At 34.7% G+C, this 121,896-nt stretch overlaps 4 protein-coding genes and 1 long non-coding RNA gene across 5 annotated transcripts in view; 4 read left to right on the forward strand and 1 right to left on the reverse strand.

Annotated features, from left to right (window-relative positions):
• Nucleotides 1–9,453, reverse strand: part of LOC111044326 (phosphoglycerate mutase 2) — a 12,715-nt gene extending 3,262 nt beyond the window's left edge. The window contains exons 1-3 of the mRNA XM_022329434.2: nucleotides 8,624–9,453; nucleotides 7,122–7,354; nucleotides 3,247–3,511 (exon numbers count right to left, since the gene is read on the reverse strand). Coding sequence (XP_022185126.2) covers nucleotides 3,247–3,511; nucleotides 7,122–7,354; nucleotides 8,624–8,864 — 739 coding nt within the window. The 5' untranslated portion in view covers nucleotides 8,865–9,453. The remainder of the gene's footprint in view (nucleotides 1–3,246; nucleotides 3,512–7,121; nucleotides 7,355–8,623) is intronic.
• Nucleotides 9,454–9,477: 24 nt separating this feature from the next.
• Nucleotides 9,478–13,077, forward strand: LOC120350958. The gene is made up of 2 exons (XR_005571127.1): nucleotides 9,478–9,630; nucleotides 12,570–13,077. It is a non-coding gene; the product is annotated as an uncharacterized LOC120350958 (long non-coding RNA).
• A 3,052-nt stretch (nucleotides 13,078–16,129) lies between these two features.
• Nucleotides 16,130–24,541, forward strand: LOC111044559 (2,3-bisphosphoglycerate-dependent phosphoglycerate mutase-like). Its single transcript, XM_039426437.1, has 4 exons — nucleotides 16,130–16,561; nucleotides 19,658–19,890; nucleotides 21,824–22,082; nucleotides 24,012–24,541. Exons 1-4 carry the CDS (start codon nucleotides 16,414–16,416, stop codon nucleotides 24,176–24,178), a joined length of 807 nt encoding a protein of 268 aa, XP_039282371.1. The 5' UTR covers nucleotides 16,130–16,413; the 3' UTR covers nucleotides 24,179–24,541.
• A 2,653-nt stretch (nucleotides 24,542–27,194) lies between these two features.
• On the forward strand, nucleotides 27,195–33,363 carry LOC120350959 (2,3-bisphosphoglycerate-dependent phosphoglycerate mutase-like). The gene is made up of 3 exons (XM_039426438.1): nucleotides 27,195–27,434; nucleotides 29,366–29,624; nucleotides 32,815–33,363. The coding sequence occupies exons 1-3, from the start codon at nucleotides 27,249–27,251 to the stop codon at nucleotides 32,919–32,921; spliced, it is 552 nt and encodes a 183-aa protein (XP_039282372.1). The 5' UTR covers nucleotides 27,195–27,248; the 3' UTR covers nucleotides 32,922–33,363.
• Nucleotides 33,364–34,853: 1,490 nt separating this feature from the next.
• Nucleotides 34,854–121,490, forward strand: LOC111044551 (regulator of G-protein signaling loco). Its single transcript, XM_039427102.1, has 13 exons — nucleotides 34,854–36,048; nucleotides 37,837–38,793; nucleotides 87,520–87,606; nucleotides 90,961–91,182; nucleotides 98,324–98,527; nucleotides 101,008–101,370; nucleotides 104,865–105,062; nucleotides 105,544–105,637; nucleotides 107,622–107,779; nucleotides 108,983–109,066; nucleotides 110,421–110,685; nucleotides 112,977–112,996; nucleotides 117,898–121,490. The coding sequence occupies exons 1-13, from the start codon at nucleotides 35,353–35,355 to the stop codon at nucleotides 118,381–118,383; spliced, it is 3,834 nt and encodes a 1,277-aa protein (XP_039283036.1). The 5' UTR covers nucleotides 34,854–35,352; the 3' UTR covers nucleotides 118,384–121,490.
• The last annotated feature ends 406 nt before the right edge of the window (nucleotides 121,491–121,896 follow it).

The raw sequence follows: 121,896 nt of genomic DNA on the forward strand, positions 1-121,896 counted from the left end.
ATGGATGAGAGTCACTAGTTAAAATCTCTTCAACAGAGTAAAATGCTCGCTCCTTCAACCATTTTGTTATAATATATTTGAATCTTTTACATTCATAATTTCTAACTTCAGGTGATAGAGCATTAAACATTTTTACACCAACATAGCTATACACTTTTTGTGTCTTAGTTAGCTCAACTCGACTTGGATCAATCTGAGTGAAAGCTCTTGTGTTATATTCGTGGATGTTTCCTCTTAAATTGAAAAGACTAAGGTCACATACATTAAACAGTCCAACATAAAAATACGAGGAAGAGTCAGAACACCATTGGCTGAAAAAAACGGCCTACAAGATTCTCTCATTCTCTCATGCCTAGATTTAATACTGTGCGTAGAGCTCTTTTCTGGCAAAGGAAAATATATTTTGCCCCGCTAGAGTTACCCCATAACAGAGTTACAGAATTCATAATCAATTAGCTGACAAGTGATTACACAGATTATGTCTGGAGAAGCCAGTCTATTTCTGTACATCTATAAGGTCTATAGTTTCAATCAAATACCTTAAAGAGGTATGCATCATTAAGGTCTTTGGTTTCAATATTTTGTTTTGCAGTCATGGTATTATTATGCGTGCCCATCAGAATCAAGATTTGAGACTCCATTCTCAGTGCAATTTAAACTTGGGTAATTGTGATTGTCCCACCATTAAAAAGTCAATAATACTAAGTATTTGGGAATTATAAGATGGAAACCTTAAATGGGATGTTCATATTAAATACATATGTAGAAAAATTAGATATTTATCTTTTAAATTTTATCAAGTTAACAGATTTCTTAATAAGAACCACCTAAAAATGATGTATCATGCTCTAGTCGAGTCAATTTTGCAGTATGGCATAGTTGTTTGGGGAGGCTGTTTCAACTGTCATATTGCTGAATTATTTGTAGCACAAAAACTGATAATTAAACTATATTAAGCAAACCCAGGCTCTATCCAACGGATATGGTTTTTAGTGATTTTGAGGTCATGACTATACGTCAATTATACATAAAAACCGTAATTGAGTACTTAATAAAATATAGATCCGATTTTCCTCTCACAATAAACTCTACTCTCAATTATTATAATCTAAGGGCCACTGCTAACAAATATGTAATCTATAACACTGATATTGAATGTATAAGGAGGCAATTAATTTACATAGGTACTAAAATAATAAACCTCATTCCAAATCACTTTCTCATGGACAATAAGATCAGTGGAAAAATTAACTGGATATAAAAACTGGACATACAGTAATTTCTTCTTCCATTTAGATATATGACTCGAGATTTCTGCTCCAGCATTGGGTTTTCATCAGTTTTTTTCTTTTTTCAGTGGACTCGCTTACCTTTATTTTGGGTACCTATTCCTCTGTTTTCTTCCTTCCCCCCATTTTTCTCTTCTCCAACACACCCAAACACTAAGCCATTGTTTTTTTATATTTGTAACATTTTAGTGTCTTATTTGTTTCGTAAATCTTTGTAATTTTGTTTTGTCTTGTTTTGTGTGTTTTTAATAAATAAATAAATATGGAATACTAATTCAAACGTGAACTGAGTTTGTTAACATTTAAAACAGGTGACATCAGGTACTTGTGGATGAGATACTGCGTGAGGTCTACTGTTCACAGAACTACTAGTAATATTATCACGGAACTGGATGCATTATATCATATGGAATACTAATTCAAACGTGAACTGAGTTGTTAACATTTAAAACAGGTGACATCAGGTACTTGTGGATGAGAATACTGCGTGAGGTCACTGTTCACAGAGCTACTAATAATAATGATGACGATTTTGATAATAATTACAATTCACAGAAGAATGAAACAAGCAATATCTGTTGGGATCGCTCAGTGCAAACGACAGAACAGTTGCAAGCAAAAATAAATTATTCGTTTTTCCATTACAAAAAATAAAAAATTCATTTTCATTAAAAAAAAATGTGTTTTATTATTTTATTTTTTATGTTTGTTTCAAGTGTTATAAAGGTGCTCGCACAGTAAGGAGGTGGGAGTAGAGGGAGAGGGAAAGTTCAAGATAGAGGTAGATATAGCATTGCATATTGAGGAGGGTTAAGGCGCTCCATGACAAACAAGTATTATTTGTGTTGATTAAGGCACCTCTATCTCGACGTTGACTTTACCTCTATTTCCTCACTATACGAACTTAGGCAGAAAATTGAAAGAATTTTACTCTAGTCTGAACATAGAATAAATTCAAAATGGATATCTCAAAGACTACAAAATTCGAAAAACCTTGCTGGATAAAACTACAAAAAATTCAATTAGCATCAATTTTCTGTAGTAATAGTAATGTCAGTAGGACTAAAAAGGGCCAGACCATATTAATAGTTATTTGTATATCTAGAGTGAAAAGTGCTGTTTTTTCTTTAGGGGAAAGTTTGAAGCCCGAGGCAAAGCCGATTATCAAAGCCTCAGGACCATTTCAAAAAGATGGATCTACCGGAATTAATCAGGATTGAAAATAGCCCAGCTTTTTTGCAACCGGCACCAAGTTCAACAGCTGAGTCATAATTTTGACACAGTCCCACACACATGAACTCGCTCACTCAATTCCATCACCAACAGACGACGAAATAATTATTATCAGCTGCTTTTCTAAGGTTGAATAATAATAATTATTATTATTATCCTTTTAATGTCCTTCAGCGAGTTTTCCCAGAGATGAGACCTAGTGCAATCCAATCTTTATATTGTAAACCTACTATGTTCTGAATTTCGTGAGAATCGTTAGAGCCGTTTTCGAGATCCGGTGAAATACAAACATATCAACATCTAAACAGAAGTTGCTCGTTGAATAGTATATGATTTATTTTATTTATCATATTTATGTTATCATATGTTATAATAATAGTGAAGTGTTGTGTTTCTTTTCTAGCTCAAAATTTTGCAAAATTACTCAAAAATTTCCAATCTGTAGAGATTTGAGTGAAATATGTTTGTTTTTAATCAGTTTTTAAATACCTATCAAAATTCAAAATTTTTAGTTTAGTCATTAGTTTTGAAGTGGAAATTGGACGTTTTGAAGTGAAAGTGAAATCTTAACCTTATTCTTTTTTGAAACTTTTATTTGTAAAAATTTGGGAGATGACAGTTTTGGGCTATGCCTGTTGTCTTCTCCCAATCATATTATATTTATTATAATTATGATCTGTAATTCCAATGGAATAAATAAATGAATAAATGATAAATAACTTACTGTCTAGATGTTTGACGATTCCACGAAGACTGTTTCCATGAGCAGCAATTATGATCTTCTTTCCTTCTTTCAGTTGAGGAATGATCGTCTCATTCCAGTAGGGCAGAGTTCTTTCGATTGTCAATTTCAAAGACTCAAACATTGGAAATTCAGCTTTGGATGGCCCATCCTTGTACCTTGGGTCCTCCACAATTGCCTTGTAATAAGCATGGCCTGGTTCCATTGGTGGAGGTGGAATATCGAAGCTGCGTCTCCAGATTTTCACCTATAGAAAAGAGCAGAAAATTCAAAATCAAGTCCAATTATTTTTCTTCAGCTCTACAGCCCAGTGTGGGCTTTGGCGTCATCCACAACATTCCTACAAGGTCCTCTGTCTTCAAACAATCCAATTGTACCACTTCATATCCAATTATAGTGTAGATAAAGTGGGTTGAGACTTGAGCTTCCATCTGACCAAATTAATTTGAATTACAGATGGAATTAAATAGAGAATGCATTTATTCAAATGCTAATTAATATATACGAGTAATTATTATTGAACGAAAATCCTAAATAAATTCTGCAAATCACCCCGAAGACCTCTGCTACTGCAGACATTGACAACAGGGCTAACAGCTTGATGGAAATTCGATGAGAACTACTATCCAAAAATAAAATGAGCGCTGGCTTCGTATAAAATGAGCGCTGCTATCCAGAGATTGTCAGTTTGGTAACTATTTTTGGATAGTAGTTCTCATCGAATTTCCATCTAGCTGTTAGCCCTGTTGTCAATGTCTGCAGTAGCAGAGGTCTTCGGGGTGATTTGCAGCATTTACTTAGGATTTTCGTTCAATAATAATTATAATTTGAATTATATTATATTGAATCGCTGCCAAATTGTGTGAAAATATTACTTCTTATGTAATCCCAATAGACTGAATAAATTAATACAATGTGACAATGGTAAATCAGTTCATCAATGCCATCACATTGAGTGCCTGTTGCACAAAAGCTGGTTAAAATCGTGATTACTTTTACGAGAACTTATCAGAGAGGTCTTCTTTTTAAAAAAAGCCTTCTCTGATTGGTTCTCGTGAAATTAATCACGATAAAAATTTAACCGGCTTTTGTGCAACTGAGCCTGAATATACAGTTTTCAACTCACAAGGGCTTGTATGAGAAAATCTTAATTTTACACAACAAATTTGATATGAGAAATTATAAATTTGGATAAGCACCACAGTTTCATTGCCGAAAATTAATCAATATGCCTAAAAGCTGCCAACAAGAATCATCAATAGCAAAATCAACAAGTACTTCATGAATAAATATTGTTGAATAAAAACACTCATATGTTGTCAAATTCTACAGTTTTATTTGGTACACGACTATGGTTCCATGATGTGACCGGTGTGGTCACGAAACCATGGTCGTGTACCAAATAAAACAGTGTAGAATTTGACAACATATGTGTGTTTTTATTCATTTAAGGAACGGTTCTACAATATTGACAATTACTCAGTTGAGTTTTTAATGAAAATTGTTTTTTTAAGATTAATAAATATGAAAAAAATTTTAATTTGATTGTTAATAAGTTATTCATTAAGTTGGTTTATTATGACAATATTTAAAATCAAATCGGGTTTTAGAGTTTTGAGAATAAATGTAACTAGAATACCCTAGTGCATTGCTGCTATAGCCAAGTTCATGGGTAGAATGCTCTTGTAAAGGTACTTACAGTACTCTTAGGCTCAACTCACACTTACGCGACTCAGGTCGAGAAGAGACTCGACTCTAGTCGAAAGCATGTGTTTCCAAATGGTGACACTCAGACCAGTCGACTCTAGTCTCTGTGACTGTCACCATTTGAAAACACATGTTCTCGACTAGAGTCAAGTCTCTTCTCGACCTGAGTTGAACCTAAGAAGTCTGATTTGAAAATAGATATCTGATTTGAAAAAGTAGATATTCCGTACTTATTATATACTTATGTATATAAGTGTGAGTTGAGCCTAAGGGTATGATCACATTGGATGCACGTATGTGCAAGTGCACGCGAAACTATGCATGACCACGCGTGCAGACGAGAGACGAAATCTGGAAAGAGCCATAAAAACACTCACACGAAACACGTGCACACGTGCACTGGTGGCGTTAAGTGTGAGAAGCGACAGATAAGCCACAACGTGTTTCAATTGCACTTTTAAAAAAATTCGGCTCATGCATGATCTGACTTGCACATGTACGCATTCAATGTGATCACACCCTAATATCTTCTTCTATCGAACGACCGTCCTTGGCTGTTCTTCAGCTTTTAGACGCCTTGCCGTCCAGTAGATCCTTGCTTTTTGCACCCTACATAGGTGAAGCTAAATATGTAGTTAGGTATAGGTTACAATCATCTCGAGGACACACTAAATCAAGCACACACACTATCTAGTTACTATTTATTTGATGAAACTCTATGTTTGTAAAAGCTCTTGAGTTAATAAAACATTATTTATTTAGCGTGGTATATGAGAATGTCTGCAAATGAAAGAAGAAGGGACGTAAACAACTTGATACTATCAGATGATTGCAGCATTGAAGGTGTCAGCGAGTTTAAGTATCTTGGAGTTACACTGACAGCCGACAATAAGACTAACCAAGAAATTTCTAGCAGAATTATGATGGGCAATCGAGCGTATTTTGCAAATCAAAGGATTTTTAAGAGTAGAATAGTATCAAGAGCAACTAAAGTAAAAATGTACAAGACGTTAGTCCGACCGGTTGTGACATATGGAGCAGAGACATGGACATTGCTGAGCAGGGATGAAAGAGCACTGAAGTCATTGGAGAGAAAGATGTATCGAAGGATCTGGGGACCACTATGTGATGGAGGGGTTTGGAGAACCAGACATAACAGCGAAATCGATGAGGCTATAGGGGAAGGAAATATTGTAAGATTTATTAAGGCAAGAAGGATGGAATGGCTTGGACATGTGGTGAGAATGAATATGGAAAGGACACAACTTAGACTGCTGGATGGACAAATGATGGGGACGAGAAAGAGAGGAAGACCGAGACCGAGATGGATAAATGATGTGATAGGTGATCTGCGTGTGCTGGGCGTATCCAACAACTGGCGGCAAAGATCCCAGAGAAGAGACGATTGGAGGCATTGTGTTGAGGAGGCCAAGGTCCACCCAGGACTGTAGAGCCAACTAAAGTAAAGTTATTTAGCGTATGGCAGATACACAAAAATATATATAAAACCTTATTATTATCTGTTACGGGTAGGCTTATGTCGAGCTGCGTTCTAAAGATGCATTGTTCACCGCCTATCATGAGATCCACGTTATAATGGCAGTATTTGGTAAGCATTGGTGTCTATCATTCAACAAAGCGCTATCATTTTCTAGCTCTGCAACGTTGCCAGATAGTTTTTTAAAAATGTTGAAATATAATTAACAAAATATAATTATAATCTCAATAATTATGAGAATTTATTCAACAATTTATTTTCTTGATGAATAAAATACAATTGCTTATTTAAAACAGGAATGAACAGTTATATTACATCAGGTATACCGGTATCAGTTATCCTCTATTATAAAAGGCAATGTTTTATATTTGTAAAGATTTGGGAGAATACAGTTTTGGGCTATGCCTGTTGTCTTCTTCCAATCATATTATAATTATGATGTGTGATTGTCAATGAAATAAATAAATGTCGAGGCAGAGAATCGGTAATGCTCTGTTCTATCTTACTCCACTTCCATTATAACGTGGACCTCACTATAGATTTTCACCTCTACTTCCACCTCTAGCTACATCTACATATCCACCACCTCCTCCTCCTCCTCCTCAACATAAGTGTACCCTTATAATGTAATAAATACCAATAATCCGTTTACCTGATCTTCTCCATATTTTTCCGCAGTTTCAGCTTTGTTGAGACCTGTGAGTCCTCCGTAATGTCTTTCATTCAGTCTCCACGTTTTTGAAATGGGAATGTCAGTTTGGCCGAGCGCGGTCAGAATGGTATTCAAGGTCTTTTGAGCTCTGCCCAGCATTGATGTGTGGGCAACGTCAAATTTGAACTTTCCGTCACTAAGTGCTTTTCCTGCTGCTTCAGCTTCTTCAATACCTAGAAAAGATCCCTCAAGTAATGAATAAAATTTTATTAACAATTTTATAGTCAGTGTTGGTGAGGAAACATTTATTGTGTTGTTGGATATCCATCTTGTTTTCACTATTATTATTACTATCGTATTTTATATAACTAAACTTTAAAGTGGAAAAAAATTAACATTCTTCGGTGTGGCGACGACCGTTTCGTGTTGGTGCTGCAAATTTTCAAGCCAAACATTTATTTTGTAATACTTATCAAGTGTATACCTATATTGCTTATTTGTACCATATTCAAAGGATGGTTTCTTTCAATATATGGCTGAGATTGTTATTGCTGTAGGTGTGGCCAATAATAATGCAAATCCTTTGAATTGGTTCACATAATTTTAAGACCATTGTTATATTCAAGATTGATTATTGGTGGCCACTCCATCTTTAGGTCTCATATTTAAATTTCAGAAAACTTTATAAGTTTTCCAAAATTTAAACTACCAGGAGTAGCGATAGTTGCGATCCCATCATCATGTCATCAATCCCAAGGTCTCTGATCTTATCATTGCACAGTTGTCTTCCATGTAAGGATGTAGCCTTATCACATTGAATATAATATGTGCGAGTGAAAGCTTGGTTATGCATGACCAAGCGCGCAGATAAAAGACAAACTGTAGAAAGAGCAATATATACACTCACACTGGACGCATGCACGTAGCCCTGCCTAGTGGTTGCGTTTAGTGTGAACAGCTACATACAAGTCACAACGTAGGCCTATTTCTAAATAGCACTTTCCAGATTTTGTTTTCGACGCTTGTATGATCAGACATGACATGCACAGTTACGCATTCAATGTGATCACACCCTAATGAAACTCAACTTAACGAGTGTACCCTCACCAACTAGGTACTCAAATGATAGTTTCAGATGCAGAGCAGTGAAGAATAATCCCTCTTTAGACATTAGGTAGAGCTCAAATTGAACTCAATTAATTAGTATAAGGCTGAAACGTGCTAAAGAGTATATTCACCTTTGTACAGTATTGAAAGAGACTATCAATCATAACGCTAAACCAATGAGCTGTAGGCTATACATTAGCTGCAATAATCAAGTCAATTGCTTCAGTGGGAATATTTCCAGACACACTCAAGTTGGTTAATGAACCACTACTTTTATCATGTATTCTGACACTGCCTGTCTAATATCCCCAGTCAAGTTATGCTTAATTTTAATTGACAATAAAAAATATAAAGTAGAATACAAACAAAAATAAACGTGTAGAATAGAAACTTACCTTTTGGGCTAAGGTCGGCATCATACCAGCCACAAAACAAGTTCTTCTGGTTCCATTCGCTTTCACCGTGTCGAACCATTACGATAGTGTATTTGGCCATTTTATTTCTTATATATCCTTTAGCAGAAGAGTAAAAAAACTTAGTTGAATGGTTCGAATGTAAGTCGAAAACTTTGTTTTTGGTTTGACCGGGTAAGCACAGTGACCTAGCAAGGTTAAGGACAGTGTGACCAATTGCCATCTCAGTTCTTCTTTGTACTGTTACCAACCAACTATCAAGTAGGCCTACAATAATTTTTCAAGCTTGGCTATTTTTGTATTTTTATCGGTGTATGTTTGTTAGAACAAATAATATGTTTTTGATAAAAATCATGTGTTGAAACAGGATTTTTGATTGATTTCTACCTGATATGACATTTTACTTGGTCATTATTAGTAAAATGAAAAAATTCAGGTTATGATAACATTATTGAACCCAACCCAATCAACAATCTGAACCTTATCACAAAGTAGAAGGAAATCTTCTCAGTGACCTAACCTTAAAATATCAACATCATCAATAATAGGCTAATTATTTTTTTTTATTATTTACCGGTACTCAATCTATTAAAATTGGTGAATAAATTAAAAAATCTTGATTACTGCTTTTTATGATTTAAAAATAAGTCCAGGCTACCGTACTAAATTATATTGGCGAAATAAATTTCACAACCATGAAATTACAGAGCACTTAACCCTTTCAGACCAGAGTTACGTTCTCCTTCTCCATGTTATTCAGGATTCAGGCCTTTGATTGAGAGTATTGAGACTAATAATAATTTTGTTAGTTTAATTATTCTGCATTATTTAGTCAGCACTGTAATGTAAGCTGCTGCCATCTATGAGCAGACAGTAGAAAGTTTCCATGAAGTATTGATCGAAGCATGGCCACAGAACAGATATGTATAGTGGCATGGCTGGCATAGCGTCGGCCTCCAATTGAGTCCATCAGTCCAATAAAAAGATTGGTAAGTCAACATTTTTCCTTCACAATTATACTACTAGTAGTTCTGTGAACAGTAGACCTCGCGCAGTTATAGTTATAAACCACAGTCTCCTCTAATACTGTCCATCAGAGTAAATCCTGTCATGTCAGCAAGAAATCGGTGTTTAAACGACTAATGGCTGTTCGGGTTGTTGTATCGACAATGCTAATAATTTTATGTAAACATCTATGCTGCTTACATCAAAAGCTTACCGAGTTGAAAGCAGAGAAAAGTCGGAGAAACCGACATCTAAATACCGTGGGAGAAACTACCATGCTACTTCAAGTTATCAATTGCATGCCTTACTGCATGATTTTTACTCTATAAGCCCTGAAAAAGCAAAACATTGGATAAAAACCTGTTATTTTAACAATTACACACATTCAAGAGCAAATATCTCGGGAACTGTTGGGTATATCACAAAATTCCACTGAACAAAAAATGTAGAGAATTTAGCAAGCTTTATTTTCGAATAGTTATGTCGATTGAACGCATTGTTCTCAAGATAATTATGAGCGTCGAAGCAAAACGCTGAATAATGCAACTTTTAAACCACCCTCATCCCCTTAGCACATGAGTTAGGAATGGGGACTTTAAATATGTTCTCCTCCTAACTAGTCTCAACAAAGCTGCAAAGTCCAAAGTTTTGTTTAAAATATTCCCTCCAAATTCCTTTGTCAATATTGGTCTATTGTTGCAAAAATGGAGATTTCACACTCAACACTAAAGCTGCTGTAAAAGGTGTAGGGAAATTCGTAAATGTGTGAAATCATACATCAAATTGAAGAGAATTCAATGCTCTACAAGCTCATAATCAGCATGGATTTTTCCCATCGATATTAAAGAGTTATAAGAGCAAAAATAGAAAAAAATTCGTGGCATTTGGTTTTTTTTTAAATGTCACATCTTCAAGAGCGTATATCTCAAGAACTGGAGGAGATATGGAAAAAGTTGTAGGATAAATATTGTAGGAAATTATGTAAGCTAAGCTTTAATTTGTTATATGATAGTAAAGTCCTTAGGATACATAGTTTTTGAGTTTTATGCGAGAAACCAAGAAATGGTACCTTCAAACCACCCCCACCCCCTTAGCACAGTGGGTTGGGGTGGGGACTTTTGATATGTTTACCTCCTTACTACCCTAAACAGAACTGCGGGGTCAAAAATTGTCTTCCAAACATTTCACTCTATACCCTTTTTTGAGCATTCATTGCCTGGACTATATTACCATAGGTAAGGAAAGTATTGCTTTCCGAAAAAAATTAAGTTACCCCAATTTCCAAATTCCTATATGTTTCAAGGACCCCTGAGTCCAAAAAAGTGGTCTTTGGGTATTGGTCTGTATGTGTGTGTGTGTGTATGTATGTGTATGAGTGTATGTGCGTCTGTGTACACGATATCTCATCTCCCAATTATACGGATTGACTTGAAATTTGGTTCTTAAGGCCTTACACTATAAGGATCCGACACGAAAAATTGTTATCAAATGCAATTCAAGATGGCGGCTTAAATGGAGAAAATGTTGTCCAAAACAGGGTTTTTCGCGATTTTCTCGAAAACGGCTCCAACGATTTTGATTAAATTTTTACCTAAATAGTCATTGATACGCTCTATCAACTGCCACAAGTCCCATATCTGTAAAAATTTCAGGAGCTCCGCCCCATCCATTCAAAGTTTGATTTTAGATTCCCAATTATCAGCCTTCAGATACAATTTAAACAAAAAAAAAAAAAAATAGAGTGGAAAAGATTGAACATGAAAATCTCCACAATTAATGTTTAGTAACATTTTACCCAAAAATTGAAAATAAGCTCGAAATTCGATAAAATGTGATTATCCAATTGCAAACTGTTGATTCTATTAAATGATTCACTATGAAGAGATAGCAGACCTCGTATGTCTCCAGCGTTATTGTCCTTTCACCAGCTGGCTCAGATCTTTGTTTATAAGTAGACTTGAGATGCGCATGAACACTAGCGTCAGGTATTCAATTCTCATAACGGCAAGGAAAGTTGTGTGAGTGCGCCACACCAGATTTTTCACTTTGTACAGAATAAGATGGAAGATTTAGAGACTAAAGATTTAGGGCCTAAAGATTTACATTTTATAATCATGTGGCTTGCAGTGTTGCTGATTTTTTCAATCGAAATGTCTGGACATTGACGAACATAATCATTAATTAAAAAATAACTATAGGTCGGATAAAAATGATCCAGAAACCAATAGAAAGGAGATATTCTCCCTGTTAATTTGATATAAATTTATCACGAATTACGACGTCCCATGATTCTGAGAGAAGTGATATTCAAGCACTACTAAGATATCGGGGATGATATTCTACATCCAATTCTGACGTTGAATTGAAAATTTCAGAAAGTTGTAATTTTACACGATTTGGCTACACTGTACTTTCTTCGGATGGAGGGTCAAGTTTCAACTTATTTTATACATACTATAACTTCGAACTTTTATATGTAATTATTGGTTTTTAAATTTTTCAAATGTTTCATTCTATAAATACAGGCAGCAAGCTTGTTAAACACATGCTGATAGACTTACCCAAGTCTCTACTTTTATTCATAATAATTTATATGAATAAGTCTCTACTTATAGGTATTCAAAATATTATTTCGCACGTTCTTAAGAATTATATTTACTCGTATTTTAAAAGGTATCCAGAGATAATCCTTACTACCGTATAAGTTTTTTTTTTGGCGGAGGGGGGCGCCGGAATGTTGTTCGTTTCCACTAGAAAAATGTCTAGAACCGGCCCTGCTCCAACTATTTGAGCATGTTTAAATTTCCATTCTTTTCCAAAATTTTGAATGACTCTGATACCGTACTCAATAATTTTAAATTGTGAAACAATCACAATTAATTATACTTTTTTATACTAATTATCCACTGTTATTTCTGTTTAGATCCTGGAAAACAGGAGATTTCTGCAGCAGAGATTCTGGATTGCATCGAAAATGGTAATCTATATATCTGAGCTGAAGGATTTCCTCAGTGTTGATGAGGAAGAGCAAGAGGATACCATCCTTCCTCAGACTGCCAATCGATTTCAAGGAGTGGGAGCTGAAACAACAGGCCAGGAAGAAGACAACCACATGAATGAGAACAAGGACATTGGGCTTGCAATTCATCTATGAATCCAGTTTTATATGCATTCTCCAGCCGGAAACAATGAATTTGATGATTCCATCTATTTATATGTATTTATGTATTATATATGAGATTCAGGGATAATAATCTTCTAATTTCATCTTATTGAGCTTCACTAGCCTGAATCCATATTTTAGAATAAATTCCTCTGAAGAAGAAATTGTACTTAGTAAATCAATCAGACTGGTAGAGCCCTGTAATATTGTATAGAGTGTGGCATCAAAACTTAATAAAAACTTGACTATAAAATCACTTTTATAATTATTTATTTGTCATTGGAATGTGTCCTATGAAACTACAAAGTGCGCCAGAGAAACTTACTTATTTGAAAGGTCAATAACAACAAAAGTACTTCAGTTAATGGTTTAATACTTTTTTATATGAAAATACAAAATCCCAACTTTTTTTCATGCATTCTTGAAAATGACATCAGATCAATGGCAACCCCCATTGCGCATACACTGATGAAGTCGACTTTTGAAATTTGTATCCACTTGTTGCAGTATATCAATCGGTATGTTGGCAATGGCGTCGCGAATGTTGTTCTTGAGGTGTACTATGGTCGGTGGTCGATCGACATAAACCAGGGAATTCAAATAACCCCACGAAAAAAATTGCATGAGCTTCGGTACTGAAAAAATGACCGCGTCTTCAGGCAGGCTGTCAATCAGCATAGCAAATGCATTTTGACAGGCAACAAAATCGCGTTCAGTCAATTCTTGAACAACAGCCAATTTATAGGGTTGAAATTGAAGGTCTTCATGGAAAATTCGTCGAACAGTGGAGTCGGAACTTGCCATAGCAGCTGCATGTTCGCGAGCCAAACGCTGGGGAGAACACACATCTGACTGCTACACTCTTTCGATATTTTCTGGAGTTCTGATGGTTCGTTGAAGTCCATTTCTGGGATTAGCGACACTTCCACACTCCCGAAATGAGCTAATCCACGACAGAATCGAGTTACGGCCAGGAACGAGTCTGTGAGGAGGAATTTCAAATCGAGCGCGGAAGACACGTTACTTTGCAACAACAAGGTTGGCCATTACAAAAGAAGCTCTCTACTGCGAAGGCCCGCTGTCTTCTAGACCAGAGCATGATGGCTACTTACTTGAGGGATGATAAATTTGAAAAATTCCTCCTCCAGATGCGACCCCTCCTGCGCCTCTACAGGACCAATTCCTGTGTAGTTAAGTTTCTCTGGCGCACTTTGTACAATCTAATGACTTCTATCAATACACTATACAGGCTTGTCCATCATGGCATATGACTCTGGTAGGCCCTACAGATTGTGCATAATAATGCACATTCTGAAATTTGTCTTACATATATAAAGTAAGTAAATTGAATGACATTAAGACATCAAATATTTTTTCCCAACTGTAGGTAATAAATCAGGTCTGCTGGAAGGGATAAGCAAAGTGATGTACATAATTCTGCACCTTGGGTCTTGAAGGGTTAATGCCCGGTTGCACAAGAGCAGATTAAATCAAATTTTATTATTGTGAATAATTTTACCAGAACCAATCAGAGAAAGATTTTTTGAAAATAAGGCTTCTCTGATTGGTTCTTGTAAAATGAATCATGATTAAAATATAACCGACTTTTATGCAACCGGGCCTGACCCTTGTTTCTTATTAATTTGTATATCAGCAAAACTATTTTATTTTTATGTTATGATTCGCAGTATTCAACTTAATACATGGAATACTGTACTTAGGTCTATAGTGAAATTCTTTTTCATGACAGTCGCAACATAAAATTTAAATGTATGGTCACAGTGGTACAGTAGCCTGGTCTGGTTTACAAGACAAAATTTCATGATTGCTAATTTTTAAAAATATTATGAACAATTAAATATGATGTCAAGTTACCCAAGCCGCATCTACACCAAAATGGTCCACAAATAGTTTTTAGTTTTCTACAAAAAATCTGTCAATTTTATTAAATAAAACAATAAGTTGCTGTTCTTAATCATTAATAATGTCGTACAACCAAGCGCGGATCCAGGACTCCGATCTTTGTGTGTGGGGGTGAATGTCGGGGGACCCGGATTTTGTTGAAAACAATTATTTCCTCAAACGTTGAAGCCAGTTATTGCTCTACATTTGAGAATAACGTCTTGTTCTATACAAAAAATTGGCAACTTATTATGTTGGAAAGTAAATCTGCTTCAATGTAAACTTGAGTTCTAAAAACTTCAACCTGTACTATGTTGACAGCATAAATGAGGCTCTGGCTGCAATAACAAACAGCTTAAATAGGTACTGTCTCCCACTACTTGAATAAAGTGAAAAAAGAGGTCCATCTTTCTCATTCCATCATGTAACCGTGGAAGAAGTGTTTCTCGCATTCAACTCTCTAAGTAATAGTAGCTGTTTGGATAGTTTTCATTTTAATTCCTTCATATGTAAAGCTAGCAGTCAGCATATTTGTGAAGTTCTTTGTCATATTTTTAATCATTGTATATAAGTTATATTGACTCCAGTAGGCTACCTTCCCTGATATGCTCAAGCTGTTTAAGGCAGTTCGGTACACTTTTTTTATTATATAAATTGGATAATCTTCTTCAATATAATTGTTAAGATCATTATAAGAGTGAGAAGAAGTGACAACTGAAATTTTTAAGTGGTCTAATAAGCGAGTTATGGGTTTTTGAAGTGCTAAACTCCGTTTTCTTTCCAGATAATAAACGGTTTCGACTATATTATTAGAACTTCTCTTGAAAATTCAAAAAATGTATCTTTCCAAACTAAAACATTTCATTCTCCATATCGTTCATAAATAAAAAAGTAACATTTTTTTGTAAATTCGATAACTTGTTTACTTTGGCATTAATCGCGAAAAACGCATATTAGAACAAAGCCAATGATATACTGAATTATGTACGGTATTGAAAAAAAAACTCCAATGGAAATTTCGAAACCGTTTATGATATGGAAAGAAAACTGAGTTTAGCACTTCAACAACCCATACATCGCTTATTAGACACCTTAAAAATTTCAGTTGCCACTTTTTCTCACTCTTATTAATGATCTTAACAATTATATTGAAAAAATTCTCCAATCTATAATTACAAATATATTTATATACATAACATATATTTACAATTTAGTAACAAGCAAGAAAAACAAATTATTCTAATATTGAATCGTATATTTTATATGACTCAAATTCTGAGGCCTTATTTTCTGATACTACAGTTTTCCATGTAAAATCTAATGTAATTATTAATGGCTTAGAATAATTAAGTAAGTTGAGCTCGATAGTTTCTTATTGCAGTAACTTATTCAATGATAAGACTAGCAAAATTGCTCTTTGTAGACAGTTTATAATTTACATTCGAGATAAAAATAATTATTAGACGTACCGGTACGTGTATGTTAGTGAATACATAGCAGCTTGAGAGTGACTATCAACATGTGTTTTAAACAAACAAGCGGTTTAGGTTCATTTAAATGTTAGACATATCATTATAAAAAACTTGCATGTTCTTTATTTATTTCAAGTAAAGTCTAGTTGAGTTTGTAGACAATAGTGCAATCTTAGTACCTATTATCTAGTGTTATTATCTAGATCTGTTTTGTTATCATACCTCTACATATGAGAAGTTTTTTAATTGTCTGTGCTAGACTCACAAATCTATCAAAAATGTCTTCATACAAATTGGTTATGATTCGTCATGGGGAGAGTGAATGGACCAACCAGAATTTATTTTGTGGCTGGTATGATTCTCAACTGAGTGAACAGGGTAAGCAGTTGAATAAATTATTCACAAATATTCAAGTAGAACAGGATTAATTTTGAATATAGAATAGATCTGCCTGTGACATTCATGCGCTGCTACAATGATCCAATTATAAAAATATCTTTAAGATAATATCTAAAGATAAACAATGCATAATATGTATGTTGAACTCGAATACAACTCTAAATAAATCATTTCATCAACACTTTAAGCCTTATATATCAAATAATCATATGTTCTAATAAAATATTCCAATATGGCTAATGAATTGAATTATTTTGGAAATTGATACCGGTACCATCTTTTTCACAAAAATAATTTTTTTTCATCTTATGTATATTTCTTATTTTCTTTTAGCAATTTGTATTTTTTTCTTTCATCTTATACTTTTAAAATCTTTAAAGTGTAATATTTATTTTTTCTAAGTTTATTTATCTTTGAAACACGTATTTTTTTTGTAACTGGGCACCCGCCGAAAAACCTTCGGGTTTGGCAGGACCCTCAATTGTTTGTATTGTGAATAAAAATTTTGATTTGATTTGATCAAGTAGTTCGGTATTTTTGTATAAATAAGTAAAAAGAGGGTTCCGGCTCTAGTAATTTGTATAATGATTAAAAAATTATATATATTATTGTTGTTCTTTGTGAATTGCCATGCCAGTACTTATGTACTGGCACAGAATACTGGCACATTATAGGAGTTTTCTCTGGTACTGGCTATTACCAACGTTAGTAGACAGAAGGTTGAACACTCACAGGTGTAAGATTCGAAGTGGTGGGGGGAACGCCAGCGTGACGTCACGTGTAGTTAAAATATGATAGAGTAACTACACTGAGCATACAGTTTATTCACTGTATCTTCAAAAACATCGTCATTTAATCCCCTCAAGATTGATCTAAAACTGTTAAATTCTCCATAATTATAGCGAATGAATCACCGATTCTAATGATGTTGTTCAATATGTCAAGTTCATTCAACTTGTATGAATAAAATGAAGTTAAAAGTCTTTCAAGAATCTAAAAACGTGACACGAAAAAGTTAATAAGCTGGAAAAGCGTTGGTGGACAACGTTATACTATTATAATTTCAGATTAAGCCATAAAAAATCCTACATAAATATTTAAACCGATCCCGAAAAATCCGATAAATTTCATTCATATAAATGCACTGAACACATGCTGGTATCGAGCCCATGTTCTACGAAAATCAAAATATCTCATCCCCGAAATTCACAAGCTGATGTATAGCCAAACTACAAAAAATAAACACGACCGAGAAGATGAAAAAACCTTAAGGGATTGAAAGGGAAGGTTAGGAGGTAGGGTTTTTGCTTTTATATGGCAAAATGCTTGTATTATTTAAATGTTTTGATAATTATTGTAAAGAAAGCTTGCATGTCAGAAAATGTTTGTGTTATATAATTTGACTATACGTCACCGTATGATATTTCAAGAATGCGATATTTTGCCTACTCACGACTACAGCCTACGTCACGACTACAGTTCCCCCACTTCAATTGCATTTTAACTAAAATACTATAGATGAGTGACCAACCTTCTGTCTAATAACTTTGGGCTATTACATGCTATAGTGAGGTCCACGTTATAATGACAGTATTTGATTAACTTTGATGTTGCTATCCTTGTCTATCATTCGACAAAGAAGGTATTACTATCCTTTTCTAGCTCCGCAACGATGCCAAATCTGTTTTTGGCAATATAGAAATATGTAATTAATTAATGCGGAGAATAGGCAACGCTGTTCTTCTATCTTTATCCACTGTCATCATGAAGTGGACCTCACTATAGAACCCAATGTGAAGTTTCTTGTCAATTTCAGAATTGAATCATGATGAGCAGTGATAAATAATTTTACATCAGCATCACTAAATTGTAATATAATAAACAGTATTTTTTATAGAAAAGTTTGTGTAGCATAAATAAAAAGTAATGATAAATTAAGTTAATATAGGCCCACTGTACGTATTAAATTATAATAATGTTCTATCTGCATTGTATCTATATTATTAGCATAGACTCTATCCCATACACAAGTTTCAGCAATAATTGTCACATGAACACTGCATGAATATAATCTAGTGCCGCTAGTATTCAGATTATTAAGGCTGTGCAAACGCTGAAAATAAACTTTATACTGATGATATTTTTCAAAGTTTTTCGATTTGTATACTATCAAGCTATCAAAATGAAAAACACTTTTTTTCCGATTATTACTTTTTGAGATATGAGCGCCTAAAGTTTAGATTTTTGGTACAGAACATTTTCAAATTCGGTAAGAGATAAATTCGTGAGATTTAGAGGATAGATTCTTCATGGTATTGTTGATCTAGTTAAACAAAAAATTTTTAAGAATATCAATATTTAAGAAAATTATTCAATTTACCAAAATTGTTTTTGAATAACTTTCTCAAAAATTAATATTTACAGAACATTTTTGTTTTACTAGATTAACAATACCATGAAGAATCTATATTCATTCACAGAACATTTTAAATTCGGTAAGAGATAAATTCGTGAGATTTAGAGGATAGATTCTTCATGGTATTGTTGATCTAGTAAAACAAAAACATTTCTGAGAATATCAATATTTAAGAAAATTATTCAATTTACCAAAATTGTTTTTGAATAACTTTCTCAAAAATTAATATTTACAGAACATTTTTGTTTTACTAGATCAACAATACCATGAAGAATCTATTTTCTAAATATCATGAATTTATCTCTTACTGAATTTGAAATGCTCTGTCCCAAAAATTTAAACTATAGGCGCTCATATCTCAAAAAGTACGGTAATGATTCGAAAAAAATATTTTCCTGAGAAAACTTTTTAATTTTGATAGCTTGATAAAGTATACAAATCGAAAAAGTTTGGGAAATATCACCAGTAGAAAGTTTATATTTAGCCTTTGCATTAATGATAACTGTAACAATTGTATAATTTTAGTGCATCGTTGTTTTTGTTGATCTTATAATATTTACCGAATTATTTTTCTTCAAGATGAATTTCTCCCTCTAAAGTAGTGTTTTCCAATAGAAACCCATTTAATGTTATTGCTTAAATTATTCTGATTTTCTCAGGACACAAGGATGCAATTGAAGCGGCAAGATTGCTAGTAGAGACAGGTATGAAATTTGATGTTGTATTCACCTCTCTGCTTAGCCGAGCTGTGTGCTCCGCCAAAGCAATACTTGACGAGCTTGATCAGAAGCAAATCCCGATTGAAAAGGCTTGGCAACTGAATGAGCGACATTACGGTCATCTGACGGGCATGAATAAGGAAAAAGCTGTGGAGCAATATGGATATAAACAGGTTATTCTATTTCCATACTGTATTTCAAATTTCTGTTGGAAAAAACAAGTTCCAATAGGTGATTATTCCAAGTATTTTTATTCACTGTTAAGTGGACTATATTTCTTATTCTATCCCTTTTCATATGCACAATTAATCTTCTAATATAAATAATTGTATCTATATATAAAAAAGCGAAATGGCACTCACTCACTGACTGACTCACTCACTCACTCACTCACTCACTCACTCACTCGCATAACTAAAAATCTACTGGACCAAAAACGTTCAAAATTGGTAGGTATGTTCAGTTGGCCCTTTAGAGGCGCACTAAGAAATCTTTTGGCAATATTTTAACTCTAAGGGTTGTTTTTAAGGGTTTAAAGTTCGTCTTTTAGCATGTATATTCTTCTTCTCCCAATCTCTTAATTATAATTGAAATTTCCATATCATATGTTACTATAGAACTATAATCTAGATAGAGTACCTCTTCGAAACAGTTGTTAACTGGCAACTAAATTAATAATTTTGTCAGGTTGGCATTAAGTTGAGTTGACTTTGTTAGGTTGGCACCAAGTTGAAGATTTAAATGCATTTATCGCGGAAAAATTGATTGGGCACTGCTACTTCAATCCTGGGAATATTATATTACTAGCCGTCAGGCTCGCTTCGCTCGCCATATCCGTTTAGCCAGACGTTTAGTCTGGACCCCCGACTGGATTGTTCTAACATATGATAAAAATTCTCAAATGAAAAATGCAGGCGAGCGAAGCGAGCCTGCTGATCTCATTCTTGGACGATCCAGTCGGGGGTCCAGGGGGCGGAGCCCCCTGGCTAGACGGATATGGCGAGCGAAGTGAGCCTGACGGCTTGTATTGTATAATCATGATTATGCATTGTCTACAGGAAAGCAAAGTCCTAATTACTCTATCCTTGAAGCATTCTTCTTTAAAAATAAATTTAGTAATTATAAATATCACCTACCGTTTCTGTCAAATAAATATATTTTATATTAATAAACAAAAAATAAAAATATTCAGTAGCTTCATCAAATTGACAATCCCCGCATTAAAACAATCAATATTAATTTCTATTTATAAAATAAAATTATACCTAGTACTGTACCCTTTTTTGATAAAATAATAGATTAAAAATACAAATTATAACAACTAGTTCAGTTTTCAACTCCATCTTATTTAAGAAAATATTAATCAAAATACATTTTAAGAAAATATTAATTTCATTGCGCTACTGTAATTTATGCTTCAATGTATGAATAAATAAACTTACTAGAAGTCAAGCCAACTTGTGATACATGATTTGACTCAGTGGTCGCTCTGATAAGCTATCGCTTAGATAAGTGTTAAAAAGCATTCTTCTGGTACTGCCGTTGGAAGGATGACCGTTTGAGCCAACTCCTCTGAATATGAGAGTTGTAAAATTGCTTCCCGGTGGTTCGGAACCCACCTAAAACTATATAGGTCCATTCATCTCTCATTATCATCCACCTCATTACCCACGCAAGCACAAGCCTAGAGCTCATGTGGACATCACCCTCAGCAAACAAGAACTATTTTATGACAGGAAATTCAATTTTTGTTCATAAGACAAAATAAGCTATAAGTTTCTTAGCTACAAATTTAAAAGCTAGCTCTCCTGACAATCAAATTAATAAGGTTCGATAAGAATCAATTCCATATATTAAGGTATTTCTAAAGCTGATCAATCTTGGAGTTTTATAATTGCATGGAGAGATTGAACTACCAGTCATATGAAGGAAATCTCATTCAATCGCTGCATAATCTATTAGAAAACTTGGAATTTATTAATTTATTGATGATTTCCATCAACTATTGAAATTCTTAATTAATAGAAGTTTTTTTTAGAAGTCATATTTTTCTTTCTACTAGGCCCAAGTAAAAATGACAATATTTACTTTCACTCTTGTAAACAGGTACAACTTTGGAGGAGAAGTTTTGACATTCTTCCACCTCCAATGTCCAAGGATCACTTCTGTTACGATGTGATTGCAGACTATTTCAAAAAGTTCGGAGATGAAATCCATGTTCCTGAAGTTGAATCGCTAAAAACCACTATGGAAAGAGTTGTTCCTTACTGGAGGGCAACAATTGCTCCTTGTATTTTGAGCGGCAAGAATGTCCTGATCGTCTCACACGGCACAGTATTGAGAAGTCTGATAAAACACATTGAAGGTATAATTTATATTTCATTCAGAACTTTTACATATTGTTTGTGCTGGTGAATTAATAAATTTATTTAAGCGAGTACAGTGTAGGATGTTTTAATGAGATGATTATTATTATTTTTGAAGGGGCGGATTCAAGGATCCAAAGGTTCAAAGAACCCCACACGTCAACCGAAGCTTATTGTGTTCCCAGTAGTACGTTAGTTAGGCAAACCAATACCTGTGTCCTTTACAAGAACCAGGAGTTTTTCCCTATACTAACATTCCATTCATCATCTGGTTGCTTGTCGCAATCCAGTGTGATATACTTAGCAGTCTCTTCAAACTGATTAGTCCTCGTGACCTATGTGAGTTCCACTCCTGGCCTTCTTTGAAGGTCATCCGCTGAGGAAGGGGTGGCCAAGTTGCCTCTAGGGCGCCTTGACTCAGCCTCTTGACGCACATATTTGTGCCTGGAGTTTCACCCATCTCTGGGCTCTTGGGTTTTTACTTTTCGCCCCTCCGAAACGTCGCAGGGCCAAAAGCATCATCTCTCCCAAGAAGTTTTGCCTAAATGGCTGCCCTTCTTTGAGCAGTGGTGAGGTTTGGTCTCTCCCCCCACAAACTCGTGACCTACGTGAGTTCCACTCTTGGTCTTTTTGTAGGTCCTTCCGCTAAGAGAGGGGACGCTAAACTGCCTCTAGGGCGTCTGGCGCCCGGCCACCCTCAACTCAGCCTCTTGATCCACATCTGTGCCTGGAGTTTCACCCATCTCTGGTTTCTTGGGTTTTTCTTTTTGCCCCTCCGAAACTCTGCAGGGTTAAAAGCCTCACCTCTCCCAAGAAGTTTTGCCTCAATGCCCTTCTCTGAGCAGTGGTGAGTTTAGGCATCTCCACCCACAAACCCGTGACCTACGGTGTTCCACTCCTGACTTTTTTGTAGGTCCTTCCGTTGAAGGAGGGGTCGCCAAATTTCGTCTAGGGCACCCGGTTACCCTCGGCTCAGCCTCTTCACCCACATTTGTGCCTGGAGTTTCACCCATCTCTGGTCTCTTGGGTTTTTCTTTTTGCCCCTCCGAAACTGCCCTAATGGGGCAGATTCCGTGGGTTTGAAGGCAAGGAAACCTCTGGAGTTGCCTTGGGGTCCCTTTTAGTCGCCTCCTACGACAAGCAGGGATACTGTGGGTGAATTCTGGTTTTCAACACATTCTTGAGTACGATGTTCGACTCAAAGCTCCCCCAACCCACAGGGGGCTAATGAAATGATACTATTCATCAATCAAGTTATAATCTAGATTGATGCATTTAGTTGTGAAAAAAGTAGCCTACTTGATTCACAATTGACACATACAGTTCAACTGTTGTGTCATCTCTTGAGTATACAAATTATTCTCCAATAAAGTACGGTAGGGACACTGAATAGGGACACTTGAATTGTTTTAATAATTACCAGTAGGCCTACACCATCCTTATACTTCTTTATATGAACACAACAATTTTCGAGCGCTCATTTTCATAATAAACAAGATAAACAAATTCAATATAAACACACTATAGTTGTGTTTGCATAAAATGGATACCAGTAATTTCTATAATAACTGATTATTGAATAAAAATGTTCTGGCTGGTGATTGTCTATTGAAGCATCAAATGTCTGTTTGTATAAAAATTTCGTTGTGTTAACTTCTTGAATTATAAAGATTTTTTTCTATTCTATTTTCTATTGTAGAAAATAATAGAATAGGTAAATATGTTTCATCATGAACTTTTTGTAATACCATTATGTGAATGATGTTGAACATTCTTAAGAAATCAATTTTCTTTGAAGAAGATTAATTCTAATGCAGGATATTAAGCTAACTTGTGGTTATTGCAATCGAATTTTGTTACCATCAACTATAAGTCAGATATTATTCATGTTTACAGACTTAAAAATGTTAATCTGTTTCATTTTTCAGGTATTTCCGATTCAGAAATAACTAACATAAATGTACCTACAGCGATTCCATTCATATACGAGTTCAATTCAGAGCTGAAACCTCAAAAACCAAAAACGTTCCTTGGTGATCAAGATAAACTCGAGTTATCCATCAAGAGAACAGCTTCTATAACCAGATCGAAATAGAAACAAATTAACCAAGACTAAGATATTACAATTTTTGAAATATATTTTTTCAAAACGTTCGCCAGTAGTATTAGTTTGAGGAAAGACTGATTCAATAGGCCTCAATGATATTTTTGACGGTATTGTTAGGTACCGTACATTTACAAAATTTTCATCATGTTATAGATAATAATTAATTAATATGTAAATTAGACCTAAATATGGTGAAATACTAACAGTATTATTTCAAAATATTCATGGTTTTTAGAATTCTCTATTATGGTAAACGGAGTTTGTTATTAAAATGTTAGGTATTAATATTCACTATAGGTACCGTGCAGTATCTAATTTTTTGACTTTAATAATAATAATGAGATAATAATAGGCAGATGGCCACATACAAAAAACAATTGTAAGAAGACTGAGTTGAAAAATCTTGGGAAAATTACAACATGTGATAAAACGTTAGAGAAAAACAAAATTTAAATGAGATTAGGTCAATGACATTAATGACCATTGAAGTCTGACAATAATCGAAAAGGTAATATTAATGATACCTGAATTGTGAATATAAATTGAGTGCTATAATGAAAGTTATTGCTGCAAAGTTCAATCTTAATGATTTACAAAAGGAATAATAATAAATGACAATGATTTACAAAAGGAATAAAAAATGACAATAAGCTGTAAATAGTGCTCAACAAGTAGAATACATAAAAATATATGCGGCATAGGCCTTCAGTGATTTGAATGTCAAGATAGACATCAATCGAACGATAAATAGGCATCAGTGGCCTTAGATTGACACTTAAGAGCTAAGGGTAGCTAATAAATACAATGTAAAGATTGTCCAGGTTAAATACAGGCAACATGGGCCTTCAATGAATTGAATGTCAAGATAGACATCAATTAGAACGATAAATAGGCGTCAGTGGCCTTAGATTGACACTTAAGAGATAAGGGTAGCTAATAAATACAATGTAAAGATTGTCCAGGTTAAATACAGGCGACATGGGCCTTCAATGAATTGATTGTCAAGATAGACATCAATTAGAACGATTAATAGGCGTCGGTGGCCTTAGATTGACACTTAAGAGCTAAGGGTAGCTAATAAATACAATGTAAAGATGTCCAGGTTAAATACAGGCTACATGGGCCTTCAATGATTGAATGTCAAGATAGACATCAATTAGAATGATTAATAGGCGTCAGTGGCCTTAGTAAATCACTTGTAAAGTCAAGGGTAGCTGTCAAATCCAATGAATTAATAGGCGTGGTGGCCTCAGTGAATTGAATGTCAAGATAGACATCAATAGAACGATAAATAGGCGTCAGTGGCCTTAGATTGACACTTAAGAGCTAAGGGTAGCTATTAAATACAATGTAAAGATTGTCCAGGTTAAATACAGGCGACATGGGCCTTCAATGAATTGAATGTCAAGATAGACATCAATTAGAACAATTAATAGGTGTCAGTGGCCTTAGTAAATCACTTGTAAAGCCAAGGGTAGCTGTCAAATCCAATGAATTAATAGGCGTCGGTGGCCTCAGTGAATTGAATGTCAAGATAGACATCAATAGAACGATAAATAGGCGTCAGTGGCCTTAGATTGACACTTAAGAGCTAAGGGTAGCTATTAAATACAATGTAAAGATTGTCCAGGTTAAATACAGGCGACATGGGCCTTCAATGAATTGAATGTCAAGATAGACATCAATTAGAACGATTAATAGGCGTCGGTGGCCTCAGTGAATTGAATGTCAAGATAGACATCAATAGAACGATAAATAGGCGTCAGTGGCCTCAGTAAATCACTTGTAAAGCCAAGGGTAGCTGTCAAATCCAATGAATAATAGGCGTCGGTGGCCTTAGTGAATTGAATGTCAAGATAGACATCAATAGAATGATAAATTAAGTTAATATAGGCCCACTGTACGTATTAAATTATAATGTTCTATCTGCATTGTATCTATATTATAGCATAGACTCTATCCCATACACAAGTTTCAGCAATAATTGTCACATGAACACTGCATGAATATAATCTAGTGCCGCTAGTATTCAGATTATTAAGGCTGTGCAAACGCTGAAAATAAACTTTTACTGATGATATTTTTCAAAGTTTTCGATTTGTATACTATCAAGCTATCAAAATGAAAAACACTTTTTTTTCGATTATTACTTTTTGAGATATGAGCGCCTAAAGTTTAGATTTTTGGTACAGAACATTTTCAAATTCGGTAAGAGATAAATTCGTGAGATTTAGAGGATAGATTCTTCATGGTATTGTTGATCTAGTTAAACAAAAAATTTTTAAGAATATCAATATTTAAGAAAATTATTCAATTTACCAAAATTGTTTTTGAATAACTTTCTCAAAAATTAATATTTACAGAACATTTTTGTTTTACTAGATTAACAATACCATGAAGAATCTATATTCATTCACAGAACATTTTAAATTCGGTAAGAGATAAATTCGTGAGATTTAGAGGATAGATTCTTCATGGTATTGTTGATCTAGTAAAACAAAAAATTTTCTGAGAATATCAATATTTAAGAAAATTATTCAATTTACCAAAATTGTTTTTGAATAACTTTCTCAAAAATTAATATTTACAGAACATTTTTGTTTTACTACATCAACAATACCATGAAGAATCTATTTTCTAAATATCATGAATTTATCTCTTACTGAATTTGAAATGCTCTGTCCCAAAAATTTAAACTATAGGCGCTCATATCTCAAAAAGTACGGTAATGATTCGAAAAAAATGTTTTCCTGAGAAAACTTTTTCATTTTGATAGCTTGATAAAGTATACAAATCGAAAAGTTTGGGAAATATCACCAGTAGAAAGTTTATATTTAGCCTTTGCATTAATGATAACTGTAACAATTGTATAATTTTAGTGCATCGTTGTTTTGTTGATCTTATAATATTTACCGAATTATTTTTCTTCAAGATGAATTCTCCCTCTAAAGTAATGTTTTTCAATAGAAACCCATTTAATGTTATTGCTTGAATTATTCTGATTTTCTCAGGACACAAGGATGCAATTGAAGCGGCAAGATTGCTAGTAGAGACAGGTATGAAATTTGATGTTGTATTCACCTCTCTGCTTAGCCGAGCTGTGTGCTCCGCCAAAGCAATACTTGACGAGCTTGATCAGAAGCAAATCCCGATTGAAAAGGCTTGGCAACTGAATGAGCGACATTACGGTCATCTGACGGGCATGAATAAGGAAAAAGCTGTGGAGCAATATGGATATAAACAGGTTATTCTATTTCCATACTGTATTTCAAATTTCTGTTGGAAAAAACAAGTTCCAATAGGTGATTATTCCAAGTATTTTTATTCACTGTTAAGTGGACTATATTTCTTATTCTATCCCTTTTCATATGCACAATTAATCTTCTAATATAAATAATTGTATCTATATATAAAAAAGCGAAATGGCACTCACTCACTGACTGACTCACTCACTCACTCACTCACTCACTCACTCACTCGCATAACTAAAAATCTACCGGACCAAAAACGTTCAAATTTGGTAGGTATGTTCAGTTGGCCTTTAGAGGCTAAGAAATCTTTTGGCAATATTTTAACTCTAAGGGTTGTTTTTAAGGGTTTAAAGTTCGTCTTTTAGCATGTATATTCTTCTTCTCCCAATCTCTTAATTATAATTGAAATTTCCATATCATATGTTACTATAGAACTATAATCTAGATAGAGTACCTCTTCGAAACAGTTGTTAACTGGCAACTAAATAATAATTTTGTCAGGTTGGCATTAAGTTGAGTTGACTTTGTTAGGTTGGCACCAAGTTGAAGATTTAAATGCATTTATCGCGGAAAAATTGATTGGGCACTGCTACTTCAATCCTGGGAATATTATATTACTAGCCGTCAGGCTCGCTTCGCTCGCCATATCCGTTTAGCCAGACGTTTAGTCTGGACCCCCGACTGGATTGTTCTAACATATGATAAAAATGCTCAAATGAAAAATGCTGGCGAGCGAAGCGAGCCTGCTGATCTCATTCTTGGACGATCCAGTCGGGGGTCCAGGGGCGGAGCCCCCTGGCTAGACGGATATGGCGAGCGAAGTGAGCCTGACGGCTTGTATTGTATAATCATGATTATGCATTGTCTACAGGAAAGCAAAGTCCTAATTACTCTATCCTTGAAGCATTCTTCTTTAAAAATAAATTTAGTAATTATAAATATCACCTACCGTTTCTGTCAAATAAATATATTTATATTAATAAACAAAAAATAAAAATATTCAGTAGCTTCATCAAATTGACAATCCCCGCATTAAAACAATCAATATTAATTTCTATTTATAAAATAAAATTATACCTAGTACTGTACCCTTTTTTTAATAAAATAATAGATTAAAAATACAAATTAAAACAACTAGTTCAGTTTTCAACTCCATCTTATTTAAGAAAATATTAATCAAAATACATTTTAAGAAAATATTTAATTCATTGCGCTACTGTAATTTATGCTTCAATGTATGAATAAATAAACTTACTAGAAGTCAAGCCAACTTGTGATACATGATTTGACTCAGTGGTCGCTCTGATAAGCTTCCTATATCGCTTAGATAAGTGTTAAAAAGCATTCTTCTGGTACTGCCGTTGGAAGGATGACCGTTTGAGCCAACTCCTCTGAATATGAGAGTTGTAAAATTGCTTCCCGGTGGTTCGGAACCCAACTAAAACTATAGGTTCATTCATCTCTCATTATCATCCACTTCATTACCCACGCAAGCACAAGCCTAGAGCTCATGTGGACATCACCCTCAGCAAACAAGAACTATTTTATGACAGGAAATTCAATTTTTGTTCATAAGACAAAATAAGCTATAAGTTTCTTAGCTACAAATTTAAAAGCTAGCTCTCCTGACAATCAAATTAATAAGGTTTCGATAAGAATCAATTCCATATATTAAGGTATTTCTAAAGCTGATCAATCTTGGAGTTTTATAATTGCATGGAGAGATTGAACTACCAGTCATATGAAGGAAATCTCATTCAATCGCTGCATAATCTATTAGAAAACTTGGAATTTATTAATTTATTGATGATTTCCATCAACTATTGAAATTCTTAATTAATAGAAGTTTTTTTTAGAAGTCATATTTTTCTTTCTACTAGGCCCAAGTAAAAATGACAATATTTACTTTCACTCTTGTAAACAGGTACAACTTTGGAGGAGAAGTTTTGACATTCTTCCACCTCCAATGTCCAAGGATCACTTCTGTTACGATGTGATTGCAGACTATTTCAAAAAGTTCGGAGATGACATCCATGTTCCTGAAGTTGAATCGCTAAAAACCACTATGGAAAGAGTTGTTCCTTACTGGAGGGCAACAATTGCTCCTTGTATTTTGAGCGGCAAGAATGTCCTGATTGTATCACACGGCACAGTATTGAGAAGTCTGATAAAACACATTGAAGGTATAATTTATATTTCATTCAGAACTTTTACATATTGTTTGTGCTGGTGAATTAATAAATTTATTTAAGCGAGTAGAGTGTAGGATGTTTTAATGAGATGATTATTATCATTTTTGAAGGGGCGGATTCAAGGATCCAAAGGTTCAAAGAACCCCACACGTCAACCGAAGCTTATTGTGTTCCCAAGTAGTACGTTAGTTAGGCAAACCAATACCTGTGTCCTTTACAAGAACCAGGAGTTTTTCCCTATACTAACATTCCATTCATCATCTGGTTGCTTGTCGCAATCCAGTGTGATATACTTGGCAGTCTCTTCAGACTGATTAGTCCTCGTGACCTACGTGAGTTCCACTCCTGGCCTTCTTTGAAGGTCCTTCCGCTGAGGAAGGGGAGGCCAAGTTGCCTCTAGGGCGCCTTGACTCAGCCTCTTGACGCACATATTTGTGCCTGGAGTTTCACCCATCTCTGGTCTCTTGGGTTTTTTCTTTTCGCCCCTCCGAAACGTCGCAGGGCCAAAAGCATCATCTCTCCCAAGAAGTTTTGCCTAAATGGCTGCCCTTCTTTGAGCAGTGGTGAGGTTTGGTCTCTCCACCCACAAACTCGTGACCTACGTGAGTTCCACTCTTGGTCTTTTTGTAGGTCCTTCCGCTAAGAGAGGGGACGCTAAACTGCCTCTAGGGCGTCTGGCGCCCGGCCACCCTCAACTCAGCCTCTTGATCCACATCTGTGCCTGGAGTTTGAATGTCAAGATAGACATCAATAGAACGATAAATAGGTGTCAGTAGCCTTAGTAATCACTTAAGAGCTAAGGGTAGCTATTAAATACAATGTAAAGATTGTCCAGGTTAAATACAGGCGACATGGGCCTTCAATGAATTGAATGTCAAGATAGACATCAATTAGAACAATTAATAGGTGTCAGTGGCCTTAGTAAATCACTTGTAAAGCCAAGGGTAGCTGTCAAATCCAATGAATTAATAGGCGTCGGTGGCCTCAGTGAATTGAATGTCAAGATAGACATCAATAGAACGATAAATAGGCGTCAGTGGCCTTAGATTGACACTTAAGAGCTAAGGTAGCTATTAAATACAATGTAAAGATTGTCCAGGTTAAATACAGCGACATGGGCCTTCAATGAATGAATGTCAAGATAGACATCAATTAGAACGATTAATAGGCGTCGTTGCCTCAGTGAATTGATGTCAAGATAGACATCAATAGAACGATAAATAGGCGTCAGTGGCCTTAGTAATCACTTGTAAAGCCAGGGTAGCTGTTAAATCCAATGAATTAATAGGCGTCGGTGGCCTTAGTGAATTGAATGTCAAGATAGACATCAATAAAACGATAAATAGGCATCAGTAGCCTTAGTAAATCACTTAAGAGCTAAGGGTAGCTATTAAATACAATGTAAAGATTGTCCAGTTTAAATACAGGCGACATGGGCCTTCAATGAATTGAATGTCAAGATAGACATCAATTAGAACGATTAATAGGCGTCAGTGGCCTTAGTAAATCACTTGTAAAGCCAAGGGTAGCTGTCAAATCCAATTAATTAATAGGCGTCGGTGGCCTCAGTGAATTGAATGTCAAGATAGACATCAACAAAACAGTTAAGTAATACATAAGTAAATGAAAATTGAATAGAACGATTTATGTAACCTGAATAAAATTTTGAAGAGGAGATGCAGCCAGGCAGACAGGCAATGACTCCGCAATACCCACAGGAACAGGACATCAGCAAGCGATGATGTGATCTGGCCATGCGATGACAAACATGGAAGCGTCCACCACAGCAGGCAAATCCCCCAGTGGAAATGAGAACAGGAGCAAGTAGAATTCCAAACGAATAATCCGACCTTCAAGTTGTTGAATTTTTAGAATGATTTCCAAACGGTAAAGATGATGAACTTGAAAGTTTGAGTTTCAAGAGGTGAAGCCAATCGTTAAATTAATTAATTTGCAGAAGTAATTCACACTTTAAAACGTTCCGTAGATCAAATAAATAGCGATAGACGCCCACACGAGGTTGCAATCTTGACAAAGTTTATCAGAGCAGATATGCGAAGCAATTGATGAATAATTGAATCACAATTGAAGAATAGAACAAACGAATTAATTTGAAGAATAATTCACTTTTAAAAACGTTTCGTAGGTCCGATGAATATGGATAAAAGGTTTAGACCGAAAGTGTAAATGCACTCTCGACTAGGAACCATTGCAAAAGACAGAAGACAGCAAAATGCTTGTTGAAAAAAGGAACATGCCGGATGTGTTAGAAACGTAAGCAACACGTTTACAAACGTATGGTGAAAAAGCAACAAATATCTAGAAAGTAAGATGCCTAAAGACAAAATAAATTCCAAAAAATCGAATAGTACAAATATTAAAATTGAAACGACAAAATAACACGACTAAAAGTATAGAAAACCAACTTGATTAAAGCAGTGGCAAGAACCGTGAGTGTGATGTCACTGATCAGCGCAGACGGACAAAATGACGACATGATGTCTACGTAGTAGCAGAACGAGTAACAAGTGGAACCGTTCCAATAAATGCTTTGTCAGATTTTACAGTACTCACTGAGCGCGAGTTCTACTGTTCACAGAACTACTAACTAGTATTAACTAGTGAGCCTACCCTCCTTATACTTCTTTATATAAACACAAGTTTCGAGCGCTCATTTTCATAATAAACAAGATAAACAAATTCAATATAAATACACTGTAATTTGGTTTCTATAAAGAAGTATAGAAAGGATACTAGTAATTTCTATAATAATTGATTATTGAATAAACATGTTCCGGCTGGCGATTGTCTAATCAAGCCACAAATGTCTGTTTGTATATATTGCGTTGTGTTAACTTGAATTATAAAGCATTTTTTCTATTCTATTCTCTATTGTAGAAAATAGAATATCTATATTGAATATATAATATCTTCTCTATTGTAGAAAATAGAAAAGGTAACTTATATGTTTCATCATGAACTTTTTGTTTTTGTAATACGGTACCATTATGAAAATGATGTCATACATTCTTAAGAAATCAATTTTCTTTGAAGAAGATTAATTCGTATGCAGGATATTAAGTTAACGGTGGTTATTGCAATCAAATTTTGTTACCATCAACTAAGTCAGATATTATTCATGTTTACAGAATTAAAAATGTTAATCTGTTTCATTTTTCAGGTATTTCCGATTCAGAAATAACTAACATAAATGTACCTACAGCGATTCCATTCATATACGAGTTCAATTCAGAGCTGAAACCTCTAAACCAAAACGTTTCTTGGTGATCAAGATAAACTCGAGTTATCCATCAAGAGAACAGCTTCTATAACCAGATCGAAATAGAAACAAATTAACCAAGACTAAGATATTACAATTTTTGAAATATATTTTTTCAAAACGTTCGCCAGTAGTATTAGTTTGAGGAAAGACTGATTCAATAGGCCTCAATGATATTTTTGACGGTATTGTTAGGTACCGTACATTTACAAAATTTTCATCATGTTATAGATAATAATTAATTAATATGTAAATTAGACCTAAATATGGTGAAATACTAACAGTATTATTTCAAAATATTCATGGTTTTTAGAATTCTCTATTATGGTAAACGGAGTTTGTTATTAAAATGTTAGGTATTAATATTCACTATAGGTACCGTGCAGTATCTAATTTTTTTGACTTTAATATTATTTATGAATGAAATAAAATACAAAAAATAACTACAGTTTTTCGCCTGTTTTATTCGTAGTTCCCTTTCAACATAATATTGGTACTATAAAATTTGCAATATCTCTAAGTTAAATTCAACAAAAATGAGATTATTAATTTTCTGTTGAAAAATGTATTCTGGTGGATCCATAAAAACTCAAAAGCATATTTTGCGAATTATAATTTAATTACCGTAATTGAAGGTTTGTGTATTGTTAATCAATTAGAACTCTCTGCAACTAAGCATCATAAGAATCAAACAATTATTATTTTGTACCTGACAATATTATTTGAAACGAATACTGTACCTGGCAATATAGTACCTGGCCTACCTTGTACTATATAGTACAGTGTATTATAAATCAGAAGTAAAATTTAATGTATTGGCAAGTCCTGTGCAAATTTATATTTTATTCAACATGTCTCTTTGAGAACTATGATACCTATTATTATGAAAAGTACGGTACCTAATGGAAAATAATGATCTGAAAAACAAATATTTTTATAATGTCTGTTTTCTTTATTGCCATTTCTGTCTGCAGTAGGGTGAATTATGATAATATCTACCTTTACATAACAGACTTAATTCTACGGTACTGTACCCTTCTTCAGATTTTTTCCAATCACTACCGTATCAATAATTATTGTGAACCATTCTAAAATTAATATAGAATCCACATCTGTTAATTCTGTTACGACTGCATGCAGATTTCAAAAGACATAATAGGCAGACAGACATATTATCTTTTGTGTGGGTTGTAAAATTCAAACAACAGGACACAACCAGGAGACAGATTTTCCCTCGTCTGTTTATGAATATCACCGTACGTCCGTTTTGTCTTTGGTGCTGTGTGGGTTTGCCTTTATTGTCATGTAGGTCTATAATAAAGTTTCTAATCCATAAGAATTAAATTGGGTAACGAGGAAAAGGGAAAAAAGACATCCAAGTTCAATCGAAAAATAATATATAATTTTATTAACATTTAATTTTACCACATTCAAGGACTAAGGTCTGTAGGAAGTTTTTATAAACCTTGTCAATAACCATGAAAAGGTGCTGAGTTTGGACTGTTGTTATATTCAAATTAACACCAGTTTGCCGCGATCCACTTGAGAGCCAGTGTGACAACTGTATAAATTTCTTTATCAAGTGATACTTCTCAATTTTTTTTATGTATATATTTTTAGGGGAATAATTATTAGAGATTATATGTAATTTACCAAATATATATATATATTTTTTTTAATACTGTATGATTCCATTTTCTTCAGTAAGCCCTTCCAAGTTATATAAAGATAATACCTGAAATTACGAACTTGATTGAATTATATTTTCTAGTTTTTAACTTTTTACACAAATTTTTCTACCAATTTGTTAAATACTTCAATTTATTGAACATTTTCAACATTCAATAGAAAGTTTGGAATGCAACAGTGAAGAAGAAAAATAATAACCTAACTTTGGAATGTTTAACAATCAAGAGTACACACACACACTCCCAAGAATTTACGTTGTATATCTGTGTGAGTGTGTGTGTAAAACTTTTCAGATATGACAGTTTGTGATGTTTCTGTAAACAAAAGTTACTCATTTTCTTCTAATATAATCAACTCATGTTTATTAAATGATATTGTAAAGTGATTAGAGAGTGCACTTTAATATTTAAAAACTCGTAAACTATTAAACTAATGTGGAACTATTCGTGACAGATGTAAAGTTTAGTTGTCCACTATGTGACACGGAAATCAACTATATTGTGTAGTAACTTTATTATATCTTCAAAGTGTCTTACTTATCAAGTTCTCACTCATTTATAAATATTGAATTTCATTTTTAGACATTTATAGCTTCATAAAACGTTTATTTTGTTCCCAATAATTTGTGTTTACGATTCAGTGTTGAGTTTCTAACTTAGTATTATGTGTTATTAGGTTAGTTTATTATGATACTTGTAAATAGCATTGACATGATATTTTTGTTGGACAGTTGATTGTATTGTTTGAATTATGCATCCTGTTCGTAGACGTAAAAAGCGCCCCAATTATGGGGTTAGAACAGTTGAAGTTAGTAGAGGAGACAATGGGTTTGGTTTCACCATATCTGGACAACAGCCATGTATACTTAGCTGCATTGTACCCGGAAGTCCGGCAGAAAGTGCTGGTCTTCGAGCTGGCGATTACTTAGTCGCAGTAGGCGGAAAAAGTGTCAGTAAAGTACTTCATGACGATGTTGTTCGTCTCATAGCATCTTCGTCTGGAGTACTCAAACTTCAAATAGCCGAGAGTTACTATTCAGATAGTTCAGATGACGATGTTTTAGTTACCGCTAGACAAAAACCAAAGTATCCTCACAAGTTGAGGAGCAATGTTCAGAATGCAAGAACAAACGGCACACAGCAAGGAAGGGCCGCCAAAGTGGTGCGAGATTTGCGCTCCGGTGCTATGTTTGTGGAACCAGCCGCCTTGGATCTTGCCTCACCAGTTGCCTCAACGGCCAAAGCCTCCAAAGGACCCGAAAGTCCTCAGTGGAAAGTACCTCATCTACCTCCTCCTCTACCACGCCTCTATGTCGAATGGCCCCCAAGATCCGCCAGTCGACTGCCAGAAGCTGAAGTTGAAGAACACGAAATCTTAGAAGCTGTTGTGGGATATTTGGGAACAATTGAGATGCCTCGGAAAATTCCGCCTGGATCAAGATTGCAGGTATTATGTGTACATCAAGTTGACTATAAGTTAATTTTTTTTTAGTAGGTTACTCTTAGTTTAAAAATACATACAGTGTAATGCCACACCTACATTATGACCCAATGACGACCAGCGCCAGTGTATGGATGGGTGGTTTGCCACCAATGTTACCAGGCTGGGCCAGCGACTGATCCAAGGTGTGAACTGGGCATTAGTCACCAGTTAAATGACTAAAATATACCTAATCAAATTTAGAATAGAATAGTAGTTGCAATTTATTAGGGTAAAGAAAAAAAAAACAAAATAGCCTACAGAGGAATATAATAGAAAAACTAGGCTAATATATTTCACTGTAATTACAAGCCTAAGAAATATTACACATCCCATGAAAATGCTTTAATATAACTCAATAAAATTCTCTTAAAGCTAAAAAACAACAAAAATAATAACTTTCATCACAAAAACACACGAATGAAATATCTGATACACATCTTCAATTTGTCTAGTGTTACCCACACTGTCTGGAGATAGACGGCGTTATAAATACACGTAATAATTCAGACAATTATTAATTCAGTCAATTCACAATTATTCAGATGGCAGCGGTCCAGTGACCGCTTCCAGTAAAAATTCAAATAATCACCCATAAATAATTCATTCACAGTGTAATATGCTTTGTCACACAGCAGCTTCCTGGCGGTTCCCTTTAAGGCGGCCTCATTCACCTGCTTCACACCGGGAGGCAGCTTGATAGAGAAATTCTCAAAGACGCCTGAACATGTCTTAAGCATATAAATATAAATTATAATTGACATAAATTATAGTCCACTTATTGATTTTGGTGAATCCGTATTCCTGAAACAATAAAATTGAATTATTCATGTTCGTGATCATTTTTATCTGAACGTAATCTTCTTCCATTAAAATTAAATACAGTATTAATATGGAGTTTCATTTTCATTTGAAATATAGGCTAGCAATTGAAAGATTTTATACCTGGATCATTTCTTCACATCCTATCATACCTTCCCACAGCCCTGCCCATGATACCCACCTTATTTCATTTTTCTGAGACACTTTTTGCACTGCCAAGTACATGGCAAACCATACTTGGCAAGGTATCATTCGCTTCCTTGACTTGCCCCTCATCCTTGTGATGTAGAAAAAAATGAAATGAAACGTCACATCATTTTTTTGAAATTCTGTCTGATTTTTATTGTGTTACATTGTAATTATTTTTTTTTGTTTTGTATATTGTTATTTTCTCATTGTATTTTTGTGTGTTATGAATAAATTGAATTGAATTGGAACATGTCTCCAGTTGAAGAATTAACTGTGTTTATTTAAAATGATCAATGAAAGCTACATAAATAGATCTAAGGACTTCTGCTACTGCAATTATCGACCGAAGAAATAAGTAGCTGTAGGAAATTTGTAGAATGAAACTGCCCAAAATTTACGCCCAGAAAATTAAATGTTTTTTATCCTTTTTGTTATCGGTCTGCTACTATTTTTTATTTATTTATTTAATCATTCAGTATTTCACAACTTACAGAAAAGTACCACAGGCTAATAAGCCCAAAACGGTTCCAATTCTAATTTGTACAACAGTCCAAATGTAGCTAGGTTATGTGTCACTGAACATTCTTTGATTTACAATTTACAATTCAAAACACACAAAAATCATTTTTAAATTAAAAAATACTTCTAAATTAAATTGAATGAATTACAATTAATTATAAAATTCCAAACTTTGAAATAAACGTGAATGAATGGTGAATATAACGTGATGTTTTATTTGTTCAGATCGTTAGAGGATGCATAAAGAGACTGCGAGCAGAGAAGCGTTCGCACACAGCAGTGCTTATGGCGGTGCTGACAAGGAGTTTGCGGCTGACGAACCCAGCTGGCCAGGTGCTAGCTGTCTACCCGGCCGACAGAGTAGCCTTCTGTGGCGTCAGCTCTGACGAAGACCGACGTCACTTCGGTGTGGTGACCACGTCAGCCAGTGAGGATCCATCCAACTCGTGTCATGTTTTTGTAATTGATTCGAGGTTGCATGCAGACCATCAGCAGAAAGCGCAACTGTTCAAGATAGATTGCGAGGTGGATGCGGTGACAGGACACTGTCGTCAGTTTCCGGTGAATTCGGATGGGGTGGTGGCGGCCGTGAGGAGTTATTACGAGAGTGGCAACGATGTAGTGGATGAACCAGTGATGGCCGATTCGCCGCAGCCTAGTAATGACTCGACAACGACTACTAGTAACAGTGACTCGGGCATAGGGTTCCGGGATGACTGTGGCAACCAGTTAGACAGGATACTGGTGGTGGACGTGCAGAACCAGAGACTGCACATTCAGCAGATTGGGGATTGTGAGGAGCGGCTGGCTGTTCGTGCCATGCCTGACGCACATTCGGCGAGCAACCGCAGTCGGTCACCGCTCAGTTCGAGCAATTCGGATTGTGCCGGCGTCGCCAGAGAGGAGAACATGAGTGTGAGCAGTGGTGCCAAGAGTCCTCACCAAGTCCACTCCACAGACGACATGAGTGTGTCCAGTCTCTACAACAAGCTCAGCCCGAAGGTGTTCAATGTGGCACCGCCGCCAACCTCGCAGAGCCTCGAGGACCTGAAGGTGGGAGAGGAGGCGGCTGAGAGTAGTCCCTCCAGTCTCGCCAGGACGCAGCAGCATTGGGGAAGTCTCCAGGAACTCAGGAGTTTTGTGTCCGACTGTTTCGAGTCGACTGCTACCACCGAGCGACTGGTGAGTAGCTTTTCTTATATTTCCTCTATCTCTCCATTTAAATGCAGTATTTCTTCTTATTGCTTGTGCAAGGGTGAATTGCATGAGTAGGCACGGAAATGTTGGTGTTCGAATGCAATGTATAGAGATTATACCAGGCGCACACCAACGCGAAAGTTTTGTTACGGTGCGAATTCTATTTGCAGAACTTGCCGTGCGGAAATTTAATACCATTGCGGTGTATGTGCTGGCGCAAACCAATGCGTTGCGAAATATTCCCTTGCGAATAATTCGCAGCTTTTGCTACATTCAGCATTTGCTGCGCTTTTTCGTGTTGCAAAATGTGTGGCGAGTTCTGGAACTACACTAGTTTCGTCTGCCTGGTAAACAACTTGAGTCAACTCGAATATTCCCGCGCTCCACATTGCGATTATTTCGCTTCCCAGTGTGCGTGCCCCAATATTTCGCAACGAAAACTTCGTTTGGAAACCGCAGTCTGAATTCTTGAAAATTCCGCAACGAATTTGTACGCATCGGTGTGCGAATACCTTGAACAACATACTAAAAGTACTGACCGGTGGGGGTGGAGCTTTATGAATAAATTAATTGATAATTAACTGGATTCAGTTTCTTTTATTTTATAACAGATTTAACATGGACAAATGAATTCAATGGACTATTAAAGATGTTAAATCTTTTATAAAATAAAAGAAATTGAATCAAGTCAATTACCAATTAATTTATTTATAATCTGTGTACACTGCATTCGAACACCAACAGTTCCGTGTCTACTCTGGCTACCCAACCCGATTTGAATTGATGAGATGATCAAAAAAACGTCCATGATATCGGCGGGATTCGAACCTACGAAGAAGGCAGTGCTAGCAGACCTTATTTAGTATTTAGTATTTAATTAATTAGGTCCATAAAAGGGATCACTAAAGTGAAGCCCACTGGGACACGTCAAAAAAGTAAAAGAAAAACAGCTGCCCTAAGGCAGAAATCAAATAAGAAAATAGGCACTCAGCACACTGCTCTCCAACATATCAGAACTCACGGAGTGAGTACAGAGGGTGATCCTCAGAGCCCCTCGAAACCGCACAGCAGGCAGATCCCTGGCCAACAGAAGCAGCCTGTTAATAGAGGCTGATAGACATATGAGCCAGACCAGTCCGAGTTCTGCTCAGCCTCTGGTAGGGTAAATCCAGCCTGAGTCTACCCCTAGTCTCATACGGGTGGAAGCTCTGTCGGGTTACGAGCAACCCCACGTTTGCATGTGTTCTGCAAAGGGTATGAAGAACATCGAGGGAGAAGACGGTGAGGATCCTCTCTTTGATAAAGAGCGGGCGACAGTGGGCTAATCTACCAGTCCCACAAAGAATCCTCAGGGCCTTCTTCTGGAGACGAAAGACTCGGGCGACATCTGTGGCTCCACCCCAGAGGGGGAGGCCATATAAAACCACGCTCTTATCAATTCAACATGTGGTTTTATTCTGTTGAGAAACAATTATACTCTGAATAGAACAAAATGAGACTTCGATAAAATATCAATGTTGCCGAAATGTTGTGCGAAATTCTATTTTGTCATAAAAGCCCATATGATGGGTAAATTTTCAATTTTCAACATTCGATGCAGAGTTGTAATTTATCTCATTCATAATAATGAAAAAATAAATAATATTTATCCAGTCATAATTTATCCAATTTATCCAGCTAATTTAACTGCTCTAATTTATCCAGTCATATGGCTTGAATGGAGTGACCCGTGGTCTAGTGGATAGAGAGCTTGCGTAGCAGCCTATACTCTGTACAAAATTACTTCTTACTTGGGATGGACATGCGAAGCAGAGAAAGCATACAGCGGGAGGTATACAGAGGCGCGATGTTGCCGTTTTGAAGCGGCCAGCGTTTTAGTGACTGTTCATGTGCTCATGCTACACATGCGAAGTTTCCTGTCTGAAAGCAGACAGACGACTGACAAATTGGCAACTGCGCTTCTACCTATGACTCTATTAATCACTGTAATTGGCTGATCTCCCTCCATTTCTCTGCGCCGCATATTCCTCCAAGTCAGAAGTAATTTTGTACGGACTATAGAGATCCTGGGCTCAAACCAGCTCATCATCAAACGTTTTTCACCAGGTCACTCCGGTATTATAGGATGGGCACGTTAAACTGTCGGTCACTGCTAAAGTATGACAATCGTAAGGCTCATTGACTGTTCAATGATATATTGTGGCGAGGTGAGACCTTCCCGTAAGGGACTCCCCACCATGAAAAGCCATACGAATTTACTTCAATTTATAGGGCTTGCGTGGAAAAATAGAATTTCGCACATTTGACAACATGGATTTTTCATACAAGTCTCAACTTCTTTTATTCAGAGTGTAGTTTAGAACACAACAATAAAACTTGTCATTCATTAATATAAAAGTTCGTAATCGAATTCTCATCAACTCCACAGCGTTTTACTGTTATTGTTATCTAGTACGTTGTGGCTGAAAAAACTACGATATTTGAACAATTTATTTCTTCTATACCTTGAATCATACAACTGTTAAAAAAATCCTCAGACAAGTGGTTGCTCGTAGAAAAGAGAAATACATTTTTTATCGAATGAATTGATCATTATTAAAAAACATTGTTCAACATTGCCTTGAGGTTTTCACAAACTTTGACTTAGTAAATTTTATAGGATAGTAGAATAATTGGGTGAGAAGTGTAAAATTTCGATAATTATAAATCAATCGATAGATAAATTACAAATTCAGTAATATCTGTTTGTTATTGCGGATGATGCCCACATGAACTTTTTGCTTGTGCGCGGGTAATGGGAAGTGCGAGAGTGATTCATGAGATGATCAAATGTCCATGCCGAATCGATGCGATTCGGCGGGATTCGAACCCGCGACCAGGTAGCACAAGCAGACTGAAGGGTGCAACTCGGCTATCCTAGCCGTCAAATAAACTATCAATCTACAGAGTGTTTGAAAAAGAACTCCCTATTTTCAATATGTCAGAATCTGTAAAAAGTGAAATACACTATTCTAGTTTGTGGTGTTTGATTCAGCAACTATCTAAGTTTTGTCCCCCTACAGTTAGCAGACCTGCTTGACCTTGAGACCGCGCCAGGGAACAGTTCCCTCAGTTGAGTTTGCTTTCCGGGAAGGTTGGTAGGGAGAGGTGGTCGAATTTCTTGCATCACGAAGCCCGGACTTAACCCTTCTGGACTTTTTCTTTTGGGGACACATAAAAAATGTTGTGTACAGTGAATAAATCTGATATATAAAAAATTTAAGGGAAAGAATCGTCACGGCGGTTGGGATAACACTTGATGTTGGCATAGGTTGACATGGCGAGAGCTTGAACATCATCTCGACGTGTGCAGGGCAACAAATGGATCCCATGTTAAAGTTCACTGATGTTAAACAAAACTTGAAGGTTCTCTCTTTCATTGTATGTAATTTGTTGATGTAGTTTCTTATCAATTTGAACATTTAATTTATACCTAAACTAGGGAATTCTTTTTCAAACACCCTGTATAGACATTCATACCTCAGTATTTTAGTATATATCAAACTGAATAAATCTTAAAATTTGTGAATACTCTGAAAAACAATAGAAACTAAACATTTGAATTGAGCTTTCATTACACTTCACTACCAATTTTGAAATTTAATCGCTAGGTCCTTTTTATCTGTATCCCGGTAGTCTACATTTTTTGGTAAAATAGTTATATTTCTTACAAGTTGAGAATTTTTAAGATATTGGTGGAAAACTGTTTCTGATAAAAAAGGTTAATTAAGGGGTTAATTAAGGAGAACTATGCTAATTTGGAAAAGAGATCCATCAAATGATTTTCCAAACTCCCATTAGCAAACCATACAGTAAAAATGAAATTTCACATAAAACAAACAGTAAATTATATGATTGAAAATAAGGTGATATTAGAAATGCTTAGTCCAAACATGCCCGTGACCTTTACCTTCTTCTTCTATGCATCGTAGTTTGCTGCCATGATTGAGTAGTGGGTACTTGAACTTCGTTCATAATAGACTATAATTCATACTAATAATAATTGTCCTAAGCAAACAACTAAATTCATAATGATTCATGTTCATCGGGAGTCCCTTGTGTGAAGGTCCCTCATGGCTTAAGGCTGTGAAAAGGCTAAAAATAAACTTTCTACTGGTAATATTTTTCAAAAATTTTTGAAAAATATTAGGTCTGGTGTCAGAGTTTTCAGGTCGCAACTGATCAATTTCAGGGCCTCTGACATGAACTAACGACTTCCAAGATATGAGCGCCTAAATTTTAAATCTTTGGGACAGAACATTTCGAATTCGGTAAGAGATGAATCCATGAGATTCAGAGGATAAATTCTTCATGGTATTGTTAAATATGAAACATAAATGTTCTGATAATATCAATTTTTGATAAAGTTATTCAATTTACCAAACATAATTTTCAGTTGAGTTAATTTTGGTAAATTGAATAACATTCTCAAAAATTGATATTTTCAGAACATTTTTGTTTTATTCAAACAACAATACCATGCAAATATCCAAATATATTTGGATCCAAATATATACAATATGCAAATATATTTGGATAGTATATTTATTCTCCAAATATCATGGATTTATCTCTTACCGAATTTGAAATGTTCTGTCCCAAAAATTTAAACTTTGGTCGCTTATATCTCAAAAAGTAATGATCAGAAAAAAATGTTTCCTGAGAAATTGTTTTCATTTTGATAGCTTGATAGTATAGAAATCGAAAAACTTTGAAAAATATCACCAGTAGAAAGTTTATTTTTAGCCTTTGCACAGCCTTAATTATGTAATCCCAAGTTAATAATTTTAATAAAATGGAAACCAATACAAATTGAAAAGAATTATAATTAGGTGCCAATACCAGCAAATTTTAAAAGCTTCAGTCGTTCCTCTTACTCCCAACCTCGTTAATTGAGGAGACAGCCACATTCTCTGAAATGAGCCGATTAATATGTCCTTGGATTAATTGAGAGTTTGTGTTCAGACGTCTAAAACTTCAACAGCGAGAAAATACGAACTTTGTAAGTGTTCTGAAAACGTCAGTTCTATAATATTTTCGTGGCTAGTGGGTGTGAATGAAGATGGTGGAGCAATTAAGAAGAGAGGGGAAGATGGGGGTGAGTGAGTGGGAGGAGGAGGAGGTGAAGGAGGAGGAGGGGTTTGCAAATGGTAATGCAGGTCGCAGGTCATCTGTCGGTCAGTCAGTGTATCGTTTGCTTGAAACTTACGTTTTTAAGTGCTGTGATGGATTGGTCGGTACAGCCTCTCTCTCCATTTCTCGTGGTTCTTATCTATTAAATGTATCCAGTTATTTATTCTGTATTTAGCTCTATTAAATGCTGTTCTTCATTTCTACATTTCTTCTATGATTCGGTCTCCATTCCTCGTGGTCCTCATCTATTAAAATAGTGTATTCAGTTATTTATTCTGTATTCAGTTGTATTAAATACTATTATTCAACTCTACATTTCTTCTTCGAATCGGTCTCCATATAAGTTGATTGAATTCATTTATTTATTCTGTATTTAGTTCTATTGAATTCTGTTCTTCAGCTCCACAAGTCTTCTTCGAATCGGTCTCCATTCCTCGTGGTCCTCATCTATTAAATGTATTCAGTTATTTATTATGTATTCAGTTCTATTCTTCATCTCTAGATATCTTCGCCTATTCGGTCTCCCTTCATCATGGTCTTTATCTGTTAAATGGATCCAGGGATGTTCAGTTATATACTCTGTGTTGAGTTCTACTAAATGTTATTATTCATCTCTACATTGATGTGCGCAAGTTTGTTACGATTTCATGCCCTCCTTAGTGTACGAATATGTTATGGTGTGCGGTGCTCACTTCAACAACATTTTCAAGGTAATAGAAAATTTATGTATGCAATATTATTTTAACTGTAAAGTTTCTATAAAGAAGTAGAGCTGATGATTCCGACTTTTCCAAACTGGGTTCAAGCTCTCCCTCAAAGCTAGAGGGATTAAAATATATATGAATGGTATTTGACCGAGCGAAGTGAGGTCTAAGATTCAAGTCGACGGTTTGGCATTTCTCTTAATGTTTAAATGTTTATATGTTGCGCATTTACGGCGAAACGCGGTAATAGATTTTCATGAAATTTGACAGGTATTCCTTTTTTAATTGCGCGTCGACGTATATACAAGGTTTTTGGAAAAGTTGCATTTCAAGGATAATATAAAAGGAAAAAGGAGCCTCCTTCATACGCCAATACTAGAGTAAAAATCAGACTATAGAATTTTTCATCATAAATCAGTCGACAAGTGATTACACAGATGTGTGGAGAAGCCAGTCTATTGCTGTATTTCCATAAGGTCTATAGTTTCAATCAGGTACTTGTGGATGAGAATACTGCGTGAGGTCTACTGTTCACAGAACTACTAGTTATTGAGATGTGTAATTTGACTAAACTCACAATAGTGAGATCCACGTTATAATGGCAGTGAAGAAGGATAGGAATAGGAAGCTTATCAGGATTTAAATTGAATTGAAAAAATCTATTCATAATCATGTGCGGGTACATCAGGATCAGCGTCAATATAATGAGAACAGTGTTGCCGACCTCCTGCCTTGCCACTGCCTTCTATAGAGGATAGCTGATAGTGATATTAGTATCCTATACTATTAAACGAGCAACTTCTGTTTATATGTTTAGATGTTTGTATTGCACCGGATCTCGAAAACGGCTCTAACGATTCTTACGAAATTCAGAACATAGTAGGTTTATAATTATAAAGATTCGATTGCACTAGGTTTCATCCCTGGAAAAACTCGCTGAAGGACATTAAAAGGATAATTATTATTCATCCTTGGGAAAACATCTGATAATAATTATTTCGTCGTCTGTTGGTGATGGAAGTGAGTGAGCGAGTTCATGTGTGTGGGACTGTGTGAAAATTATGACTCAGCTGTTGAACTTTTGTAATCATTCAATCAGGTACTTGGTGCCGGTTGCAAAAAAGCCGGGTTATTTTCAATCCGGATTAATTCCAGTTGATCCATCTTTTTGAAATGGTCTTCTCTGATTTGGTTCACGTGAAGTTGATCAGGATTAAAATTTAACCGGCTTTTGTGCAACTGGGCCTTTGTGAGGGAAATTTTTGCATTCCTTTGGGAATTAATCTCAATTTACTGTGATTAGATAGAAAATTTATGTATGCAATATTATTTTAACTGTAAAGTTTCTATAAAGAAGTAGAGCTGATGATTCCGACTTTTCCAAACTGGGTTCAAGCTCTCCCTCAAAGCTAGAGGGATTAAAATATATATGAATGGTATTTGACCGAGCGAAGTGAGGTCTAAGATTCAAGTCGACGGTTTGGCATTTCTCTTAATGTTTAAATGTTTATATGTTGCGCATTTACGGCGAAACGCGGTAATAGATTTTCATGAAATTTGACAGGTATGTTCCTTTTTTAATTGCGCGTCGACTTTTATACGAGGTTTTTGGAAATTTTGCATTTCAAGGATAATATAAAAGGAAAAAGGAGCCTCCTTCATACGCCAATACTAGAGTAAAAATCAGACTATAGAATTTTTCATCATACATCAGTCGACAAGTGATTACACAGATGTGTGGAGAAGCCAGTCTATTGCTGTATTTCCATAAGGTCTATAGTTTCAATCAGGTACTTGTGGATGAGAATACTGCGTGAGGTCTACTGTTCACAGAACTACTAGTTATTGATATGTGTAATTTGACTACTCACAATAGTGAGATCCACGTTATAATGGCAGTGAAGAAGGATAGGAATAGGAAGCTTATCAGGATTTAAATTGAATTGAAGAAAATCTATTCATAATCATGTGCGGGTACATCAGGATCAGCGTCAATATAATGAGAACAGTGTTGCCGACTTCCTGCCTTGCCACTGCCTTCTATAGAGGATAGCTGATAGTGATATTAGTATCCTATACTATTAAACGAGCAACTTCTGTTTATATGTTTAGATGTTTGTATTGCACCGGATCTCGAAAACGGCTCTAACGATTCTCACGAAATTCAGAACATAGTAGGTTTATAATTATAAAGATTCGATTGCACTAGGTTTCATCCCTGGAAAAACTCGCTGAAGGACATTAAAAGGATAATTATTATTCATCCTTGGGAAAACATCTGATAATAATTATTTGGTCGTCTGTTGGTGATGGAAGTGAGTGAGCGAGTTCATGTGTGGGACTGTGTGAAAATTATGACTCAGCTGTTGAACTTTTGTAATCATTCAATCAGGTACTTGGTGCCGGTTGCAAAAAAGCCGGGTTATTTTCAATCCGGATTAATTCCAGTTGATCCATCTTTTTGAAATGGTCTTCTCTGATTTGGTTCACGTGAAGTTGATCAGGATTAAAATTTAACCGGCTTTTGTGCAACTGGGCCTTTGTGAGGGAAATTTTTGCATTCCTTTGGGAATTAATCTCAATTTACTGTGATTAGATAGAATATTTCTGTATGAATGTTATTATAATTATTCTTTCGTAATAAATTTTTTATGCTCTTGTACTCCAGAGCGAAGCTCGATCCCCTATATTTTACTGTTAATTCTTGTTGAGAATAATCGTTTATATTTTATTATTTGTCAAGCAAATATATTTTCCAATGATTAAATAATAAATTTTCATAATTTAGTTTAAATATTTTGTTCTTTAAATATATTTCTACATTGTTGAAAAACGATCTGGCAACATTGAGTAGCTAGAAAAAGATAGCACTATCTGCTGTGTCGAATGATAGACAAGGATAGCAGCAGTTAATCAAATACTGCCATTATAACGTGGACCTCACTATAGCCGAGCTGCAGTTAATCAATATTATTAACCCACAAGTTCCGGCTATAAATAAAATAGAAAGTCTAGAATGAAACAATAAATAAAATAAAATAATAACCTAACTTTGGAATGTTCAACAATCAAGAGTTGTACACTCTCTCGGCGCTGAAAAATTTTCGAAAAAGTAAAATATGGATAAATTAATACATCATTAAAATTCAGATAAAATGAATTATTGAGTCAGTTTTCATTTGACATCTAATTCATTGTTTGTTTTGAAACAACAGATAGATATTTAATAGATATTCAATATTACATTATTTAAATTAATACGGTTTGCTTCTTAATCACTGTTACAGTTGAAATTTATCACTATAGGTCCTTGAAATAGAACAGCTCTTATCATTAATTATTTTCCTCATTAGTTTATTATCAATTAAAAATTGAAATTCAATTCCATTTTTGAAAAATGATAATGTAACTTGGAGAAATAATTATTCTGTAGAATAATCCTGAATTCTCATTTTTTTAATGTAAGGAAATTCTCATTTTTTTTTTAACTCAAGTAAGGAAACACTTTATTTTTTTAAAATCAATAAAAAATTATGTAGGCTATTATTGAAGTTTGGTATTTTCAATTTTATTCTCAAACCTGCTGCCTTTTGAACCTTGTTCACTTCTTATTAACTATCTAACACTCCAATGCCAATGAGTTTCTTCACAAATCTACCTTTTTAGGCCGGCCACCAACGGTAGAACTTGCATGATGAACATGCATGGACACACTCACTCATGTTCTTCATGCATGTTTTGTCATCAGCGAGAGGCTTCTAACATAAAATAAACAATAAATGAACCACTGAAAAAATACAAATTATAATGATAGAAAAATAATTTAACCTCAAATAGAGCAATGAAGAAAAAATTAACAAAAAATGGGAGATACAAAATCTGTTCCACAACTTCATTATTGTACAAATTCAATGCCCATGATTTTCATCTATTCACCTTTTTAATAAAATTGAACTTCAGAGTCCCACAACTTTATCTGTACAAATTCAAAATCCCATGAGATTTACTCATTCATTTTTTATAAAATTGAAATGTTGAAAATCAGTAGAGCCAATGAGTTCCACAACTTCAATTTTACTTACAAATTCAAAAAGTTTCGCTCATTTCATTCATATTTAATAGAGTTGAAATGTTGAAAGTTAGTTGGGAACAGTAGCCGTGTTTCTGGAGCAAGTCACGAAGTGACCTGTAACCTTTGCAATATTGACGTTGAGTTGAGATGCTATCGAGATGATTGCCGTGCTTCGAGCGAACGAATTTGCGGCCAATCGTGAGTGGAGAATTCAAAAATGGTCTGTGCAAATAGAAGATTGCCAACCTAATGGCAGTTGATCGTGATTCAATGCACTTAGTCAAAACCATGATGTAAAATTTTATCAATTTTTCAATTTTCATCTGGCTATTCATTGTAAAATTGACTTGAACTTCCATGTTTGATGCTCGAGATATTTTAAACTGATGAACTTTGAATGTTATTGAACCTAAAATGGATGAGATTTTAATGTGTGCTCTACTCAGCTCATGCTAAAGATTTTGTTTACCTTTGTATATTTCAAATGTTATTGAACCGAAAATGAAGATTTTGATGTGTGCTCTATTCAGCTAAAGGTTCTGTTTACCTATAATATATTTTATGTTTCCCAAATGAAACCTCAATTTGAACCTCAAGTTGTATGTTCCAATTCTCTGTTCGTATTTCTTTCTTTCTTTTGCTGAGGGTGATGCCCTCATGAACTCTCGGATTGTGCGAGGGTAATCAGGCGGATGATAATGAGAGATGAATGTATTTACTTGTAAGAAGAAGATTGTATACCGTATCAAATTTCATGGATGTTTCACATCAATGCTGAAAACTAATTTAATCTTAAATTCGGAATACCGTTGAAGTGTTTCCCCAGTGTAACGGAAGTTTTATTATCAGTCACTGGAATTTATTATTTCAAATCTTTCCATCAGAGAGAGAAATAAAAATGTGATTTCTGTTTTTATCAGTGAGGATACTTTCTACCTGAATCTTCCACCTAGAATTCAATTTCACTCCCGTGTTCTTTGAACGTCTTATTATGAAGCAGCCGCTATAGTTTTGCGTCATTGCATTAGTTTACGAGATGGGATTTACCTGTTTACGGTGTTCCACTTCTGTATTTCGACCAACACTGAGATTCCGTTACAAATGCTTTTCCTCATGCCGTATTGAAAACAATGAAATTGTTCAAGTAAAATAAAATTGTCTTTATTTTATTGGTTCACCGCAATTTTGAATGAAACTTTTAAATTAATGATCTTGACCTTTTGATCTTGAGTATTAATTTTTCTATTCATAAATTTATGTGTCCTTTATAGAAACTCGAGAATATTGCACCACACTCGTTAATAAAGAGTGTTTTCTGCAACTAAACCGTATTGTAAAATATGTTGTTGTAATTTAGATATTTACGCCGTTGAATGGATTTGTAAATACAGTGTTAGTTGTATTTCCCAATTTTCTTAGGGATCTTTGAGAATCATTGATCAATTTAGAAATAATAAATTCCAATTCAAGGGTATAACTAACAAAATAACACGTCGGTAACATGTGAGATGTGAACCACATTTCGGGCATTTAATGTTTCTTTTAAGAGTGTATTCATTTTATGTAATATAGAAGTTTATTTTTCAATAAAGCCGTGTCCACACTGAACAAATGTTCGACAAACATGTTTGTTGAAAAAGTTTGGGCAAATTTATTATGTTTGACAAACAATGTTTGCCCGTGGACGCGTCACCAAACAAAATATTTGTAAGTGGGAAGAACAGGTTTTATGTTTTACAGCTGTCAACCCTGAAAATGTTTGGAAAAACAATAATTTTTTGTTTGACAAACTTTTTAAAATGTTTGTCCCTGAGCTCCTCAACAAACATGTATGTCGAACATTTGTTCAGTGTGGACACTGCTTAAGATTACAGTTATTCGAGAGCATGAAAGATTAATTTTCTAAAATTTTCTCATCAATCATAATTTTTTCTTGTAGTCCAACTCTTATCAGTTTCGAAACGTACAATTTATTGTTTCTTTTAATATAACTAGGTTAACTAATTCAATTGAAGCGTAATTTCAGATAGATTTTTGTATTGAAGCTCAATTTAGTGAGAGTATAGAAAAAATTATATATGACGTTCAAGTGGCGTCATTATTAACGAAAAATGCTGATTAGTTGATGAGCTTCTGAAATAATCAACATTATCATCAATCAACTGTCATCTTCAACTATCTGTTGATATTCTGTGTTCCAACTGGGCTGGATTCAACCTCTTTCATTCAATCTCAGGTAGCTCGTTGATATTCTGTGTTCCAACTGGGTTGGATTCAACCTCTTTCATTCAATCTCATCTAGTTCTTTGATATTCTGTGTTCCAACTGGGTTGGATTCAAGGTCTTTCATTCAACCTCAACTAGTTCGTTGATATTCTGTGTTCCAACTGGGTTGGATTCAACCTCAACTAGTTCGTTGATATTCTGTGCCCAACTGGGTTGGGCTGGGTTGCTCTTTCATTCAACATCAACTAGTTCAATCAACTATTTGAAATATTCTATTTCAACTATTATTCCTTTTCAAAACATTTCATTGATCACTTACGCTTTAAGCGTATATGACTCCTGCATGTTCTTATAATTATAAGATAAACTGTTCAATAGTACAAGGCAATTAAGAAATGTTTTATAGTTTAATATTAATCTTGTATAATGTGATCTTGATTTAAATTCGAAAAACCGCAATATTCATTGAATATAGCCCTAATATACAGAACAAAAATACTATATATACTTCTCTTAGCTGTTTCTGTAGAGGATAGGCCTCCTAATTTTTCTCTAAACCCCTATTGGTTTATATTCCTGTAAACTAATGTTACTGTTTTCCGAATTTATTACTCTTAAACTGTCCAATTTTCTTGGTTATCATACTTCATCTTTCAATTTACTTCATATAAGTAGTCTACTGTTGTTTTTCTGAAAATTCAAGAGGTAGTCCTTTATTTGGGAATTATTGAATTAGAGGAACGTGCCCAATGTATTTACTTTCATTCTGATATAATATTTAATTCAAATCAAACTTTATTTTAAATGCTTCAAAACATTTACATAAATATTTGTTACTGCTGGATCAACTGCAAATCATAAAACAAAATATAATTATAGCATAATGAATAATAAATGGTCGCTGATACAATAATTAATAAATGTAATTCTTCGATACAGTCACATTTTTAATGCATTACCATCATGATGGTAATGGTTCATGCATATATGTTTTGGTTTTTAAACTCTGCAGTAATTATGTCCTCCCGTGAGATGGTGAAAGCTGGAAAGAAAATATCCCGTTCTCTTGAAGTACAGTAGTTTCCCCAAACATTAATACTCCAATTTTTATAACTTCCAAATTGGAATACCAATTTATACCAATTCGGACGTCATAAAAAACTCGAGTATAGCGCACAGAGTTATAAAAAAGTTTCACATGTCATCAAGCAATTTTCTGACTCCAGAATTAAAGTCTAGTACTAAGCTAATAGACTAGAAAATAGACTAGATAGAAATCAAGCATCCCGAGCTCGGGAACCGGCCCTTCAATGCTTCATTTAATTAATGTTTCTACAGATGGAAATTAATGAGAAATTGCATCTCTTCAAATGCTAATTAATAAATAATTATCATTAAACGAAATTCTAATCAAATTTCTGTTGACCCTGTTGTCAATATTTGCAGTAGCAGAAGTCTTCGGGATGATTTACAGCATTTAATTAGGAATTCTGTTTGATAATAATTATTTAGGGCCGGCTTCCGAGCTCGGAATTTAGCTAAGTTCTGGACTTTAAACAGCTGGAGTCAGAAAATTGGCTTTCCAAAATGGGGCGTAGTCGCAGTTTTTATAACAGTAGTCGCAGTTTTTATTTTCTCATTTCTGTAATTGGAAACGTTTTTCCTTGACGAAATTAAACATTTCTAAATAATTCAAAATAGCTGCAACTTTACACTATTTTTTCTTTATTTTATTTTGTGTTTAATGTTCTAGTTTTTTGAAATTTAATTCAAACATGACTTTGACAATGACTACGACTACGCCCCGTTTCGGAAAGCCAATTTTCTTACTCCAGCTGTTTAAAGTCTAGAACTTAGCCAAATCCCAAGTTCGGAAACCGGCCCTTAATGTTTCTCTTTTTTGTGATACCGGCAAACTATTCCTGAAATATAATTTATTATTGTTATTCGGTTGTAATTTCTCCTAAGCGGGCAAGAGGTTGTAGACCCTACATTTTGTTGAATTGACGTACATCGATAATACTGATTAGGTTTTCTGTAGTTGTCATAATTATTGACTTCGATTGGATATTATTGAATTGAACTACGGAGGCTGTTCCACTATCTTTACTGGATGCTCTACATTGTAATTTCTGCTCGTCTGTCGTTTCAATTAATATGAGATAAGATGATGGACGACGTACTAATTTTATCCGGTCCAATAATATTATTTATTAAGTGCTTTTTACATAAATTATTTTGTAATAAAAGTCGACTATATCGACTAATTCGAAATTCTGCTTCATTCATCATATTCTTCGTAATAAAGTTGATTATAATAAATATTATCTCGTATTGCTGTTATAAATTAGTCAATTATTTTTTAAATCAAATTGTTCATGTGGCTAAGTGCAGATTAACTTTTTGTTTATATATATATATATATATATATATATATATATATATATATATATATATATATATATATATATATATATATATATATATGACTCTATGTTATAAATTAATTAGATAATCCCTGTTAGGAAACTTGACTACTTGAACTGTAACCTTCTAAGATAGGCAACTCGAGTAATCAACGTCTTAAAAACTGAAAAAAAATGTTTGCGCAAAATTTCAACACTCTGGGCGTTTCCAACGTTTTTGACACAGCTTTACTCTCACAGCTAATACTTGAAGTATTTAAGAATTTTGTTGAACTTAAATCTCTCAGCTCAGAGGAGTTGATCGGACTATTTCTACAATAATCACTCATGATACAATATTATTGATACGGTATTCGCTAGCAGCTTTCTATGCTAGCTGTAAATTTTATCAACATAGCCTGGTATGACGTAATCAGGAAGGACCGAATCAGTGTCGGCTCTTTCCTTCATTCGTTGTAAATCTCATATCTGAATTGTCTGCCTTCAGTCTATGGCTAGGTCTAGTGTTGTGATGTTCTATAATGTATGTTAAAGTGTTTAAAAAATCGGAATTGGATATATTCTCTACCTTGAAGTGTTTTATGACATTCTATGTTCGTTTGGTAAGCTCCAACATTTCGCCTTCTTGTATGATTCCTTGTAATTGTTGTATGACTATTCTGAATTCTAATTGACCATTTGCGCTATAAGTTGAATGGCAATAAAGAATTCTTTCCTTTTTACAATTTGTGATATTTTATGATTTTTTACTAGAGTTTTTATTCTCTATGATTAATAATATACACCTAAAACAAAAATTAAATAATGGCTTAAGGGAAATTAAGTTATGAGAACTAATTTATACTTTTTGTTTAGTTGAGAAGTTGATATTGTGGTAATTATTCATATTAAATAAAAATACTAAGAAATTGTCAAAATACCACAGATTTATTGATAGACTAGCGGGTACCTGTGCTCCGCAAGGGTTTCAATAAAATTTAAATAAATATTTTCTATTGAAATTATTTTCAACCAGCCGTCAGGCTCGCTTCGGTCGCCATATCCGTCTAGCCAGGGGGCTCCGCCCCCTGGACCCCCGACTGGATCGTCCAAGAATGAGATCAGCAGGCTCGCTTCGCTCGCCTGCATTTTTCATTTGAGCATTTTTATCATATGTTAGGACGATCCAGTCGGGGGTCCAGACTAAACGTCTGGTTAAACGGTTATGGCGAGCGAAGCGAGCCTGACGGCTAGTAATATAATATTCCCAGGAATAGCTCTGATTGAAGTACCAGTGCCCAATCAATTTTTCCGCGATAAATGCATTTCAATCTTCAACTTGGTGCCAACCCTAACAAAGTCAACTCAACTTAATGCCAACCTGACAAAATTATTAATTTAGTTACCAGTTAACAACTGTTTCGAATAGGTACTCTCTCAAGATTATAGTTCTATATTAACATATGGTATGGACATTTTTCAATTATAATTAAGAGAATAAGAAGAATATACATGCTAAAAGACGAACTTTAAACCCTTAAAAACCACCCTTAGAGTTAAAATATTGCCAAAAGATTTCTTAGTGCGCCTCTAAAGGGCCAACTGAACATACCTACCAAATTTTAACGTTTTTGGTCCGGTAGATTTTTAGTTCTGCGAGTGAGTGAGTGAGTCAGTCAGTGAGTGAGTGAGTGAGTGAGTGCCATTTCGCTTTTATATATAATAGATAGAAGATAGAAAGACCGGTTTCGGTTGTTACACCATTTTCATTCAATCTCTGATAATCAATAAATCTGTGGTTTTTTGACAAATTCTTAGTATTTTTATTTAAAACTAATTTAAACATAAACAGTCATCGAAATTCATTTAAAAAAAACAAACTATTATCACTTTCACAATCGATAATTGATTCTGCGGCAAATGCTGCTAGAATTTGTCGCGGACGGCTCAAAATTGTATAATTTGAAACTAAATAAAAAATGCAAAACTATACCAGACCGGCAGATTGAGTGTATATAATGCTACAGTAGTTCTTTTCGCCTTCTTTGTTTACTTTCAATTATTATTCTTTAAAATACCTGTTATTTAATTTTGTATTTAGTCTTACACGTATATATTTGAATACAGTCTTATTATTATACTTTTTACTATGTAATGATCTTTGCCTTACTATGTTTTGATGTGCAATGGGTCTTCTTTAGATTTTTCCAATGGGTAATTAGAGTCGGTACTTATGTGGATTTAACACAGAATATAGCTTTTCTTTATTCTTTACTGATTCATACACTAAGTACATCATCAAAAATGATAGGGAGAGAAAAAATAAGGTAACCTTGTGCTATTCCTCTCCCAAATTTAGATAAGGTTACACGAAGTCCGAAATTGGTTGTCTTGTAGTTGTTGACTTCACAAAATTTTCAGTTCTTAATTATTTTCACAAAGTAGATTTTTAAATTTAGATGCCTCAAAACCAAAAATAGAAGAAAAATTTCACATAAATGCGCTTTCAACTATTCAATTATTTTTTGACAAATAGATTTTTCTAAATTCTTCGCATTTTTATCCATTTATTGTTTAAAATACTATAATCATAATACAATTATGACATTGGAGGAAAAACTAGGCTGAGCCTGTACTATTTCTCTCCAAAAATTTTGATAAAATGTTAATGTTGTCCAAAAGATAAGGTTATGAAAACACACACTGCTTCGTTACTTGATTTTCGGTCCAGGAATGATGATTTAAAATTTTGAAGGTTGATTTTATACTCTAAATGAATCATAGAATGTATCACAATAAATTAAAAACTAATATTAATTAAAACTAATTAATATTAATTTTGTACGAGAGCATCGTTTGAACAGGTTCCATTAACAGATTCATCGCGTTTCCGTTCAGCCTATTCATGAGTCCATCATCAATTCATCATTGAGAGCAAGGGAGCAATAAAGAGGGGTCTAAGCCTCATTGAGTACGCAGTAGACACTTGCTATGTACGCCTCTATTCACCATTATTGTCAACGAAGGTCTCCCGCATTTGAATCGCAGTGCGGTGCGGCGCGGCGGATGTTGTCTCGAATGTCCTCCTTGTTCATTGTCAATCTCTCAGTGTCTAACTACGTTTTTACATTCCTTTATCGCTGTTCGTTCAGTGTAGTGTGCCTGAGACTACCATAGTCTCTCATCTGCCGTGTCTTTACTAACTACGTTTCTTCATTCCTTCGCGAATCCGTGTACAATAGTATACGAATAGTTTGAAATAGTATACAATGCTAATACGAATGGTATATAATATAATACAATAGTTTTCATTATATATTGTATTATTGTATATAATACAATAGTTTGTATTATATATTGTATTATTGTAGATAATACAATAGTTTGTTGAGCTCCATTCGCGAACTCGATTCTATCGCGGTTCGTTTACTGTATCTACGTTAAACATCTACATCTAATACATCCACATCTACTACATCACTACATTATTAGTGTGTTTGAGACTATCATAGTGGTTGTTGTGCTCAGAATAACAGTGTTCTACGATGAAGAATAATTATTGTTCTCGTATAAAAGATTAGAATAGAATAGAATTTATTTCTTTAAAAAACACTACATAATCAAGCGTAGCTCAGAAGTAGGCCTAGTGAAATATCAAAACAAGTAAGGTGAACATTTTATTAGAGTCTGAGAATTGAGCGACGGTTACGAGTTCATATATAGAGTCTGAGAAAAGAGTAAGAATTGTAAAAGCATCAAATATTATATGTGTTGACAAAATAATTGTAAAAGGTATACTGTAGCTCGATCTCAAATGGTAAGAAGTGTCACGAGAAACTAGTTAGTCTTTAGATGCATGTCGCTTCTATAGTGACTCGTTTGGCTTTCTAAAGGGAATTTTCAAGATATAGTTTGGGAGAAGTTAGAGAGTTTATGTAGAGTATGAAAAATGAGTGACGGGAACAAGTTTATATAGAGTTTGAGAAAAGAGTGAAAATTGTAAAAGCATCAAATATAATATGTGTTGATTATTAATGTTATAATATAATAATTGTAAAAGATATACTGTAGTTCGAGAAGTGACACGAGCAGCGATTTAGAATCTTAAAATGCATGTCGCTTCTACAGTGACTCTGACTTTCTAAAGGTAATTTAGAGTTTGAGAAAAGTGTGAGAATTGTAAAAGCATCAAATATAATATGTGTTGAGTATTAATGTTATAATATAATAATTGTAAAAGATATACTGTAGTTCGAGAAGTGACACGAGCAGCGATTTAGAATCTTAAAATGCATGTCGCTTCTACAGTGACTCTGATTTTCTAAAGGTATTTTAGAAGATATAGTTGGGGAGTAGATAGAGAGTTCAGAAGATATTGATATAGTATATACTAAATATAATATGTTTGGACGGTAAAGAAGTGACTCGTGTTTGTGAAAGCAGCAAGTTAAAATCGTCGAAAGCATGTTGCTTCTACAGTGACTCGTTTGACTTTCTAAAGGGAATTTCAAAGATATAGTTCGGGAGAAGATAGGAAGATCAGAAGATACAGTACTGTATCTTATAAAAGATATAGTTGGATGATAATATTGGAGAGAAGTGAGACGAATTCGTGTAAGCAGCAAGCTAATTTTGCTTTTTTAGTGACTCGTTTGGCTTAGCTTGTTATAAATTGAGTTTATTTCATCGTTTGGTTTTGGATATGCAATGGTGCAGGCAACAGTTTTTGAGGAACTCCAACTAGAATATTCCATTCCTTATCGGACTAGAAGTTTGCTGGTGTTCCAGGTAAATTTATATTTTATAGATTATTTCGTTACAAGCTTCCTGTTGAAGAAATTAGAACACATTATTTCCAGTTCACTTTGCGTGGATGTTGTAATGTCTGTCATCAATTATTTTATGTTAATCAGATTAACGCGGTTAATAAAAAACAGATTTGAATTAATTTACTAATTTTCAAAATAAAACATACTATAGTGAGGTCCACGTTATGACAGTGGATAAAGATAGGAGAACAGCGTTGTCGATTCTCTGCCTTAATTAATATCGGGGCACCGAGCTTCGCTCGTTATTTTTATTTATTGATAAACAGAACACAATTCTCTAAAATGATCATGTTTATATTTCACAGCTGGCTATACGTCATATTATGAATTTCGGGGATGCGATATTTTGATTTTTCACATACTCACCTTTTTTACTATCCACAGCTGTTTCAGCCAAGGATGAATTATCCTTTTAATGTTGTTCAGCGAGTTTTCCCAAGGATGAGACCTAGTGCAATCGAATCTTTATATCATAAACCTACTATGTTCCAAATTTCGTAAAAATCGTTAGAGCTGTTTTCGAGATCCGTTAAACATGAATGACCAGATACAAAAATAGCCAGATATAAAAATAACCAGATATATAAATACAGAAATTTCTCGCTTAAAATAATAGGATATTTCTGCATAGTCAAAAACAGATTTGGCATCGTTGCGGAGCTAGAAAAGGATAGTACTATCTGTTTTGTCGAATGATAGACAAGGATAGCAACATGAAAGTTAATTGAATACTGTCATTATAAAGTGCACCTCACTAAAAATTGGTGGGAATTAATTAATCATTTTTGAAATTCGATGAAAAACTTTCTATCTTATTGATCAAATATCGCCATATGAGCTAGAAATTTTGAATTTAGAATGATTAAAACACTAAATTATAGTCACTTTATATCACCGCACTTTGAATAAATTAAGTTATTTCAGAAAATGTTGAAGCCAAAAATACATACAACTTTCCACAATAAATACCATATGACTATATGTAGAAATGCAGATAGATTGATTGTAATTTGTCATCAATTATTGTAATCAGATTTAAGGCAGTTAACAATGAACAAATTTGAAATATATTTTCCAAAATAAACACATTTTCGCCACACTGCACAGAAAGCAGCTGTTTTCCAGTCCCTAAGTAGATCTGAAAGAAAGACATTGTTTGCAGACGACTCTCGTCTGACGTCAGAACAGGTTTCTTTCCGGCCTAGGCCGGAAAGAGTACCCTTTCCAGCCGCTAACATGGAACTAAGAAAGGTGATCAAAAAACAGCTGATCAAAAACTTTTCATTATTTGTGTTCATTATTCAACAGTAATTAAAACATAATAATATCATCTTATTGTCATTTGAAAGAATAAAAAAGTATAAACTCAACTTCCCACATAATTCAACATAATGTTTTAGGTTATTTAGACAAATCCGAATAAAAAATAAAAATACTTGGACAATTTCCTGATATTCAGATTACCTCAGATTTGCTAGAGCTATCACCTTCCACTTCTGCTTTCGGAAGTGCTTAGTAAACAACTATTCTCATATATATATATATTGTTTATTTTTGTGTGTGGCGAAAAATAGCGTTCGCACCACGGGCAAAAATGGTTTTCCTGCTCTCAATCTTTTCTAAAACCGATTTCGAGCCGGAAAAATCTCATTTTCTGCTCTAGGTGCGAAATATACTATTACCAAGTTTAAATCATTGAAACATTCTTGAAATTCAATGAAAAACTTCCTATTCTGTTGTTTAAAATAATCGTCACATGTATTACCTCACACGAATAATTTAAGTCTTATCTTTTCTTGTTGGTATTACGTAGTAGGACAGTATATTGAGTGTAATTAGTTTTGTTTTTAGCCTATACTAATTCTCACACAAAATCGGCGTACTCTGTTACATACAAACACCGGCTGTGGATTGGCGTTAGCTTAGTAATTGCCGTTTGTAACTTGTACTATTGTGCTACAAATATGGGGTCGCTTTAACTGTATGGCCACAGAGGAAAGAACAAAGTTATCTCTGTTTTCTGTGGTATGGCTCAGGTAACATGTCTATGGGAACAGCGATTTGCGCAATATGTATTTCAAACGACTTGATTCATAGTATTAAAAAAAATGGGACAAGCTGATTAGACGTATAAGCTGAAAAGTTATGCAACTGAAAATTGCTGTTATTGTGTTCCATGAGACTTTTCATGCAGTTGGTCCAAAGGAACTTATAGTTATTACTAATAGAACAGAACTTTATTAGATAAGTTTTATCTATCCTCCTTGAAGTATGTAATGTTACATTCTAAACTCACTGGTTCTCCTCTGTCTGGAAAAGTACTTTATTTCTTCATTCTCTTAAAAAATAAACTAGAATCCCTGAACACCTCATGTAATATATTTTTGAAACCCCTGAACAGATCGATCCCTGTTTGAAGAAATACATTGATAGATGAGAAAGCCTTTCTACTCTTGTTGTATCCCATTTTCTATAGTCAGGTCCACGTTATAATGGCAGTGGAGAAAGATAGGAGAAAAACGTTGCCGATCCTCTGTCTTTTTTTTAATTTTTTTAATTTTTTTTTTTTAAATTATTTTTTAATAAATTTTTGATGAATTTTCATAAATTAAGATAAAATAATTTGTTAATTATTAATTGTACATTGTTAAAAGGCGATCTGGCAACAGAGCAAAGCGAGAAAGAGATAGCGCCATCTGCTTTGTTGAATTATAGACAAGGATAGTAAGCAATACCATTGCTAATCAAACACTGTCATTATAAAGTGGACCTCACTATAGTTTTAGGATGGTAGGTATACATTTCAAAATTTGAGGTGAAACAGAGTTCTTTTAAAATGCATATAAATATCAGCACCAAGAAATTATGTTCGATTTGGGGAAAATAGTTTCTATAGTTAAAGTAGTTGACTGACGATCGTGAACAATTTGTATTTAAATATTACTGGTGAAATTGTTAACACTGGAAAACTTTTGCTAGAGAGAGGGAGAGATCTTGATTTCCAGTTGATTTCAGCTCCGCACTTCAGTTTTCAAAAATCAAAACCCATTTCACGGTATTTATAATCTCAAATACGGTATTTTGATGATTGATAAATGTTGATTCAATTTCTTCTAGAAATAGTTTCTTGCTGCGTTTACACCAAAGTTATTAACAAAGCTTATTTCCCCGTCCTTATAGATTCTATTAGATTAAACACAACTTATCATACACAAGATGAACATAGTGTTTGTCAAGTTCCGTTTAATCTAATAGAATCTATAAGGACGGGGAAATAAACATTTTGGCATCAACTTTTGTGTAAATGCAGCTTTAGACTCATATGCACCATCTCAGTTTAAACGAAGATTGATCAGCTGTTGGTTTAAACTTGGGTTGAACCACATTGTGATAATGTGACTATTTTTTTATGCAAACCCAGTTTATCGTAGTTAAACGAAGGTGGTGCATAGTTATGAAGGTGGATGGGTTGATAGAATTATTGGCTAACTCGGAATTCCCTGACTCGCCATAATATGATCAGAGCATATGACCGACCATACAACCATATGATCAGAGCAGTTTTGATTCACACGGCAGTTTAACATGGAGTCAGCTAATTCCGAGTTAGCCAATTCTATCAACCCATCCACCTTAACTATGCACCACCTTCGTTTAACTACGATAAACTAGGTTTGCATAAAAATATAGTCACATTGATTACAATGTGGTTCAACCCAAGTTTAAACCAACAGCTGATCAATCTTCGTTTAAACTGAGATGGTGCATATGGGTCTAAAGCAGCGTTTACACCAAAGTTAAAAACAAAATGTTCATTTTCCGTCCTTATAGGATATATTATATCCTATATTATTGGATTAATTTTGTAATATCCTATATTATTGGATTAATTTATAATATCCTATATTATGGAATTAATAAAGGTGGATATGTCATAATACTATCGGATTAATATAGATGTATATATCCTATACTATTGGATATAGGTGGATATATCCTTATTAATAAAAACAATATAAAATTCTTGTAGTACCCTTTATTTTTTAAAAACTTGAAAATAGTTCAACAACTAGTTTCGACCTAACTTAGGTACTACAAGATTTGTATATTGTTTTTATTAATTTGTTAAAAAGTAGCCCATATAAGTGTTGTGCTTTTATCCTTATTAATATATGTGCATATCAAAGTAGATGGACTTCTGGAAGTTGACACAGCAGTTATTCATAGATCAAGAAATTGAGAGTGACCCTCTAAAAACATGAAAATTTCACCATGGAACATGAAAGAGAAATCGAACGATATGAGTTGTTGTCTCTGCTTGATGCATACCTTGTCAATAGTAGAGTCGAATGCAGCGGCAATAATTGAAGAAAGCCCCATTTGGGGGGAGGGGGGGTTGTGTTTGGAAGGTTCCCTCCCGAGAGGGAACCAGAAACTTGTTTTTCTGGCGCCAACTTTTACTACTAAGCTGCATGCTTTGAAGGTTGCCGTGCTGATAATGTTATCCGCCTGCTTGATCAAGTACTCGACGTTACCACCTGATGTTTTGCCATGGCAAGAAATTGAGTCGAGTTTATAATAATTTGACTCAGGTGGTCCTGATCCCTCCCTCTCTTCTCAAATGTCTCTGTCTCTCTGGAAAGCTGGATTTTTTTCGATTTTATGACTCGATTCAACGGCACTCCCTCAACGGATCCCTAGATGGTTGTTTGCTTCTTGAGAAATATTTTTTTGTTTGGCGGATTAAAGTAAAGTATGGTCTGTCATTAATGATGATGATGATTAATGAAGATGGCAAATGTAGTTTATCATACTATAGTGAGGTCCACGTTATAATGGCAGTGGAGAAAGATAGGAGAACAACGTTGCCGATCCTCCGTCTTGTCAATGCCTTCTATAAACGCTAGCTGATACAGGTTTATTGATGTAATATTAACTGTAATATTCTCGTTTAAAATAATCAATTATATTTTATTAGGCAAGAAATTATATTTTTCAATAATTTAATAATGAATTCTTATAATTAAGATGAAATATTTTGTTAATTAATAATTAATTCTGCATTGTTGAAAGACGATCTGCTGGCAACAGAGCAAAGCGAGAAGGAGATAGCGCTATCCGCTTTGTTGAATGATAGATAAGGATAGCAATACCATTGCTAATCAAACACTGCCATTATAACGTGGACCTCACTAAAATAAAAATTATGAAGATGGTATCTTGAATGTAGTTGTTTTTATCAAACTAATAAATTGCTCAAACGATTTCTAGATCAAATCAAGTTTTATTCATTCCAATTCAAAAATTACGAGAAAATCACCAACTCATGCAGCTCAGCAAGATTAAATATCATGATCTAATAATTAATTATTAAGTAAAAAATATACAATAGAAGACAATATAAATATGAGTCCCCTTTCAAAATATTTCGTCACGACATGTTTCTGCTACTAATGCCATTTTCAAGTGATTTTTTTTCTCTTTTTGTGTAGTTGAGAAGTTGATGTTTTGGTAATTATTCATATTAAATGAAAAAGACTAAGAAATTGTCAAAAAACCACAGATTTATTGATACTTAGAAAGATCGGTTTCCGTTATTACACCATTGTCAATCTCTGATAAACGTTTATCAGAGATTGACAATGGTGTAATAACGGAAACCGGCCTTTCTAAGTATCAATAAATCTGTGGTTTTTTGACAATTTCTTAGTCTTTTTCATTCAAGATTTTTTTTTCTCTTGAAATTACTTAAAAATGGCATTAGTAGCCGAAACTTGTCGTCACGAAATAATTTAAAAGGGTACTCAGTTTTATATTTTTATTTATATTAAAAGTAGTCCTGGGAAAAAAGAGAATAGAAGACAATTATAACTAACAAAAGTAAAGAGTACTTGAAAATGTTGAGGATAATAAGCTAGATCCGTGAATGTAATACAGTACGTCATAAATTTATTATTACTCGTAGAAACATTTGTCGGCAACAGTTTTGATGTGAATAGAATAATGCTCGACTCTTTGTTAGCATAATGGTGTTTTCCATTGAAGAAAAATTGTACGATTTTTTCTTCAAAAATAGAAAAAATGTGTCACATGACAATGTCATTCTTGAACATTCATTCATTTTTGGGAAAAATTTCAACATAAAATACTTCCAAAAGATTATTCAGCTCCGAAGAAGTTAAAAATTCCTTCTATAGAAATTATTATTATACTTCTTAGTATTGATTTTCATTTTCTTTATCACAGTTAATGCTTGCAAATTTAATTCTAATGTCCTCCTTGCGAAACTCATATTTGCACATGAGTTGATTAACAATGATCAGTGTCTCAATTCAAGAGAACCATGTTTGGCCAAAGAATGCATACATTGGTCATTTACCGAAATAACTCATTGAGCGCTTTGATGAATGATGCAATTCTTGACTTTATTAATGAAGAAGTCATTAGTTGAATAAAGAAATAACTTTGCTGAATATTTTTTTGATAGGAAGTAATCACTAGATCAAGGCCGAGGGGAATTTTGAGTTTCTGCATTTTAATAACAAAGATAGACTTCTTAATATTCTTGAGGCTTTACAAATAATACTGAAGAAATACAGGATAATTCACAATTTAGTTTAAACGATCAGATTCATTTGAACCAATATAACACACCAATCTTGTTTTATCATGAATTATTGAGAAATTTATTACAGTTTTCTCTTACACCTTCAGTTTTCCAAGTTTCTGTACTATTTTTCTATTGATTTCGTAAAATGTAACTTCTTAACAATCTTCCATTGCTGTGTTTGCTGTTTGAACCGCCACATTGTTTCGTCGGAACCTCCAATTTGGGAGGGGCTTGTCTAGGCCAATCACAGACGTTCGTTCACCTTGATAAGTTTCCACAAATAGCGGTGCTCGACCGTTAGTTTAAATACTTCTGCTCTCCACTGTAATAATAATAATAATTTTTTTCAACAAAAGTATAACAAAAACAATGTAATACAGTTGAAAAACGTCACAGATAAATAACAGAATAACATAAAATATCAATCTTAAAATAAAGTAACTTGTAAAATGTAACTTCTTAACAATCTTTCATTGCTGTGTTTGCTATTAGAGCCGCCATTTTATTTCGTCAGAACTGCCAATTGGGGAGGGGCTGTCAGTTTTAGTTTACCAGTTATTTATAATGTGTGTAACAACCGAAACCGGTATCTTGGTTTTTATTAAATCTGTTTGGACAATATCTATCCCCGGTCGCACAAACGCCTGTTAAATTTTAATCATGATTAATTACCACGAGAACCAATAAGAGAAGACCTCTTTACGGAGAAGCGATCTCTGATTGGTTCTCGTGACATTTGAGTGAAATTTAACAGGCTTTTGTGCAACCAGGTCCTAGTCTTGTTATCCAGTATGGATAACATACCCTTCTCAACTACTCAGGAAGTCATTATTTATTTGAAAATTTATTTTGGTATTACAAAACAAACCTATTTTTTGTCACAATAATGTAATTTGACGTTCAAAATCCATAAGTGTCAATCAGCTGCAAAAATAATGTAGAGCGAAAAATTCGACAACTAGATCTCTGTTGTGTAAGTTGCTACTTATCATACATCCGGTATTATCATTTCAATTGATAAGATGAGTTTGTGCCTGAAAGTAGGGTACAATATCATTGTCAGGTTATTTTTGTACTTCTCCATTTCATGTTTCGCATTGTAATTTATTATTCTTGGGATTTCTATAAATGAAGTAATAATTCTTATCGTTGCCCAATAGAAGATTTTTCGAAATACTTAATCAAGTGTTACAACAGACTCTTGATTATTGTACTGTATCAATTTAATTAATAATAATCCACAAAATATTTTTTAAAATACAGTTTTGGAATTGATGTATTGATTATTTAAATATTTACTTAAAATATCATGTGCCTCATTCAATTGCGATCAAATTTATTCATTATACAAAAAATGAATTATAAATTATAAATAAATAAGTATAAATATATTATAAATAAATATATAGGCTAAAATATACATGTAAATTATAAATTTGTTCAGTACATGGGAAACGTGCTTAATATTGTGTAGGTAGGTACATGCCAGTTGCCAGATCCAATGTAATTTTCATTTCTGGTGTGATGAATTCTTCAGCTACATCGTAGCATTTTTCCTGCTTTAGAACAAAAATATGAATGAATTTATTGAAGAAACAAGAATGTTTACTTTCTACAAAATATTATTCTTATTCTACCAATTTTCAAGAACGGAAGGAACTAAACAGTAAGAACCTATCGTAAATTCTAAATTTGGTAAGAAACTGATGAAGCTCTCTATTTGGAACTAATTGACCGAGCGAAGTGAGGTCTAAGATTCAAGTCTAAGTTTCTCATAATGTTTAAATGTTTTAATGTTTATATTATGTTGCGCATTTACGGCGAAACGCGGTAATAGATTTTCATGAAATTTGACAGGTATGTTCCTTTTTTAATTGCGCGTCGACGTATATACAAGGTTTTTGGAAATTTTGCATTTCATGAATAATATAAAAGGAAAAAGGAGCCTCTTCATACGCCAATATTATAGTAAAAATCAGACTATAGAATTATTCATCATAAATCAGCTGACAAGTGATTACACAGATGTGTGGAGAAGCCAGTCTATTGCTGTATTTCCATAAGGTCTATAGTTCCAATCAGGTACTTGTGGATGAGAATCCTGCGTGAGGTCTACTGTTCACAGAACTACTAGTTATGTAGTGTAATCGTCTGTGGTTGAAGATAGAATGTTGATTTGATGTCAAGGTGAACAGAATGGGGGGGGGGATCACTTGACGTGTCATAGTTTGCATTTTCTGAGTGAATTTCAGTGTCAGTGATAATCGCCCTACACAGCATGTTCTCAATAATTCTTCTGTGCTCTCACTGTTGTCCATTATTGAAAAATTCAGTTATCGTCATTTTTATATTTATTTATTAGGTTAGCACAAACAATACAATGATCGGGAAAGAAAAAACTGGCTATTGCCCAAAACTTCTTCAATTTCCTTATTTAGTTTCAAATTGTCCAAATATTATACATAGGTTATGTCCATTTCGATTTCTACACCAACTCACACTCTGAAAATATAATATAATATATTGATCGAGAAGAGAACTCTTTATTGGAGAAAAAAATGAAAATCACTTTTGTGGCTCTTGTGAAGATCATAATTATTTAGAATATTAATTTCTATCAGAAGCTTAGATTGGATTTTGTAAGGGATTTAATATTTAAAATTAACCGGGGTAACTATCCCGGTGGTTCGGAACCTACCTAAAGCTGTAGGTCCAATCATCTCTCATAATCGGGTTACAGGGAAGGATATTCTGAGTATCCTTTCCAAAGCATAAACATTGAATCGTCCAAAGATCCGCCAATTTATGTAGATACAAAACAATATTATCTTGAAAGAATTTTTAATTTGCATTTTTTCTCATCAAGTACAGTTCAATAATTATTATTTCAGTTTATATTATGTAAATTCAATCTGAAACTCTATTGAAAGCTGTATGTAAGTGTATAAACCAGTATGTATTTAATCTGTGCTTCATAGTAAAAAAGAATAAATAAATCTGCATAAATTAAGCATTCAATCAATCAATAATCATAAGTTTCAATACCGACGCAAAAGCCGTTAATGATGACGACAAATAGCTCTTTTTAAAATTATAAATTCTACACTCAAATTTCGCAGAAAATTGATTTTGAATCATGTAGTTTGATTAAAAATCTTTATTTTGTTATTGATTTAGGATACAACTTGAACTATAACTAACATAGATGGAAATAAATTGGTAGTTGCATTTGTTCAAATGCTAATTAATGAATAATTATTATTAAACGAAAATCCTAATTAAATGCTGTAAATCACCCTGAAGACTTGACTTGAAAAATGACAAATAATTTTTGTATAGTAGCGCTCATCGAATTTCTATCTAGCTGTTTACCCTGTTGTCAATATTTGCAGTAGCAGATGTCTTCGGGGTGATTTACAGCATTTAATTGGGATCATTTAATAATAAATATCGGGGCACCGAGCTTCGCTCGTTATTTTTATTTATTGATAAACAGAACACAATTCTCTAAAATGATCCTGTTTATATTTTTCAGCTGGCTATACGTCAGCCTATGAATTTCGAGGATGCGATATTTTGATTTCCCACAGACTCACTCGCTCACTCACTTTCTTACTATCCACAGACGACGAAAGTCTCAGCTGTTTCAGTCTAGGATGAATTATCCTTTTAATGCCTTTCAGCGAGATTTCCCAAGGATGAGACCTAGTGCGATCGAATTTTTATATCATAAACCTACTATGTTCCAAATTTCGTGAAAATCGTTAGAGCCGTTTTCGAGATCATTTGGACATAAGTAACCATATTATATAGATATACAGAAATTGCTCGCTTAATATTATAGAATTATAACTAATATTTCCACTATGGTAAATTGAAAAAATCACTGAGTGGTTAATGAATTGTGAAAGATAGAAAAAGTTTTGTCATGATTCCATGTTTATCGAAGTATAAATTATTGATAAACTCATGATACAGGATCAAGTACGCCGAGATAATCAACGTTGAAAAGCAGTTTCTTCAGGGATAGATGTGTGATGGTTGAATACAGTAGTGGCCTACCACTTTCACTAGTGGTTTGGACTTGGCTACTTGTTGACGTTGCAGGAAATGCATGCTTGTTTATGCCCTCCCTCACTTACTTTCCTAACAACTGTACACAGTAATAATTCGTAATTGATCCAGTTAAGACGGCCAGCTGTCCGTTGTCTGTTGACTCATAAAACATGGATGAATGAGAGAATCGCCAGTCCTTTGTGAAATTCATTTCAAACTGTCAGTATTTCTTATGAATAAACTAAATGCTTCCCATTCAATTAATACTGACAGAAGTGATTCTCATCACAGTTGAGTGGAATGAAATCAGTATCTGTAGCTTGAACCATTTTTTTTTTATCAATTTACCAAGACGATCAATAGATTTTTATCGATGGGTTGTATGGAATTAATAAGCACATATAATGGTGCAATATATACCATGTTATAATTGACCGAGCGAAGTGAGGTCTAAGATTCAAGTCGACGGTTTGGCATTTCTCTTAATGTTTAAATGTTGGAATGTTTAAATGTTTGAATGTTTATATGTTGCGCATTTACGGCGAAACGCGGTAATAGATTTTCATGAAAATTGACAGGTATGTTCCTTTTTTAATTGCGGGTTGACGTATATACAAGGTTTTTGGAAATTTTGCATTTCAAGGGTAATATAAAAGGAAAAAGGAGGCTCCTTCATACGCCAATATTAGAGTAAAAATCAGACTATAGAATTATTCATCATAAATCAGCTGACAAGTGATTACACAGATGTGTGGAGAAGCCAGTCTATTGCTGTATTTCCATAAGGTCTATAGTTTCAATCAGGTACTTGTGGATGAGAATACTGCGTATAGTCTACTGTTCAGAGAACTACTAGTGGTTGTGGAGAAAGATTGATTGATTGATTGAGTACTTTATTTATGTAGATTGCAATATATACTGGCTTATACATTTATATACATTAGCTTACAATTCAGCAAAATTATAGATATGAATTTACATAATTTAGTGTAAGAAAATAATTATTGAACTGTATATGATATGAAAAAAGCAATTTGGAATAACTATAGATACTGTAATTTTGTTATACATATCAATGTCCATTCTTCAGAAAGAATATTTAAAATATCCTTCTCACTAACTCTCTACCAAAGATAGGAGAACAACGTTGCCGATTCTCCGTTTTGTCAATGCATTCTATAGACGCTAGCTGATACAGGTTTATTGATGTAACTGTTCATTCTCGTTTAAAATAATCACTTATATTTTATTAAGCAAGAAATTATATTTTTCTATAATTTCATAATGAATTTTTATAATTGAGAAGAAATATTTTGTCAATTAATTATTAATTCTACATTGTTAAAAGACGTTCTGGAAACAGAGCAAAGCGAGAAAGAGATAACGCTATCTGCTTTGTTGAATGATAGACAAGGATAGCAATTCCATTGCTAATGAAACACTGCCACTATAACGTGGACCTCACTATAGGTTTTGAACAGGGGATAAAATAATACAAACGTTCTCATTTATGAAGACTTCATGAATGGAGAGAAATTATTATTTTATTCTATTCAATGACAACATTACGTCACAGAATAAGTAGAATAAACCTCTTTCCATAATTTTTTATCAGCTAAATTAACAAAAAAATGTGCAGAATCCAGAAATAAATGCGTTTCACACTTCACCTTTTTGGTATCTGAAAAAATAGGTACCCTGTACGAAATGGTGTACGCTTTTATATACCCTGTTATGAAAATATACTCACGTTCTCAGTCATTTAAGACACTTTTAAACAAGAGTTGTCAACTGATATTTCAGCGAATTTCTGCAGTATGTTACCAATTTCTCAAAAAGCACAGCAACATTTTTATCTTGTTTTCTACAGAAAAAATTGACAACGAATTTAAATAAATCTTTTTGTGAGCAACTTTTTTTTGATAACTTGGTGTAAACGTGGCTTTATACTCTATACTCTTTATACCTCTATACAAACGCCATCATCCATGTGATAGTCTCTTAAGAGATAAAGTAATAACCTTACCAGAGATAAAAAATAATATAAAGTGATTTTTTCTACCAGAGATGAACGAGTACTTCTCTACTCTGCTCTTATCTTCGTAACATTATAATTGCCAACATTTTTTTTTTCTTGAGATCAAAAGGACTACCAAATAAGATGTTATAATGACTCTGACTGGCTCACCGCCATCTTTAGGCCTTGACCACCTTTATAAATCAGATTGAAACGAGATAGGCTAGCCGCTAGACAAAGCTGTCAATTTATGAAGAAATCAACACCAAGGTTATTGAGATCGGGTTTATTGTAGTTCATGATCGGATTTGTTAGCTTATAAAGTTCGAATGATACTTTCAGTTATAATAAGCTTCATTGGAAACGCAACATTCCTGAATCTTTCGTTGACTGTCTCTTAAGTTGAAGAAAATATCGCATAGATACTAAAGTCAGTCTCTTCGTTCAAACAAGTAATCAATTATTATAATAATAATATCGAGTGACCTGGCTGGTTTGAATGATACTTTCAGTTATAATGAGCTTCATTGGAAACGCAACATTCCTGAATCTTTGACTGTCTCATAAGTTCAAGAAAATATCGAAGAAATAGATACTAAAGTCGGTCACTTCGTTCAAACAAGTAATCAATTATTACAATAATAATGATAATATCGAGTGACCTGGCTGGCTCAGGTCTGGTATCAGAGTTTTCAGGTCGCAACTGATCAATTTCAGGGCCTCTGACATGACCTAACGACTGCTTTTTAGGCAGCCGGAACCGACGAAGAAGAATGAGACAACTGGAGAAACGATAACAAGACGGGAAAAGAAGATGGAGAGAGGAGTAGAAGAAGAAAACGGAAAAGAAGAAGTAGAAGAAGAAGAAGACAGGAGGGGGAGTAGAAGAAGAAGACGAGAAGAAGGAGAAACAAGAAGAAGACGGGAGAAAAATAAGAAGACAGGAGAAACAAGAAGAAGACGGAATAAGAAGACAGGAGATACAAGAAGAAGATGGAAGTTGAAGAAGAATACAGGAGTACAAGAAGACAAGAGGAGAAGAAGAATACAGGAGAATATGACGAAAAAGAAAGGAGTAGAAGAAATAGAAGACGAGAGAAGAAGAAAAAGAATAAGAACACAGGAGAAGGAGACGAAAAAGAAAGATTAGTAGAAGAAGAAAAAGACGACGAAGAAGAAGACGAGAGAAGAAGAAGAATACAGGAAAAGAAGAGAGAAGAATAAGAATACAGGAGAAGACAAAAAATAAAGCAGTAGGAGAAAATGAAAACAGAAGAAGAAGAAGAAGAAGAAGAAGAAGAAGAAGAAGACGAGAGAAGAAGAAGAAGAAGAAGAAACAGGAGAATAAGACGAAAAAGAAAGGAGTAGAAGAAATTGAAGAAGAAGAATACAGGAGAAGGAGGCAACAAAGAAAAGAGTAGAAGAAGAATACAGGAGAAGACAAAAAATAAAACAGTAGGAGGAAATGAAGACAGAAGAAAAAGAAGAAGAAGAAGAGAATACAGGAGAAGAAAACAAAAAATAAAGCAGTTGGAGAAAATGAGGACATCAGAAGTAGAAGAAAAAGAAGACATGAGAACAAGAAGAAGAAGAAGAGAAGAAGAAGAAGAAGAAGAAGAAGAAGAAGAAGAAGAGAAGAAGAAGAAGAAGAAGAAGATGACGAAGAAGAAGAAGAAGAATTAGTTAGTTGTGTTTTTTCTGGCTCTAAATTTTGAAAAATTACTCAAAAATTTTCCAATTAATGGTGATTTGAGTGTGATATTTTTGTTTTTTATTCTGTTATCAACCGTCAAAATTTAAAAATCTTAGTTTTCGTTGTTTTTGAGTGAAAATGGACTAAATTTTATTAAAGTGAAATCATAACCCTATTTTGGACTTTAAAAATGTTATCTAAATTTGTACGGAGAGAAATAGTACAAGGAGTATCCTTAGTTTTTCCCTCCCAATCAGTGTTTCTTTGTAAAAAATATAAATAAATAAGAATTGATTGATTGATTGATTGAGTACTTTATTTATGTTTTTTTTTTAGCACTACAGCCCAATATGAGCTTTGGCCGCCTCCACTACAGCTCTCCACGCTTCTCGGTCCTCTGTTAATTGTCTCCATCCTCTATATCCCATTTTTTGGAAATCGTCTCTCACTTCATCTTCCCATCTTATTCTCGGCCTTCCTATCTTTCTTCTTGAATGTAGCCTCTCCTTGAATATTATTTTAGGCATTCTGTTTTCGTTCATTCTACAGATATGTCCAAACCATCTAAGCCGCTGTGCCTTAATAAATTTTACAATATTTCGGCCTTTTATCAATGCCTCGAACTCTGAATTAGTTCTTCTCCTCCACTCCTCTCCTTCTTTAACTGGACCATAAATCTTTCTTAAGATTTTCCGTTCATAAACGCCTAAATGGTTTTTGTCTTCTTTTGTTAACGTCCAAGATTCATAGCCGTACTTTATTTAAAATAAACTTTATTTATGTAGATTACAATATATACTGGCTTATACACTTATATACAATAGCTTACAATACAGCAAAATTATAGATGAATTTACATAATATAGACTAAGAAAATAATTATTGAACTGTATATGATATGAAAAAGTAATTTGTAATATAATAACCATAGATAATAATCAAATTGTTATGCATCTACATAATATATGCATAGTATATGCATCTACATAATATAGCATAGTATATGCATGCATCTACAGAATACGAGAGAAGAAGAATACGAGAGTACATGAGGAGACGAAAAAGTAAAGAGTAGAAGAAAAAGAAGATAGGAGAAGGAGAAGAATTCAGGAGAAGATGAGGAAGAAGAAGAAGAAGAAGAAGAAGAAGAAGAAGAAGATTGATGATTGTATTTAGGTGTATGCGTAGGCGGGCGTCGCGAAAGTGGATCACTACAGCCTAAAGTGAAAATGAAAAGCGGATCCATTGTGGCTATGATGTCAGGTCGGGGGGGGGGGGGGATTTCTTGAATGATGTACGGCATTTACGTGATCGCGGAGAAGTCTCAGCTCTCGGATGGTTCCCACGAAACAATAAATGCAGACGTAGATGATGGCTTGGCTCTCTCGCGGGTCGCGCGGTTAAACCGTAAACAGTTTACGACTGGAGGCCGCCTATAGTCAGCTCCACGTTTTAATGGCAGTGTTTGGTTAACATTGGTGTTGCTATCTTTGTCTAGCACTCGTCAAAGCAGATAGCGCTATCCTTTCCTAGCTCCGCAACGTTGCCGGATTGTTTTTTTAACAATTAACATTTAATCTCAATCATGAAAATGTATTATTATATCATAGAAAAATACTTTTTCCTGATGAATAAAATGTAATCGTACAGTAGAACGTCGATAATTCGGACGTCAAAAATCCGGACGGTCAATAATCCAGATTCGTCTCTGGCAAGAATTTTTACTGTGCGTTGTGCACATGTTGCTGTAAATAAAATACGATACAGTGCTTTAAAACGTGTTTTTAATGTCTACCTTATACCATAGAGAAACAATAGCGTAAGTAGATATCCCATGGTATAGGGCGTTTATGTCGCAACTTTTACTGTTATCTCAAGCCCATAGTCCACGTTTTTCTTTCCCAAAAAGGTGTGTGACGCTGGTAGTCTCTCATATTGTGCCGTTAATACACTCTTACCCGGTCAAAACAGTAAAATTCGACAATAATAGACAGTAATCGGCTTGAGATAACAGTAAAAGTTGCGACAAAAACGCCCTATACCATGGGATATCTACTTATGCTATTGTTTCTCTATGCTTATACTCTACCTACCAATAATTGAATACTGTATATGCAATTATAACGGCTTTGTTTCTTGAATAGTACGTGCTGACCGTTTTTTAACGTAATTTCGATAATCCGGATAATTTGAAAATCCGGATGGGGTCCGGTCCCAATTAATCCGGATTATTGACGTTCTACTGTGTTTTAAACAAGAAATAACAGTATTTAATAGTACATCAGATATCCTCTATGGAAGTCATTTTCAAGGCAAAGAATCGGCATTGCTGATCTATCCTATATACTGATATCTCCTATCTTTCTACATAATATAGACTAAGAAAATAATTATTGAACTGTATATGATATGAAAAAGTAATTTGTAATATAATAACCATAGATAATAATCAAATTGTTATGCATCTACATAATATATGCATAGTATATGCATCTACATAATATATGCATAGTATATGCATGCATCTACAGAATACGAGAGAAGAAGAATACGAGAGTACATGAGGAGACGAAAAAGTAAAGAGTAGAAGAAAAAGAAGATAGGAGAAGGAGAAGAATTCAGGAGAAGATGAAGAAGAAGAAGAAGAAGAAGAAGAAGATTGTTGATTGTATTTAGGTGTATGCGTAGGCGGGCGTCGCGAAAGTGGATCACTACAGCCTTAAAGTGAAAATGAAAAGCGGATCCATTGTGGCTATGATGTCAGGTCGGGGGGGGGGGGGGATTTCTTGAATGATGTACGGCATTTACGTGATCGCAGAGAAGTCTCAGCTCTCGGATGGTTCCCACGAAACAATAAATGCAGACGTAGATGATGGCTTGGCTCTCTCGCGGGTCGCGCGGTTAAACCGTAAACAGTTTACGACTGGAGGCCGCCTATAGTCAGCTCCACGTTTTAATGGCAGTGTTTGGTTAGCATTGGTGTTGCTATCTTTGTCTAGCACTCGTCAAAGCAGATAGCGCTATCCTTTCCTAGCTCCGCAACGTTGCCGGATTGTTTTTTTAACAATTAACATTTAATCTCAATCATGAAAATGTATTATTATATCATAGAAAAATACTTTTTCCTGATGAATAAAATGTAATCGTACAGTAGAACGTCGATAATTCGGACGTCAAAAATCCGGACGGTCAATAATCCAGATTCGTCTCTGGCAAGAATTTTTACTGTGCGTTGTGCACATGTTGCTGTAAATAAAATACGATACAGTGCTTTAAAACGTGTTTTTAATGTCTACCTTATACCATAGAGAAACAATAGCGTAAGTAGATATCCCATGGTATAGGGCGTTTATGTCGCAACTTTTACTGTTATCTCAAGCCCATAGTCCACGTTTTTCTTTCCCAAAAAGGTGTGTGACGCTGGTGGTCTCTCATATTGTGCCGTTAATACACTCTTACCCGGTCAAAACAGTAAAATTCGACAATAATAGACAGTAATCGGCTTGAGATAACAATAAAAGTTGCGACATAAACGCCCTATACCATGGGATATCCACTTATGCTATTGTTTATCTATGCTTATACTCTACCTACCAATAATTGAATACTGTATATGCAATTATAACGGCTTTGTTTCTTGAATAGTGCGTGCTGACCGTTTTTTTAACGTAATTTCGATAATCCGGATAATTTGAAAATCCGGATGGGGTCGGTCCCAATTAATCCGGATTATTGACGTTCTACTGTGTTTTAAACAAGAAATAACAGTATTTAATAGTACATCAGATATCCTCTATAGAAGGCAGTGTCAAGTCGAAGAATCGGCAACGCTGATCTATCCTATATCCTGATATCTCCTATCTTTCTACATATTATTTTTCCTAGCGAATAAAATAAAATTGATTATTTTCAACCACATTGAACACATCAGAATACACATTGAGTATCACATCAGATATACCGGCATCAGCTATCCTCTATAGAAGGCGGTGGTAGGCAAGGCAAAGAATCGGCAACGTTGTTCTCCTATCTTTCTACATATTTTTCTTGGCGAATAAAATAGTATTGATTATTTTCAACCAGATTGAACACATCAGAATACAGAATACACATTGAATAATATCACATCAGATATACCGGCATCAGCTACCTCTATAAAAGGCAGTGGCAAGGCAGAAAATCGGCAACACTATTCTGCTATCTTTCTCCACTGCCATCATAACGTGGACCTCACTGTAGACCAAGGGTCCGTGTGGATGATATCAACTTTTGACATCCATTCATAGTCGGCAAGCTCTTTACACGATTCCGAATCTTAGTTATTATATTACTATTACTGTACTCTACTCGATTACTATACTATAGTGAGGTCTACGCTATACTGGCAGTGAAGAAAAATATAGCAGAACAACGTTGCCGAACCTCTGTCTTGTCAATGCCTTCTATAGACGTGGCTGATACACGTTTATTGATGTAATATTAACTGTTCATTTTCGTTTAAAACAATCAATTATATTTTATAAAGCAAGAAATTATATTTTTCAATAATTTTATAATGAATTTTCATATTTAAGATGAAATATTTTGTTGATTATGAATTCTACATTGTTAAAAGACGATCTGACAACAGAGCAATGCGAGAAAGAGATAGCGCTATCCGCATTGTTGAATGATAGACAAGGATAGCAATACCACTGCTAATCAAACACTGCCATTATAACGTGGACATCACTATATTACTCTGCCTGCTGATAATACTGTACCAGTACTCTCTCCAGCCTCGTATCGTGCTCTAGGGCAAGATAGCATCTCTCCCTCTCTTACTTTTCCAGCATCTTTTCCTCTCCTTCCCCTCCAGCATATTTCCCCTCTTCACCCTTTCATCATCTTTCTCCCCCCACTACCCCTCCCACCGACCCCCTGCGGCACGACCGTTGTGGCTGTTTCTTTCTTTTTTAATTTGTCGCTTTCAAAAGTTGAGACTGTGCGTGTTGTCAGTGTGCGCTAGATGTGCGCGAGCTGTGGAGTGTTTCTGTGCGCGTGTCGCGAATGTTGTGCGCTGTGATGTGTGTGTGTGACGTGTGACGTGTGCTCGGAGTGTGCTCGTTTGTGATACATGTGCTGTGCATTAATGTTTCATGTGTCGAGTAATATGACCGGTCAACTGCTCGCATGTCGCCGTATACTATGGTAATTGAAAATTTTCTCAAATTTTACAGTTTTCAGAAAGTTAGTTGTAAAAATTAAGGCAGATTCACACTTATCAGTAGCCACATAGAAAGAATATTAAAGTAAAAAAACATAATGTGAAATATTTCTTCTATGTTTGGTTTTGAAGCAGGCATCTATTCATTCATTCATTTATTCCCTGACAGAATTACAAATCATATTAATATGATTAGGAAGGAACAACAGGCTTGGCCCAAATCTATTCCATTCCCAAATTTTGATAAATAATTAATAAAATGTCCAAAAAATAGGTTATGTTTCTACTGTAAAACGTTCAAGTTCAATTTTCGTCCAAAAATATATACAAGCTGAATATTTTGAATTTATAGAAATTAAAACACCAAACTATATTTAAATATAACACTTAATTATCACTTCATATTGAATTAATCAAGTTATTTTATAAAATTTTGAACCCAAAAATACACACAACTTCTCTCACTAAGCACAGCTGTTATCTAGATTTAAAAATCCACGTGGTGAAAATAATTGAGGACTAAAAAGTTTGTGAAATGAACAACTACAAGACTTAACCCATTTCGGACTATGTGTAACCTTATATTAATTTGGGAGAGAAATAGCACAAGGTTACCTTATTTTTTCTCTCCTTATCATTTTCATGATGTACTTATTGAATTAATGAATGAAGAATAAAAGAACCTTTTTACTTTGTGCAGTAGCAGAGTCAGTGACCGGTACAGTGAAAATATTATTCCCATGATTTTTAATGTGACTAACTATTCCCACTAGGGTCATATGCTAACACAACGTTCAATGCCAAACAACGTTTACTTGTAGATATGGTTGCATTTATCATCATGTTTTTCATACGGTGTTTAAACGAACAGCTGACATTTCTCCGTTTAAACCGAGTATCTGCTTACGGGCCTAAAGCTGCGTTTACACCAAAGCTATTAACAAAATGTTTATTTTCCCTTCCTTATAGATTCTGTTAGATTGAACGGAACTTGACAAACTTTTATGCTCATCATTTTACCGCAGTTACAGTCGCAGTTATTCATTTATTTAATCATATTCAAATACAATTCAGGTAAAAACAACAGGCATTTTCCCAGTGGTATAGGCCCTTTCGATTCCCCTTACTGAATTTAATCAGCTGGTGGCTTAGACTCAAAGTTAACCACTTTATAATGAACGAGATTTGATAATCAATCTCGTAATGTTAACATAAATCCTAATGTTAATCAATCTGTCCATTCCACACCAGCGTAGCATAAAACTTAATATTGTGAGATAGGACGGTTACGTCTTACGAAGACAATATTTCTAGCTATATTACGCCAGTGTGTGGCGGCCTTTAGCCCTGAAACTGAATTAGAATGAATTATGAAACTAATTGGAAGAGATATGGGCTTGAACCTAGATGCCTCAGAGAACTAGGCAATGATGAATTAGAAAGAATTTTGAAACTAATTGAAGAAAGATGGGGCTTGAAACTAGATCTTTGAGAAAACTATGCAATGCACGATGAAATACTGTACATCTTTCAAGCTGTGTTTATGGTACGATTTTAATATAATATTAGGAAGTGAAACTCTCAATTTTTATTGTTTCTCACAGAAATTGCTTAGTTATTGAAAATCAAACAATAAATTATTAAATAAATTCTTTGTCATCAATTCTTCAAGTCTCACAATGGGCATTAATATTTCCTGTATTCAAGTGGTTGAAAATATGTTGAAGGTTCAATAATTGATAAGTGTGAAACGATGATTCGGTTTGAATTCGGTATCGAATAGCAACCGCATAGCACCGAACGCCTCCTCGACACGAATAGGTTTCATTATATTCGAATTCGTTGCTGGGGAAACAGGAAAAACAAAGTCTTTTACACACGCTTGCCTTTTTTGTTTTTATTTTAACCTGATATCGTGGTTATCTGTTTCAAGATTTTCCAAGTCAAAATAATATGGTCAATTCATTTCTGTTAGTTCACAGAATTTTTTTTTCTCAATGAATAGTTTGCTAAAAAAATATGAAAGATATAAATAAAAACTAAAGGAGAATTTTTATTTTTCCACGAAAATTACATGATTTCATCAATGGAGAGGAGAGATGAAGTTTATATACCATGTGTCAAAACATGGAACAAATTTTCAATTCAAAAAAAATAATCTCTCTGAACATCCAAATTTAATATAATCAAAAAGAAACGATTCAAATAATTCACAATTTTTAATTAACTTAAAAATTTTGTTGTTCAAGAAATAACATCTTACAATTTAACACCATCTGTTATATTTAAATATACCAGCATGAACTGTGATAATCCAAACAAAGCTGTGTTTGAGAAGAAAATACCTAATTAGAACCGTACGAATTAAAACCTGACATGTATGGAAGCCTTATTCGTTTTCGGTAACGAACCGAACCGAACTGAAAACGAACCGAACCGAATGAAACCGAAAGCGTGTGAAGCTAGCCTTACAGTCGCAGTTATTCATTTATTTAATCATATTCAAATACAATTCAGGTAAAAACAACAGGCATTTTCCCTGTGGTATAGGGGCCTATTATAGGCCGATGAAAGGGCTTTCGACTCCCCTTACTGAATTCAATCAGCTGGTGGCTTAGACTCAAAATTAACCACTTTATAATGAACGAGATTTGATAATCAATCTCGTAATGTTAACATAAATCCTAATGTTAATCAATCTGTCCATTTCACACCAGCCTAGCATAAAACTTAATATTGTGAGATAGGACGGTTACGTCTTACGAAGACATATTTCTAGCTATATTACGCCAGTGTGTGACGGCCTTTAGCCCTAAAACCGAATTAGAATGAATTATGAAACTAATTGGAAGAGATATGGGCTTGAAACTAGATGCCTCAGAGAATTAGGCAATGATGAATTAGAAAGAATTTTGAAACTAATATGAAGAAAGATGGGGTTGAAACTAGATCCTTGGGAATACTATCCAATGCACGATGAAATACATCTTTCAAGCTGTGTTTATTGTACGATTTAATATAATATTACGAAGTGAAACTCTCAATTTTTATTGTTTCTCACAGAAATTGCTTAGTTATTAAAAATCAAACAATATCTACGTTTTTGAAAATAAATTCTTTGTCATCAATTCTTCAAGTCTCACAATGGGCATTAATATTTCCTGTATTCAAGTGGTTGAAAATATGTTGAAGGTTCAATAATTGATGTGTGTGACAGTATTCGAATAGATAAACAATTTATGTGTATGATGTATGACTGTAGTACCAATCCCATTATTGGTCCTTGTACTTATAGAAGAAATCCATCCAGAAATCCTCCATCAATCATTTATTGAATCACCAAGTTTTGAAAATATTTGAGCTCAAGTTCATGTATAGTTTGCATGTGAAAAAGTTCGTCAATAATTGGTATTTAACAATACATTTTAGAACGTGTGTATCTGTGTTCCAAGTATACAAGAACCTGTAGACTATATAATTCAAAATTTATTGTTTCCATATAATGCACACCATGATTGTATAATAGTTTCTCTGGATGTTGGACCACACATACAGAGGAGTTTATTTATAATTTCAAAAACATTACATATTTTTATAAATTTTCAATAACTTTTTACAATGCAAAATCTTTCAAAATGATTCATCACTATATCTATATAATAAGAGAGAGTAGGGTTGTGTTTATTCGCATCAAAACATGTCAATTTGTGGATTGCATACCGGAAAAACGGGAATGATTTAGATCTCCAAATTTCGCACATAGATTCTAAAAATATCAATCTCTTGCACCTTGAAACCCAAATTTCAATTTTCCTTCTAGATTTTTCAGAATTTAAGTTTAAAATTAATTCACGGGACATCAAGTTCATACATACGGTTTACATTGTTCCATTGTTGTAAAGAGTGTTTTTTTTATGAGGAGGTTATAACATTGTTACAAGACATATTATTTAAGCGGTGTCGTGGTCTAGCGGTAGAGTACTCGACTTCGGAGTGAAGGTTTCTCGGTTCGAGTCCCCCGATTAATCCATTTTTTTTGTTCTTGATTATTTCCCTCGAAAACAATGAAATTGTTTTCATTACGATTGAAATTCATCCATTTTTTTTTGTTCTTGGTTTTCCCCTCGAAACGTATTATTATAAATTATTTTTTTAAGAAAATTGTTTTCATTATGATTGAAATTGGATTTCTTCAAATAATTATTTAATGTAAAATCTTGCAACCAGTACAAATGAAATGGACATAGGTTTCACGCTGTATCATTGGAATTCATAAGAAAAACATGAACAGATAACAATAAAATTAGTAATAATTTATATTCTTCAGTTATGATGTACTATCAGACACAAATTCTGAGTAAAACGAATATTGTAGGTATTTTTGGGGGAATTGGGGAAACAAAAGGCTGCTTGATTAAAATTGTGGAGGATCTAATCGATACTAAAATTGATGAATTGAAAAAATCAATATGATACTGTTAGGTTTTCAAGTATTATGTCTTCTTCAGTTATATATTATATATAATAATGGAAAAATTGGCTATCACATATGGGATGGGAAATACATGACTGACACATCATCACGTCTGAACTACAGGACTGATTAATCTTGAAATTTGCATAAAGATTCTCAATTTACGGAGGATGGTTATAAGCCTATTTTAGATTCGTCAAGATTTCAGTAGGTCAAGTTTTCAGTTTGTCAAGTTTTTAATCATACCCTTGCGGAGCACGGGTTACCTGCTAGTAATATAATATGTGTCGAGGTTATTGTATCAAAGAAATTATAATAAAAATGATTAATAATTAATGAATAAAAACAATGCCTTACATGGTAGGTCACCTTCGTCTTCTACTCATTGAAAGAGGTCGACCACTCTGAATTTTTTCCGGCGGCTTGCCAAATACATGACAGATTTGTCTTAAATCTGGAACGTTAATTGCTAAACTCGCTTGAAATCTGCACAAGAATAAATTCATGCTAATTTCATTAGTGGGTATCCGAGATGTCATGGCTTCTGATTTATTACTCTCTCCCTAGATCATTTTACTATCTAACATAGGTCAGAGTATTTTTTTGTAGTTGATTTTTTTCGAGAAATCACAGCCACATAACTCTCGACTCTCACGCGTATAATTATCCTTATCCTACACTTCATCGCCTTCTCTCTAACTTCGTGATTCTCGTTTTTTTTATTAAGGCATTTGTTTTTGTGATCAAGTGAATATGGCCAAACACAGTTGTTCCGAGAAACCATCTTAATTTTGGGAACCTTGAGATTCAAATTTTATGTAACCGATTTTGGATTTATGTTGTATCGATATCATGGTTGTTTTAATGCTTTATCAAATCAAATAATTTATTTGCCATACAATAAATATGTATTCAAAACATAATAAAATAAAATACGTAATTTTATAATCAAAAGTATAAAATAAAAAGTAAGCATAAATAATTCCAAAATCATAATTAGATACTTTTCATGTGTAATTTAGCATCACCAGCAAAAGAAATATTAAGCCTTGCCCGCTGGTGAGAGTTGCAATCAGTTAGATGCTCCAATTAGTTATCACAATTAATATCATGTTTTTTTTTTTAATTTTAATCAAAATTATCATTACATCGAGAGAGGTGAAGAAATGTTTTGTTATTGGCTACAGGTTTTCTGCTATTTCCTCCTCGTATTTACATTTCTTATTCGTATTCAGATTTTGTGTGATGTGATTGTAATGTCTAATGATTTGATTCCGAGATGTATTTAGATTTCGTATTCAGAAAAGTACCTCAGTTAACCTCAGCTAAATTTCTTTATTTTGATAATATCATGAAAATTGTTGGAGGATGCGCCAATTGTGCCAATTAAATTCAAAATTAGTCAACTTTCTGTTGTAAACGATGTACTCAAGTCGAGAAATTACCGACTTGAGATTTTAATGACATGAAAAAGTCACTAATCGAGAAAAAGTTTTGTTTTTGATAATTCGTGTACACATATATCACCTTGCGAACCATGCCTTGCGCATATGTAGTTTCAAGGACACGGGGGGGGGGGCAAAGCTAGAAAGAAGACGAGAACTGTACTTTATTGCCTGGTAATTGAACAAGCGTTAGTGAGTTCTCACTTTTGACTTACTGAAGGCCAAAGTCGTTGTCCGTCTGTATGTATGTTCTACAATAACTTTAGCAAGAATTGATCAATCAGCTTCAAATTTTGAACACGTATTCTTCGAACCTTTTCACAGGTCAAGTTCGTTGGGCAACAAAATTGACTCTCTCCTTCGTCCTTTTTCAAGATATAAGAATAACATTGAAAGTGTAAAAGAAAAAAATTGTTATGATTCAGTCAGCTGATTCATTCATTGCTTGCAATCACTACAGTTTTTCCATTCATTCATAACATCAGCTGAGGCTATTTGGGAGCTATCACACGCGCTGACACATGATTCCAGCTGGTTAATATTAGATGTTGAAGCGACAGAAATATATTTCAATTCAAATAGGATCCCCAATGAAACCTACTGTCAAATGATTCTTGTAAAAGAATTATTTAGCTTTTTTCATAATTTTCATCACCTCTGTTTAATTAAAAGTTGCAGGTTTCAAAGATTAAAATACAACAGTTCTTGAGCGAGCTCTTCAACCCAAGGGATCACTAGTAGACTACATTTCAACTACATTCTAGCACTATTTGAATCATATCACAGTATGATCACTTCCAATATTTTTTACGATTTCAGTGGCAGGAATGCTTCTTAAATAACAGAATTGCTACAATATTTTGTAAAATAGCTTTGGTTGAACTATTAGTGACTAATGAATATTGTGTAGGGTCTTCTATCTATGGGAGTCGTGTTTTCTGTGTTGATGTTGACTGTCTGTACGAGTTCATCTCTATTGGCAACTTGGGACAGCTGAACCATCTGCCTTTCCTGTTCACCTGTTCCATTCCTTTTTCCGTTACACATCTCTCCAACTATGATTCACATTGTTATTCTATTTATTCCCGCACGAACAATAAAACCGGTAAACATTCCATAACTTTAATGCAGAGAAAACTTCTATAATAATCTGTGCTTTAATGCTTTACTTTAGATCGGATTTGATTCAGGCCTTAAACAACTCAATTTACACTATGACTAGATATGTTCACAAAGTAGAAGGACTGTATCTTCTCTGTGACATGTTGAATTTCTCCATATTGAGGTGAAACGAAAGATTATGTGTCGGTTGCACAACAGCCAGTTAAATTGATTCCACGAGAACCAATCAGAGAAGCCGTCTTTTCAAAAACGCCTTCCCGCATTGGTTCTCGTGAAATTAGTCACAGTTAAAATTTAACCGGCTGTTGTGCAACCGGGCCTATATCTAACTGACAACATCTCTTCCATTTCAACCTTATTGAAAAACAGAAGATTGACGTATCTTTTATTAAAAGCAATACATTATGTAACGGAACCAAAACAATGATACTGTTCTCCATTTCCTCGGTCGCTTATTATCAACATCAAATCATTCTATCACTTATGGGGGGATTATATTCCATGTTGATGAAATTGGAAAGAAATGTTTGTATTACTTTAAATAAATAGAATCATTCATCTATCTATTCAAGTGCCGGTTGCACAAAAGCCGGTTAAATTTTAACCGTGATTAATTCCATGAGAACCAATCAGAGAAGCCGACTTTTCGTAAACGCATTCTCTGATTGGTTCTCGTAAAGTTAATCACGATTAAAATTTAACCATTTTTTGTGCAACCGGGTTCAACTATTGTTTTTATTTTTGGTATCAAGTATTTGGAACAATATTGATGATTTCGTCAAGGAGGTATTTGCATTATACAAATTTGTGAATACACATTCTTATGAGTTTTTAACATAATTCATTCTTATGAATTTTTAATATAACAGAAACTTATATTAATTATTAAAATATCATTGCTTAGAAGGAATTCCAATTTCCAAGACATGTGGTGAATTTTAATCTTAACTAAGCAAGCTTTATTTATCACTAAGTCAGAGGAATTTGCGGTAGCACAGTTCAAATTCTTATCAGATACACTGATATCTACATATTTTGAATTCAATAACTTGTTAAATAAATTATTAAACTAATATACTTCTAAAATTTGCCAGTATGAATCAGATATTGAGTCTCAATGTGCTACAGGAGACTATATCTATTATCATAGATACCATAGAGACTCTATACATAGAGACTATATCTATAGTCTACTCAGAACGCCCAGAATAGTTGTAAGTTTCAAGTTTTTTTAATAACAGCAACGCGTTGTCAATTGAATCAAGCAGCTACAATAATCTCAATTTCTCATTTTAAATAACAAAGTGTAAGTGATAACGCGCCGGTCTAATAATCAAGAGAACCCGAGTTCGAATCTTGACCGGGGCAAAAGTTTTTGACAACAGCACAATCACATAGATACGGTCACCCCGTCTTTCGGAGGAGACGATAAGCTGCCGATCCCGATTACCTAAAAAGTAGTCGTCGTCTTCCATCATCATCCCTCTCACTATTGTATAGTGTATAATATAGCTATTGTATATAAGTGTATAAGCCAGTATATATTGTAATCTACATAAATAAAGTACTCAATCAATCAATCAATCACTCATTACCCACGCACAAGCCTATGAGCTTATGTGGGCATCACCCTCAGTATTATTAAATAAATTATATAAATATTATAATATTAGTATATTATTATTTGTATTATTATAATAAATTCAATATTTAGAAGCTAGAAGTTTTGTGAACGGCGATGATGCTTGATGCTGAAATTTTAGTTACTGGGTGCTGTAATAATTATTGAAACTAGTTTCTTTTTATCTTAACAAGTGAGCGGCTAAAAGAATAATTCTAAGTATTTTCATTCAATAGATCAGCTAATTCTCATTCATATAATGACTTCAATATCGGGGCACCAAGCTTCGCTCGTTATTTTTATTTATTGATAAACTGAACACAATATACTATAAAATGATCGTGTTTATATTTCAAAGCTGGCTATATGTCATCTTATGAAATTCGGGGATGCGATATTTTGATTTTTCACATACTCACTCGCTCACTCACTCTTTTACTATCCACAGCTGTTTCAGCCAAGGATGAATTATCCTTTCAATGTCGTTCAGCGAGTTTTCCCAAGGATGAGACCTAGTGCAATCGAATTTTTATATCATAAACCTATGTTCCAAATTTTGTGAGAATCGTTACAGCCGTTTTCGAGATCCGTTGAACATGTATATATTACCAATATAATCAGATAACCACATAACCGTATAAATAAATAAATAAATACTTATATATATAGAAATTGCTCGCTTAATATAATAGGATTCAACATATTTCGCTGCCTGTGGCTCAAATTTTGGTTCACAAGATCATGGTGGTCTCTTGTTCATAATAGTCTCTTGTTCTGTTTACCAATATAATCAGATAACCACATAACCATATAAATAAATAAATAAATATTTATATATATAGAAATTGCTCGCTTAATATAATAGGATTCAACATATTTTGCTGCCTGTTGCTCAAATTTTAGTTTACTAGATCATGGTGGTGTCTCTTAAACAAGTCTCTCGTTATTTTTACAAATAAGTGGTTGTGACAATAATTTCAAGTATTTTTATTGAATCTTGGGAATCGATGTCGAAAATTTGATAGTAGTAATAATTAATTGTTGTGTGTGTTTCAGCAGGAAGACACTCGGCAGGATGGTGTATCATGTTGGGCGACATCATTCGAGAAACTGCTTGAGGATCCAGACGGTCTGCATGCCTTTGCCGTGAGTAGATGCAATTATACTAGCATACTAGAATATCATTTCAATATCACAGGCTAGTATTAGAGTATTGTGATTGAAGTTTATTTATTTCATTCCAGAATATCAATATCAAATCAATGATTGGGAGAGATCAACCCAAAGATAAACCCTTCGATAAAAACCTTTTTAAGGCTGTGCAAAGGCTGAAAATAAACTTTCTACTGGTGATATTTTCAAAGTTTTTCGATTTTTATATCATCAAGCTATCAAAATAAAAACGTTTTCTCAACAAAACATTTACTTTTTAAGATACGAGCGCCTAAAGTTTAAATTTTCTGGACAGAACATTTCAAATTCGGTAAGAGATAAATCCATGATATTTAGAGGATTGATTCTTCATGTTATTGTTGATCTAGTAAAACAAAAATTTTCTGAAAATATCAATTTTTGATAAAGTTATTCAATTTACCAAAAATGACCAAAAATAACTCAAGTAAAAGTTATTTTTTGTAAATTGAATAGCTTCATTAAAAATGTATATTTTCAGAAAATTTTTGTTTTAATAAATCAACAATACCATCAAGAATTAATCCTCTAAATCTCATGCATTTATCTCTTACCAAATTTGAAATGTTCTGTCCCAAAAATTTAAACTTTAGTCGCTCATATCTCAAAAAGCAATGATCGGAAAAAAATGTTTCCCTGGGAAAACTATTTATTTTGATAGCTTGATGATATACAAATCGAAAAACTTTGAAAAATATCACCAATAGAAAGTTTATTTTTAGCCTTTGCACAGCCTTAATGATTGGGAGAGATCAACCCAAAGATAAACTCTTTGATAAACCCTTAAGATCAACCCTTTGGATAAACCCAAAGCTGTTTCTGTTTGGGAGAGATCAACCCAAAGATAAACCCTTAAGATCAACCCTTTGGATAAACCCAAAGCTGTTTCTGTTTGGGAGAGATCAACCCAAAGATAAACCCTTAAGATCAACCCTTTGGATAAACCCAAAGCTGTTCCTCTCCCTAATATTTGATAAGAAAGTGATTAGTTATTAGAAAGTGAATATCCAACTCTGTTTAAACAGGGAAATTCCTATTCCCGACTATGATAATTCTTTAGATATTTTGATTATGTCTCAGAAGCAAGCTTATTGTAGGCTACGCTTAAAAATTGAGGGGCTATTTGTAAACACACCCACCTCACTACCCAGTCCTTTTAGTAACTTCAAGCGATACTCTCAAGTGACGCCTCAAGTAGGCTATCTTTTTCACTTTGCATGGACTCAATTCGTGTTTGACCAACGTTAATAAATAGTAAATGACGATTTCAGTTCAAGCATGTTTATAAAATTATAATTAGTAATTATATATAATTATTATACTTGACTAAGAATGCATCTAACAATCGTCAATGAATACGCCCTGAAAATAATTGTAATCGGTCTGTAATAGATTGTAAGAGACCTCCTGTTTCCAGACTTGATGTCACTCGTAAGCTTTTCATGACACTTGGGAATTCATATATTGGTTAAACAATTGTTCGTAACATAAATTAAACAATACAAATTACTTCTCAACTAAATCAGGACCTTTTCATCGTATGACTGATCTTATAATCTTGCACTCAATATGCATCTGCTGAGTGAAAGGTTTCATTGTCAACAATAACGTGACTGTGATCACAAGGACAAGTACATTCCAGATTTATGAATGTGACCCTGCGAATCTATGACATCCTGTTGTGAAATATAGGTATCGTAATGTGCATCATGAAATAAGCTTGGGCTTATAAGCCTGTGGTACTTTTCTGTAAGTTGTATAATTCTGAATGATTAAATAAATAATGACAATAAGATTACTTCTTGGATAAGGGCAATATAGTTACTTATGCATTGTGTGGAAAGATTAACTTTTGTGTTATAATATTGGATCAAAAGTCTTCGAACATCAAGTAATGAACCTTTATGCTTTAGTGGCCAAATCGTTCTCGAAGAATGTGGGGAAAAAGACAAATAAATAAATTTGATTTTTGGACATAACTTGAGGGGGTTTCAAAACCTTTAAAAAATTACTTACACCCAAGTTCCAAACTGAACCAAATTTCAAAACTTTTTAAAAACAGAGATAACGCATTGGAGTCTCACTAAAAATATTAATGAAACTCGCGCTTAATTATGGTTTTAAATTTTAATGAAGGCTAAATGCATGGACATTAAAAAAAAACCTTTGAATGTATAATCCGTAGTATTCAGCCGATTCGTTCAATATACATAGTTTCAAAGAACCTCTGAAGTACAACTATATAAGCTTATGCTTTATGGGCCAGCATGTGGAAGCGTCAGAAGTGACTTGTCATAATTTAAAAGAAAATAACAAAACAAAAATTACATTAAAAATGTACATTGAAGGAAATTTGCTATATGCAGTATTACTGCATATTTTGGAATGGCCTCTATGGGTCTGCCTCAAATGTCAATTCTCTGCAATACTCCTTCGATCCATTTAAGCCCCACATCACTTGCCGCATGCACCTCCTGCAATCCTCCATGGGAACAGAGGGCTGTTTGAAACCATGTGCTCCATTGTCTGTATCTCGCCACATTCACAGTATGGGTCAGATGTAAAGCCCCATAAGGCAAGAGACTGGGCGCATCTTCCAGTAGATGTCCGGAACCTGTTCAAACAGCACCACTGCCGGCGGCCAAGCAGTGTCCCTGGCACCTCTCCATTTGGATTCTCAATTAGGTGTTTATTCTTTACTGATGAGGTGGACCACCTTGCCTTCCAAATTGTTCCAATATCCTGACCATTCTGATCATCTAATCTCAGATACCTCCTAGATTGTAGCCGTCTTGCTGGTGCATTATTTAGCTCCTCAGCTATTGGCAACTCATTCCTTGAGACAATCCTGTTAACAAGTTGTCTTGGCTTATTCAATCTGGTGGCAGGACATTATACAGCACAGGTATACTCAGTTGTGAAGTTCAACTGAGCAAGTATATACTGTATGTATATGGTATGAGGGGAAAACGTATGGCAGGAAAAATAATAGAAACCAGCAAGTATTATTGTTAATAGGCTGTTGTTGTTGAAGTTGTTAGTTGTAATTTGTATGTTGTTTTATGTTGTGAATAGCTGAACATGATTGCTGAATTTCAATTTGCTTTTTTAATACAAACATAATCCACCATTTGAATCCTCCTATACTAGTGAGCCCTTGGTCTCTAGAAATCGTTCCATATTCCCTGATATTCTGTCAGCCTGCTGTTACAAACGACAGGAAACTCAATTTCTGTTGATCAAGAGTAAATCCTGTATTTTTATGTTTGTTTCAATATGATCTCAATGAGAGCGGTTTTTGTGTTGCAGGAATTTCTGAAGAAAGAAATCAGCCATGAGAACATCTACTTCTGGGTGGCGTGCGAACGGTATCGCTCGGTGGAGGACGATGAAGAGAGACAGCGGCTGGCGAGGGAGATATTCGACAAGCACTTGTGCCTGGGTGCACCTGAGCCGGTCAACGTGGACTCGCATGCCCGCCAGGTCACACAGGAACAGCTGGGCGCCGCCCATCCACATCTCTTTCTACAGGTCTTGTCATACTTCCTCCTAAATCACATTATTCATTTATGAAACTTTCCTTCAAAAATTTTCTGAAAATATCAATTTTTGATAAAGTTATTCAATTTACCAAAAATGACCAAAAATAACTCAAGTAAAAGTTATTTTTTGTAAATTGAATAGCTTCATTAAATGTATATTTTCAGAAAATTTTTGTTTTAATAAATCAACAATACCATCAAGAATTAATCCTCTAAATCTCATGGATTTATCTCTTACCAAATTTGAAATGTTCTGTCCCAAAAATTTAAACTTTAGTCGCTCATATCTCAAAAAGCAATGATCGGAAAAAAATGTTTCCCTGGGAAAACTATTTATTTTGATAGCTTGATGATATACAAATCGAAAAACTTTGAAAAATATCACCAATAGAAAGTTTATTTTTAGCCTTTGCACAGCCTTAATGATTTGGAGAGATCAACCCAAAGATAAACTCTTTGATAAACCCTTAAGATCAACCCTTTGGATAAACCCAAAGCTGTTTCTGTTTGGGAGAGATCAACCCAAAGATAAACCCTTAAGATCAACCCTTTGGATAAACCCAAAGCTGTTTCTGTTTGGGAGAGATCAACCCAAAGATAAACCCTTAAGATCAACCCTTTGGATAAACCCAAAGCTGTTCCTCTCCCTAATATTTGATAAGAAAGTGATTAGTTATTAGAAAGTGAATATCCAACTCTGTTTAAACAGGGAAATTCCTATTCCCGACTATGATATTCTTTAGATATTTTGATTATGTCTCAGAAGCAAGCTTATTGTAGGCTACGCTTAAAAATTGAGGGGCCATTTGTAAACACACCCACCTCACTACCCAGTCCTTTTAGTAACTTCAAGCGATACTCTCAAGTGACGCCTCAAGTAGGCTATCTTTTTCACTCTGCATGGACTCAATTCGTGTTTGACCAACGTTAATAAATAGTAAATGACGATTTCAGTTCAAGCATGTTTATAAAATTATAATTAGTAATTATATATAATTATTATACTTGACTAAGAACGCATCTAACAATCGTCAATGAATACGCCCTGAAAATAATTGTAATCGGTCTGTAATAGATTGTAAGAGACCTCCTGTTTCCAGACTTGATGTCACTCGTAAGCTTTTCATGACACTTGGGAATTCATATATTGGTTAAACAATTGTTCGTAACATAAATTAAACAATACAAATTACTTCTCAACTAAATCAGGACCTTTTCATCGTATGACTGATCTTATAGTCTTGCACTCAATGTGCATCTGCTGAGTGAAAGGTTTCATTGTCAACAATAACGTGACTGTGATCACAAGGACAAGTACATTTCAGATTTATGAATGTGACCCTGAGAATCTTTGACATCCTGTTGTGAAATATAGGTATCGTAATGTGCATCATGAAATAAGCTTGGGCTTATAAGCCTGTGGTACTTTTCTGTAAGTTGTGTAATTCTGAATGATTAAATAAATAAATAATGACAATAAGGTTACTTATTGGATAAGTTCAATATAGTTACTTATGCATTGTGTGGAAAGATTAACTTTTGTGTTATAATATTGGAACAAAAAGTCGTCGAACATCAAGTAATGAACCTTTATGCTTTAGTGGCCAAATCGTTCTCGAAGAATGTGGGGAAAAAGACAAATAAATAAATTTGATTTTTGGACATAACTTGAGGGGGTTTCAAAACCTTTAAAAAATTACTTACACCCAAGTTCCAAACTGAACCAAATTTCAAAACTTTTTAAAAACAGAGATAACGCATTGGAGTCTCACTAAAAATATTAATGAAACTCGCGCTTAATTATGGTTTTAAATTTTAATGAAGGCTAAATGCATGGACATTAAAAAAAATCCTTTGAATGTATAATCCGTAGTATTCAGCCGATTCGTTCAATATACATAGTTTCAAAGAACCTCTGAAGTTCAACTATATAAGCTTATGCTTTATGGGCCAGCATGTGGAAGCGTCAGAAGTGACTTGTCATAATTTAAAAGAAAATAACAAAACAAAATTACATTAAAAATGTACATTGAAGGAAATTTGCTATATGCAGTATTACTGCATATTTTGGAATGGCCTCTATGGGTCTGCCTCAAATGTCAATTCTCTGCAATACTCCTTCGATCCATTTAAGCCCCACATCACTTGCCGCATGCACCTCCTGCAATCCTCCATGGGAACAGAGGGCTGTTTGAAACCATGTGCTCCATTGTCTGTATCTCGCCACATTCACAGTATGGGTCAGATGTAAAGCCCCATAAGGCAAGAGACTGGGCGCATCTTCCAGTAGATGTCCGGAACCTGTTCAAACAGCACCACTGCCGGCGGCCAAGCAGTGTCCCTGGCACCTCTCCATTTGGATTCTCAATTAGGTGTTTATTCTTTACTGATGAGGTGGACCACCTTGCCTTCCAAATTGTTCCAATATCCTGACCATTCTGATCATCTAATCTCAGATACCTCCTAGATTGTAGCCGTCTTGCTGGTGCATTATTTAGCTCCTCAGCTATTGGCAACTCATTCCTTGAGACAATCCTGTTAACAAGTTGTCTTGGCTTATTCAATCTGGTGGCAGGACATTATACAGCACAGGTATACTCAGTTGTGAAGATCAACTGAGCAAGTATATACTGTATGTATATGTATGAGGGGAAAACGTATGGCAGGAAAAATAATAGAAACCAGCAAGTATTATTGTTAATAGGCTGTTGTTGTTAGTTGTTGGTTGTAATTTGTAGGTTGTTTTATGTTGTGAATAGCTGAACATGATTGCTGAATTTCAATTTGCTTTTTCAATACAAACATAATTCACCATTTGAATCCTCCTATACTAGTGAGCCCTTGGTCTCTAGAAATCGTTCCATATTCCCTGATATTCTGTCAGCCTGCTGTTACAAACTCAATTTCTGTTGATCAAGAGTAAATCCTGTATTTTTATGTTTGTTTCAATATGATCTCAATGAGAGCGGTTTTTGTGTTGCAGGAATTTCTGAAGAAAGAAATCAGCCATGAGAACATCTACTTCTGGGTGGCGTGCGAACGGTATCGCTCGGTGGAGGACGATGAAGAGAGACAGCGGCTGGCGAGGGAGATATTCGACAAGCACTTGTGCCTGGGTGCACCTGAGCCGGTCAACGTGGACTCGCATGCGCGCCAGGTCACACAGGAACAGCTGGGCGCCGCCCATCCACATCTCTTTCTACAGGTCCCTATTGTCATACTTTCTACTAAATCACATTATTCATTTATGAAACTTTCCTTCAAAATTTCCTTCTTTCAAAATGTTAATTTCCAAAAGAAAGAACTCAATTTTTACAAAAAAATATTAGTCAATCAGTACTCAGTCAATCTCAGTGTTCAACTATTTGCTGTACGATTATTTGTAAACTGAAGATGTGATAACATTGAATACGTATGTTTGCAAGTGAATGTCAGGCCCCTGTTTCATAAAAACTTAGAAGTCCTGTAATACAAGAACAGCTGATTTTATCGGCTATATTGAGCATGTAATTGGAATGGTGATTCTCCTGTAATAATAATAATAATAATAATAATAAATGCCTTTATTTACATCAATTCAAAAAAAAGAAATACATGAGAATAATAAAATGTTATCATATGAATTTTCTTTAACATAAATTTTTCAAAAAAGTCTTTCATTTCCTCTCATTTGATTTGTTTTTTTCGCCGGCCTATATACCCTGGATCACTAGCGTGACATCTGGGTAGGTTGGCAAAGTTGGTTAGTAAAAAGTTCTCCACTCAATAATTAAACTCACTCACCAAAGTGAATCGATAGCTCCACGCCCGTCCACAATATGCACTCAAAATCCTCCATGCTTCACCGTTCAGGTAGGGCAGAAGCTCGTCAGCCGATAGCACCCTTCTCCGGAATATCTCCATCTGATCTCCGCCAACACCGCACATTCTCCCAAAAAGTGTAAAATGTCCTCTTCTTTCCGGGCGTTGCATAGAGAGCAGAGCTGGCTGCTGGTCACAAATGAATATCTGTTGAGACGAATTTGTTCAGTTCTTGCCTTGAAGAGCCACTTGACCGATGCAAAGTCTTCAGCCCCCTCCAGATATTCACTGAATTTCAGCAATCTTGGAAAGAGTACTAGTCTCCGCGAATTCTGCGCCCTCTCATGACACTGACTTCTCAGCTGCCGCTCCACCAAGGTGATCAACTCTTCAACATTAATGTCTCCAATTCCTTCTGGCTCCAAACGGATGTGAAGTTGTTCATTGAGATCCTGCCATTCATGTACCAGATATAGATTTTTATCGATGATCTCCTTCAGCAACAATCGAGGATATCGGTGTTCAGGCATTGCCAGTACTTGCTGAATATACTTGAGGTGCTGCTTCAAAGTGTAGGTGAACAAACTTGGCATTCCAGTTTCGAGGGACAGAATATAATTTGGCGCATTCATGGGCAAACAAAATACTCTCTTAACGAATGTCCTTTGAACTTTCTCTACAATATCATAGATTCTTGTCCCCCAAATCTGTGCTCCATAGCAAAGCATAGCTCGAGTCACCGTCTGGAAAATTCGTTTTTTCGCAGCAAACCCAATCTTATCATTGAAGATTATTGTGCCACAAGAACCTAAAGCTGCTATTGCTGTGTTAGACCTTTCCTTGAGATGTCTAGTCCAAGATAGCCTAGATGTCAATACCATTCCCAAATATTTATAGTGGTCTACTACCTCAACCTGCTCACCATTGAAGTACCATTTTTCTGAGCTTTTCACTTTTCCTCCATTCCTGAAAACCATAATCTTAGACTTTCCCAAATTAACTTGTAGACCCCACAGTTTACAATATTCCTCTAGACCTCTAATCATGTTACTGAGAGTCCATTGATCAGGCGCTAGCAGCACAATATCGTCTGCATAGGCAAGCAGCTTTATTCGTGTCTCTCCTACATTAACACCTCCCTCCAGATACTCCTCTATATCGTTAATGAAAAGAGAGAACAGAAGTGGGCTCACCAAGCAGCCTTGTTTCACGCCTGTACATGTCTCGAATGCTTCCGTCAGACCCTCCTGTCCCCAAACTCTAGAACGTGTCCCTTCATACATACTTCTCATACTCTGATGATCTTTGATGATATTCCGATTGTGGATAATTTATAGAAGAGAGAGTATCTGTCTATTCGGTCGAACGCGGCACTGAGGTCGACGAAAAAGGCATACAGTTTCTGTCTCCTGATTCTGCACTTGATTTTAGCAATGCTGACAAGATTAAATATATTGTCTACTGTGGAGTAGGACCGCCGGAAACCAGCCTGAAATTCGCCCAGCACATTGTTCTCTAAATTCCAAGCCTCAAGTCGTAGCAGTAGCACACCTGCAAACAATTTTCCTATGGCATTCCCAAACGATATTCCTCTATAATTCGATGGTTCGTTTCTATCACCTTTCTTATGAATTGGGAATATTATTGAGCTTTTGAATGCTTCTGGAACGACTCCCTTCTCTAATATTCTATTAAACACATTAACCAGTTTTCTCTTGTAATTTTCCGGCGCGTTTTTGTAGAATTCATAAGCTATACGATCGTCCCCTGGTGCCTTTCCATCCTTAGCTTTCAGTAAAACCTTGTTTAGTTCTTGCAGTGTTATTCTAGTGATTCTCCTGTATTACGTGGCTTATAAGTTTTATGGAACAGGGCCCTATCTTGCATGACCAAGCGTACAGATGAAAAACAAAACTTTGAAATAGCAATAGGAACACTCACTTTGAATGCGTGCACTTGCTGGTTGCGTTCAGTTTGGAGCAGCTACAAGCAAGTCACATCTTGTTTCAATGGCTCTTTGCTGATTTTGTTTTTTTGGCTCATGCATGATCTGACTAGCACTTGCACATATACATAATTATGCATTCATTGTGGTCACACCCTTACTTACACTTAGAGGAAACTAACTTGAAAATTAACTTACTCTTACAGACTCAGTTTCTAGGACATTTATTGAGTCTAGTGGACCATTAAATAAATATATATTGAAATATATAGGTTTAATGGTTATAGATTTATTGTGTCCTAGTAACCGGGCAACAGTTCAATAAAGAAATGCAGTATAATTCCAATTACAATCTATACCTACTTCTTATTGTAAAACTCTGTAAAATCAAACATTTTCGAGAAAATTCCGTTTTTTTCGTAGTAGTCAGTAGTCAGCATTCTACTTATTTTGATGAGACTAGAAACTGTTTCCCCATCAAGTCGTTGATTAAGTCTTTCTGCTGCTTATATTTCATCTCTAGATATCTATTATATTTACCCTTTGTAAGTTATTTTTTTTATTAATGCTTTCTTTTCCGATAAAACTGATGGTCGGTTCACCAATTTTGATCAAATGTATCGAAACCATAATCATTTGTTCGAACATACAGAGTGTTTGAAAAACATCTCCCTAGTTTTAGGTATAAATTTAATGTGTAAATTGATGGGAAACTACATCAACAAGTACATACAATGAAAGAGAGAACCTTCAAGTTTTGTTTAAATTCAGTACACTTCAACATGGAATCCATTTGTTACCCTGTACACGTCGAGACGATATTCAAGTTCTCGCCATGTATTCACCAACATATCAGGTGTAACTGTCCCAACCACCGTGATGATTCTTTCCCTTAAATGGTTCATGTCTCGGATTTTTCGCTGTACACAACATTTTTAATGTGTCCCCAAAAAGAAAAGGTCCAAAGGGTTTAAGTCCGGGCTTCGTGGTGGCAAGCAATTTGGCCAGCTCTTCCTGGAAAGCCCGAACTCAACTGAGGGAACTGTTCCCTGGCGCCGTCTCAAGGTCAAGCAGGTCTGCTAACTACAGGGGGGACAAAACTTAAACAGTTGCTGAATCAAACACCACAAACTAGAATAGTGTATATCATTTTGTACAGATTCTATGACGTATTAAAACTAGGGAGTTTTTTTCAAACACTCTGTATAATAGTGATTGCCCAACGGTCGGTATCGATCGAAATTCCATTATGTGCACAAAATCATTTTTCGAAGCTTTACTTTTCTGAAGTTGCCTACAATGATAGCTGACTCTTTCCATTGATTATCAAGCTTGAAGAGCGAGACTTTATTGTATTTTGAAAGCAAAAATGATTGTTTTGCAGGCTCAGAAGCAGATATTCAACCTTATGAAGTTCGACAGCTATCCACGATTCATCAAATCCGACCTCTATCAGGAATGTTCATTGAGAGAGACAACAGGAGAGAAACTTCCGTTTCATGGGAAAATTGATGCCGCCTTGGAACTCCACCACAGTAATCATTCTAAGTCATCTAGCAATAGTTCACCGCAGCAATTGCATACAAAGGTAACCTTTGTAAAACTACTACATACTCTTTAAGTTTTCAAAACCTTGAATAAACAGAACCACCTATTCACAATATATTTCACAAAATAATTTTTTGGGTTTCACCTGCATGCTCCCACACTTTCACTGTCAAATTATTATTATTAAACGAAAATCCAAATTAAATGCTTAATTCACCCCGAAGATTTCTACTACTGCAAATATTGACAACAGGGTAAGCAGCTAGATGAAAATTCGATGAGCGCTACTATTCAAAAATTATTTGTCAGTCCGGGAATCGAACCCAGTACCTCCTAATAGCAGCGTCTCATTTTATACGAAGCCTCAGCGGCCAGCCAGTCTACAGAAGGAAATTACTGTGATATTGCAATTACTCAAATGCTAATGAATTAATTATTATTAAACGAAAATCCAAATTAAATGCTGTAATCCAGATATTGTCAGTTTGGTGTAAGGGTAAGCATTCCTGACCGGCAATTAGGAGGTACTGGGCTCGATTCCTGGGCTGACAAATAATTTTTGAACAGTAGCGCTCATCGATTTTCCACCTAGCTTTCTACGCTGTTGTCAATATTTGCAGTAGCAGAAGACTTCGGGGTGAATTACAGCATTTAATTTGGATTTTCGTTTAATAATAATTAATTCATTAGCATTTGAATAATTGCAATATCACAGTAATTTCCATCTGTAAATAAATCAAATTTATTGATTTAACCGAATTTGTATTCGGGCACATTTGACGTTTATGGTTTTGTATTATTTCAGGACGAAATATTTATTTCTGTGATTTGCTACCACAATATCCGCTGTATTTTAAATCTAAAATACTTCAAGTATGACGTGGACGAATTCAGAATATTTTCCTTCTTGTGTTGCGGTTTTTCTGCTTAATTCGTCCTTTTATTACATCATAACTACCTATAAAATAAATGTGTGGAAAGCAGGAAATAAAAATCGCTTATTTAACTGAATACAGTAATTAATTAGGCCTCTTAAGTACTCATTGTAATATAATTTGGCTTCTTCATTTACAAAAATGAATAATAGTATGGGTGAAATATTTTGATTTAGTTTGGTTTTAAACTTATGTAAACTCTAAATTTCTAGTTTCTATATATTTTGGACTCAATAAATTGAACAAAACTGATGAAGTGATGAACATAACCTATTTTTGGACAATTTCTATGCCAAATTTGGGAGAGGAACAGTTTTGTGCTTTAAGCCTGTTCTTCCTTTTCCAATCATTCATAATGAGTTGAGAATGATATTGTGATCATCAATGTATGAGTAGTAATAAAAGTCATCATATTTAATTAATTCTGACTATAAGCAATTTTCCAATATTATTGGAAGTGATAAAAAATTTGGTTCTGCTATACCTGTAGGCTTTTCAGCAAGTGTCATTTAAATATATTGTTATTCTGCAGTGTTACATTCATTTATAGTATAAAATACAATATGAAACTCTTACAGCAAATTACACTTGGGTCAGTAATTATTTTCATAGAATGGTATAGAAAGATTTCGCCGAGAAAACAAAAGAAAAGTAAAAATATATTTTCGCAATCATCGAATTTCAATAACATATTAAACCTTAATAAGGCGTTGATTTGAAAGTAGGAACTGATAGAGAAAAATAAAGATGAAAAGAAAAGATTGTCTTACACAATAATTAATTATTTGTTATTAGTTGTTCGGCAGTTTGAATTTGAATTTATGTAGGTATGAGAAAGAAATGAATGAATTTATTTGCCAAAAACAAAAAAGCTTTACAAAAGTATATGCTACTGCACTCAACTAAAATACATACATGAAAATTAAGGAAATGTTAATTTAATTAGAAATAATAACGAAATGATATTATAAATAATAGTTGAAATTAAGATTCAATTTATGCTCACATGAATACAGTACCGTAGGTTAGGCAAAAACACCGGCAAAAGGAAGTTTCCTTGTGTGCCAGTGTGAGTCGTAAAATCAGCTTAATCAGAGTAATATATAAACTTGAATTTAGCGTATATAGTGTTCAATATAATTGTATTCTACATGAATAAATATTAATAGAATGAACGATATAACTACAATTATTATTATTTATTATTACTACTATTTAAATAAAATGTTTAATCATCTTTCTGAGGGGACGATAAGCCATTGGTCCCGACTACCTAAAAAGTAGTCGTCATCTCTCATCATTATCCCTCTCACTCATTACACATGCACAAGCCTGCGAGCTTATGTGGGCATCACCCTCAGTATCATTATTATTATTATCTTTTATGTTCATGTTAAATTAAATGACATCTTTTGGTACTCGTTGCTAACACACAAACTTGGGTTTTGCTGGCAACGCCAGTTAAAAATTTAAGTTTAAATTTTATTTTTATTCTGTATAAGTATGAATTATTTGTTTTATTTATTATTGTTATCTTTATAATTGGCAAATAAATGATTTTGATTTTTTTTACTGTCGTGTGCAGTTGAAAAAGAGCCGCAGTGACGCTGAGGAGCGCTCGCGACGCAAATCGTTCAAACCATGGTCGCGCAAGTCGCGATGCAAGTCGCGCGACCGAGTCGCTGGGGCGGCGACGGCAACAGGCGATGACGTGGATGCAGAGTCGTCGGTGTCGCTGAGCAGTCGCCGCAGCAGTCGCTCGTCGCTCGCCAGCTGGGACCTGGCGCTGAACAGCGGCTCGCTGTGTCGCGTCGTGTTGCCTGACGGCGCGACTACAGTCGTGCAGATTCGGCCGCCGCAGACTGTTCGCCAGCTGGTGCAGCGGCTGCTGGAGAAGCGTGCGCTTGGCTATGCGCACTTCCAGGTCTTTCTGGCGCACTCTGACAAGGTAACATGATCAAATCAATGCTACAATATTATTGTCATTACAGATATCAATAGGAAAAATGTCAGGTGTATTTCTCATCAGGGTGGACAGGTAACGACAGGACAAGTGTGTCGAGCATGTGTGAACGGCATGTCTTCGAACGAAAAAGATATTCAAGCGAAAGGCTTCAAACGAAAAACATCTGTTTGACAGCAGCTTCTACCCTGAAATAAACAACCAATTCAAATCAAATAATCTTTATTCACAAAATAAGTAAATAAAGCAGCAGAGACAAAATATAGACTAAATAGTGAATATTTCTCACAAAGACAATAAGTCTAGTGCCCGGTTGCAGAGTCGTTACATAAAATCAAACATAGCTATGTGAGACATGGTTTAAAATCACTGTCATAAATATCTGGTCGTTACACAGTCGTTTGCCGAAGCCCATTTAGCTATATCTCGAATTAGCATCACAAATAAGTCACACTGCAGCTCTGTTCACTTTTTCCCGTACATTTCCGTACATGATTCTATCCAACCAATGTGTTGGCATCGGGGAAAGTTTCAATCGACATCACTGTGAACAGACCTAAAAGACCTCACATAAAATTGATAAACAATATGGCGACTCTTGGCTTTTGGCGAGATTTCTCACCATATTTAGCGATTTGGAGGTTATAAACAACTCAAAAAAACATAGGGAGAGAAAAAATAATTTACTTATATACAGATGGTTTTTCGTGAACATCTTTCAAAAAACCTATCACAATCTCTAAAATGCATTTGGCTGGAGTTGATATTGGATTTAACAGCACGACTTCGGGCCCATAACTTAACTGACCGTTTTTAGCTATTGGAGACATAAATAAGCTCTTTCTAACGACTGTGCAACAGAAACATGTGTCTAATCAGGCATTTTTAGTTTTATGTGAGCTATAGTTTACTTTGACGTCTGTGCAACGAAAAGTGGAGTTATGGCTTCATAAATAAGTTAAATGCCTGGTTTTAACTTTATGTGACGACTCGGCAATCGGGCATGGGTGTGTGGAATCAGTTCCGTGAACTGCATTATAGTAACAATAACAGTTGAACATTTTTACAACAAATAATAAAACAATATAATAAATGTGTAATAAGGTAGAATAAATGAACATAAAAAAGCACCTTCTAAGGATGAGGAAATCACTTAATGCTGCCGACCTTTAATTCCTTTAGTATTGAAAACATATACATGGTATTGAAAAAAAATGGTATTGATAGCATGAACAATAAATTTTAAGAGACATACAGAGTCCTGCATATCCAGACAAACATTGATAACAAGAGGTGATCTTCAATGGATATAATTACAAAAATCATAATGATACAAAAATATTTTAATCTCAAATTAAAGCAGCTTATAAAATATAGAGAACAAAAAATAGAAGATACAAGAACCCAACCTAAAAAAATTTGCTGATGCTCTTTTGTCTTTTGCTGATGACACAGCATGCATGACAAGCATGTGTGCACACACATGTTCAACACATTTGTCCTGTCGTTAATTGTCACCTTTCAGCTGAATTCGCAGACAACGATGATAATATCATTCTCACGAATTCGAATTGAAAAGATTAAAGCCAATTATAGAGAGTAAGAAGTTGATACCAAAACATCAATTTGGATATAGAGAGAAACACACCACCATAGAGCAAGTCCACAGAATCACCAATTTAATTGAGATGGCTCTTGAAGAGAAGAAAATTTGTAGTGCAGTATTCCTGAATGTTGCCCAAGCATTTGATAAGGTGTGGCATAGAGGCCTATTAGCAAAATTGAGAACTATGCTTCCAATTGAATACACTGAAATATTGGAGTCATATTTAGTGGGAAGATATTTCAGAGTCAAGCAGGAAGACTATTCAGAGCTAAAAGAAATTGGAGCAGGTGTACCTCAAGGTAGTGTTCTTGGGCCAATTCTATATATACTGTTTACTAGCGATCTACCTGAGTTGGAAAATGATACAGTGGCAACATTTGCTGATGACACGGCTGTACTAACTCTGGGCGACAACAGTCAGGAATCTTTGAGGAAACTTCAAGATGCTGCTGATGAAATCTCCAGTTGGGCTAAACTGTGGAAAATCAAGGTGAATGAGACCAAGTCTGTCCAAGTCAACTTCACAAACAGAAAATGTGAGCAAATTCCCCTAGCCATCAATGGGAAACCTGTTCCATTTGCTAACGAGGCCAAATACCTAGGCATGACTATGGATGCAAGGTTGCGTTGGAAAGTACATGTGAAGAAGAAGAGACAAGAACTAGGTATCAGATATAGAAAAATATACTGGTTGATAGGCCGGAATTCTGCTCTTTCAACTTACAACAAGATCCTCATCTACAAGCAAATCCTGAAACCAATATGGATGTATGGAATCCAAGTCTGGGGCTGTGCCAGCAAGAGCAACGTCGATGTAATCAACGATTTCAGAACAAAGTTTTGAGGAACATCGTCGATGCTCCAAGATTCAGCCGAAACGCCGACATTCACAGAGACCTGGAGGTGGAGTTCGTTGCAACAGAGATTGGGCGCTTCGCACGCAAGCATGCAGACAGGATCCAACGTCGTGAAAATGAAGAAGTCGCTCAGCTACTTGACAACACACATATGCTGCGCAGATTGAATCGGACCAAACCTTCGAGTTGTGTGGTGTTGTGGAGTGAAAATGTCAAAAGCAGAGCAGTGTTGATAGTGTGAATGTGTATATTATAATACATGATACTTTATTTATATATTTATATATATTACTATTATTATCTATTGTTAATTGCAAGTTAGTTGCTAGAAGTAGTAGTCCTGCTGAGAAGTACCTATCTTATTAATATTTAACCCATTATTATATTAAGAAAAAATTGCTCATTAGTCTTTTTAGACTAGATTGCAATGGGATTTGAAAAAAAACGAATTCGAATTGAACTATTCCCATTCAGCCCGGCCGAGTGAGAATGAATTATACCATTAGAACTTGAAGTTGAGGAAGGATCTTTGAAATAAGAGATCCTTTCGAGGTTATTCAAAGAGGTTGACACTCTTCATTCACTGTTTTACCAGCACTTTGATTGCCCACTTTTGTGCTTCAAAAACTTCATTCAGATGAATCTTAGGCTTAACTCACACTTACGCAACTCAGGTCGAGAAGAGACTCGACTCTAGTGGAGAGCATGTGTTTCCAAATGGTGACACTCAGACCAGTCGATTCTAGTCTCCGCGACGACACCATTTGAAAACACATGCTCTCGACTAGAGTCGAGTCTCTTCTCGACCTGAGTCGCGTGTGAGTTAAGCCTAAAGGTGCGTACAGACTTTCGCTCTGCTCCGCAACCGAACGTCACTCCAGCAGAGCGATTGATGATTGATGAGCGTAAGTGTGAACTGAGCCTTACTTTTCAATGATTTAACACTTCCAACTTAATTTTCTTCCATAACGAAATGATTTTTTCATTAAAATTCTATTTCCATTGTTTTGTTTCAGCCATTAATATTGGATGAAGATGCGACAACATTGGGTGGTCAAGAAGTGCGGGTGGAAAACCTGATTGTCTTTCAACTTGATCTTCCTAATAGAAAAACCGTCAAAGTCAAGTCAAAAGTCAACGAGTCTCTAGCTCAAGTACTGAGGCCAATACTACAAAAATATAATTATAGATTAGAAATGGTCACGTTGTGCTTGGTAAGTACTAGATAATTTAGGCAAATTCATTTATCTATTGCTCCTTGCATGAATTTCAAACAACCATATTCTTTTTACCTTTACCGTTGTGGCTATTTTTAATCTTTGTGTTGATTTTTTATGGTTTATGAAATTAATTATTTTTTTCACAAAACATTTCGTTTAGTTGTTGAAAGATTCCCCATTTACCAACTTGGTCTATTTTCAACAAAATTTCCCAAGGAACCCATATTGTTTTTCATAAATATTCGATTATTACTTATCAAAATGTTTATAAAAGAAAAATGTAGAATACAATATAAAACATAAAATAGGCTACTTTAAAAAGTTCAAGAAATAATTTATGTTGAAATAAATTTATGTATGGGTATTCAATTGGTATTAACCTACATGAACATTTTTCTGATGGGCATATTAGATAGATGCATAAGATCGCGTTGTTTCGGACTTGAAAATAATAGGATACTTGTTTAATTTTCAGATGAGCGAAAACGAGGTTGTGGAACCAAGTGTGTCTGTAGTTACTGTAGATAACCAACGGCTTCAGGTTTTAACACGGAGTACACCAACCGAATGTAAGTAATGTCCTGAAACATAATTCATCTTTCAAAAATAAATCCACAGTTTGCTTACCTCACTGCTAAACTTTACAATATTAGCTACACTTACATACTTGCAGGCGATTAGAACTCAATTTCTAACATCAATAAAACAGTTTTCACAATAATTACTAGTAGAAAATGATGAATTATTATTTTATATTCATTCCTCAATCAGAAATACAGAGCAGAGTATTGGACAAAAATATTCGATTAATGCTACGGTTTTTTCAATCGAGTTTTATTGGTTGACCAAAAATATAAATAGAATACTTATTACATACGAACTCATCTCTCTAGATTTACATCATTACATCGTATCATTGATTATTCATCTGTATAATAAGAGAGAGTAGGGTTGTGTTTGTTCGCATCAAAACATGTCAACTTGTGGATTGCATACCGGAAAAACGGGAATGACTTAGATCTCCAAATTATGCACATCGATTCTAAGAATATCAATCTTGTGCACCTCGAAGCCCAAATTTCAAATTTCCTTCTAGATTTTTCAGAATTAATGTTCAAATTCCATTCATGAGACATGAATTTTCATAGGGCATATACATTGATATTCTATCAACTGTTCTTTTGAAATCGTCGGTTGGAATCTATTTACAATTTTTCCTAAAACTTACTTTCCTATTTATGATTTTCTCCTTTCGTGCTTATTGATTCTATCTATGGCATACATAATTTATACTTGTGTCCTTTTTTCGACTTATCTATGATACGAGAAGAATAGGCTTACGGGATGGAACGAATTCAACGAATGACGCATCATCACGTTTGAAGTACTGGACTGACTAACTTAAACTTTTGCATATAGATTCTTAATTTACCGAGGAGGTTTTAGGCCTATTTTAAATTATTCAGTAGGTAAAGTTTTCAGTTTGTCAAGTTTCAAATTAGAACCTTGCGGAGCACGGGTTACATTCTAGTAATAATAATAAATTTGTTGATTAAATTATACCCAATTATTTTTATTTTATAATTTAAGGGAGGACCAACAGTCACTCTTCCTTCCCCAAGTGTTGACTCATATACTAATCCAGAAAATAGGTTTGTTTCTTCCACTTTATAACATTTTGTTTAATTTTCTGAGCAAACACATTTATTCAGATTCACTTGAAACTGCCAGCATCGGTTGATTGGTCACAATTGATGTTATCAATTAGGGTACAACCACACTGAAAGCGGAGCGTGGCGTGACATTGAGGAGCGTCGTGAACAATATCATGTTAAGTAATGAGCTGCAACACACTGGAAGCGTCTACTCGCGGAGCGGAATGTGGCGTCAAACTTTGGAACAAGCTGGTTCGTTTTTTGGAGCATCTACAAGCGGAGCGTCAAAATGCGAATGCCCTACTAATGTACATACTAGTGGTCTACTCTTCTACATAATAATGCACTTGTTCTACTTCATTTTCCCACCATCTAGTACACTAGTTTATTTAATGTTTGCCCAAATTCCTCTGTAATGTGTATTATTTGATTATTTAAAAGAGAAAACTCATCTATTTCACTTTGAAATCAAAATTAAGACTATTCTAATCCATTTCATTCATATTTCCACGAAATTTTGAAAATTCATCAATTCTCTCACCATCTAGTTAATGTTGTGGGGGAAATTTGGTTCATATTTCTCCTCCGTGCTGAACACACTGAGTATTAGCTAATATCCAATACTTTAAGTAATTATTCTCACAAAGTAATGTCTGTGCAAACTTGGACAACGCCATTTTCTAGGCCCTTGACGCTTGGCCCTTGACGCTTCCTGTGTGTATCATGAACGCTCTGATCACGCCACGCTTCGCTCCGCTTTCAGTGTGTTTGTATCTTAAGAAATGCTAAAACTCTGACGTGACTAGAATCAAGGATGATTTTATCAAAGCGTGTGTGAATTATTGTTTTCATTTTCCAATTTGAACTATTGTTTATATCTAATTTCATGTGTTTGCAGGCTGGCACGCTAGTGAATGTGGACCACCGCCGTCGCATGGCAAAGTGAAGTCGGCCGCCACACTGGACGAGATCACAAACCGTGTTTTCGAGGAGCTGCTCCAAGGCAAGTCGGAAGGCACCACTCGACGGACGGCCTCTGACCAAGGCTCGCTAAGGGTAAGGTGATATTATGTGTCCTGTAGCAGTCTCACTATAGTCAGGTCCACGTTATAATGGCAGTGTTTAATTAGAAATGGTATTGCTATCCTTGTCTATCATTCAGCAAAGCGGATAGCGCTATCTCTTTAACGCTTTGCTCTGTTGCCAGATCGTATTTTAACAATGTAGAATTAATAATAATTAACAGAATATTTCATCTTAATCATGAAAATTCATTATTAAATTATTGAAAAATATAATTCCTTGCTTAATAAGAAATAATTGGTCATTTTTAATGAGAATTAACAGTTAATATTACACCAATAAACCTGTATCATCTGCTCTAGAAGGCATTGACAAGACAGAGGATCGGCAACGTTGATCTGCTATCTTTCTTCACTGCCATTATAATGTGGACCTCACTATAGGGGTAGATTACTTTGTATTATATTATTCATTCGCAAAGTTGAAACAACTTTTCAGATACTGTCACAACACATTTTTGGTGTAAACTTCATAGCTCGAAATCAGAATTAACTTATATATTTATTCATGCATTAACTTATTTATTTATGGATCTATAACTTGAGAAATAAAATAAAATTACTCACCAGTGAATGATCTTTTCCACTTCGTTAAAAATTTATCTGAAGCCTGAATATTGGAAATCTAAAATCAAACTTTGCGTAGATGGAGCGGAGCTCCTGAAATTTCTACAGATATAGGACTTGGTGGCAGTTTATAGAGCTTATCAATGACTATATCAGGTATAAAAATAAAAGGGTATATCAGGTATAAAAAAGGATACCTTTAGATTTATGATTAAAATCTTTGGTACCGTTTTTGAGAAAATCGCGAAAAACCCTGTTTTTGACATAATTTTAGCCGCCATGTTGAATTGCATTTGATCGAAATTGTTCGTGTCGGATCCTTATAGTATAAGGACATCAAGTTCCAAATTTCAAGTCATTCCGTTAATTTGGAGATGAGATATCGTGTACACAGACATACATACACTCATACACACACGCATACAGACCAATACCAAAACCCATTTTTTTGGACTCAGGGGACCTTGAAACGTATAGAAATTCAGAAATTGGCGTACCTTAATTTTTTTGGAAAGCAATACTTTCCTTACCTAAGTTAATAGGGCAAGGAAAGTAAAAAATTAACTCAAATTTAATTTTCTGAACTAATTTAAAATGTTTTTTGTTACAGTCGGAAGATTGGGGTTCAGAGAACTCGTCGGGACTTGTAAGTAGGTTCTTGAGGAGGGACTCGGCTTTTCTCGAGAGAGGAAGGGTGAGTACTGTATTTTCAATATTCATCTTCAAGAAAATGTTGTTATTAACTTACAGTTTGCGACACAATTCTTCATAATATATTGTTACATCATGTTGAAACTCAGGACATGAAGTTGGCACCCTTGTGATGACATGTGATCAGTTGTTCCACCGTATTTCGTAAACATAATCGAAAATTGACTCAGTTAACAATGGCGAGTCCGCTTGAGAATTGCACCGTGAAAGAACAACGTGCTGTAATCAGATTTTTAGTCGCAGAAGGTGAGAAAGGTAGGAGAAATCCACAAAAGAATGTTGAAAAAACCATTGTTTGAATCGTTTAAACGTTTACAAATGGGTGGAACAGTTTCAAAGTGACAGTACAAAAGTTTGTGACAATTAACGCAGTGGACGACCAATCAAAGTTGGGACTTCCTCTCTCGAATCTGGAATTTATTCGTTAATTCGGGACAATAGGAGCATCACTGTTGAATTAAAAGTGAAAAAGTAAACGCGAGTTTTGGAACTGTCCATAACATTATTCACAACAAAACTTGTGCAAGATGGGTGCCTAGACAACTCACGGACGCTCACAAAGAAACCCACACAGAAAAATCTGTATGCGACTGAAAGATAATGTTTTTTCAAAAGAATTGTAAACTGTGATGAAACATGGACCCACCACTATGAACCAGATTTAAAACGACAGACAGTCAAATCTGATCCGTTGTTCTTCAACAGTGCATTTCTCAAGCGGACTCGCCATTGTTAACTGAGTCAATTTGCGATTTTGTTTACGAATTACGTTAGAACAAAGATGTTAGATCAGATGTCATCGCTAGATTGTCAACTTCATGTCCTGAAAGTTTCATATGAATCAATTCAGCCGTTTTTAAAATTTAGAAGATTAGTAATTTGTCTACTTTGTTACTTTGTAAAAATTATAAATAAATAGTAGAATATTGTTGTACGATTATAGATTATAATACCTTCAGGTACGATTCACGTTTATCACAATAATTAATGTGACGCTACTTATTGAAAGACCATCGTATAAGAATATTCTAATCAATCAATGCAATCTTAATTTTAATAAACAATTTGTATAAAAGTAATATCCAATAGGATAAAAAGTGTTTATATTTTGTAATTTATCAAGGTCCACGTTTGTAGTGGATGTGGTAATAGAATGAAGTTTCTTTCCCAATAGAGATATGCTCTTCTTCCAAATTTCATAAACAGCAACATTTTCCAAAAGATTGGTTTAAGTTCACTTTCAATTGATATTATTTAATTATTTGTGCCAATAAGTTTTATCTCAATTGTATGAGTAATTAAATGATGTGCTCAAAGTTTAATTGGGTTGTTTGCAGGACTTCAGGCACCGAAGTAAAAAGGCTGCCAAGCATCACCCGAACAGCAATGCCTCTTCCTCCGCCGCCGCCAGAGATGAGGGCAGCTCGGGAGGGGGAGTGGGAGGGGGAACTCCAGCTGCTCCCACCACCACCACCTCCACCACCACCAATGCAACCGGAACCGGAAGTGCCAGCGACAAGAAGCCAGTGCTCACCAAGCTCCCGCCAATCATTGCCAAGCTGAAGCCGGGCAACAAAGTTGAAGGCAAATCTGAAAGTGAAGGTAAACATTTTTCACTTGAGGTGCGTACAGATTTACGCGCCGCGAACATGAGCAATTCACTTTTAATCAGCTGATACGAAGCTTTCTATATCTGTATCTTACCGTTTCTGTAAAAATACAGATATAGTCAGCTGATTAAAAGTGAATTGCTCATGTTCGCGGCGCGTATATCTGTACGCACCTTTAGAAAGCAGTTCTTGATTTAATTCATATTTTTTATTAGTATGTAGCATAACATACTCAATTTGTTTTGATGAAAAATTATGCAACTGAATGTTTAATCGGTCAGTAACCAATTGCAGTAAAGCCCGGCCCAGACGCTCAAGTTTAGCTTCAGTCTTTTGCTCAAGCAAAAGTCGGAGCATGTAAGTCGTTGCGTCTGGACGGTAAAACGGATGGGTCTTCAAGCTTAAGTCGTCAAACTTGAAATGTATCGGCCGGCAATCTTTTTCCATCAAACCGTCCGTCTTTTGCCTATTAACCAAAACCTAAATCGCGTAAAAATGGAGATAGAGAAATTGTGATTTCAGATTTGGATTCAGCGCCCTCAAATTAAAAAAAATGCCTCGCGAGTACTTGAAATAAGCAAGCTTTTTTATCGATTGTATATAACGCCATTTAACCCTTTTTTCTTTCTTGATTCGTATGATACTCTCAGAATTTTATGTTGATATTATGATTTACTATCATGATAAATATTAAGATATACTATATTGTTGATAAGAATACTATCTACAAAATTTCAATCCATTTACAATCACTGTGTCTCGAGATATGACATGTAAACAAAGCCATTTAGCGATTAACAGTAATATTTTTGTCATTATGTTGTTAAATATAGCATTATCCAGTTGAATCAGCGAAAAACTACGATATAATTATTACTCATCTACCGAATATATGGTAGATGTTGATCACGAACTGAGTTTTGTGAGCACAAAAATAAGAAAACTGACGATATAAGACGGATGTATGTGGACGCAATTTTACATCCGTCTTTTGCTTGAGCATAAGACTGATGGTAAATTTGAGCGTCTGGACCCGGCTTAACACTCCTGGGCAACGAGTGTTTAGTGAAGCACGGATAGGCTCCATATTGATATTGATTATCATCATTTTATCAATAGATTACCATAGTGAGATTCATTCCAAACTGTTTGAAATCAATCTTTCTTCATATATGTAGTAACAACTGTGTTACAAAGTGCATGTTGCATTTATTATAGCTGATGAACTGCAGTTCATGTACTAGTAGTAATATAATTATGTGCTATGGTCATGTTTGTATTGGCTTGCATCATGTGCCGGTTTCAGTAATAGATCTTGGCATGTATTAAGGAACTATAGCGAGGTCCACGTTATAATGGCAGTGGAGAAAGATAAGAGAACAACGTTGCCGATGCTCTGTCTTGTCAATGCCTTCTATAGACGGTAACTGATACAGGTTTTCTTAGGCCGGTTACAGAGCTCGACCGACCGTCAGTGCGTACGTCAGTCGCGCTTGTCTTTTCCATAGATATTCCATGTATCCGTACAGAGCAGGACTGACGGCACGCATGCGTACGGTCAGGACCATGCGTTTTATACAGCGTACGAAGACCATCGGTCGAGCTCGTGCGCATCCGTTCCATCGGTCGACTGACGCGCTATTGAAACAAATAGAAGCTTTTAGAGCTGTACTGATCAGTAGCCCGATCGCAACTTAACCAATGTGCTGACACCTCTGCCCGACAATCAGCTGATATTGAATTGAATACCATAATGAATGAATTAATCATATTTGAATTCAGAGTTTTTCTATACATTTCTTCAATCATTTCTAAATTTTTTATTGGAAAAATTATATATTATCAATAGTATCTACATTTATTTGAACCATAGCTTAAAGTGACTGCAAGTATTCCCAATGGTGATACAAGCTTGAAACAACTCATCAAAATTTCTGAAGGACATTCTGAGGTAGTTGAAAAATGTATCTTCACCCAAAGCAATGATGTAAATAATAGTAATAAATTCCCTTTGAAATGCTCTTTGGGCGACCATCGGGTGAACTTGATATCTAAGTCTTTTAATATTTCGTTTACGAAGATAATAAGCTGCAATTAAACAATCTGTAAAGGCGTCCATTTTGTGAGTCAGAAAAACTGATGTATGGTCAGGATGGTGCATACGCACTGACGGTCGGTCGAGCTCTGAATGTGTAAAACTGATTCATCGATGCGTACGGTCAGGATGGTACATACGCACTGACGGTCGGTCGAGCTCTGTAACCGGCCTTATAATGTAATTTGAACTGCCCGATTTCTTAAAGGTTCATAAATAAGTTTTTTATTCTATTGTCTATCATTTGTACATTTTGTATATAAAAATATATTCAACTTTCCTTTTCTAATTCATTAACTCGTTTTATCATTAACACAAGCCTCTGCATCTTGATTGTTATGATTATGATTCTAACATTCTATTTCAACTTTTTTCTTCCTTTTATCTTTTTCTACTTGTTGCTCTTCCTCAAAGTGGCGTTTTCATTGTTTCTATTCATGGTTATAGTGGAGAGGAATGCAACAAGCTGATGAAATTGGTGAGAGTGCATTGGGAAAAAATCCCAGCATTGATTTTCATTTACCATTATTTTTTGGATGTATCCTGCTTTCCAAAGGAAAGGCTCCTTGCTTTTAAGGACATTCTCTGAATTCTTCACTGGAATGATTAATCCAACTTCTTCGGATAATATTTTTTCCTAGAAAATTATGCTGTTACTTTTCAGAGTGATTGGAATACTTCAAACTGTTGAGTTCAGTTTTTCCTGGGATAAAATTTTAATGGAATCTCAAACTAATTGAAAAAGTAAATTTTTAATTGCGATTCCATTTTCGCAAACAAAAAGTTTGGATTATGGTGAAATTTGGTATTTATTTCAAACTGAATTATTGGATATTCCGGCTCTAAGGGCCGGTTTCCGAGCTCGGGATTTAGCTAAGTCCTAGACTTTAAACAGCTGGAGTCAGAAAATTGGCTTTCCAAAACTTTCCATAGTCGCAGATTTTATAACAGTAGTCGCAGTTTTTATTCTCTCATTTCTATAATTGGAAACGTTTTTCCTTGACGAAATTAGACATTCCTAAATAATTCAAAATAGCTGAAACTTACACTATTTTCTCTTCATTTTTTTGTGTTCAATTTTCTAGATTTTCGAAATTTAATTCAAACGTGACTATGACAATGACTGCGACTACGCCCCGTTTTGGAAAGCCAATTTTCTGAATCCAGCTGTTTAAAGTCTAGGACTTAGCTAAATCCCGAGCTCGGAACCGGCCCTTAAAGCCAGAATATCCAATAATTCAGTTTGAAATAAATACCCAATTTCAACATAATCCAAACTTTTTGGCCTAATTATTCTGGGTGTAATCTTGAAAAAATACTATCAAATCGTTCTGATTGGATAAGTAGTGCTTCCGATACTCTGAATCGTGTTTGGGGGGGTTGGGAGGAGGTTTTGGAAAAGAGCGGGAAAGCGAGTTTAGTGGGTTTTGAAATACGTTTTTTAAAATGATGTTGAATTTCTCTAAAAGTATTCTCTACTAAGCCGATATCTATTTTGTAGAACTATTGTAACAAAAAAGGATTGTTAAGTAGTATGTTTGCTAGAGTACAAAAAAAAGATTAATCATAATGATGTTTGAAGGATAATGATATTAACTGTCTGCAAAGATCTTCGCAGTTGAAAGGAATGTCAGTTAAAAGGAAAAAGTACAACGTTAGATCAAAATGTGAGTAAGGAAAAGCCTTTGCGTTTCTGTTGTTTGTTGCATGAATGTAATTTGAATATTTAAGACACGCTAATTACTGTACTTGAGTTCTTGAATTCTTGAGGTCTAAATGCTCGTAGAGCACGTTTTGCGGTTTTGGATATGATTTTGCATGTCTTTGTATTCTTTGCATAATAAGATAGGCCTACTTGCCTACTGGAATGCTCGTGTAAGAAGATTAGTAAAATGAGCACGTAATCTTGCTTCCCACGATATCATATCTTGGAAGATTTTTCAACCCTCCTAGCATATTCTATGACAATTGGCCGGTTGCAGACGAACCACTATCGCATGTGGGATGTGGGACCGACATACCACAGAACAATACGACAAACGCAGAGAGTCTTTCACGCTACATTTGAGAAAACGCTCATTAGTACGATTTTGGTATAGAAGCTAGGGGAAGCGTGGTGCTCAAACCAGTGGTACCACAATTGCAAGGAAAATAATCGCTACCACAGCACGCAACGTCATGTGGAAGTATCAGTGCCACTGCCATGCCTGCCAATGCATTTCATATGCGCTGCGTTTGGGGTTGCCTTAGACCAGTTATAGAATAGACACGGCTCATTGTATATTCATATAGAAAATCGATGAAGCCAACATCTACTGCCAAATCCACCCATCTTGACGTCACAACAGTGACGTTACGCATCGTAAAGAAATTCTAGAAAACTTTTGAGTTTGTTGTTTAAGTGTTTGTGGTGTTTAACTTAGATTGTTGTTAGCTTGGTTGTGACGTCAAGATGGGTGGATTTGGCAGTAGATGTTGGCTTCAGAGGCTAGACTTCCCAGCGTGTCTATTCTATAACTGGTCTAAGGTGGTAGCACAGAAGGAAAAAGGAAAATAGTAGCTCCCACATCCCACATGCGATAGTGGTTCGTCTGCAACCGGCCTAAGATCAGTAAAATCCAATTTGTAATGCTAAGGGATAGATTGGAAACTCGGGGTTGTGAAATTTGATTTAAGAATGTAGATAGTAAATAATAATAGAACTATTTATTCACTTGTTTTTTATTCTCCACCATCGATCAAATAACAGTAATTTAGCATTCACTCTAATTCAAATCATTATCGTATTTGATACGAAAACTGTAGAATGTTGCAATGTATGTAGCATTGTTAACTTAATTTGTATTCTTTTGTTGAAAATAGACTGAATAATACGGTGATAGATTTAATTGCACATCAAAGTTGAATTTGCTCTTAATGTATTTCACTGTAGAAGATAACTTTTCAGTTCACAAATTTTTCAGTAGAATTTTTTATGCTTGCCTCTTTTCTGTTATCCCTATGTCATGCAAGGCGAGCACTGTTTAAATCTCAGTGCATTCAGTAAATTCATTCCAATATATTGTTTGTAGATGATCGATCAGTGATTAGCTATTTTCAAAAATTAATTTACTTTTGATCAATGGGTTCAATATCCAAGTCTGTCTTCAATCATGTGCCATCCTCCATTCCATTAACTGCCATTTTCCTCATTCATTCACGAGTTGAGCCAATCTCTTGCCGGTTGCAAGTTTTTATAATTGATGAAAACTCAAATATTTAATCAAATATCACGAATTTTATCTGGAGAAAAACAAAAACATGTTTAAACACCTATGGTGCAATCTTTAGTTTGTCAAAACAGGCGTTGAAACATGTTTGTGTTTTTCTTCTGATAAAATTCGTGATAGTTTAGTTTATTCTTCAAATTAGTGCTTCACCCATAATATGGTGACGTGTGATCACAGAATAGGTACAGAATGGAAACTTGTAATCAATCGCCTATCTAACCAATGCTTTTTACATGACCCCAATACTAAACACGTCACGTGACCTTGTGAAGTTCCAATCCTGGTCTTCTGATTGGCTCGTAGCAGTGAACGAGATCAATTGATCCGGATCATTGAAGTGATCCGAACCTACCATCAATACTATTACAATGCGGCGCTTCCTAACAAGATGGCGGATTTTAGCGTCAGGGTACTAGCCAAGTTTCCGTACTGTATGTATACTGTGGTGTGATGACCAAAGAATAATCAACTGATCACAGCGTTTAAACCTCAAAAGGATCGTCTTAAATGCTGAAAAGTGTTTTCTTGGCTAAATTCCTTAATTAATTGTGTTGTAAGATATAGTGCTTCAATTTTTAAATAAACAGACTTTTGCTATCTTATGATATTTGACTACTACATCTTTGTGCTCGAATATGGCTCAACTTACACTAACCCGGACTCGAATCGTTCGACTCCAGTCTCTCGACCTTACGACTTTCTTGCTCATTGTCACTACTTCAGTTCCATGCTACTCCATTTTCTAACCATACTTTATTAAAAATATAAGATCTAACTTCGTCACTAATTTTCATGTAACAAATTTTACAATAATTATTATGAATATATTGTTTCATCTAAAATGATAAAACATAACTTTCATGAAACATAACCTCAAATTTTATAATAATTATTATGAATATATTGTTTCATCTAAAATGATAAAACATAACTTTCATGAAACATAACCTCACTTCCATTAAAAATGCACGGTACTACGCAACTCAAGTCGAGGCTTGACCAACATGTCGAGTCGACGCTCGACTAAGTCTCACAGTCGTAAGGTCGCGGAGACTAGAGTCGACTAGTCTGAGTGTCACCATTTGAAAACACATGCTGCGTCGAGAAGAGACTAGAGTTCAGTCTCCTCTTGAATTGAGTCGCGTAACTGTGAGTTGAGCCTAATAGTAATGAACATAATAATGAAGTGAATAAACATAATGAAGATGACACAATTCAAATTCATTTATTTGCCATAAAATAATACAGATTGATTAAATAAATATTCTAACTTACAAAATGACAAAGAAAACTTGTGCGCCGGCAGTGAGTTCGAACAACTATGTACAGCAAACATGTCAATAGAAAGAAATAGAGCTTATTCAAACCACTAGAATAAATAAAATTATGGGAACCAGGTCACATTTCAATCCTTACAAACAATAGGACAAAGTAACAAAATTACAAGCAAATGACGAACTCAAAAAGACCAATACAAGGAAGCCATGACAAATATTTTTTAAAATTTATAACACAAGATATTCAAACTGTCGTCTACATACACTTAAGCTGGTAAAGTCAATATCAAATTGTAATGGATTGGAGGGACGCAAATCATATGGATTATTCCTTTAGTTGAATGTATCACTATTCTTATTAATGAATAAATTAGTGTTGAACATGTTTTTATCTCGCTTCAAATAAAATTCGTGATTTTTGAGTACATATTTTTGTTTTCATTATCACTGCTTCTCACCAAACACTGTGTCAGACGTTTTCGATAATTCGTTGATAATTATTGGTATAATTCATGTGAAGGTGATTTATATTTTGAGTTTTCATGAATGTATGAATGTTGCAGGACAAAGAGAATGCGCCACAATCCGGCAAGAAGTTTCGAAAGTTACGACGCGATGGAGGGGCGGAGTCAATCGGCAACTCCAAGTTCTACCCGGACTCAACCGAGGAGACTAGGAGCGGACTGAGCTACCACAACGAGAACGCGCCAACAACGCCGGGCCTTATGTCACGTCTCAGTCAACTAGAGCAGAGCTTCTCGGCGGACGGCATTATACCAGATCCGGACCAAGCGCAGGACTACTTCATGGGTCGCAAGGCGACCGCGACTCCAGTCGCGCAGCTGACAGCGACTCCAGTTGCACAGCCGATACGCGGCACGCGTGCGGCGCGTGGCGACGACCCTCCTCCACCCCTGCCACCGAAGCCTAAGTTGCCCCCTCCACCGCCCACCTCATCGTGGCCGCTCGACCGAAACGACACGAAGTTGCGCAACTGTCGGGTGCGAAGAACTGTCTACCTCGATCAGCCCAGTAGTAGTTTTGTGTGAGTGCAAGTGAGAATGCTTCTGGCTATTAATTATGTCCATTTTCATCTATTTTATGCTTTTCAAATTCATTTATCCTCATAAATTACAAAAGAAATCAATAAACTTAACAATATACACTGCAATAATGAAATAATTCAACAGATTGAAACATAAGCAACTACTTCCCCATCTTATGCTTTTCAAATTCATTTATCCCTCATAAATTACAAAATAAATCAATAAACTTGCCAATATACACGGCAATAATGAAATTATTCAACAAAATGAAACATTAGGAACTACTCCCCCAAAATAGATACTCTGCAATAAAGAAATTATTAAGCACATTAAAACTACCTACCCAAAAGGGCAAGCTCGAGTTTTGGACACTACCTCCGTAAACAAAGCCATAGTGCATGACAGGTGGTTGATGGTAACGTCAGCACAGGTAGGGCTCCTACACCAATAAAAACACTAGCTGATATAGATCAGCTGAAATCAACGAATTTTTATTGGTGTAGGAGCAATACCTATGTTTTTTTTAATATTTCGTCTTGGAGACTCCAGGAGGGAGAATAAGACAAGTCATTCTTATGAATACTCAATTCCATACAGTACAACAGAACAGTCAAAGTGTATAAATCACCAATCCATACGGAATAGTCAAGTGAACATATAAGTCGATAAAATCGTGCTGACGTCACACGAATGCACTACGGCTTTGTTTACGGAGGTAGTGGTTTTTGGGAAGGAGCCAACCGAACTTCGGCTAGCTATGCAATAGCCTATAGGCTAGGCAAGCCTAGCTAGCAATTACTATCTAAAGCGGGCCATTTACTATCCGACAGTTTGTTCCAATTACTTTAGCCAACAACTTTGTATCTTTCATCACTCTCACTCCAGTTAAACCTCCCCACCCACGTTCCAAATCGAGCCTGTATATGCGGCTAACCTTGCGTGGTCGGCCAAGACAGTTGAACAGTTCACCAGACTTCCGACAGCACTCGCCTCGCCCACAACAACCCCATTCACGTTCCGACGTCGAATTGAAGGACCTTAAGTCGGACAAAATATCGGATGGTGAATGGTCCGCTTAATAGCCCGAGTCCACACGTACAAACTTGAAATCAATCTTGCATGATCATGCCAAGTCTCACAGATAGACTTGATTGGATGGTTGTGTCCACACAATTTGAGGACCGAATTCACCAAAACGAAAACTTGGTTTGAGCGCCAGTTGATTCTAAATGAACAAACAATCGTACCACAAAACCAATTTGAAATCATCTGACTTAGAACCAACTGGCGCTCAAACCTAGTTTTCGTTTTTAGTGAATTTGGGCCTAAGTAAGTTTGAATGAAACATCTGTTCTATACGGATAAGATTTCATAGTGGCTCAGTCCATCAATCTCATCGAGATGGAGTATATCTTGATATCAATAATTATTATCAATTATTCTACTCTACTCTACCAAGAGTATATCTTGATATCAATAATTATTATCAATTATTCTACTTGATATCAATGATCAGTCTTCTCCTGTTTTGTTACTATCAAGTTTAAGCTGTGTTCCCAATTATCAATTCGATTACATATCACATATCGAGTCGGCGCTATGATCAGTTGATTATACTTTGGCCACCCCACGACACCATACTCCGGGTGAAGCACTTGACAATTCCCCAGTCAATCTCAAGTATTATGGAAATGATTATTAAATCATTCAAAATATATTCTTTTGGGGGATAATATAATTGATCGTTTTAAACAAGAATGCACAGTTTATATTACATCAGACTGTGGCTATGAATGAACTAAACTATTAGTATCAGTGAAAATATAATACCCGAGAGTTCTAATTGGACTGTTCCCGCTCAGCACGACCGAGCAGATATGAATAATCCCTTTGGAACCTATGGAAATTCTAACATTTTTACTGATACTTATATGTGGGAATCCAGCTTAAACTTGATTATACTCATGCTTACTTCCTACTGTCCACACGTACACACTTATTCATCAAATCTAGCATGATCATGCAAGACTGGCGATAAGTACGATTAATTTTCACTTTTATCAAATAGTTAATATCAAACAATTTTTATTATATTGTATCATGTAGGTATATTGTGTGAGAATAGAAAATAAATTTGATTTGAAGTTTCCATTTATAATGATTCTATTTTCTCGTTGTAGACTGAAGTATTCTCATGTGTGTAAATTAAGATTTATTGTTATTGCTCAGTATTATTCCGTTGGAGTGCTTATGTGAAAATGCTTTGAGAGAGAAATATGATAATGTAATGTATTGTCATCATATTATAGTGCAGCTTTAGAGTGTAGAAAAAGACAGGGTTGGTTTTATTTGTACAAAAATAACATTAATTTATTATTGAAAATATTATACATTCCAGATTGTAGAACGCATTTCCTTAGGAAACCAAATAGATTTTAAATTGAAATAAATAATAGTTCTATTTAATTATAGAACGGTTTTTTGTACAGCATCTACTATGTAAGTATTGATTGTTTATAGTTTTATAACTTATATTAGTTCCATGTGCCTATTTACAAGACAGAAGTTTCTATTAATGTTATCCATGACATACTACAATAATATGTACATAACATTATTTTAATCTATACAACATTATTTTGAAGTATATGTACATACAACAAATTGAAAAGTTTTCAAATGTTAGTTTTAATGAATATTAAAATTGAATTGTATACTCTACTATACAATAATATTTAGAAAAGTTAGAAAGTGTACCTGTAAAAAACGTTACAGGCGTGATAATTATAAAAATCATGAGTTATGTCGTTAAAATTTCAACTGTTTACAGTTATATACTTGCCATTTTTGCCTTACTAATAGTCTAGTTATGTATATAGTTTATATTTGAAAATTGTTTTATTGTAAATGAATATAGATGATATATTATTTTATTGAGAAATCGTAATGAACTTGAAAAAATATATTGAATTTTCTCATGGAATGTGAGGTTGTTAGATTAATGATAAACGTTTCCAGCCAATCATGTAAAAATGTGAGGATTATGATGGGTGTTTGATTATTTATCTATTTTATATACAATAAAATAATATAAAGAATTTTTTAAATAATCTACTGTATTTTATTATCAACACCTTCAAACAAACCAATATTCCCGTTTTCATTGTAAAATGTTGGTAAATAGTCAAAAGTACTAGGTCAATACGTCAGCAGTATTTTATTTATTTTATTTTGTTTTAAAGCTAAAACAAAAAATATTCTCAGGAAAAGCAAAAATTTCTCAGAAAATGCTAGTAAGCTTATAATTTCCGTTATCGTATAAGATAAAATGGATTGAAAATATTATTTTTCAAAAATATGTATTTGACAGGAACTTGATGATCCTTTTCACCGAAGTTGATAAATATACTTTTGGAGCGATCAAAATAAATAAAATGAAATTATCCAACAGTATTGGGAAAGAAATAAAACTGAACATTTCTTTTTACTTTCCTTGCCCTATTACCATAGGTAAGG

This window comes from Nilaparvata lugens, chromosome 4, assembly GCF_014356525.2.
Source record: "Nilaparvata lugens isolate BPH chromosome 4, ASM1435652v1, whole genome shotgun sequence".
NCBI classification, from domain to species: Eukaryota; Metazoa; Arthropoda; class Insecta; order Hemiptera; family Delphacidae; genus Nilaparvata; species Nilaparvata lugens.

What these genes read in the sequence shown, in the direction of transcription:
- LOC111044559 (XM_039426437.1), top strand. Translation starts at nt 16,414, where the DNA reads ATGAGAAGTTTTTTAATTGTCTGTGCTAGACTCACAAATCTATCAAAA. An exon ending in AGCAATATGGATATAAACAG is followed by an intron (nt 19,891 to 21,823) that starts GTTATTCTATTT and finishes TCTTGTAAACAG; the next exon opens with GTACAACTTTGGAGGAGAAG. An exon ending in TCTGATAAAACACATTGAAG is followed by an intron (nt 22,083 to 24,011) that starts GTATAATTTATA and finishes TTCATTTTTCAG; the next exon opens with GTATTTCCGATTCAGAAATA.
- LOC111044551 (XM_039427102.1), top strand. Translation starts at nt 35,353, where the DNA reads ATGCATCCTGTTCGTAGACGTAAAAAGCGCCCCAATTATGGGGTTAGA. An exon ending in CGCCTGGATCAAGATTGCAG is followed by an intron (nt 36,049 to 37,836) that starts GTATTATGTGTA and finishes TTATTTGTTCAG; the next exon opens with ATCGTTAGAGGATGCATAAA. An exon ending in CTTTTCTCGAGAGAGGAAGG is followed by an intron (nt 109,067 to 110,420) that starts GTGAGTACTGTA and finishes GGTTGTTTGCAG; the next exon opens with GACTTCAGGCACCGAAGTAA.
- LOC120350959 (XM_039426438.1), top strand. Translation starts at nt 27,249, where the DNA reads ATGAAATTTGATGTTGTATTCACCTCTCTGCTTAGCCGAGCTGTGTGC. An exon ending in AGCAATATGGATATAAACAG is followed by an intron (nt 27,435 to 29,365) that starts GTTATTCTATTT and finishes TCTTGTAAACAG; the next exon opens with GTACAACTTTGGAGGAGAAG. An exon ending in TCTGATAAAACACATTGAAG is followed by an intron (nt 29,625 to 32,814) that starts GTATAATTTATA and finishes TTCATTTTTCAG; the next exon opens with GTATTTCCGATTCAGAAATA.